Source organism: Lepisosteus oculatus, chromosome 10, assembly GCF_040954835.1.
Source record: "Lepisosteus oculatus isolate fLepOcu1 chromosome 10, fLepOcu1.hap2, whole genome shotgun sequence".
NCBI classification, from domain to species: Eukaryota; Metazoa; Chordata; class Actinopteri; order Semionotiformes; family Lepisosteidae; genus Lepisosteus; species Lepisosteus oculatus.
Genome location: NC_090705.1, coordinates 15,934,219 through 16,063,675, shown reverse-complemented (window position 1 = coordinate 16,063,675; position 129,457 = coordinate 15,934,219). Strand labels below are relative to the sequence as shown.

The window sequence follows — 129,457 nt, the reverse complement described above, 5'->3', positions numbered from 1 at the left end:
TGAAGACTGAACATTCGTCATTTCTGGTTGGCCGTCCCATCGTTGGGAAAAGGTTGTTTGTGTCCGGCTCTTTCGTAGCATTCTGTTGCATTTATATAAAAAATAAAAATCTGAATTTTAAGTTCACGTAGTAGTAGTTTATTCTCTGAGCCACTCCTTTTAGGAGAGAGCGCTCCAACAGCCCTTCCCAGAAGCACTTAGGAACATTTTCATCCCTATACAGTGTCAAAAATAGGAAGCAGTGAAGCAGTTCTGGGTTGTTATGGTAAATAAAAGCCCAAATAATACCTTCTCTGCAATATGTTTTCTAAAGATTTTGTTTTTTAAAAGGTCAACAGATGTTTGGGGAATTTGTTCTCTCTACAATCCCCGATTTTCTTAAAACTGCTCCCTGACATGCGGAGCACAGGAGCACCAGGGTTGTGAGGTCAGAGGGAAGCAAAGCCACACAGATTGAATGTCTGCTCTGACGGTGTGGTCTGTGGATCAGTTTAATGAAACATGCAGGGGTGTAGGCAGGCCTGGACAAGGTTCCAAACCTCAGCTGCTGCTCCGAAAGCAAGCCCTGATCGGTCGTGGTCAGCTGACAATGAGGAAAAACAATCCCTTCACCTTGTGCACTTTACAGTGTTTTGTCATTAGTAGTGGCATTAATTAGAAACTTTAATTAGGAAGTCTCAGGTTAAATTTGGGGGTTTCTAACTGGGATAGAGTTTCTTGAACTTTAAACCATTAAATAGGAATAATTAATATTTTGGTTAGAATAAGGAGGTGTGTCACAGAAGAAACACGTGCAAAGAAACACATAAAAGTTAATGTCCCACTGAAAGTAGAGGAAATGAGTTTCAGATGCTGAGCCTCCTTCATGCGTCAGCAGGTATGAGACGCTTAAGTGCTCAGTTCAGTAGAATTTGAGCTCTGCTGATAGATGTGACCACAGTATTAGGAATCTGCACACGAGAGACATTCAGTGTAATGTGGAGTGAAGTTTTTGGATGTTTTTTATATGTAGTGCCTTGTTTAGCTAAATGGATGAGGATTCAATTTTTGTAACATAAAGAATGTGTGAAAAAGCAGTTTTTTCTGTTCTGTGATTTGTAAAAGCGATTTTTTCCCCTTCATCTGGGCTTGTAAGTGTTGAACAGTTTAAATAAAGAATAAGGGATTAATGAAAGTTCTACTTTCAACAGCCGGTAAACTGATCTCAACTCAACAGCTGTCATAGCCGGCATCCTCTAGAGTGAATGAAATAACTTTTATGGTGAAAGTGGGTATTTGAATCCTGACTTCATAAAAATCTTACATAAACTTGTAAGTGCCTGACAGTTTTTGAGAACTATCATACTCAACATCTTAAGAGAGTTAACTAACTTGGTACAACTCAGAAATTCAGAATTTGGAATGAGGCAGCTATTAGATGTTCCAGCAGATTCTCCACAGAGATTACTTTTAAGAGGTTTTGGGGCATAAAACTGTCTTCTTTTCCTAAAGTGAGAAGAATAGTTAGAGCTACAACGAAGGGCCTTGATGAGCATCGCTCCACTCCTAGAAGGCACATGATAATCTGAAAAACCTCAACTTATAGAAAAAAAATTCTGTCAGGAGGCCAGCCACCAGCTGAAACCAGCTGATCGTCACTTCATGATAGAGGTAGGTAAAGTAAGAAGGTGGGTCTAAAATTCTCCTGAGTACATTCCTATGATGTGTATGATCATCAGTTTATTTTAGTTTATTTTAGTCTAAAGTCATATAGTGCAGAGGCCACCTTGATTTCAGTGTACTATCACAAAGTGATATGCAGAGAAATGCTAAAGATCTCATAGCATAAGAACTGATGTTTTTTTTAATCTGCTTTTTTCTACTTCGCTTGCTTAATTATTCTATTTAAAATGATAACTGCTGATACAGGCATTGTGAACATGTCTGTTAGAAACAAGTTTTGTTATACAGGTGCTCAGTGAATTCAGCTGTTTGTTCAGTGTATAGCTTCCTGGGTATACATATAAACAGGTTTGCTCATTGTTGAGCACTGCTATTGGTGGGATAATAAAATAATAATAAAATGAGCTTGAGTTCTGTTTCTGGTATGCGCAAACTAGTCCAGACAACCCAGACAACCAGTTTTTTGACAGGCAGACGATAACCTGGAAGACAGTTATATCACTCAGCTCCAGGACCACCAGTCAGATCCATCTGTGCAACTGTCTCAGACTGCTGCAGAAATAATACATCCCAGGAAGAGCCACCCTATATGCATCAGCTGAATGACTTACCTATGCCTGCCTTGATATATTGGTCATGACTGGCTGATCTTTGCCAGCTGGCTGCAGTGTCACTGGGGGTGTGGTGGAACATCCCACAGCAGTCTGTCCAGAGGCTGATCGGGTCTGTGTATCAGTGCTAATGGCATTGTATTAATGCTTAATTTGCTCATTTTGAATGCACCACAGTTTTATATTGAAACTGTTTATGTTCATGTTTTCAGTGATTTAGAACTACATGTAGCTTTTCTGGGTGTCACAGTGGTTAGTATTGCTCTTTTGCAGCACTGGGGCTCTGAGTTCAATTCTTGGGGTGCTATGTGTGTGGAGTTTGTAAGTTCTCCCTATGTTCACACAGGGATCTCCTGGGTACTTTGATTTCCTTCCACAGTCCACAGACAAACTGGTATGTTAATTAGCTTCTGAGAAAATTGGCCCTGATGTGAGTATGTGTCAGTGTCTGTGTGTGCCCTGCAATGGACTGACATCCTACCCAGGATGCCTTGCACCTGTTGCTTGCTGGGATAGGCTCTGACTCCCTCTCGACACTGAATTGGATAAAGCGGTTAGAAAATGGATGGATGTTGCTTTTCTTTTGTGCATGATTATATGTTGTATTATGACCCTTATTACTGTAATGAATGTTATTACATCACATTGTAAGAAACTTTCTGCATTTAAATGATTTTGGGTTGTCACCTGACTCCGTAATTCCCTGAGATTTTGAGACAGAACAAGATTTTAAAGTAACTGTATATGAATGTGAATTTTGGGCCCCAAACCTTTACTAAAAAATGAAAGCACCTTGAATGTTTTCAATTTAATTTAAATCAGCGTATTATTTCAGACACCCTTAATCAAAGCTTCATTTACATAGTCTTCATGATATTGTCCTAGTTTGCACAGCTTGCTGATTAAATAAGCAATCAGTTATAAACTGTTCCTTCTTCCTTTTGCAGATGCACACGTTTTGATTGGTAGTCAATGAAAATTAAGATTATTCTGTAATCAAGACAAATTGCATCTTTTAAAAATGAACATTTGCAAATGATCAAGTAAAATGATATTTTGATTGAATTTTTTAAAATGAAAATATTTCACCTAATACATATTTTTTACGTTGTTAATGCACGTGATCATATTTAGAAAATGTATACCTAATTTACACATTCGCTTAGTTCAGTTTCAGAGCAACTTCAAAAGTGCTGTCTCAAAATGTTAAGGGACTACAGAACCTAGGAGCAATCCCATATAAATTAAATGTTTAGGAGTTTGTTTTGTTATAATATCGTATTGAAAGAAGACAGAATATCAGTTTAACATGAGTGTCAATTAAAGTAATGAAGTCATTTAATTGTTTTGTCGATGGAGGTTTCTAGTTTCTAAAGCACGAACACACCTAAACAAGATCCGATTGCGATCACCTCCTCCCATCGATTGAGTAGTCTTTTATTTGCTTTTGACTTAATCGAGACATAACTAGCCGCTGAATGGCATGTCGAGTTTGTTCCCTTCACGTTGCAACCGAGTTATTTTTTTTAGTTGTGGAAGATGTCATCATGTATGGTTCAAGGACAACATTGTGCTTCAGTAAATTTTTAACAAATCAAAACTATTTCAGTTGTGCAGTAGCAAAGTGTATTGCTATCACAAACCCCCCAAGCCGATATTATTCCCCAGAGTTAAGGAGCAGTCGGGGAGAAACCGTACTATGTATTAGAAATGTTAACATTAGCAGCTTCAGAGTCATTTTTGAAAGAACAATTGGGACATCTAGCATTCATTATGGCAGCAAAAACCTTTTAAAGAAGTTCGCCAAGAAAACGAAGTGAGTATTTTAGAGTTTCAATACTCTTTTACTTTAACATCTATTAGTGTTCCAAAATACAAATAGCTTAAAAAGTGCAAATGTTAAGTCGCTTCCTGATTTTATACTGAAATCAAAATATTATCACGTTAACTGCTGTTGCAAATTATCAATGAGCTGATCGGTAGCAATAAAAAGCCAATCTTTTCAAAAACACAATAATATAATATTTAAATAAATTACGGATATTCTGGTGGAACTGTAAAATAAACGTATTTTTGTGAATGAAGCGGGATTCTAATGGTTATTTACTGTATTTATCTGCTTGTCCTTAAAAACGTCTTGTTCTCAGAAAATACCGGGAAGCTGGTGAAAGAGAATAATTTATTTCTAGCGTGGAGTTTTTATTTTTCTCGGGTTAACCCTTAAGACCCTGGGGGTGACTATTGCCAAAGTTTTTAAAATTGTGGTCGGTACAGTATCTACACTCCATTTGTAATTTGAGTATTTAAACTGGACGGAAAAGTTGTAATTAATGTATCTTTCAAGGAGTTTTCACATAATCAAAACATTTTAATCATTTTTTAAAATTGTTACAGAAAGAAGTTTTGGTATGAATCCCCAATCCTTGTCTCTAAGCCGGTAAGCTTTAAATACTGTTTTTGCTTCTAAATTACATTTGTGCTTAATTACACATGTGATATCCCATTATTGATACTTTAACCAAGTGTTCTTTTTATTAAAAAAAAAACAGGTTGGGATATTTCTAGTATGTGTTGCTGTGTGGTGTTGGTCTAGCGTTACTCCGATGGATCACTGAATCAACGGAACCTGTTTTATTTTCACCTCTGCTTCATAGATACACAAACCATCCACTTCCCAGGACGCTGTGAAGTTCACTCCACCTCCCAAAACTAGAAGGGAGGACAGCATACGGATGAGAGCACTGAATTCCATTCTTTACAGGGCCATCAGTGACCTGCTGAGCTCTAATGAAGTCAGCTCAGAAATCTGTGAGCTCAGTCTTGAAATTTCAAAGGTGAGCGTCCTGTCGCGCACTCTTTGAAGGATTTGTTTTCATGGGCATGTCTTTTCTTCATGTAGGTTCCTGGCATAGCTAGAGACGGAGCCCTTTTATATTTTATTAATTGGATACCTCTTCCCAGGCTACACCAAGGGAGAGCGTGTGTCACAGGATCTTGCACTTATTAATCTATAACCGCAGTTTCCCAAACCTTCATTTTTTATTTCCGCACGAAAGTTATTTTTTTCTCTACTTTTTATTTGCAATTCCGTGTTGTTGTTTTTTTTTAATGTTGAGATTAATCGTTGCAGCCAGTTACTGTGTTAGTTCCCTTTTATCCCGCAAGGTCTCCCTGCCCTTGGATTTCTCCTGCTGCCGTGTTTACTGGAAAACGAGTGGGATCTCGAAGACTGATGACCTTATTCAGCAGGTGCTGGATAGGAGCGCCCCTCGTGTTCGGTAATCAATTACCCGTGGCATCGCGGTGGTCCCTAAACTGTGCTGTTGAGACTGCTTTAGAAGGTGCACCTGGTGCACTCATCTTTCTTTATAATACCAGCCTCAGTATTGCCCATTATTGCACCTTGAGCGGTTCAGTAACATTGTATGATTGCCATTTTTCATACTGAAATGCCTTACTGGCAGTGCCAGAGCTTGCCCAAGCTGAGGGCAGTGCTGCTATGGTTCTCTAGAATGTAGGACCATGTTTTAATGTTTTAAATCCCTTATTAAAGGATTTATGGTATTACAGTAATGTCGATTTTTCTCGGATGTTATTGCACAAACGCAAACATAAAAGAAATCTTAGTTAGCGCTCTCACAACTAGGTGTGAAGTGCTAATTCTGGATTTTTACACTACATTGGCCGTGGCTCATCTCTCTAGTATAATAAGATCCTTTTACTGGAATTTTCTTCATGCCTTGAATGTCACCTGCTGGTCTTTCTGCATTGTTGTGAATGGTACAAATGGACTGGGAAGACTAGGGGCTAACTGACATTTCTCAGCACTCTCTGCACAAACACAACACAAAGTGCTATTAGCTCTTCCCTGGGATAATGTTGTTTCTCTAAGAATGGGAACTATGGGGGAGTGCAGTTAAAAGTGAGAGCTGAAGGCAGACCTATACCCGAAGGGTTGTATGAATCTGGATTAATTTATCTTGCCTTGCTGTTGAAGCCTGTATCCTGACTTCCTTCAAGAAACAGCTGGATGAAATCCTGGGGTCAATTAGATTAAAAAATTACTAAATGGCCCAGAGGGGTCAAGCAGCCTCCTCTTGTGTGGAAGCGTTCTTATGTTCTCATGAATGTGTGCCGTTACAAGGGAAAATCTGTTTTAGGAAGACTTCGCTGGTTAAAGGAGAACTGTGGAAAGATCAAGGGAAGATACTTTCATTTTCCCACTAATAATTGCCATGTTTGATTTGAAATATTCTTATTGTAGGTACCTTCTCATTGCACACCAAGTCCTTGGCAGTGTGCCCCCTGTGACTTTCATAAAAGACAAGGAGTATGCAGCAGTCTTAGAGGTAACACTTCTACTGTTGTTATTATTTTACTGAGAGCAAATGGGAGATGTTTAAAACAGCATTGTTTGGATTTTTTTGTCTCAGGATTTTGAAATGGGAGCATTTATTTTCATTAAATAATTTTCTGAGTGTAAGCACAGATAGTTTTGAACATTGTTTTAAAGGTGATTTTTACTTTAAAATGTACTTTATTTTAAAATACTTTGAAAAGGTTCCAAAATATTTTTCAGTGCATTAAATTTGCTTCCACCCATCCATTTTCTAAGGACTGCTTTCAATTCAGGGTCGTGGGGGAGTCAGAGTCTATCCAGGCAAGCATTCCCATATATAGTATAAACTTGTATAGTTTAAATGTAGTATACTGGATTTCTTTAAAAAATATTTTGGATAGCAGGGGTATTCCAATGATATTAGTAGATGCAATCTGCCTCCTAACAATGGAGATCCCAGGCTAATTGTTTTTTGTTTTGTACTTCTTAGACATTTGGGCTTTTCTTCATGCACTAATATCTGATTGTGGTATTTTACAGTGTCCGTCTAAGTCAGACTCTATAAGCCTTTGTTTAAACCTGGTGATACCAGTATCTGCTGGTTTTGACTCAAGTCGAGAGTTCTCGTTTATACCTTTCAACACGTGTCTAATGATTTGCTGGCATAACACCTCATCCTTGTTTCTAAAAAAGGTTATTTCGAGCTTTTTTCTGTTTTCCATAGTTTCGTTTCTCTGTCACATACCAGCCATCTTTTTCTAGCCTGTGTTCGCCCAGTCTGCCCCTTTGTCTCTGCTCAGTCCCCTGCTCTCTGTAGTCTGGGTCACCTGGGTTGCCTGACCTCTGCTACTCATTTGAATTTCCAGGTCTCTCTGACTCATGTATGCCAAACAGCTCTTCCTCTACCAGCAGCCATATCACCCTGTGACTCCCAACTGGTTCCCCACTGAAGCTCAGCAGGTGTGAGCCTGGTCAGTACCTGGATGGGAGACCTCCTAAGAAAGCTAAGGTTGCTGCTGGAAGAGGTGTTAGTGAGGACAGCAGGGGGCGCTACCCTGCGGTCTGTATGGGTCCTAATGCCCCAGTATAGTGACGGGGACACTATACTGTAAAAAGGTGCCGTCCTTCAGATCAGACATAAGACCGAGGTCCTGACTCTGTGTGGTCATTATAAATTTCAGGTGGGGGACATATATTGGTAATGGTGTAGGGGAGTCCTCATTACCTGTAAAGCGCTTTGACTGGAGTGTCCAGAAAACAGCTATATAAGAGTAACAAATTATTATTATTCCTTTTCACTGGCTCCCTTTCTCTGCTCATGCTCAATTTTGATGTTTTTGTTTAAGTCCACGACTCCCTTCCTTACTCTCACCCCCTCCTGTATCCAGTCCTTCTTCTCTCCTTATCCTTACTTTCGCTCCCTCCTGTATCCAGTCCTTCTTTTCTCCTAATGTTCCCTCCTGCACTGTCTGCTCATGTCACTCTCGTTTCTTGTGCTGCTTATGTTCCTCCCTGGCGCCCCCCTGTGGTGAAACCAGATGCCTAGGAGCATCAGGACTGCACCATCTCTGACCACTTTCCAGCTTCTCCTCAAAACCCCCCTGTTCGTACTGTACTCCGACCTGTTCCAGCTTTTGCTGCTGTAGTAGGGGAAAATATTCTAGATTGGAGTTTCAATACTTCGACGAAAACCCTTGTTCCAGAGTGAAACATGTTTTTTACAATGACGAGGGCTGCCCAGATACGCCACTACAGCTTGTCTGAGCAATTCTTTTTCAGGAGGTAATGTAGAAAAGAAGGTAGGATGTGAAGTCTGTGAGGCTTACAGGCTGTAATCACAAACCCCCTGACCCTACCCACCACCCCAGTTTCTGACAGCTGCCAGACTGGGCTTGAGAAGAGCCTCAGCTACTTTGTAAACCAATACATTTCTGAATCAGTGGAATTATTTACTTATTGTGTATTAACATTGAGAGTGTTGCTGACTTATATTGGCTTATATTATATTGTCTTACGGAATTACTTATAATATATACATATAATGTTGAATACTTGAATTTGTGCCACACCAAGCAGCTTCAACACTGTTCCTTTTTGTTATTTTGAACGTAAAGTTGGCTTGGACAGATCATACTTAACAAATTAATTATGTAGTTAAGGGTCTGAATGAGTCACTCAGAGCATGTTTGGAGGCCAAAATAGAGCACACAGAGGTCCTGGTATCCAGGGACAGGTTTGCTCTGCAGAGGAGCAGTAGAGGCTAATTTTTGTGGATATTGCCGTCTTCAGGTTGAAAGACTGTTAAAGATGGCAGATTTCGGGCCCAATGAAAACACAGAGGAACCTGAGCAAATCTTGACAGACGGGAGGTGAGGCCTCTTTAAATTAAGATTGTCGTTTTGTGTGGGCATTTCAGCCCAGCTTTGTAACCGGTTTGTCACTCTGCTCTGAAACCGATCTCCTTCCACTGTGGAGCAGATGCTGAACACCAGACACCAGTCAAAGCCCTTGTCATATTTTAAGCTGGAGATCTGTGTTGTTAATAGGTGTATGTGCACTACCATTGTTGAACATTATTAGTTCCTTCAGTGAAGTATAAGATTGTTTTTGTTTGGGAGAATAACTTCAAAGGCTGTTGGATTGTTTTTAATTTTATTTAAGTAGAGACAGCCTTCTAAATGTGGGAAATGTGTAAACTGGCTACATCGGTATGACACACTGCTTGAACGTCTAGTGTGGATTTTATTTTGCAACCCTTTCTTTTTTCTCCAAAATGTTTATTCTTAAAGCCACAATGAAAGGGTGTTATTACGTGCTCTATAAAAAAAATGTTTTAGGAAAGTTCAGGATAGAAATAGGATTTTCTTTTGATCTTAGCAATGTTTTGATTCAGGACATTCAATGATGGGGTAGTGATTTTATTTTAGACCTGTGGAACTCGATGATAAATTAAATGCCATACCAGCTCTTCTTTTTACTGTTTCTGTTTGCCTGTTGTATTTATTGTAGGAGACCTGAGTCTTAAACCAGTTAGCAATTCCGTGTTGGTGCACGTAAAACATAAAACAATAACTGGCAGCTCCGAATTTCCAAATAAATTGTGCTCATGTGTGGAATTCTATTTTCAACCCCATCTCTACAGTAAGACTCTGTGCTGTTTCTTTCTGTAGGGAACCTGTCTGTCTGATATCCCCTTCAGAGCAGCCTGCCACTCCCAAACCATCGGCTGTGTTTGGAATAGACCATGAAGCACTGAACAGGCAGATCATGGCCTATAAGCAGAAACCTAAGGAAGCTCTCACAGAGACTGCTCAGTTTGGGCTCACTGAGCAGCAGCAGGACATGCTGGCCGAGCTGAGGAAGCAGAAAGAAATCCGCAGGAAGAAGAAGAAAAACGCCAAGCGCTATAGAGACGACGACATCACTCCTCAGGCTTATCTCCTGGAGCGATACGGTCAGAGGGTGGGCAGGGAGGAAGAGAGTGGGTACAGAGAGTACAGCGCTGAGGACTGGGAGATCAAGGAATTAATGGCTGAAGAAGACCAAAAAAACAGATCATGACACTGTTGGCTCTTGATTTGCTTTTGTCTTTCATTATCTGGTGATTAATTTTGCTTACTTTTTGTTTCAAATAAATATTGCTCCCTTCCATAAACTTGGTGTTCAACTTGCTGTGTTCACTTCTACGTGGCAAAACGAGCATTTACTTTAACTGCAGTTTAGAAAGACAATCAATTGAGTACATCAATTGAGATGGAGGGGTATTAATTAAAAATGAAAGCTTTTTAAGTATTTTATTCTACACACACAAGAATTTCCTGGATTAAAAGTAACATAGTATCCAGGACTCAATTACATTAATAATAACCTCGTAAAGTGCTGTCCTTTTACTTGGAAAATTGCGTTGTGTACGTTACCTTCTGAAGTTAGGATAATTGTAATTTAAATATTTCTTATTAAATATATAATGATATTTAAACAAAGTTTAGACAACTTACATTAACAGTATTGGATTTCTGCAAAAGAGCCTACGCCCCCCCGCCCCCTCTGATAGTCAGAAAAGACTGAAACCTCCTACGTTAATTTAAAGGATCTCCAACGATTATCTCGTCAAACACAAAAGTGTGCGACGTCCCCTTATAATGACGCAAGCGGATGCTGTGGTTTACGTATATTTAAAGTGCCTCGATAGTGCTATTTTTCTAGAAAGGAATAGCTTACGTACGTATTTTCCTCAGTGCAAGCTTTGTTCTGGAGGAAGCGATAAATTAAAACGAAAGTAATTAAGTTGAGATTATTTTATTTTTTTTGCAAAGGTGTGTTTTGTGCAAGGTAAGAGCTTCAATCGAAACTGAGTTTTCTTGTGTCGGATTTTCAGGACCGAGCACATGCAAATGAAATAATCACTGTACTACTAGTTGATATTTTGTTTCCATTAGGAATATCTGTATTTATCAGCTGTTGAGTAACACCTTTATCAACATTTTGGTAATAAATGGCTTAATTTTTTTATTCCATAAAACCTAACCCCGGTGTTGAGATTGCCTATAGTCTTCTTTGTGAATTGAAAATGTTTTGCACTATTGTAGTTTCAGGTTTCGTTCTAATACTATCATCCGCGCATTTAAACGAGTTAACTGACCGTGCGAGTATGAGCTCACCTAGAAAGTTTGTCTCGTTGCATTTATAGTCTTGCGATTGACCTTTTTTTAAAACGTTTTTTTTTCTTGTGGCTACTTTGCTTTTTCTATCTTAAACGGTCTCGTATTTATCTTTTGTTGTGTACAGTCTCCTTTCCTTTATTATTAAATTTGAGTGGACATTCAATAGAGGAATGCTAACGAAAAGAACATGAGTAAAAATCCAACTTTGAAATTTAAAAGGAGGAAGTTTTTCGGGCCCTGGTGATAACTTTTTGACCTAATTTAGCACTGGGTAGTCCATGAGTGGTCTCAAACCACTTGTTTCTTTTTCTTTGGTCGGATTAATCTTGGCATTTGGAAAGCTACTGTCTCACAATGATTTGGTTCTGGGTCTGATTCTGGCTTGGTCGCCTTCTGGAGTGTGAAGCTCTTTATCCATGTCGATGTGGGTTTTTTCCAGGTGTTACCTGAAAACACCTTAGTTGACAAAAATCAGTTCACGAGGAGAGGATTAGTTTGAGAAGTCACAAAAGCAGTGCAGTGCTCACCGTCTGTGCGTCATTGAAGTCGTTTAACATCTGGGTATTTTTGTCCGTCTCTGTATGCTCCCTCAGGTGATCCAGGATGTCGTATATGCTTCCCCATCTCCACAATGGCTGGCAGGTAGACCAAGCCATCCTGTCTGAGGAGGATCGAGTGGTCGTGATTAGGTTTGGTCATGACTGGGACCCTACCTGCATGAAAATGGATGAGGTTTTGTACAGTATTGCTGAAAAGGTAAGTTTGTACTGTAACTGCAGACTTCTTTCTACTTTATTGCCTTAAAAAAGGCGTATTTTTCTACCCCCAAATTAAATAGTTATCTGGAAAACAATAGTGAGAATCATCCATCCAGAACTTGCATTCTTTATATGGGTAATATACGTAGTTCAATGAACTCTTTATATTAAAATGATGGTGCTTTATTATTACCTTGTCTGTATGTTTGCGACATGCATCCCACATACCCAATCCTGCAGTTTAGTGCAAAAGCTGTTTTTTACAATAGGTGTCGCCACCATGAGGATGAGATTTATTATTATTTTCTGACATTGTGCCATTATACCTTTCTCAGGTGAAGAACTTTGCGGTGATTTATCTAGTAGACATCACGGAGGTGCCAGACTTCAACAAGATGTACGAGTTGTATGATCCATGTACTGTCATGTTCTTCTTCAGGTGGGTATCTTTTGAAATCTTTTATTTGGAATATCGATGTGAACACCATCATCACAATTGGAGCTTTTTGTCACTGCATGACTGTCTTGTATCTAGTTAGGACGACAGTTCTTTGAATGTCAAGAATTCAAATAGAGTAGATACTGGTTTGGAGCAAAACCTTGCAACTTAAAATCAGCATTTTCCCATCCATCTGTTTACCTTGCTCATTATAACAACATTCAACAGCACCAGTTCTGTCACAATCTGTTCTATAAATGTACATCAAGCAAATGATGGAGATCTGCATGTTTATACTGCAATGTACTCTGTGCTTTATAATTCAGAAAGAGAAGAACTGGTGTTTAAAAAATTTGTGCAAGTACATTTAAAATAAAAAAACAAGTGGCCATCTCTTGTGTGAGACTTAGTTTAGACAGCACATTGAATTGTCAACTTTTGTCCAGTGCTGCACCCTCCTGCCTTGTCTTTGGCTACACAATGAATCACTGCATACTTAGCTTTTCTCGACACCTTTTGCTTAAAATGACAAGAAATGCAAAGTAACATTCAAGTATGTTCTCAGCTTGCAGCTTGCAGCTTGCAGGGGGACCAGTGAGTGTAAGTTTAATAAGGAATGACATGGTGTTGTGGGAAATTGAGTGCACAGTTTTCAATTACCAGCATTGTGCACATGCCTGGGTAGAATGAAGAACTTTTCATTCAGGTGATGCCATCTGCCTAGGCAACGTGTGAGTGTTCTGCAACTCAAACCTCCCAAACTATACAGCAGGAATCTCAAACAGTTTCTGATGTCTTCTGTTTTTTTGTGCTATCCAAACTGTTACATAGTTGGTGTAATTATCTAATTCATCATTGCAATACTAATAATTGGGATTGTAGGTCTTTAATAGGTAATTATATCCTTAATGAAATAAATGTTTTTAATAATCAGCTGTATAATATTTTTAAAGACCTAAATAAATTTACTGCTTAGGGTGTATAAAAAAAAAAACAAGAAGACACTGGGGCTTTGAGTTATTATAGTTATGTACAAAATCTCATAAGTCCCCTTTGAGGTCAATTGTATAGATGTTGATAGATCGTTTGCTTTTTCCCTTTGACTAAAGGTTGTGGAGCTTTTAATTGTTCTTTACAGCTGTTTAAACACTTGTAAATCTAAACTCGCAGCATCTGTGATATTTGATTTAGGGGAAAAAAACATCTGATATTGCCAAGTGCTGACTTGTTTTAACAAAACGTAGTGTAAAGCCCTTCAGCTTATTAGTTATGTCATGGCAAAAATACAAATGTTGAAAAGGAGTAAGCTTTTTTTTTTTTAGTAAAGAATGTTAACTTTTCTTATGCTCGCTGAAAAGTTCAGAGCTGTCATTCACTGGAAACCTTATTTTTTCAGGAACAAGCACATTATGATTGATCTGGGCACTGGTAATAACAACAAGATTAACTGGACCATGGAGGACAAGCAGGAGATGATAGACATTGTGGAGACTGTTTACAGAGGTGCTCGGAAAGGGCGAGGTCTAGTAGTGTCTCCCAAAGACTATTCCACCAAATATCGCTACTGATTCCCATGGCCTCTCTCTGGGCTACCCGTGCTCTCGTTGGGATTGCAGCTGGGACTTGACTATGGTGCTTTTTTCACCACAATGTGCTGGGAATTTAAGAAGCTGCTCGCCACCAGTCTACTTTGGTCTTTTTCTTACTAAGACAGTATCACCTCTTGGGATCATTATAATTGGAAGTGGCCATTTCAGTACAAAATATTTATTTAGATTTTGATTGAATTGAAGTGTCCTTTTGTACCTATTAAAACTGTTAGCCTATAGTGACTGAAATGTTTTTGTGTTTGAGATTCAATGACTTTTTCAATGCTGTAGTTTCATACAATGTAGTAAACTTATTTTGCAGTACCTTTAACTTTAAAAGTTGAGTTTTTACATGCTCATAATTCTTTCCTGAAAAAAGAATTAGATACTAGAAAAAAGTTTTTCTGTTTTATAAAGAAAATTATATATTAATTAATAATGTATAAGCATGGCAGGCTTAAGCAGCAATTAATTTTAATGATTTAAGTAAAAATCTAGATTGGGCAGACAGCTGTTGGTGACATCTCATACAGTATAGACAAGGGCAGAATGTTGAAAAGTAATCTGGGACAGAAACACAAAGGGCAAACAATTTATATAGTTAAAAGCATAGAATTTAAATTGGGGTGTGTTGTTACAATTGTATGTGGCAGTAGTATACCTCATCTAAAGAACAATTTATGTATTAAAAATTAGGTCCTTACTCCTTTATGTTGTGCAACACAAACAGCACTTGAAGGAAAACAAAAGAAATATTCAGTTTAAAGTTTGGCCCAGTACTGTGGTCACCTTCATACTAGATAATATGGTTGCTAAATTCTCTTTATTAGTTTCCTTATATTCACTAACCCATCACCCTCTCCCTGAAGTCCCACTTAATGCAACTGCAATTAGAGAAGCCATTTCTCATTTCTCGGCCTGCTGTGCTGTGAAGCAAAGGCATAACATTTAGATTTATTTTTGTGGAAGCAAGTATATTTCAGAATACACAAAAACTTAGAATCCCAAATTATTTTTGGTTAAACCCACCCACTTTGGAATAGATGTTTGTTTTTTATATCTGGGTTCACAAATATGACTGCTGTGGCCACACACAGGGGAGAAGGAGGAGGCTTGGAGGCCCCTGTCCTGTTTGCCTTTGAGCCACTTGTTTTAGAACACCTAGCCATTAACACAGCCCAGTACCGACAGGAGGAAGGGTGCATCAGTCACTCATGCACCTTCAAGCACCCGAGAGGCTGTAGGAGTCGCTGTGCTGCTGTGAGAACACTGCACAGCCAATCACGGGCATAGTCAACGAGTGACATGACCCAAGCTCAAGCCTGAGGCCAAAGATCTTTGCCGGTGTTCAGGTGAATTATTTGGAGGACTCTGAACTTACATTATCCAAAAGTAGGACAAAAGCATTTTTAGCCATCTCAAGACTGGAATGTAAGATACAAGCATTCACAGAAGTCAGCCTGCAGGCCTGGTTATGAAGGTCCATTCAATATGGCTGTCTAGCTCAGACTGGTGATGTAAGCTTAGCTTGGTTCCTATCGGCATAAAACAGGCACTGCAAGAAGATTCTTTTTTTCTTACTTTTTTTTGGTTGAAAAAGTTGGCGAAAACTAGAAACTACTAGGATTCAGTATATACAAACTTTTTATTATGTGGTTTTATTCATCCCTCATAATTCAAGAAATTATCAGGCATAAATGTCTTGTCTAAATACAGTAAAATAAAGGCTCTTTTGGAGCATGCGTTACAAAAACTTCTTTAGCACTATGGCAGGAAATGCATCATAAAACTGATTCTGTGGGTCATTATTGAAATCACTGATGAACACATTTAATCTAAATTTAAACATTACAGTGTATACATTAATTAATATGGGGTGCATGGAAAACACCTTAAGAAAGAAGTGTTCATATGTAGGGATACATCCCATTCTGCATATGGCACCTGATGGCTTGTGATGCAATAGAAGAAATGGATACAGTTCAGGAGAATCTCAGACTGCCTCTTGGTTTGCACTGGAGGAATGTTTCTTACAGCTTGTCTGATCCTAGTGAACAAAGCCACTGCAGTCACAGAGTCCTCCTTTTCTCCATTAGCAGCTTGTTACTCCTTCACTGTTGAATGCATCTTCTTCATTTGTCCTGCTGATGCAAAAGATGAATACCTTTAACACCATGATTTGGACATCAAGTCCACCTTCAACAGGAAGGTTACTGTTAGGGTTAAGCCAAAAATGCAGAATGCTCTAGAAGAAAAGTTATTTTGAAGGAGATGGGACAGCAATTCAAAATCAGTGCCCTCTCAAAACTTAAATTCGACTAAAATACAAAAATATGTATTTTTAACCACTTAGTTAACTAGATTAGTCAATTTGGAACAGACTTTCATTTATAAAGTATGCACTTCAAGTGTTCATTTGTACAACAGGGCATTTACTGATGAATTGGAGTAAACCTCTCTCCACACTGGCATCTCAGCTGAGACTTGAACCTATGAACCTTTGGTATATAGTAACCGAGTTCTAGTTAAAATTACAGAAAAGGCCATTATTTTCCTGTTAATATGACCCCATGTTTTGAAATCTCCACTTGTAGCTTATCTGGTTTAATGAATACACATCCCAAATCTATTAAGAGCTGGGAAAGATGAAGACTGAACACGCACTTCCACTGAGACACGCGTCTTTAACGAGCCGAATGTTTTATTTACAAAATCATGAACATAGCAGAGCTGTGGACACAGCACTTAGTAAACAACACCCAGCTTCACAAACCCCTCCTCATGGCCCTGGTACACATCACACCTGAACATATATAAACAAATAGCACAGACTAGATTTGAACTGGCAACTCCCTCAAATTTGAAAAGAGGACTTTGTCAATAAAGACATAAAGTAGCCCTCAAATTTATACTTTTCAGGTTCCTATAACCATTTTATTTACTGAAAAAATACAAATTGCAATTATTTTCATTTAAAAGAAAAAACAAATTTGACCACGTGTTCATTGGGGTGTTGGTACTTCTAACGCAACAAAATAGCTGGAAAGTAAGTGACTTTTTTTTCTCACTGAATATTTCTTACTTTAAAGTGTGCTTCAGACTCATCCATTCCTGCCTGGGTCATGAGATCGGCCACATTCTTTTCCAGGTCGTCAATCCGAGTTCCCATTTCTTCCAGTGACAAAGTTAAAGAAACCAATGTAGAAATGTCTGATGTGCACTGCTCTGATCTCTGTGGGCTGTCTCTTGCTCAGGGATGCAATAGAAATGTCAGCTTTTGGAGCCTGAAGCCCTTAACCTTATCACCCAGCAGCCATATCACCCTGCACCTCACAACTGGCAACCCACTGAAGCTAAGCAGGTGTGAGCCTGGTCAGTTCCTGGATGGGAGACCTCCTGGGAAAAACTAAGGTCGCTGCTGGAAGAGGTGTTAGTGAGGCCAGCAGGGAGGTGCTCACCCTGTGGTCCATGTGGGTTCTAATCCCCCAATATAGTGACGGGGACACTATACTGTAAACAGACGCCGTCCTTTGGATGAGACGTAAAACCGAGGTCCTGACTCTATGTGGTCATTAAAAATCCCAGGGCGTTTCTCGAAAAGAGTAGAGGTGTAACCCAAATAAGGTGGTATACTGGCCAAATTTCCCCATTGGCCCTTACCAATCATGGCCTCCTAATAATCCCCATCTATGAATTGGCTTCATTGATAGCTGATGTGTGGTGAGCGTTCTGGCGCACAGCAGGTGGATGCTGCACAGTGGTGGTGGAGTGTCCAGAAAAGCGCTATAAGTGTAAGCAGAACATCACCATCGCCGCCCCTCTCAGCCCGTGTTTCACAGACCTTCAGGGTCCTTCAGAAAGGATATTTCTTGAAACTATCTGGTCAGACATGGCTTGAAACTTGTTCTGTAGGCCCCGCATCATTGCTTCCACCTGTGCAAAGAACAATTTGTGGTTTAAACGTCGTTCTTCGTATTTGCATATTCATCTGCCGTACTTTAATTTCAAGCTTTATAAACCTGCTTTAAAACACCACTGCTTCGTTACACGTACTGCATACATTGATTTTTTTTATATTTTCTACACACCTGTTGGAATTAAAAGGTTGAAGCAAAAGGTGCTTTTGCTTCAACAGTATTAATCAAAAGGTGATTAATACTGTTGAAGCAGCTGAACGAAAGAAATACTAAAACGTATAATAAAGCTATAATTCATTTAATTCAAGAATCCGGAGGCTTATTAAAAAGCAGGTTTAAATTGGCCAAATGTAGATAACTTTGCAACCACCAAGGCTACTGCGTTACTGTGAAGCGTAAATTGTATTTAACATGATATTGCTGCCATGTTTTTTATACAAAGACCTACGCATAGTTAAAAGCGAGAATTTTACAGAGTGGACTTCACCCGCATTCCGTCGAAACGTGTTCTCCCCGACTATCCGACGCTGAAATCAGAGCAAACTAGTTTAATTTACACACGACCTACTTTCAAACCCGAGCTTTAGCAGGATCACAAGATTCAATACGACTTACAGCCAGCATATCATTATAAAATTTAAATGTAGTCCGCTGCACTGTTTTATACCGCTTCCTTTCAAAATAAGAAGGAAGTGTTCAAGGGCTTACCATGTCTGATAAGTCTTGCGGTGTGTTGGGACCAGTCTCTGCCATTGTCCGCCCTCTGTCTAGATTAGATCTGTAGCTTGTTTCCAACCGCCGGGCGCTGAAGTTTGCACTTCATGAGGAATGTCACACAAGCGTCCTCAAACAAACTCCTGGCAACCGCTGCCCTCCTGGAACAACGGGTCAGCCGCCCCAAAAAGCAACTTTTAGAGGAAAAGTTGGAGCAGAGCTGTTGGAGCGCACCGGCCCACACACTAATGAGGAAACACCTGGGGCGCGTTCACAGACCATTTCTACCGTTAATATTATAAGGGTAGTCGCTTGGTTTTCGCTTTATAATCATTCCTTACATACAACGCTTTTTAGTCGCCACCTGGGCCAATGCGCAGCTGAAGTTATGTGGCACAACAGGAGTTTGAGTGGATACATGAGAAATTACTTAACAGAAATAAAGGGTATTTTAAGGAGGCCAGAATGTATGATCTAAACTTGTACTTCATCGTGATACCAGAATATACCCCTTTCTCTTTCGAAGAGTGCTGCGGGATCTTCAATAACCAGCATTCAGGACCTCAGTTTAATGTCTCATTTGAAGAACGGTACTCCTACAGCACAGTGTTCCCGGCCTCCATACTGGGATAGGTTTGGAAATCCCGGTCCAGAAGAAAGAGCGCCACCTACTGATCCACCAATACCACCTGCACAGCTAACCTAGTTCTCCCAAATCGGGTCTCTCAGCCCTGTGCTGACCAGGCCCAGTGATGTTTAGTTTCTGAGATTTGAGTTTGGGCAAATCTGGCTAAAAAACAGGCATGCCTCTGCCGTCACAACTTCGAGCCATATCCTCTAACCGTAAAATAAACGCCATGTCGCTTTTCGCGAAACAAAACTGGAAAATAGTTTTCCATTAAAACATAGTTCTGATAAAAATCTCAATTTCGATGCTAATTTGTACTGAGAAATATTCACCTTTGGCTGACTGTACTGAATGCGTTTTGGATCTCTATCATCAGTTTTCAATTTCCTTTACGCGGTAAAAGTTGTAAAACAAGAAAGTTAATTTTCACCTTGGATGAGAATCGGTCTTCCTCCGCTAAAACACTTCAGCACGACAAATCTTCAGCGTGGCCTCCGTCCCTTTTCAATTCATTTCCAGGACAGATTTTTTCTTAAATAACTTGCGAGGTGTATCCAAAATTTAAAATGAGACGTCTCAATAAAGGCCTTTATTTCCTGTGTCCCGAAGTGATCAGGTTTAGCAGGTAAACTGGGACGTTTCCTGGCTTTGATTTAAGACGCTTTTAATGGTATCTGAAGCGCTTAACCCTTCTATAAGCCCAAGAGAGAGGTAAATGTATTATTTAGTAACGGCAGCAGAGTATTTTAGTAGTATAGCCCTGTCAGAGTCAACAAGAACAGATTAACTCCACCTTGAAGAGTAAGTACAGTAAAACAACGTTTTGACACTGAAGCTTTCTTCGGGTGTGGTCTTGGTAAAAGCAGTAGTAGCATAAAGTGTTTTACTGCTGCCTGCAGATACTGCAGTAAAATAATAAAAATCCCAGTAGGTGGCTGTAATATAAAATTAGTATTATCTTTTATAGAGAGATTGTAATTAACTGTATACAACTCCCCTACTCCTGCTGGCGGAGGAGTAAGATGATCTGTACTCCCTCATTCACAAGCAAATGTTTTTAATTCACTTGTAACTGGCTTGCTACATCTTAATGAGGGGGGCGGGCACCTCTCTGATTAAGACCGAAAACACGGGTGATTTAACTTTATTCTAGCCGTTCATTTCCATAAAGTAATACAGACAGTAGCTGAAATAAAGACTAGGGAGTAACTAATTGGGTTTGTTACAGAAGGCGGAGAGAAAAGCCGCTAACAAACTTGCTTTACAATTGAAGGATGATTTAAGCGTTCTGCGCTTGTATAATTTCTACCTTTAACGTGTAATTTTATTGTTCTGATTGCATGCGTGGTGTGCACACACAAAAGTGCGTCAGCCACGAGATAAGGCACTGCGCCCAACACCTTTAGGACCCAACGGAGGCGCGGCTGGCCGTGTCGTCATATTGTGATTATGATGTCATAACTACCCAACAAGGAAGCTCCCCCATCGCTTAGTGCAGCTGCAGCAGCGGGGAGAGGATCTGCCAGCTGCCACCAACTTTAAACCCGTGTCTGTGCAAACTAAAGAAGGGGTTGTTACCTCTGCTACTCGGCGCCCAACCAAAGGGGATGCCCTTCTGCCACAATCATGTGTTGATGATGGTAAGGACGCCACGGAAGATTAAAGCAATCGCGTTTCGCCATCGCATCGGATGAGTCTGTTGCTGCGACTAGGTGAGCGAATATTCATGAAATAAGAGTGTGAGGAACGATTTAGCCCCCGGGGACAGTGTGTATGATTAAATCACGTTTCTTTTAACTTGTATTCCCATCTGCTGTGTGGCCTCCCGGAGGATCATACACAAAGGACGATCGAGTATTAATACACCAGCAAAGGCAATTAAAACGAGCAGAATGCACACGGGCGCTGATCTGTCTCTTTCACTGTTTTATTGCGTATTTACATCATACGATTGGGTAACACTGCTAATTCACTCATCTCTCTCAGTTTGTCTCCATGCCCCTCTGACAGTTGAGTATTAGTTATAGATTACGCACGCCCACGGTTTATGTCGTTGTTGAATTACACCTGTCTGTGAGCCGTGCGTCAGTGATCCTTTCATTCTTTTCGCTTTGCAATGCAGGATGTGGCCGGGGTTGCGTGGCAGTGATGCGGCATCCGTAGCTGTGATCTCATCCCGGAGCTTGAACATGCTACAGCCGGGCTGGTCAGAGCTGTAGAAGAAATCCAAAGTAACTAGACTTCCAGGAAGTACCTCAAGCGGTGACTCTCCTTTATTGACTTACTCAACACTTCAGCTGTTAACACGCCAAGAAGTCCCAAGACGAAGGAGCTGCCGCGCCGGTGTTTGATTAAGGAACCAACTAGGACGACAAAGTTGTGTTTTTTCCCCCCGTTTTTGAACAGAGGCGCCATATACCGTATGCATTTTTAAAAACGCTCAAGCTATTCAAGATGGAAGATGAGGTCTTCGAGCAGATCATTTCTGTGCTTAACCAGCTGGTGTCCTGGATCGCTGCTGGGGCCATGATGTTTGGAGGTGTGGTACCTTACATCCCGCAGTACAGGGACATCCGGAGGAGCCAGAACGCCGAGGGGTTTTCGACCTACGTGTGTCTCGTCTTACTGGTGGCCAATATTTTAAGGATTCTCTTTTGGTGAGTTATAGTATAATGCTGTGCGTCTGTCATGGCGTGATGTAACGTCTGTGCAGTAGCTACAGCTGTATAAAATGATTAGCTAAAGACACCAGGTGTGTGTGTCCTGTATGGGGAATATGAAACGGGAGTGCAGTGAGAATATCCAGGCTCCACAGAGGCAGGATCGAACCTGGGATCCTGGAGGTGTGAGGCACTAGTTCTGACCTCCATGCCATCCTAATGACCTAAAAACCGTACACAGAACGGACTGTCCTCATTCAAACTGTTTAAAACTGTTTCCTGATGTCATATTTAACATAGATGCTAACATAGTAGATTGTTACCCTTTAATGATCATATCATGAGGAAAGGTGATCCCTAGAGATAATGAAGAGAAGTCAACACCTTATAATTTTTTAAGCACTCTTTCATGGGTTGTGGTAACTCATCACATGCTACAGTCATGTAACTAATGTATCCTCAGGGCAACTGACTTTGCTGTGAGAATTCTATGGATAAGGCCTACAATCCCACAATTGTGCTCTGTGTGTTTGATGTAAAGATTTCTCTCAATTTTCAAGATGTATCTTCTACTAAATTGAATTGCAGCCTCTGATGTTGATTGTAACAAAATGAATAATGTTCTTGTTTCTTAGTATCCTTTTAAAAGTTCACCAGTTGCCATTTTAAGCCCATGTTTACACTCGAACACATTCCAAGTTTCGGTTTTCAAAAGAACAGCGTCCGCCCTTGGGCTTACTGTACAAAGCAATTCTGAAAGTGGTAGAGCGGAAAGTGTTTTGATACGTTGCTAGTGCATAAATAAAAACCTTCTGCTGATTCAGTACTTTGGAAACATCAAGATGCTGTTTATCAGCTCTAAAACCGGAGGTGAAGGCCGACTCTCACCTGTGATAATAGTGACCTGTAGCACCACCTGGTGCTCATTGGCTGATACCGCTTCAGGTCAGATGCTTGAAAGTGAGAAGATGCAGACTGGAGGCTCTTCAGTTGTCGTGATGATGCCCAGTCATTTATAAATATTGGGAACCATCTAGACAGAAGGTTGAGCTCCGGCTCGACATGCCCACACCATTCCCTTAACTGTAACCTCGCTTGTGCAGTCAAATTCCCCTGAAAAGCCACTCTTCCACTGAGGTCCTGACTAGAACCGAAAATACTGATGGCCAAATACAAGCTACAAGCAGGTATTCTGTTTGTTTTTAAAACCTAAAGATTTAGGCAAATAAAAACACAGATTGCAACCTTGTCTTCAGAAGGCCGATTCTCACGATTCCCTGGCGTGTAGCTACTACGCAGTGCCAGATCCACCAGGCCTGTTTGACGGCCATGTCTGGCCCATGTACATGAAACAAAAACAAGTTGAACTTTCTGAACTTCCACTCTCCTCTTCCCTACCGCGCCCATGTGTGTAAGAATATCACGATGTTTTGAGAGAATAAAGGCCGAAGCTGCTTTTGCTCACCATGACCTCTTGGTTTGTCGTTTGCCTTATCTCTCCAGGTTTGGGAGGTATTTTGAGACGCCTCTGTTGTGGCAGAGCATAATCATGATTGTGACCATGCTGGTGATGCTCAACCTCTGTACAGGCGTGCGGGTGGCTACAGAAAACAACACCAAGAGGCGCTCCTTCTTAGGTCAGTGACAGGTGCTTTTTATTACCTCTGATAAGAGTGGTCCCTCCGGCAGGTAGGTTGCTGAGATAATGCTGGGTTTGCTCACTTGATACCTAGAGAGTTTCTTCATAGCAAATACTGTCGCATTGCTTTAGGTGTGAAAATAATGACTTAACAAGGGTCTGCCGAAATGTAAAAGGCCACGAAACCGCAGGTGATGGATCTGAATGTTCTTTTTTTTCCCCTTGCAGTACAGGCTGCATGTTGTTCAGATGCTTCCGTTCTTGGCTGTGAAACCATACGGATTCCATACAAAGACGGCACTGAAATTCCCCCTTTGTAGCGTCAAGCAGTCGGCAGCAATGTTTTCACCTGCTGTTTTGTGTGGTACCAAGACCGAAATGTTTTCTCTCTGTTTCTGTGGGTGAGAGGCTGTGTAGGAACTCCATGGCGCGCAACCGTGCTGTGCTCTTAGCAAAAGAGATAAAGAGACGTGGGGCAGAATTCCCCTGTGTGTGAATTCCTTAACCAGGAAAGGCACTCGTTTGGAGTGTAGGTTGAACCCTGCAGTCTGGACATCGCTGGGTTTGAGCTAGGGCTGTATCCTAGGGTGATTGTTGCCAGGATACCTAAGTAGTTGAGCATTGCCAGGCGTTGGGTGGGCATTAATCTGTGGTGGCAGAAGTACAAGATGGAGAGAGTGCTAGTGGCTGTGTGGCGCTCGTGGCATGCTCAGTGACCGGTGGAAGTGCTGAAAGAAGATGTGTTTGGTTCTTTGTTCTCTTTGTGTAGCACAGACGTTGTAGGAAGCTGTGTTGTTCAGTGATTGATTGCCGATTCCAGGTTGGGTGGACATGTAGTAGAGTAATTGGCAATATCCATTTGGTGGGTAAATGAACTAAAGATGTGCAACACGCCCTTGCTGTACGACAATTGATTATGACCCGGTGTGTGTGTGCTTAGCAGACGTCCCTGTGTGGGCCGACATACCACATTTGAAGTGATAAAAACATGAGTCCCACAGGAACAATTAGTGTCATGCCAGCACAGAGCAGAGTGAACACAGTGTCCATTGAGTGGTGAGCGACATGGAGGTGAGGAATTGATAACTGTAGAGAAGAAATGCCATCGCGCGGGGAGGTGAGAAATCTCAGTGGGAGGAGGGCGGTGTCTGGGGTTCTTTTTACTACTTCATTTTTAACTCGCTAAAACCATACTTATGACATGCGAGTTATAGATGTTCACGAAGAAAATGTATACCATTTTAGTAATTTGTTTTGCAGACTTAAAATATACTCAGAGGCATTAAAATGCAACCATGAGTACTGGAACTGATGGCATGTGGTAGCTTTTTAACTCCACTCTTTTGGCTCCTGTGGAATTTCATTTCTAAGAACTAAAAGGTGGAGAACAAATTAACTTGTATATAAGTTCATAGAAGTTCTGTAGGGAAATCCCTGTTCAAACATCTTTTCCTTTGCTTCTTAAAAGCAACTGCAAAACTGTGCTAATATGTCTACATGTTTATGTAACTCCCGAGACAGGGATTAGCCTATTTAAAGAAATAACAACTGAGATTGCCTGATGAAGCCTACAGACGTTTGGCTGGGTGAAGTAGGCTGGGGGGAGAGGGGGTGTTCCGCAGGTATCAAATCCTGTGACTGGGCCAGCGCCTCCTGCTGTCTGGGAGGTAGAACTGCATGTTTTCCTGTCTTTGGGCTTTCAGCTCTTCTTAGCAAACTCCTTGTCATCTTGTATCACAACAAGGCCGCCAGGTTTAAAACAACATCACCATGAAGATGCTCTTTGCCTTTACCTATTTCCAAACATCTACCATTAAAATTAATTCAGCTGTGCTGGGGTACAGTCTGCTGTTCTCTCTCGGCCAGGTGTGGGAGTGACCTCAGAGCTGGATACAGTCTGCTGTGCTGTCGGCCAGGTGTGGAGAGTGACCTCAGCACTGGGGTACTGTCTGCTCTGTGCTCTCTGCCAGGTGTGGAGAGTGACACAAGTCTGGCCTGCTCACCTCTCAAGGCTTGAATCTTGTTCTGCTCTGTGGTATTAACTTTACTGCACAGGCTGCAGTGAGTCAGCAAAGCACTGTTGAAATGAATCGTTTCAGGCTGTGTATAATGGCAGCTTGTGCCTTGTTCTTACAAAGAGGACTTGTCTTTCATTGTTATTTACAGTAACCCAGAAAAAAAATGTGAAGGTCTACAAAATAATGCTTTGTTCTGACTGAGACATTTAAGAAGCAAAGTGTCCTAAAATTAATTGAAATGGTACCATTTATATGTATATTCGTAGAGTTATAGGTAATGCTGGCAGTGCACATGAGGACAATCTCATCTCAAGTAGACCTGTGAATTTTTTCGGTTTCCTGTACAAGAGGCATTTTATTCTTTTATAAGTAAAGTTGTTAATGTTTTCTCAGTCTTTGGCCTTTGTTACACTGGTCTGCAGGCCTCAGGAAACCTGTAGCTGTTTGTTTAATGTAGATAAGATGTGTACTGTATAAAGGGAAAATGTGTCATACAGAGCATTTTTCCTGCTAGCTTTCATTTTGGTATAAATCCTTTCTTTAGAAAAATCCTTGAAACAGTTGTGTCTTTGGGAAATGCAGCAGTAAGACCACACATGCGGACAGGGCTCCACACACCTGTAGCAGAGGCTCTGGGAATGGGCAAGGGCACAGCACACAGGCACACAGCTGGGGGTGGAGCTGATCAACAGCCAGCCCTGTGGATGCAGGCCAGCTCCGGTAATTTGTGACAAGTTTCCATGGTGTGTCCTACTTTTCAGGCTTTCTCTAAACCGCTGTTGTAGCCAAGGATTATCTGGAATAACCTTCATGAGAACAGGAAAAAAAAAAGAGAACGAAAACTCAGATCAGCTTAAACCCCCTGTAGAAATCCTGTCTGAGAATTGGAATTAATTCTCTTTCGGTATAAAGCTGTTGCCACACCCCTTTTTATCGGATATGAATGTGAGGCTTGTGTAAAATGCAGTATACCTTACAAGGAGGATTTCTCTAACAGATATGTGCGTTATATAATACTGTGAAAAACGAACTATTATGGGTTGTTGTTTTTTTTTTATAAAAGGCTTTTGTTGCTCTTTCAGGCAGAAAATGGGCTGTTCACCAAGTGCTAGATCGGATCAAAACAGACGGACCGATTCTTTGTACTTTTCTGGGAACTGCATTAATATCCATTCTCTGTAGGATGCCTGAGTTTCTGACCCTTTGCGTTTTAGAAAGAAAAGGACAAATATGGCAATTAGTGGCATGTTTTCTCATTTCTATGTTCTTTATGAGCCTTCCAGTGGTGTAGGAGTTTTTATTTCATGTCATTCTGCTGATGTGAACATGTATGCCTAGGGTGTAATGTTAATATTCCTTTCTGTGATGAACAATTATTACCTTGCTTTAAGTTTCTCTGCAGGATAGAAAATGTACATAAGTATCGAATGGAGCTGTGCTTTGGGCTGTTTCTAAACCACGCGATTAACTTCTTTTCTTTTTGGGATCACTGTATTACAAACCAAGCTTGTTTTCTTTCTCTTTCTCTTATTTTGCTTTTGTCTGTAGCAACAGACAGTAAGGATGAAGAGATCAAAGTCCCTAAGAGACTCTTTCTGGGTATGTATTGCTTTGAACCTCCTCCCCGTGTGATATGAAGCCCTGATCACCATTGGCTGTTCATCAGCTCCTTTCATTTGCATTATTCTGCATGATGCTTGGTCTGTCTGAATGTTTTGTAACATAGCATTGTGAAATCTTCACATAACATCCCCCACCTTGACTGAGCTTGTCAAAGATTTCTGTTTTTTTCTGATTTCTGACTTTTCTGTTTCAAAATCCTTGGCCTGACTAATTGCACTGCATGCACTACTGATAGCTGTGTGTGTTCACACTAGGTGAAAATGTAACAGTCTTCAGTGTGTCTCTCTGGAGGTGTAGGGATATCTCAGGTTATACTGGCAAATTTCGTTTTAATAATATTCACTTCTTTCTTTTTGATATATTAGCTTGAATGAAGATAATGATACTTGAATGTTTTCATATCGCTTGTCCATTTCAGAATAAAGGTTACCTAAAATTTGTTTTTACATTTAAATAATATGTTTCCTTTCAGTTTCTTATTCCTAATCTATAAGTGACCTTTTTCATCTTTGGTTTTGTCAGTATACAGTAGTTGCTGAAATGGTGATACAGTGGTTTACCAAGTAGTGCTGTTGCTTATCAGCTCTTGGTTTCTGAGTTCTATTGGAGTGTGCACATTCTCTCTGTGTTTGTGGTGTTTTGTCTAAATATTCTGGCTATCACAGACATTGTGGACAGGTTAACAGGTGTGTTCTGGGTATTTCAATTGACTGGTTTTCCTGTTAGATAGTAAGTGACATTCTAGATAACATAGGGGATTCTTGGATCACTACTGTTTAAAAACAGCTCTCTGTCTGTTCTATAGGCAGTAGGACCTGCTTATACACGTAAAAAGAAGGCCTGGATTAGAGAACTCTTACATACACTTTGTCTTTTGATCAAGACTTTCTAAATTTAAAACTGAAACTTTCTGCAGGTTGATGGACTAAGTGGTCTGTCTAGCAAGGCAGACTTGTGATTAGCCTGTGTTACAGGGATGTGAGATCTCTCATAACCCATGGTTCTCTGAGCAGAGCTTAATAATAAGGACATTGTGAGAACAAATGCAAGTTCCACAACCAGCTTGAAATGCCTCAAGTAGGGAGCTGCGTCAGGCTGCAAAGGAACAAGTAAAGGGTTGTTCCATGCTGAAAAGAGAAGAAAAGAAACGCAATGTTTCAGCTGTGTAGCCCTCTTAGGAGGTCTTCCTGCCTAAAGGACAGACGGAGAGCTGTTTTTAAACAGTAGTGATCCAAGAATCCCCCATGTTATCTAGAATGTCACTTACTATCTAACAGGCAAACCAGTCCATCAAAGGACCCAGAACGCACCTGTTAACCTGTCCAGAAGAAGGCTCCACAGCCGAAACGTTGTTTCTTTTCTTCTCTTTTCAGCATGTAATAAACCTTAACTTGTTCCTTTGCAGCTTGAAATGAGCTGAGTATGTAATACTCTTTTTAAATGTAATTTTCAGATTGCCTTTTGCATCTCTCATTTCTTAAAATTGAGTAGAAATTATTAAATAGTCCTGGCCTTTTGTCAGACGGATTCCAGAACCGAATTTTCCGCTGGTGACATTAAGCATTTAGACAGTTGGAGATGATAATGTTTTGACCATCTTGGACACCAGAGGGCAACAATGTACAACGCATGTAAAAATAAACACTGGCTTTCCTTAGTTTGGCAATCACCCTCAGTAACTGTCTGAGTAAACAACAGCAATGTTATTTTCCTTGTTGTGTTATATAGCATTCTGTTATACAAGTGTCGGATATCTGTGGACTGGACCAGATCTCATAAAGCATTATATTTCAAGAAAGGAACACATCTGTAAAGAGTTTGGGTCTCCAATCTTGGTAAACTTCAGGATTTAGAAAAACAAACCCAATACCTCATTGTTTTGTGAAAGATGGCTGTTAGTCTTTTTCTGGGTTCAGTTCTGTCCAGTAATTTGTTAGCAGACCCATTTATCTGAAGTGGCCAAGGCAGGCTATATCGGGAGGGGCAATGTATTGGTCATTACTGTTAATGACCAAGTAAAGCCATATGAATAATAGTGACATGGAGGCAGCAGAGACTTACATTAGAACCTCAGTTTTGTCTTAAATTAGAATAGCGGAGTAAGAGGGGATACTTCCTCAGGAGTGACAAATTTGGGGCTTTTGAATTAAGATGGATCTCCTGACACTGACTCCTTGACCTTAACTATGTATTATTCATACACAGCCACCTCAGGTGTTACTGTTGCCCTGATGGGTCTCCCTGTTCACTGTACTGACATTTTATTGAACACGCATGACCCAACAGATCAACAGGGGATGTAAAGAGGCCATCACATCAGGGGTCTCCAAGTGTCTGGTTTCTTTACAGAGGTGATTATTTCATGTAGTATAATAGTTTATGAAATCCGGCGCAGTCCCCAGATATCTGACTCTTCTACAACAGATTGCTGCATAACGCAGCTCAGGAAAATCCCATCACTGTTGTCTCTGTGATTCCAGGCTGGACGTCTATGGTGCCTGCTTGGCACCAGGATGCAGGTACGGTCTTGTAGGATTTCGCCCTATTTCTCTTTCTGGACAAATGTGCCTGTTCACTGGTCTCTGATCCCTAGACGTTACACACCATCCCACAACTCATTCAGTGGGGCTCAAATGTGGGCCCCACACAATCAACCAGAGGACGTGTATTGTACTGCTGGGCATGTCGTCATGTCAAAGCAATCCAACGGGAATTTCTTGGGCCTTAATCAGTGTGGGGTACCTACAGTTGGGATTGCCATCAATAACAAGTGGAGTTCTGTACTAATTGGACCCTCCAGGTAAGACCCTCACACTTAGACCCCCCCTTTGACTGGTCTGGTGTAAGCAGTAATTGCATCATTGGGCACTTGTGCATTTTCCCCACAGAAAACAGTCTGCAGTAGCTTTACACTCTGTCCACCAGGGGGCTCTGTTGAGTCTCGGAATTTTTCATTCGAAAGCAGGTTCTGCTTTACCAAATACAAATGGTCAGAAATTTAGTCATTGTCTCCTTGCAGAAAGTGCAATATGTTTTGCAGCCTTGGGCTCTGCAACAGCCCGATTCTTACTGGAAGTGGTTTTACAGCAGTGTGCAAGCTTAGATTTAACGCAAGTTCGTCCCTTCGTTATCTTAAAAGCTGCTTATTCCTGGTAATAGTTCCCACTGACTAATTATCAGTATAATAATTAATAATAATAATTGCTTACACTTATATAGCGCTTTTCTGGACACTCCACTCAAAGCGCTTTTACAGGTAATGGGGACTCCCCTCCACCACCACCAATGTGCAGCATCCACCTGGATGATGCGACGGCAGCCATAGTGCGCCAGAACGCTCACCACACATCAGCTATCAGTGGGGAGGAGAGCAGAGAGTAATGTAGCCAATTCATAGAGGGGGAGTATTAGGAGGCCATGATTGGTAAGGGCCAATTGGAAATTTGGCCAGGACACCGGGGTTACACCCCTACTCTTTTCGAGAAACGCCCTGGGATTTTTAATGACCACAGAGAGTCAGGACCTCGGTTTTACGTCTCATCCGAAGGACGGCGCCTGTTTACAGTATAGTGTCCCCGTCACTGTACTGGGGCATTAGGACCCACATGGACCACAGGGTGAGCGCCCCCTGCTGGCCCCACTAACACCTCTTCCAGCAGCAACCTTAGTTTTTCCCAGGAGGTCTCCAATCCAGGTACTGACCAGGCTCACACCTGCTTAGCTTCAGTGGGTTGCCAGTTGTGAGTTGCAGGGTGATATGGCTGCTGACTGATCACTGACTGGTGATATGTTGGACCACTGGGCCATTCACCAGTCCACTGTGGAAGACACACTCGGGTTTAATTCAGAGATGCTGATTAACCTAGGCAGAATGTCATTGGAAGGTTGGACGCAACTGGAGATCCTGGAAAATACTTTTGGACCTAGAGAGAATGTACAGGCTTCACACCAAAAGCACCCAAGTGTGTAATCAGAGCTGTGTGACACCCTGTATAAAAGCATTTGTAATCATAAGCCTTACTGTACTGTACACAGTGTTCTAGATACATTTGCAGAGACCTGTCACTTGTTCAACCTCTCTCTCACTGTTAGAATGCAGGTAATGTGTTGTCTGTGTTTCTCTAACAAGTTTGCAAAACATTGTGAGTTAGAATAAAGCTTCTTGATAATTTAAACTCTGAAATAGTTTTGAAACCTCAGTTGTGCTCACTGATTTTCTTTTAGAGTTTAGGTTAATATATATGAGCAGATCATAATTCTTGTTTAAATTGTTATTAAAAGTTTTAGAACTCGGTTTGTAAAGAGCTCTGAAAGTGAACGTCTGAAACATTGCAGTCAAGTGCAGATTGTCCTTGCCTTACTACAGAGTTAGTTCTCATGGGTGTCCACTTGGTGGTGCTAAAAAACTACTCCATAAAATGAAGGACATGTACAAAAATGTAGCCTGTTGCAAATGGACTGTGAGAAGTAGAAAAAACAGAGGGTTCTGCAGTAATGCTAGCAATATTTTTTTGCTTTTTTTCTGCCCACACACAAACGAATACTCAGCTTTCTGAACCCCTTTCCAACATCGAAACAGTTAGTTTCACATGCTTTATTCTTATTACAGTTTGTTTTTTTAAGTGAATACTAAAATAGGTCCTAGCTGAAGAACAAGCACTTTTTTGTTAGTTGTATGCAAATTCATCTGAGGTTCATGTGATGGAAATGGTTGTTTTCTTATGCGACAGAGACCTGCCAGTATATTTTATCTTGAAATCTCTAGTGTGTCAGGACTGATTCCTGGTGGGCATATTTATTTTACGTTTTATATTTTAAGCAGTTTCATGAATTTCCAGCCACTGTTTGGATAATTTTGCCCTGCATTTGTGGTCCAGGTTGCAGACGGGTTTACTCTCATCAGCTATATTCCAAAGCTCTACTGTTCTGTGTAAGGAAAGTATCACCGTTTCCTACAGAAAGGGCTACATCTTTTTCTCCTTTTGCATTTGAAGGAAGCACATTGGATTCCATTCTTAACAGTAGGCTCGTGTTGTTCTATTTCCCTGCGGTGTTGTTTTTAAGAACTTTTCGTTGGTGTTTCTTTCGCGAAAACAAAATCCAATTTAACATGACAAACTGTGTCAGTTCCTGACTGTTGCATTGTGCTCCGTGTCTATTATCAGCTGTGCTTAGTGACAGTTTTAAACTGGGAGAGGCTCCCGTTAGTGTAAATGACACAGTTTTCCGACAGCGTCGACTGTTTGTCTTCTGCAACATTTTGTTGTTCTGCTTGGAGGAAGGCACATCTGTAAAGTTTCCAGCAGCTTTCATGGTGTTATTAATATTCGTGCGAGTGCTTGATCCCAGGGAATGCTGGGCTGCCTGTCCTGTGGGGTCCGAATACTGTACATGCTACACAGTCCCTTTAGCTAAGAAGCGCTGCTTGACAGCCTTTCCAGGTCACAATTCCTTGGCTTCTGTTCCTTTATTAACATGAGGCTTGCTCATACATTTTCTGGCACATTACACCCAATTCATTTAATATCAGCTTGTACTGTCAGTAAGTGAGAGATAATGCTTCTGCTTATCTTTGTGCAATATTTGAGCAGTCTGATCTGACTTGCACACCGGAGTTTAAATTACTGAAGCAGGCGAGACCATCTTCATAAATGTGCAAAGAATGCTGTATTACGGCAGCGTCTGGAGAGGAGAGATCTGGTGTGGAAAGGCAAGCTGGAGCAGACGTTTGCTGCTCCTGAATACTGTGTCTGATAACATCGTAAAGCATCATATGAGATTTATACCGTTATTACAGATCCAGGAATCTCATGGCCAGATCTTTCCCCATCGGCCTTTACCTCACTGCATTCTTTTGGGAGCAAAGGTGTCGGAGCCGATGCTCCAATTTTTAATGGCCTGTGTGCGCAAACATTTCAGGTTGTGCAAATTTTATTTCCAGTGACAAAAACTTGTGCGCATTAAATTGAGTGTATGTAAAATTGTAAACCTGAAATTATTTTTTGTTAATATAGTCATTCTCATAGAAGCATAGAGATTCAAAAGACCGGGACAGCGATTCAGCTAACCCAATCATAGAGACTGAGGGTTGAGCGAGCATGATCAGTGAGGTATGAGACTGCGAGAGCAAAGATATCAATTCTAGAGAAGCAGTAATAATGCACACAGCCAAGTTGGGCCTCTCGCAGCCAGTCTCGTGGTCAATTTAGGATTTTTTAATTGTTGACCATGTTTGTGTTATCATCATGTTTTTTTTTAAATTATTTTTCTTGTGCGCTGGTTTTCTAACCTGTGTTCGCGCGCAGACGCGCCCAGCTTAGAGGGAACATGGGTCAGAGCTGTAGGCAAAGAAATAGTTTGAGAGTCTTCACATCATTCCCTCGTTCTGTCTGGTGCCTTCTCTGCTGATCTGGAACTGACTGAGCACCTGAGCAGGAACCTGAACATGAAGAACAAGACACCAAGGAGAAACCCGATGCATGTGTTTTAGGTTTTCAAGCAGAAGACTTTTCTGGCTGCAGCACTACCGCCTTTTAGCCTGATCTCGGAAGTGAGGCTGAGCCTGGTCAGTACCAGGATCAGAATCCTCTAACTAATACCAGTAGGTGGCGCTCTTCCCTCTGGACCAGAATATCCAGTCCTAAGCCTCAGTATGGTGGCTGGGATAAAGCACTGGGGTGAAATGCTCTGCATAAATGCGATGAAGTATCACTCTTCACCAAAAAGTTTGTGGATTGTTTAACCAAATGTGCAAGATGGGCTGATTATTTGTAACCCAGGCATTTGGTCAGACAGCCTTACAGATAAGAAAGTAGCACAGTCTGATCTGTCTTGCCACCTGGGGACACATTGTATTGTAAAGCCGAAGTGAGAGATGTGCAGCTCCTCCATTCGGCACTAACTCGCCTGTCTGGTGCCGTGGCACTTGCAGAAAAGATACAGCTGCAAAAACACTTACATCGTTTTCAAAAGTAGGCTCTTCCCAAATGGGGTTTCCCATTTGATATTTCTGCTAGGCGTGTGAAAAGCCTTGCCCTTCTCCACATTAAATGTAATCTGCAAATGCTTGCACAGTTCTTAATTGTAGTTTTATTCTGCTTCGCTGTTTCTTCAGTGTTTGCTAATCCTCTTATTAGATGAACAGTGTTCATACGTCATTTGCAGACTGTAACAGACTTGAGATCGTTGCTGTGGATCAGAAAGAGTGGATCTCTGTGGTTCCCCACTTATTGTTATTTCTCTCCATTAACCAGTTCTTAAGCCAAATACATACAGTGATGTGAAAAAAAAACTACACCCTCTTAAGATTCTACAGTTTAACATATTAGGACATATCTGACCTTCCCCTAGTCTAATTTGTAGACAAATCTAACTTCATGTGACAAAGAACACAGAAACTTTAGTTTGTCATTATTTAACAAGAAGTAGCACTTGGTGAGGACTAGTTGAAGGTCAGATATGTCTTAATATGTAAAACCACAGAATCGTAAGGGGGCTGTTGCCTGCATTTGGCAAAATGAAAAATCAGAATATACTGTACCGTATCATACGCTCTGTTGGAATGCATCATTGCCATTTTAAAGAACTCTTGCGAGTGAGATAAGTTACCGTTTCTAAATTCATTTTGACTATTGCTTTGAATCCTCTAGTTTAGATGTAAGCACTATTTCCACAACATTTTGTGTAATAGGAATAAAACTTATCAGTCTATAATTGGTATTCTTTGCTGTTGGATGTGCCTCAACTTCCAAATCAAGTAAATGGATGTTGGCCTACTTTATATTAGACAGGCTGGGTTATTGAATAATCATTTATCCTGTTTCAGTCCTCCGGAGAATAGCTATTTGTTACGAAACTCTATTCTCCATGCTTCAGATATGGTTCACAATTGATGACTGCTACATCCATGAAGCCTATGATGTGTCAACAGCTTCCTTGATTTACCTTTGGAATGTTCTCTGTAGGACTGGCTTTTGCCACCTGCATAGTAAAGAAGCTCACCTGCAGGATTTCAGATTGCAATACTTAGTCAAGCTCGATTATCTTATGCAACCACACTGACACCTCCCCATTGCCACTCTCTGTTTTCAGACCACGTCTTTTCGCGAATGAGTGTTTTGCTCATTCCATTCTCTTATTTGATTATCAAAAGTGTCTTTGTTCATCATGCTTTATTGATCATTTTCTCATAAAGAGGATCCTGGCTTTATTTGGTATGACTGGTTATGCTACTTGTATCTTAATCCAGTTCTGAACTACATGGTGCGTTTCAGTGCCTTGAGGGAAATGTAAGAGTTAAAGCATTAACTAAAATCCCTGCACAATATCCAGTTATACAGGACCTTGTGGGATTTAAAGCTCCCCTCCATTTTATTTCTTTAAATCTGTAGTAGGCTGGGAGGATGGTTAACGTTTTTAATTTATCCTAACACGAGGTGGAGCGCTTGGGGCTACATGGGGGAATACTTCTGATGGGGAATGGTTTTGCAATTTCTAATTGGCATTTGTTCTTTGTCATCATTCAAGGCCAGAGATCCAAGTCCTGAGTGCAATACCATTGCTGGTCCTTGAATCTTGCCGGACTCTTAATAAAGTGCAAGATGAACAGTTTTACAGATGATAATCTCTTGTGTTTGGATTCCCCTGGGACATCAGTGCTCCAAAGATTTAGGCTGTGATTTATTGTGCATCCCTTATCCTATATCTTGAGGATTTAAAGGAAGATCGCTCATTTCCTTCATTAAATAAAACAAATAGCTGTAATGGTCGGACATGTTGAGTGGTAAAAAGCACTAATTTAGTTCCTGCCCTTTTTGAATATGGCTTTGTGAAGTTGTTTTCCACTGTTTGAAAGCTGTTTGGCTCGATCATTTAGTGTTGCCTCCTCATTAGTGGGAGGTGTGGGGGAAGGGTCTGTTCCATTTGTTGTGTTTTTGGACGCTCATTCATCATTGTGCTCCTTGGTGTGTATAAGTAGCACAGCAGCCATGACTGGGAGAAGACAAATTACCACATCATTCTGTCGCGCGCTGTGTCCTCGAGCGCGGGGTGGCTCATTACGGGCCTGGCGCAGTGCGGCTCCTTCCGCGAGGATGCGCGCGCGGAGGAAACGAGCTCTCCGGAGGGGGCGGGACAGGAGCCTCAACCCTTTACCCCAGGCCCCGTCTCCTTAATCCGCTGACTCGCAGAGGCTTTGCTCCGTGAAGCACATTAGAACAGGGTGACGCGGCGACGCAGTGATTTTCACTTGCTTTGTCAGCATGTTTGCTGCTGTGTGGGGAAACAAAATCAAACTTGTTAGGCCGTGTTCCATGACACTCCTAAAGCAATAGTGCTTTTCTTCTGAAAACAAGAATTTCTGGGAACACGTCTGTATGTTTATGCTGTAAAATGCTTGGAGTAATACTAAACGTGATGCGTAAGGGGCTAATTCAGTTGGGTGCTGTAATCTCCAGCCGCTCTCACTAATTGTGCTATTCAAGGAGTTTAACTGAGCTGCCTTTGGAAAATGTATTTGAGCCATTTCTGTCCGAAGTAATCATCAACCATCCTAAGGACCTGGCAGGCTCTGAGTTTGGGTTTCCCGTTGACTTGGTTCAGGGTCTGTATGCTGTGATAAAGATGCCATAGGCTATGTGCGAAGGTTGAATCAGGCTGCCGTTACACTGGCTTGTGTTGTACGAGGGCTAAATAAAATTGCAATAATCAGCACTGCATTTGTGCCAACTTCTACAGGAGTTAAATCATTTAATAATTGCTGCTGCTTTGAAGTTGGTTGTTCCGCTCTTCAGCTGCATGTGCAGGCTCTGTAAAAGCCATTATTCTTACACACTCCAGTAACTGCCATTCTGTTACTGATTTGTTTTAGCCCTCTTTTAGCTTAACTGAAAAAAGTCTTAAATGTTTAAAAATTGATTTTCCTAAAGACGTTCTATAATGTAATGGCTTTAGTTATTCAAGCAGGTTCCGCCGCCGAGTCTTATGCGATATTGTGACTTTAATGTGGTTGTTTCACAGATTAGTGCCATGCACCCTGTGGCTTAACTTAATTGTCATAAAGAACTGTTTGGAAAAGTCCCTCCAGGTGGGGAAAAATGATATGAACTTCCGGATATCTTCCGGTTCGATTTTGGTTTAACCAAAAACCTGTTTTCATCGGGCCCCATCATCAAGCTTCAAGCTGAGGCAGAGGTGTTGGCACACATTATTTCACTATTCTGTATTTACGTTTCCGGTGCACAATTGCTTTGTTTGCAGTCACTTTCTTGGCACAGGCTGTTACCTCCAGCTCTGTGGTGTAATACCTGGCTTTTGCCTTTGCAGTCAGCTTCGTCAAATTTTGTTTTGTCACTGTCTTTTCTGGCTGAATAATTTACTTGTTGTGACATTGGACATAAATGTTTGTCTAATCGTGTCTTGATGGAAGATTTCAGATGTTATTAAGCCTTTCCTTCCATCTAGAGGAGAGGATGTCCACTGGATACTGAAGTACATTAGGAGGTTTTTGGTTCAAGTCTTGTGTTTTGATATTAACTTGCTATTTTTTTTGAGGAAGCTACTACACCGAAATGTCCTTCGGATGAGGAGGAAAACCAAGCTTTTGTTGTTACCTCGATCCCTGGCCGCTTCACCATGTTTCGAATATAAGCGTCTCCTTAATGACTAGTTTATTATCAGTACACTGTCGTGGACACTTGTGGTGAATATGAGACTTTCACAGTGCAATTGTGGAAACAGTTAATGAAATGAAAGGGCAATGCATCGATAGTGGCTTAGGTCTTATCCAGCAGTGGGACAGGGCTCTGGCCTAATGGGGGGATTTTATCTTTTTTTTTGTGCAAAATTATAAATTGGGATGAATCAGTCTTGTGGCGTCTTGCAACTCTCTCCTGGCCAAGTTGCCCCCTGTGTTCGGGGAGTTGAGTGGCATTTCTTCTTACTGCAGTGGACACTGTCGCCACACGCAGAGAGAACCAAGGCCATCGTCCGTTCCGCGCTGAGTGCAGATCATTCAAGACTTGTCTGACCTCCCTTGCTTGTTTAAGTGGATCTTAAGGACTGCAGGGATGGTCGTTTTCTGTGATGGGTAATGATTCCAGTGGTATGTTGCTTTGTCTGTGTACAGTACCATTCAAACCCTGGAAAGTCTGTACAATAAAGGAGATTGAGTGAATTGCATCCCAAGATTCAGTCTCCCCGTCTTCAAGCAGGGGAAATGTAATTTTTTTTAAGTACGCTGTATTACAGTTGATGCAGGAGCTGTCCAGATTCGATGGCAGCCCAGTATGTCCTCCTTTTGCTAGGAAAGGAGTGCAGCTGGTGAGGATGTTTGTGAAGGTTGATAAATCACCTTAGGATGTCTGCATACTAATTATTTAGCTTTCTCTGAACAGTTTATTTTCTTCTGATTATTCTAAAGCTCTGGATACCACACCTGCAAAGAGACTTGGGGAAGTGTTTAGTTTTTTTTTTCTTGAATGTTACTGGTCTCTTCATTTGAAAACATTTTACAGATGTTGCAAATTATATTGTTTCTTAAGCATAATGGCAGACATATGTTGTTCTTATAGAAAGAAAAGGTTAAACTGGTAGAGAAGGTAGATGTTGCTTTTTGTCATTTCAGTCGCAATATATGAACAAACTCTTGACGTTTTTGTGCACACTGTAACGGTAAATAAAAGAACATTTTTGAGCTTTCAGAGAAACTAATATCATGAACATACTGCCATCCTGTTGATTTTGCAAGGCAAAATCCCTTCCCTGTTGCTTGTAGGATCGACAGTCAAAACCGTTTTCTGTCCTTAACCTCTGTACAAAGATTTGACTTTGTATTACGCACATTTCATGGAACAGGAGCATCCATCTCCAAGCCTGGTTTGTTGGGAACACTGGCTGGGTACCTGGAGTCCGCAGTTCAAGTCTGGCTCGCGTCACCTTCTGGGAAGGCTGGGATTTTCCAAGCGGTGGCTGATTCCCAGGGAGATAGGGTTGGAACTACCTGGTGGGCCTCCTCTCTGCTCATGGCGCTGTGGTGGCTCATAGTGACAACAGGGAGAGCTCCGGCACTCCTTCAGCTAATGGGTGCTGCAGAGAATGGCTGTACAGGTGGGCATGACAGAGGAGCCACCTTGTCTCCTGAGAGGGTAAAAGAGTTCTTGTATTCGAATCTTCAAATACATTAACAAATGAGGTTGTGGAAATCCGATATTCACCACTACATTCTTTGAGTCTGTTTTTATATTTTCTATAGTTGTGTGTAAAGATTGAAATCTTTTGGGTGCTGTGTGGCAGCGGTGGGAAATGTCACAGGTATGGCAGGATATGTTTAGCCCTGCTCCGGCTGGGTACCCCGTCTCCCCCAAGTCAGACCCTTTAGATCGGCAGTCGAGAGGAGTGCTGCTTCTAACAGTGCAAATCAGAGCGTTCAGCTTGCAAAACATCTCAAATGAGCACTGGTGCCGATCTTGATTGAAGTAAATAACGGGAAGTGGAGGCAGCAAGAAAAGAGCGAGGGGAAAAAAAGCCTTTAAAAAATAAAAATTACTGCCTACACCTGTTAAATCATTCTGTGCAAAAATAATGTATTATTTATATTGAATTTTACTAACGAAAGCCACAGAGGAAATGGGCTTGGATTTAAAAGTCAGTACATTTCTACACAGCTTGCATGCTGTGGCTGGATCGGTGTCTCACAGCTCTTTCAAATCCAGTACACCAGCGCGCGCAGATAACGGCGCACGCCCTGGGGAGAATGCGTGGCGGTCTGAAATCGCTGTCACTTCGGGTTACATGAAAAGGCTTGTGCGTAGACGCTTCAAATTCTTCCAAAGCTCCTTGCTATTATTGGGCTGAACGGTATCTGCAAGGGAAGAAAAAGGAAAAGAGGTTTGATTAAGCAGACGTTTTTCTTTGATATTTATATTGTATACTGCCCCAAAAGGAACTATCCATGAAATGAGCAAGGAGTTATTTCACTGAACATCCTATACCACAACGATATACTGAGTGGGTGAAGAATTCTTAACATCACCTCAGTCACCAAAGCCTCTGGGTTGTGTCTTGCCACCTGTGACATCATACAGGGGTTGTGAATGGAAATCCACCATTAAGTGCCAATGTAGCACTCGACCCTGTAAGGGTTAATTAGCCAATGCTTTTATCCAGAGCAAGGTGACATTTATACCCATTTATATGGGCATTTGGAAATGTTCTGTTTAAGGGCACCACAGCATTTGCATGTCCATTTATTCATGTGGCAGATTCTGGGTGCTGACAGTGTGCTGGTGCAGTCCTCCTGGAGCCCATGGATCTGACGCTGGCTGTGACTGAAAGCCAGTGTAGAGAGACCAGGGTGGAGCGGAGATAACAGTAGCACTGCTCCACCTGGGATTTGAACCCTCAGCCTCAGCGCAGCTGCCTGCATGTGGACATTATAATGAATTATTAAGAAGTGCTTACACTTATATAGCGCTTTTCTGGAGACTCCACTCAAAGCGCTTTACAGGTAATGGGGACTCCCCTCCACCACCACCAATGTGCAGCTCCCACCTGGATGATGTGACGGCAGCCATAGTGTTCCAAAACACAGACCACACACCAGCTATCGGTGGAGAGGAGAACAGAGTGATGAAGCCAATTCATAGAGGGGGATTATTAGGTGGCCACGATTGGCCTCATGGCCTCCATGATTGTAGAGTCATGGAGATGTGCACCCTGAATCGTCAGAGCGAAAATGCCCAGGAGCTGGTCCCAGGTTGTTAAAGGAATAACAGTACTTGATCACCCTACCTAATTTTCCGAACCAAGTAAAGTTTCCTTACTTGAAGATTTAGGTGCTAAAGACCAGGAAATTAAACAGAAGGCTAACCGAGTGCCAAGGTGACCAGTGCAGCATTTCAAAGCGATTGTGAATGTTTGCAAAATCCTCTAAATATGCTTCATTTAGCCTTAAGTTGCATCAGATTGTTTTTTTCTTCTTCTGTGGGAAATCATTTTATCTGCAGTGTAATTGATAGCATGGCTTTGAATGTAATCCCCAAATCAATTACTGGACCTATTTCCATTTCTTCCCATTAGCGGGTTATCATCTAAACAACACAAAGTATTTTGACCGACCTACATTACATAAGAAGTAAGGATTGCCGCAATCCCATGCAGAAACAGTGTTACGTCCTAGTTTCTGGTCAAACTGTTCTTCTGTTTATTTTGGTTTGCCGCTACGTGGATATCTGTAAAACAGCCTGTGAGTTTTTAAAGAGTCCTAATGATCTTTCATTAGGCTAAGCGAAAGTTTTTGAAACCTTCAAATACCCTTACCTTTGATAGGATTGCTCCCTGGTCACATGCAGCAGTTTGAAAGGTCTTCGGGTGAGCCTGCGTTAGGGTCAGGGTCAGGATGGCCTTCTTCTAGTGCCTGCCGAGTTTTCATAGACATCCCCTGGGAACAGGTGTCCTGGGAAGGCAAAGCAACGTTAAGCACAACAGCAGGTCGCGGAGGTGTGAAGTGTGATTCGGACCATTTGAGTCTGCTAGTTTGGGGGTGTCAAAATGTAGAACTGTTGGATTCCTGTTGTTGGGATTTATTATGGCTTGCGGTGATTGGGATTTTGGACTCTGGAGTATACTGGGATCAAATCCCTGATGGAACACTCCTGTTGTAGCCCCGAACAAGTTACCATAGTTGGTCTAGTTATGGACCTGCTGCATCAGGGTTTTCAGCCGGTAAAATAAAGGAATATAGTACCTTTGGTGGATTTATTAACTGGTTAATATGTTCTGCCTTTCCTCATCCTTATTCATGTTGCTCTGTACCTCTGCCCTGCCAGGAGATATGGCGTAATGACTTACTCAGCAAGGACTGAAAAAACGATGGAAATGGCTGGAATCCAAATGCATCTCTGTGACCTGGAGATCTGTGTTGTATGTGTATGTGTATGTGTATGTGTTATCTCCTCTGTGTATTTATTTGGTAAGGGAAGCAGAATATTTGATCCAAAGTCTTGATTTTCATTACGGTAAGTGGTGCACATGGATGCTGTTGGACGTTCGACCGTGTCGGAGAACATTTGGAAAAATGTCCGATTTCACTTGCACTTCATTTTGATGGAATTGATGTTTCTGTAGCTGGGTGTTTAATTGTGATTATCGAGTTTTGAAAGCGATAATGTTCACGTTTGCTGTAGCTCCTCTCAAAATGTGTGTAAACTCAGCCATGAAATCGCTTTTAACACATGTGAGGAGTCTGCAAAACAGTCTGAAGTCAGCAGTCCTCCCTTTTGGATGTCATTTCATAGTTCAGACATGCTTGGCTAAACTAACTTCATTAGGCAAGCTAGATTAATAACTTGGAAGTGCTGGGTGGTGTTTCACACATCTTTTTCCCTTTTGTTTCAGATTTTGATTGGAAGTACTTCTGGCTGTGGAGCGGGTTTGTAGACTATCTGCAGTGCGTGCTGGCATTCACTGCTGTAGCTGCATACATAACCTACCTCTTCCTGGACTCTATTCTCTTTGTGGAAGCGCTGGGCTTCCTGGCTGTGTTCACCGAGGCCATGCTGGGGACCCCTCAACTCTACCGCAATTACCAAAACAAGTCCACAGAGGGCATGAGGTAGGATCACAGACAATCCCTAACCCAGTCCTGTATAAACCCCTGCTTTATGTATTGGACGTGGAGATCCTTTCTTGTAGTTAGGCTATTGGCTTTAATGTGTTGACCAGCTTCCTGGTTTCAGAGATTCTTTTACATTGCTTTCAGTTTAAAGCCACGTGTTTTGCCCAGCTCAGTAAAAAAAAGTTCAGAAAGTGGGAGAAAACATTGTCCCTCAAGGACTTCACTCTCCCTCTTACTCTGAAGTAACAACTCGTGTAATGTTCGTCAGCAACTGATGGATAAAGTGAGTACAACTGTAAATGTTTATTGTATGCCATTTGAATTAAAATTGATAAATTGATAGGCCACTCAGTTGGGTCTGGCATCATCATGAAGACGAAGTCCAGATGCTCCGCACTGTCTCTGGATTTAATTTAATTTTCTTCTCATTTCCCTCCGTTTTTGCTTTCATACACAAAAAGTTTGCTTGTGGTTCAACATTTGGCTCGGGGCTTCCTTTTGATGTTTGTTTTTTGTTAATTTCTACAGTTTGTGCCCAGATGTAACATTTATACATGACTGCCAGGACATTTTGGTGCAATATTGCCAAATCTCATTTTGGTTCTTTGTGTGATGCATGGTGCAGTATCATAGTATTTGACATTTCCTTTTTTCTTATTAAATTCCGTTTAATGTAATTTAGACGGGGTGTGAGTATATATTTCGGCAAGTCCAAAAATATGTGTAGCACTGCAAAAGTATATTTCCGCGCCATCTATCTTAAGTTATCTGTAATGACTTGCTTTAAGACTGATAAGTAGTAAAAGTGGTCTTTGAGTGCTTTTGTTGTCCATTTATTCAAACTAAGAGCAAGAGTGAGTGACTGTCCCTCTGTGCAGAACTGCTGTTCTGTTGGTGCGCTGTAGCTCATTGGAGCAAGAACTGGTATCGGGAGTTGGCAGAAGATGTCTTCTGCGTCATACAACACATATATTACCACCATATCAACTGGCTTTAGTATTTAATTACCCTAGTGAATGATGGTGCTTTTAGGTCTTTGCACTATAGTTAAGTGCTTTAAAAATACCCCTGCTAGTTTGTTTTTTGGATTGTGCAAGAGCTTGGAATTTGGAAAGCACAAATGGACATCTCTGGTAGTTTGTAATTACCTCCTTGTCCCCAGTCTGTATCCCCCCGCCCCCCAACAACATCCCCAAGAGTGGGACCAAGTCAAACCCATTATGTGTGTAATAACGTCATTTTGAGAGCATGCAGACAGGTGCAGAAAAATATGATCAAGACTGTCAATGCCTGGCCTCAGCCTTTTACCTAACGGGAAGCAGTTCATAACTCTGCAAATGAGTTCCAAATACCAAATAGAATAAAAGGGGAGCTTTATTCTTATAAATGTAAAAAAGATCCTACTCAGCATACTCTCCAAACAGAAATTTACTGGGATTTACAGCGTTGAATCGAAACGAAAGACTGATCGAAAGATGTGCAGTTTACTTTACAAACAGATTTTCAAATCTAAGCATCTTGTAATAAAAGTACAGAAGAATTCCCACACCTGTCGATTCTGTGAATTTTAAGAAATTTACCCTGACTGCTGTGCTGTCGTTTTTTGTCCTGGCCTTTGTCTTTACCCTTCGGTTGTATTCTACCTAGAGTGACACCGGCTCCTCAGACTGAGAGTCTGCAGGTTGTGCTAAATTCTGGGTGACAACATTATCCTCAGTGAGTTGACTTCCCCGGACGTTATCACCAGGACAACTGGTTTCCTTATGTCAGTGCCGAAACCCGTAGAATTGAGCCCAGAATATGAAAGTGCTTTGCAGCATTACAAATGGATGAGGCACCATTGTTTTATATTCTCAACACATTCTTGTAGTGCTTCACCTTATCTGCATGATGATTTAAGTAGACATGCTGTAGTTATAAACTGTGTATGGTGTCTATCATCAAAGGGAGATTCAGTCTTGTTTGACAGTTAATTAAAACGTACAGTGATAAATAGCTATGTGACTGAGTTCATTATTAATATTGGCGTATTTTAATGAATGATTTTGATTGCAAATTGTGTGCACGTAATTTCACCGTTTAACCCTCAAACTGTAGATTTTCAGAGAGCCTTAGGTCTTAATATGATATATTTCTTTTGCACTGGAATGCTAACTGTTGCAAAATAGCATTTTTGTGATTTTCTTTTAGATATTGTTTGAAAAGTCTTCACAAACAGTGGGCTAAACATTTAAAATTAAAAGCATAAAACAAAATAATTCCACAAATATGAAGCAAATCCCATCATTCAACAGCTTCTTGACACAGTTAGTGTTCTAACTAGCTATAACCCTGTGCCTCTGTAGGGTCAAGAGAATCTTTCAGCAGACATGCTCTTAAAATGTCGATTTTGAGAATAGCTTAGAGTTTCCCATCAGCTAGGGGCAGGGTGATATAATAATCCTAGGTGATGTGCAGGGGCCATTCTTTGCTTGCGTCCTACATTCTTTTTGGATCAGATTAGTGAAGTAAGACATTGCTTCGTCAATTGGCAGCTTTAGTGGGGCCAGACTGAATGAACCCAGAGTGGGATTGAGCCAGGACATCGAGCTCAACACTCCTACTCTTAGGAACGGTGCCGGGGGATAGTTCATGACCAAGTAGCTCGGTTTAATGTCTCATCCGAAGGACAGCACCTCCTACAGTACAGTGACCCTTGTTGCAGTACTGGGGCACTGGACTGGTAGAAGCACTCATAGAAGAGTTTTTTCCTGGACCACAGACAACTTCCTGACTTGTCCAAGAAAAGGCAGATTACTTATAATCCAGTCATGCATCCTAGTGTTATCTAATATCAGACACAAGAATAACATTAACGCTGCAGAAGCTATTTATAGCTTATTTCTGTGCAATCGAACCACACAGTTCAACACGAGTTCAAATGGCCCGTTCCCGATTATGGGTAGGGAACACAGGCCTCTTTTGTTCCATTGCTCGAATCTTGTCTGGGACGTAGCACTCTTGAGCAATGTGGCTAGAGCTCCGTTGTTTAGGCATGTGAAAACATGGCGCCACCTACTGTAGCTGCCTACCCAAGTTAGTCCTGTACTCCTACACAAATGAGAGTGAGAGAGAATTTGGAAAGGTGAGAAACTGGTTTTATTTATTTTTTACGTCTGTTTATCCTCACACTCCATGTGCACATCTGGTACACGTGTGGTAGATGGATTCTTAAAGGCTTTTCCGTGGTAAAGACATCACTTTATTCACCACTCCCTCCCATTGGCATCTGTTATCTGGGGTGTATTTTTACATGGAAGTATGGTTTCATGTACATATTCTTTCTTCTATCTCTTTTGCTCCATATCTTCAGCGTGCTGTGTATATACAGTAAATACTCTTTTGTATGGGACAGTCATGTGTTGGTGCATTGTGCTCTGAAGTGAATAGAGAACACCATTATTCCATTTGTTCAATTTATTCACAGTTAGATGGATCTTTTATTGTACATCTAGCTACATTCTTTTGTCATGGTCATCAAAACTAACGGCAGCTACTCTGGCCTGGTCATGAGTGTAAGACTAGGATGAAGTCCTGTGACAAAAGGGAGTGAAGTACAATTATACAATAGTCCAGTCTTTTAAAATCCAGATTAGATAGATAGATAAGACTTTATTGATCCCGAAGGGAAATTGATAAAATTAAACTGTCATGGCTTCAGTGATATTTCGTAAAACCCAAGTCATGACTGTCCTCCATGATAAACTTGGATTGAAGAGGAGCAGACAGCATTTTGTCACACAAAGATTTAAAACTTTTTAACACCAAATCGTGTTTTATGGTCTGCTTTTTAAGATGTGACTAGTAACGGAGAAATACATTATATGTTTGAATCTGTAGTTAGAGCTTACTTTTCTCCATGTACCATCCTAGGCATTCTTTAATTCCCACCTCCATGCACACCCTTCAGTGATTCCAGATTGTTGAATTAATATGGTTTCTAAAGTAGCCTTATAAATTAAATATGATTTACAGGTGTTCTGTGGAATACAACAAAAGCCTTGAGTCCCTGAAGCAATTGCAGACCCTGTAAAGCAAGGAGAAAGCATCACCAGATGCAGAAGTGGTGTTTTATCTTTGAGGCGTTTTGTTTCTCGGAACTGGCAGCATGGTTAAGCCAGTGTAACTAGGCCTGTGATGATTGTCGGTGGTCTGTTGCTAAGGGATGTACTGTATGCACAGGGTTTTGTTTTTTTATTGCTTCCTCATGTGTCAGAGCCAGAGCGTTTTATAGGCCACCAGTTAATATCAAACAAAATATGGGCAACGGCGAGATCTCGCTGAGGTGTGTGAAACAAGTGCCTGTTTCCGTTTCTGGGGAGTTCACCGTGCTGTGGAAAGTTTCTTTACCCGCTCGGTTCTTTGCCTGGTTGATGTGCTGCATTATTGTTTGTGTCCTTTAGCCACAGCTAATGTGAATGCTCTGTGAAATCTTTTAGGTAGCCATGTAAATCAGAGGAGGAAGATTAGATGGGGATAACAATTATGTTTGTATGTTTGTTCTTATTAGATGGTGCAAAAAGGCCTTTAGGCTATTTGAGAGGCCACTGCCTGAGGCTCTTTTCTCTCATTTTCATTCCTCTTTCCTCATATTATGTGCTGGGAAAAATAGGAAAAGAGAGACTGAGTGACGGCTTCATTACATGGTACAAGCGGCAAAGTCATCTTAATCCCTTTTTCAGCTCAGATTTTAATTGCTGCCTGTAAATAATTGTTATAATATTCATTAAAACGTCCCCCCCCCCCCCCGCCCCAACTTTCATATTGAAAATTCTAAATCGGCTAGAGTGAATTCTCTGACAGGGTGGTTGGGGGGCAGTTTTAATGCATTTTTTTTTTGGTCTGGTTAGTGCAGCCACCAGATCAAAGCAAAGACCTCAGGCATCCACTTCTGAACCTGTATGATAATGAATCATTGAGGGAGACTGCCTGGATCCATATAAGGACTCTGCTTAAAAGGGGGAATCACTACACTGCCTTATTTAGTGTCATGTCAGCCTTATTGCTTTTCTATCAGCTTTGTTTTAAATAGCTGAAAGAATCCCTCCTCGCTTGAGATTTTCCACTGCAGGGAGGTCGAGGCGATCCCTGCCACTTCAGAAACGGGTTCAGAGACCCCCAGGAGAAATATCCTGGCTCCTTATTTTCTGGTCTGCAAATTCCTAAAATAGAAATGTATTCACAATTCAGCTTGGTATTGTGACCCACACAGTTGCAGTGCATAATGTGCTGCTCAGAAGCTCGCTGCCTTGTATTGGCTTTTAGAAATGATCCTGAAAAAAGCCCCTTCCTCTCCTTTTAGCATTATGCACAGGTCAGTGCTTCGGTAATTCAACAAATTTCGAGGCACGTTTGTGTTTCAAATCTGGCCAACAAGACGTGTGGCACTTCTGGGGGGGCAACAGAGAGAGAGGGCTGGAGTCAAGTTATTGAAAGTTTGCCTGATGAATCAAAGGGCTGAAGTTGTGGCGGCTGATGAATTATTCAAGGAAAGACTTGCCAGGCTCTGTACACCCCCCTACACACACACAAAATATTTGTTTACAGATTGGAACAAAGGTGAAAGGGTGAAAAAAAAGATATTCCAGAGTGACAGGTTTTAAATGACCGTGGAGGAACAGGCTGATGAGAGAAAATGTCATTTTAAAAACTCCTGTTTGTATTTGAAATAGTCTCTCTTTAAAGAATTGCTGTGTGTGTGTATTCTTCTTTATACCTTTCTGACGTCAAAGATGTAGAAGAGATCTCAATATGCACCAGGTGTCTATGTGTGGTTAAACAAATGGAGTCTTTTAATTAAAAAGGTTCAAAGTTTTCAGTCTTGTCTTGTTGGCTGCTGTGTTCGGGTGCTGTTTGAGGTTTCTCGCTGCTTCAGCAGCTTCTAGGAAGGATGGATTCAAGAAAGGTCCTAGAAGGATTGCCTGATTGACTGCTGTAACTCCAGTCTGCTGTGTGCACACCCCTGGGGCATGGGCTGACCGATCGTTTTATAATGGGCTAGGCAGTGATGTACGACTGCAGAAATGTTGGTTTGAGACTAAGAGGTAGTCACAAACACCTTTGCAAGTACAGCTTAGATCAATCTAAATGAGTTTACTAAAGAGAAAATGATGATAATAATAATAATAATAATAATAATAATTGCTTACACATATATAGCGCTTTTCTGGACACTCCACTCAAAGCGCTTTACAGGTAATGGGGACTCCCCTCCACCAACACCAATGTGCAGCCCCACCTGGATGATGCGACGGCAGCCATGGTGCGCCAGAACGCTCACCACACATCAGCTATCAGTGGGGATGAGAGCAGAGTAATGAAGCCAATTCATAGAGGGGGATTATTAGGAGGCCATGATTGGTAAGGGCCAATTGGAAATTTGGCCAGGACGCCGGGGTCATTTTTAATGACCACAGAGAGTCAGGACCTCGGTTTTATGTCTCATCCGAAGGACGGCGCCTGTTTACAGTATAGTGTCCCCATCACTATACTGGGGCATTAGGACCCACATGGACCACAGGGTGAGCGCCCCCTGCTGGCCCCACTAACACGCTGTTTGTCATCCCTGTCTGCAAGCACAACACTTAATCAGTTTCAATGGTAAAACGCTGGTAGTTGCTCAGTGTCCATGTTTCATTCTTTACTTAAGGAGGTACAGTTTGAATTTATTTTATTATTGTATTCACCATACTTTCCATTTTTGATGTAGAACATTTGATATTACAGACAATTTTCAAAATTCCTATGATTTTATAACCAGCTCATTTAGTTTGGCTCGTTGGGTTTGGAACCTTATCCGTATTGTTGGAATAACTGCAACAACTTGTTTTTCCACCTAAGGGAAAAACAATGGCTTCAAAATGTGTTTTAATAAAATACACAATTGGAAAAAAAAAACTACATTCGGTACTGTGAATAATTTTCCGTTTGAAATTCAGCTCTAAGCTCATATCTTATGTAACACTTTTTTTTTTTGTTAATGGCCTGAAAGTGAACAATAGCCAGGAGGAGGAACAATTCATATGCAATTACAGGCAAACAAATAAAAGTCCCATTGCACAGGGTTTCTTTCTTTCTCTTTTAAGAGCTGCAGCCCTTTCTGTAAATCTCTTAAACATCAAGCACCTGATACGTACAGCTTATCGTGTACAACCAGGCATGAGATATTTTTTGCTGCTTCAGTATAATTGATGCAAGAACACTGACCCAAAATGGATTATAAAGTGCTATGAACTGGGAAGCTGTATCAATCTCCCTGAAACCTCAGGAGGGACCAGAACTCTTGAAGGACGTCTATATGGTGGAGGTAGCAAGAGCAAAGAGCTTTAAAGGTTGTATTGCTGTCTCCTGTGTAATGGGGCTGTGGCTGGTTGCAAAATGCGTCTTTATTTTGCCCTTCAGTGTTCCTTGTGTGTAAGGGTATGTCTTGAAAGGAATATCTACAGTGTCCAACGCAAGATATTTTACGCAACCAAGGCCTAAGGCCAGAGCCTTTTCTTTCTTTCTTCCTGGGTATTCCTTGGGCTTGAGAATGTGGGTAAAACAGTATGAAAATCCATGTTGATACCCCAATTCAAACAGTTCCCTCCTGTTCTGGTTACAGACGGCCCTGTTCTGTGTGCGAGACCAGTCGGTTGCTCGTCCCTCAACAGCTGCTTTGAGTTCCTATAAAGTTTTAAGTACAGCGGAGATGCACAGAGTAAAGACCCAGTGTCTTCTTTAAAGACTTCCCTTTTCTCTATTTCAGCTTTTAACCATCTGCTTTGAAAACCAAAGCTGTTCCGGACAATTAGATGAGATTTTTATCCTACATTGACTAAATAATCTGTGACAGACGAGCCTAAATGTGAGCCACTTGCTTATCAATGTAGTGTTTTACTGGCAGTTGTGAGGCACTAGTATTGAAGCTGAAGACATGAATAATTGACTGCAAGGAAAAGTGTCATCCTGAGAGGGCATTTTAAGGCAGAGAATAAAATGACGAAATCTGCCATGAAGAGAAGCCTAACATTACAAATTCTATTTGAAATTAAGTGCTTCTGGACATGTCCAGATAGATCTTAACATTGTAATCCAGCTTGGATAAAAGTACTCTGTATAACCCAAGAGCATCAGAAGGGTTACAGAAGAGCCCCATTCTGCCCCTCCTGCTCTTCTTCGTGCTACAGAGGTTGCTTATGATATTGTTGTGGAGAACAAGAAGACTGACTGTTGAGATTTAGGTGCAGCTGAAGCTGCTTAGTTCTAAAGACAAATTGAACTGGATAGTGCTCTTGGAGCTCAAACTGATGAACTCCAGTGAGTGAACAAGAAGTGTGATGCTTATACATAGACAAGTGGAAGTAGGTGAGACTAGGGTTTGACCTTCTCCTGAACTTTTCTTTTAGACTCGACTAAAGTGAAATAAATGATCCTACAGTAGAACCAAAATTCACTGTTGCCCTTAAGATGTATTCTTTCAAACACACGCATAGTAATAGTCCTAAGAATTGATTTGTGTCTTAAATTCACACATTGAACAATTTAAAGCTTTGAGAGCTCCTGCTCTTTTATGTAAAATTGTCAGTAGACTCCATAGCTTTTAACTTTAATCCACATCTGATATGGCCCCTTCCTTCTTGTCTGGACAGCATTTACATCTGAGTCTTGTCACCGCAGCGATGTGTAAAGGATGGAACAAAGCGGATGTCATTTCAGGGCAGGTGGGAAGAGGAGCTTAAGGTTTCAAAATGCACTCAGATTGCTTAAAAGACAACACCAAAGAGGAATTGTTTGCTTTTTTTTTGGAGGGGATCAACTATTTTAGAATTGTAATTTATAGTAGCTCATACTTTAAGTTCCAGGAACTCTCAGCGTGATTTCTGCCTACAGTAGTTGCTGAAGTGGCAGAGGCAGCATTATCAGGGCTGTATGTCACAGTGTGCCATGAAATTTCTGCCTGGGCTGCTAGTTTTCAAGGAGGACTTCTGTGTCACTTCTTCTGAGCTTGGTTAGCATTCACAGTGGGGTGCTACAATCACAGGCAATCACGCTAATTACTACCCGAAAGACTTTCCTCATCCCCCACAATCCCCAAATGCATAACTTTATTTAATGTTCTTTTTCCATGATACACGATCCTTTGCCCAGTTTGCCATGAAGAAGGGATGAGGAAATACAACCATTCATCTCTTTGCCTTATGAAGCAGTTCATGTCATGTCAAACGTTTTATGTCAAAAATGCAGTTTGCATGTTCGCATAAGATGCAGGATTTTCCTGTAGACACCATAAATGCGATCATAACGTTTTTTCTTTCCTGCTTTCTTCCTGTAGCGAGTACCTGACATTAAAAGTTAAGAGTGTGTGTGAGTGGTAAATGAGGCAATTATACATCTAGTTTTGAACCTCTTTGTTCAATTCAGAGTTGCTGGGGAGCCGGGGCCTGTACCAGCAAGCATCGGGCACAAGGCAGAGTACACACTGGGCAGAATGCCAGTCCATTGCAGGGCAGACAGACACTGACTCACACACAGACACGCACAGTCACCTCGGGGCCAGTGAGTTTACCAGTATGTTATTGAAGTGTGGGAGGAAAAAAAGAAAGCCAGAAGGAAACGCATGCACAGAACATTCAAGCTCTATACAGACAGCCCCATAGGTCCAGTTTAACCCAGGGCCCCACTGCTGTGAGACAGCAAGATCTCCACCGTGCAGCCCTGAGGTAATTTTAATTTGATAAATACATACCTATGTATGGCTTGATTACCTTCTACTTTCTTTTGAGAAGACCTTCTGTGGTTAAACACCCTGCTTTAGAAAGTTGCCTTGAAAAGTGTTTTGTTTTTAAGATTGAATGTATGGAACCCTGGAAGTTTAGTTAATCGAATCAGTTCAAACATTTAAAAGTGTGTAAGGACATTTGGCAAATATTTGTGTCGTTTGTTTATGTTGAAAACCCCAGCTGTACTGTATCAGATCTGAAACTTCATGAATATGCTTCAATGAATTTTTCCATGACGAGTATGCCTCATGAGATCCTGTGGTTTTCGCACACAGGTTACAAAAATAACGGCTCGCACATCTTTTTTTTTTTTTCAACTTGATTTGCGAAATACCCTGTGTAGTTTGTACAATTTGAAGAAATAAAACAATCGCCCACTTCGGGTAAGCCCAAAATTAGACTATGCGTATTGCACGACACAGTGTGCAATTAAAGGTCCTGGCTTTGTGAGGGTTTAAAAAGTCTCATTAGCAACCCTCACAGTTCTAGGACCTGTAATTGCACAGTGTGTCAACAGGGTGTTGATAACTTAGTATAAATTACACCTACTGATGCCTATTAGTGATTTTATAACAAAACTCAGGTTGTTCTCAATTATAAAATATAACTGCTATATACTTCTGTGTTTCTGTCCTATGTACCAGATAAAGAAGAATTCTGCACAAACTACAAACTAACCTAGAGAGAAAAACAGATTACTGATAATTGATTTTCTAATTAGACCGCAAGACAGTCCCTCAACCTTTTGCCTCCTTTTTTCTTTTCTCTAATGTTGGAGCTCCTAAAATTCAAAGTAGCACTGGTTTCCAGCAAAATCTCAATTTTCGCAGGCCCTCCTGGAGCCAGTGAGTTGTGTGTTCAATGGTTTGCATTTGGTATGACGCATGAACTCAAATTAGGAGCACATCCTCATCCCCTTCATGCATTTCAGTGCATTCATCTAGCTAGACAGGCTAAAAGGCCTTCTCTCATGTGTAACCTTAACCTTTCTTGTGTTCCTGCTTCCTTAATCTAGGATGATCTCACATGCTTAATCAACACCAAGTGTTGGTTAAGCACTACAGCGAGAGAACACCCTCTGAGATCGGTCTCCACTCTGCTAATTAATTACTTTGACAACCACAGAGAATAGCTGCCTGCCTTTTGGGTACAATTCACTGTGGACCCTTCAAAAAGAGTGCAGGATATTTTGGTAGACACCGCGCAATGGAAATGAGCGTTATCACCTGACTTAAGAAAAATTTTAATTAAAAAAAGTGTTTTGGCTAGCAAGCTCAGATGTCCAGGGGACTGAGCCCAGGGCTGACCTTAAATATAATCAGGGTCTGTATGGTGGGCGGCATTGCGGTTTGTCACAATGGGCCCACGGTGGACTTCAGGTGCTCTCACAGACATGCTCTGTACTGTTGCCGTTTTGTTTTCTGGTTGATTAATGAGCGGGCATGTCTTCTGTTTGGCAGCATCAAGATGGTGTGCATGTGGACCAGCGGAGACACCTTTAAAACCGGGTACTTCTTGGTGAACCAGGCGCCGATCCAGTTCTGGATCTGCGGGTTGCTTCAGGTCTTCGTGGATCTTGCCATCCTCTTCCAGGTCTACTACTACAGCCGCTACCCCCAGAAGCCAGTCTCGCACGCTGTGCACCCCTCCAGCGCCAAGGCGCTCTGAGCCAGCCGTTGGCACAGCTGTGGAGCTGAGTGGATATTTGTACGACTCGTTTTCAAACACAAAAACAGACTTTTTTTAAAAATGGAGAACTGGGATAAGAATGTCTTTCCAGCTGTTATTTATATTTTTATACACTCATGTTGTACGCCCACGCGAAGGTTTGTATTCCTGAAACTGGCACAAGACGTTACATGATTGTTGCATGTAGACCTTTGCCTTACTGTTGGACAAGGGCTGAGGAAGTTGAGAGCATTATGGGGGAGAAAAGCACAGGCTGATGAAGCCTCTTTTTCTTTTTCTTGGGGGTAAAGACTGATGAAGACATGAAGTCTTCCATGAATGTACAACTTCAGTAATCTTTAACCAAGTCTGTTACACAGAACAATAAAACAGGGGGCGCACTAGTAAAAACTCCAAGTACAATTCGTTGTTTAGTGGAGACACAAAAAAAAGAAGGCAAAAGATTAATGCAAATTTTAGTGGGGAAAAGATGTACCTAAGCGCACACTACTATACCAAAAACATACAGATTGAGTGTTAGAAATGGATTAGTGTCAGGGTGGGAGTCTTGAATGGATACTGTTTCTTGGTGTGCATGCTTTCCGGGCTTGTTGTGAAACCTCCTACACAAGAGGGCCCGAAGCAGTGACATCTGCCACCTAGAAGATTTTTTCTTGCGCAGAGTGGTACTTTTGAAGACGGATGCCGCATGAAAGTTGCTTACTGTCCTGTCTTCCATGGAAGTTTTGTTGCATTGAGCTTACCTCACCAAGAGGGCATCTGACTTCCACGCCCAATCTCGAATGAGCTGCTGTGGGGACGACTCGGCGTTTCATGCCAGTATCGAGAGATGACTCAGTGCCAGTTCCTTTTTCATTGCCAAAGTGGCAAAGGCTGTCCCTTCAGAGGTGAATTGTTTCAGTAGAATAATGAAGACCCAGGGTCATGTGTCCAGCCCAGTCATCTTTATTGCTTTCAGTGCTTGAGGCTAAACTGGAGATAGAAAGTGCACTGGCTGTAAGGGAATTGAACTTCGGTGATAATGGAGTATTCTGCCCTCAGTATATGAGAAACATTCCAGGCTGAATTAATTCATAAGTAAAACAGCCATGGGGCATTACCTTTCCAGAAGGCTCCCCCACAACCTACACACATACTCCACCGGGCATAGTGCATGAGGAGAAATCAAACTTAATTCTTGCCAGTCTGCTCCCGAGAGACAGTGGTGTCCTTTAAAAGATGGAACATGGTGAAATCTTCAGAACTCGCACGTCTCTTCCACAGTATAGATACACTATGCATTTCTCCTCTCTCCTTGCCAGACAATGTCAAAATCCTCTTATTAGCTGTCTAAGCTCCCGAGCTGAAGTGATTTCAGTGTGTGTTGAATGTCAGTCCACAGCTACACAAAGCACACAAAGTGAGAGTTGCGGCTATTCCAAAGCCTGAATTCGGACTGAGGACTTTGCAGGAAGTGGGGGAGGGGGGGTCACTCTGTCTGTCCTCTGTGAAGATGAAGCACAAGCCATAATAGAGAGTTCTCATAACAGAGTCTTCTCAAGCGTTTGGTGCCCAAAAAGGTGTTGGAGTTGTCTGTACATGTGTGTTAATGAAACGTTGTTTACTGTGAGGTTTCACTTGAGTTCGATTTTATATGGGCATTACATCCCTGTGATAACAGTACTGAAGGTATGAGGAATTGAAGCAGACTTACACTCAGTAGAGCACTGTCTTTCCCTGAAGTATTTATCAAGTGGTGATGCAAGATGTACATGGTAGTACAGTATGTAGCACATATGTACCATGTTGTTGTTTCTCCTCTTCAAGTCTGCAAGCTTTTCTTTCTTGGGATGTAATTAAGTGGCCAACCTTGTTCTGGAGAGTCACAGTTGTGCAGATTCTGCAAGTGTTTTTAAAACATTAATCAAGCACTTCCTGCTACAAATATCCCACAAGGAACAGGTCAGCCTGTTCATCTACGGCTGGTGTCATTATGACCCTTGTAGAAATTAATCTGGAGTTGTTTTTGCTTTGTGTAATAAATTGTTTAAATACTTACTAGACAATGACGCATATTCCAAGTTTATTGAATGATCATCCTAGCAAATTATACATTTTTTATTATAGATTAAGTTAAATCTGTGTCAGCAGCTCTATAGTTATTTCAATAAGTCTTAAAGAAGCAAATATCCTTATCCTTAAGACATAGGGTGGCAGTGCTCAGGCCTGCATCCTTATGAAAACTGCAGTTCAATTGTGAAGAGCTTGTGTCTGTTTGCTTGTTGAAGTAAGAGATTGTACAGCAGGTTTCTTCTCTGGCAATTGCTAAAAAAGCAGGAATCCTAGAATTCCCATTTTCCGACTTTATCAACCAAAGATGTGGATTAGTGCAGGGTTTCTCAGTCCTGGTCCTGTGTAACCCTTGTCTTCTGGTTGTAAACCATCTGAGTTCTTACTCACAGGCTAATTGATTTCATTTTTCTGTTTGGGGCCTTTCTTTAAAAAGAAAGAGAGATTTGTAATTCATATAAACCTTGTGCTAATGAGCACGTTTCAGAAGTCCTTTTTTCAGGTATACGAGATGAAATGTAATGCAATTAATTGGACTCGGGCAGAAGGAAAAACACGGCCTGCCTGTGGGCAGGTCTGACACTGTTATTCCCACCCGTGGGCAAGTCTGATAGTGTCAATCCCACCTGTGTCTCTTCATCATCAATTTATCTCCTGTGAAGAGCTGTTTAGAGAAAAGTCTTATTTAGCATACAGAATGTTATGCATTTTCTCCTCAACTTGCTAATGTTGTTGAAAATAATGTACTTTAACTGGGGTAGTTTTTAAATCAAGGCCTGAATGCAAAAATAAAGTCTAACCCAGCAATCAGATCAGTTATCCTTGGTGATTAAGGGCTCAGTTGGCACATGAACAGCAGGGACCAGGTCTGAGAGCCACTCATGGATTTATGGAATGTAGAAGTACTCAGGAAAAGTTGGGACTTGTTTAGATGAATGAGAGAAATGATTAATCAAGCTGCATTTTTTACCTTGGGTGATAATTGGTCCCATTTCTAAATGTTCGTACTATTCCTTTTTTTTGTCCGTGTGGGATAGACCCACTTGGTTTAAAATCTCTTCCTTCTTCATTCATCTGCTGTGCTGCTTCTCTTCCTGAGGAACATCCTGTTTGACAGAACCAGACATTGAATACCTGCCAAAACCTCTGTCATGGGTGTCAGGCTCTACAAGTGTGAATGGGATGAATGGCTCAAAGATGATGTAAAATTATACACTACATACATCTTTGTAAATTGCCTTATACTCTCGTTTCTGGTCCTATGGGGTAACTGACACAAACTATAGACTCCGAACTGGGCTGTAGGTCAGCTCTATAGAGGTCAGATCCTTGTCCTGTATTACTGTAGGTGTGTTAAGCCCAGAATATGGTACTGTACCTACAGTACCGTTAAGTAAAATGTGATGTGGGTATTTTTTTTTTTACCTTTATTCAAATTTATACTGTCCTTTTTTTTTAAAGTATATTGTATATGTACTGTTTAGCAAATTCTGTGTGGATTGAAATATTTATAGAAAAAGGCCAAAAGGAGTTTTGATGTTCTATTTAACATACAGTTGTTTGCCAATGCATTACAAATAGCTTATAGTCAGTTGTAATGATTTTCACTTAATTTTAACATCACTTTAGAGTACTCTGAATTAAATTCTGCATGGCAGCAAAATTGCGTGTTCAACTCTGATCAGTCCTTTTATTAATTTAATTCAAAACTATAGGAATGCATTTCTCTGATGTTCTATTATTGTATATCTTACTCATGACATGATACATTCAGTCACATACATTTTAAATTGGAGAATTGCAAGTCAAGTTGTTTTTAATGCAAGTTACTAGTTAGAAAAGGTGCCCTTGTCAGTATTAAACTCAATGATTATTCTGTTCTATTTATATTCTTTTTGTCCTTTGACTGTTTCTTTACATGGCTGTTTTGTTGTGTGACATTTTATGGGGTTCACTTTATAATTGTCTTGTATTTGTGTTTTACAAAAAGGTCAGTGCTTAACAATCTGGACAGCACCATTTTGTTTAAAAAAAACTGCCACATCAGATGGTTTTTATACCAAAATTTAATACAAGGAAAGACATATTTACGCAAGAGATGGTAAAAGTTGTTTAATAAAACTGAACATTACAGTGTCTGTGTGGTCCTGTGTTTATGGTGGAAATGTTTGTGTTAGCAGAGTTGTCTGTATATAATCACTTAATAAGACATGCAAGTTAATTGGTCATCATGGGTAAATGCCACACTTGATTTGGAATTTAAGTGATGGAGAATGACAAAATGTCAGCTTAGTGGTACACCTGTTTCACAAGTCTGTTTTCTTAACAACAGCCATTTTTCTGAGTGTAAATCACTTAATGCTCTTCTATCACAGTTGAGACAAGTGTCTCAACACTGAGCATGTATTTTGCTCAGCGCGGTAGGGAAAGACATTTCTGCTGTGGAATTTGTAAAGAGAAAGATTAGCTTAATTCCTGGTCTGAAAGGCGTGACGTACAAAGAATCTTTGTCAAACGTCTGTCCAGGATTAACTCTTTAGTCCTGTAGAGAATATTAGACAGGGACAAGTGTTCAAGTCCTGTAAGGTAATCAGGATCTTCAGAATCAACAGATGCACATTAATCAGAGACAAGTGGAAACTTAAGAGGAAGAACATTTAACACCAAGAATGGAAGCCATCTCTTTACACATAGGAATCTACAATAATTAACCTGCCTTGTTGTTAGCAAATACCCTGGGCTCCTTCAGAATAAGTAATACTTAAAGACCAGACCAGCAATGTGGCAGGATATACTCCTCTCATTTGGATTCTTACTTGCTCTTAAATATCCACTAATCTGGGGTGTAATTGTAACATTCCTGAGTTAAAGCCTCCTTTATACTGTACATATGCATTCAGTGCAACATTTCTCATTATCATTATATAATTGCAGGACAAGTCTCAGAATAAAGAATGAAATCTCAGTACTTCACTGTTTCTTGAGCAGTACACACGTGTGACCAGTTATTGAAGATCACTAGTTTAAAAGCGTTTTTTGAGTCGTATGGAATGTATTCAACAGTTGTGCAACTAATATTTAGTCAATTTGAATAATCTGTTAAAAACTGTTGGGAAAACAATGGAAATAGAAAATGACCACATTCAGAATGTGTACAAATATTATAGTTTATAGTGAGTGTGGGTAACAAAACTGGGGAAAATGTATGAATTTTAAAGATAAATATTGCCCACAATTTATAGTTTAACTGAAGTGGCAAATAGAATTTATAACTATATTTCATAGGCATTGCAGTGGGTATTGGAATTGGATGATTGTGATTATTAATGACCAATTATACTTTTAATTTACTCATGTTCCTATTCATAATTGGTTGCCTGGCCAGATGTGTGTACAAATTCTTTCTTGATTCTTAAAAGGTATAATGGCACAATAGAACTATATAATAGAATTCAACCTCCCCAGGGCTAGCTTTCATTTGTTCTTTACATAGAAAACCAATGGAATCTTGACAAGGCTTTGAGAACCTTTTTATGAGAAAAAAAAAGTTTCTCTGCTCCGCTTCTAAATAGGATGTCACCAAGAGATGTTTACTGTGCTCTGCCAGAACACTCTGTACAAGTGAAGTACTTTTAACAGAAAGTGTCCTGAGGTTTCTATGGCTTGTTTATCTCTTTCTGCGATTGCTCTGACATACTAGGTGTGTGACTATTATTAGAACTGGTTTGCTTGTCAGAAAAGTGAAAGAAAACAGGCGGCTTTATTTGTGGAAATTCACATGCCCCAGGGGTTTAATAAGCTGTTCTGCCTTTTAAAACCATGTCCCTCCTGGCTCTTTAGGGGTCAGACGGTTTCATATTGCTTTTGAAACACTCCAGCACTTTTTGATTTCTTTTTCTATGCAAGAAGTCGAATCGTGCCAGAAATCACGATTTGAAACCGATGATAAAAGCTTCTTTTGAAAGAATGCAGTCCTCTCTCTCTCTCTCCGAGTTGGCCATTATGAGCAGTGCCTGATTTTTAAAACAAATGCCAAGTAGATTAAAAATTGATGCGGCATTAGTGCAGCGTATAACATGTAACACGGTACAACTAAAGAACAGTTGTGAACAGTATGTTTTCAGACGGTACTTTAGTGCAGGATGTGCTGAAAATCCCTTTTTTAGGTTTTCGAGTAGCGTAAGCCTGAAGCGATTATAAAGATTCAAACGCCAGACAGCTTATCAATTTTATAGATACACTACTAGTACCAACGTGATGGACATACAGTGCAGTCTGTGAGTATTTGGAGAGCGACAATTTTTGGTTTTGGCTCTGTACTTCAGCACATTGGATTTTAAATGAAACAATGGCTATGAGGTAAAGTGCAGAATGTGAGCTTTAATTCGAGGGTATTTACGTCTATATTGGGTGAGCCAGATAGGAATCACAGTCCTTTTTATACATTTTAGAGGACCATAAGTAATTGAACAGTTGGCTGCTCAGTTGTTTCTTGGCCAGCTGTGTTTTTGCATCGTTAGTTCATGAACAAGAGAGCTAACAAAAGGTCTAGAGCTGGTTCTAGATGTGGCATTTGCATCAAGTCTGTTGCTGTTGTCTCGCAACATGAGGACCAAAGAAGTGTCAATATCAGTAAAGCGGACCAACATGAGGCTGAAAAATCAGAATAAATCAATCGGAAACATTAGGTGTGTCAAAATCAACTGTTTGGTACATTAAGAAGCCAGAACGCACTAGTGAGCTTAGCAATAGCAAATGACCTGGTAGTCCATGGAAGACCACAGTAGTGGATGACCGAAGAATACTTCCAATCGTGAAGAAAAACTCCCTTTCCACTGTTGAACAGATCAAGAACACTTTGTAGACATAGATGTGTCAAAGACTACCATAAAGAGAAGAATACACCAGCATAACCTCAGAGGGTTCACCACAAGATGCAAACCACTGGTAAGCCTCAAGAACAGAAAGGCCAGTTTTCAGTTTGCTAAAAAGTACATAAAAAGCCTGTAGAGTTCGGGGACAAAGTCTTATGGACAGATGAGACTAAGATTACCCTGTACTGGAGTGATGGAAAGAGTAGAGTGTGGAGAAAAAAAGGAACTGCTCATGATCCAAAGCATACCATCTCATCAGTAAAACACGGCGGAGGCAGTGTCATGGCTTGGGTATGTATGGCTGTCAGTGGAACTGGTCCACTTGTCTTTATTGATGTGACACATAATACTGACTCCTGCTGTTTGAAAACGGTTTGGTCCAGTTTACTCTAAATGTGATGCCAGAGTAATGAGTGGACCATTATCAACTAACACTTCCATTCCTGCCTGAACCAAAACAGCTTTAAGACTGTACTTCATGAAAGCTAAACCCATTTCTGATTTGGCTTGGATACTTTTCCAGTCCACAGAAGGTTAACAGCTGAAATATGACCTATTACTCACATTGCTTCTTTTGAAGGACTGTTTGGCCAGTTAACTTCAAACTTGGTAGATATCTAATCATGCCTTTGTCAATATGGTTTCCTATGAGTTCTTTCATACTATGCTGTAAATACCAGTGCTTACTCACCTGTTCCATAATGTCTATGTCCAGGCTCATCACCCATTTTTTTATGAAGCACATATAAAGAAAAGCACATTACTTTGTTCATCTGTTTTGTATTGAAAGTTACCCTTTGTTCTTATACTTTTGTGTTCATCATTTCTTGTGTTTTACCTGTTGTGGATCCACAATGATTCTCATTTCTGATTATTTCATCCTCTTTGTTCCACCATTTTGTGCTTTGTTACAAACCTTGATGCTCCTCTGCCAAACATGGAATCTTACCTTTCAGGGAAAGCTGGGGACAGAGCTTAGGGTATTTAACCCAGCAGTAAACTGTAGCAATCAGCCTTTGTTTGGACCTGATTGTAAATATAACCTGTCTTTGTATGTTGTTCTATGCCTTGGGTTTTCTTAAACTCATTCAGAACTATTAGTAGTGAGTACCTTGCATAGCTACACTTTTGGGCTGCTTTATGTTGTTTTTCTCTCATGTTTGTAAATCTCTTCCTGCACTGGTATACTTAAGTAAATGGACATTTACTTTGCACTTCACTTATTTTCTGTAGTTTCTGTAACAAACACTTGACTTCAGTACATTAAGGCAGTTTAGTCACAGTAACATTCTAGTGACAATAAAATGGACATATTCTGAAATTATGTCCTTGCATAAACCACAAAGGCTGCCTGACCTTTAAACTGCAAGTAGTTTTCCACTTTTTATTTTTTAATGAATCATACGTAGAACGAGTTATTAAAAGCCAGTAAAGTTACATCACTTAAATTCCTCACATCACCATTTTGAAAATCCTGTTGTCCACTCAATATCCTGCCTCTGGATTTAGGTTTATGTGCTCTAGTCCCTGTAACGTGATCTGCAGGACAAATCTGTGGTCAAAGAGATATCCTTTAACAGAGAAGACGTGGAGTTTTACCGAATTATTCTGCACTTCCCATCCTCTCTGTGGTGTAGTAATTAAGCGACTGCCTCATCAAATGAAACAGAATGGAACTTATAAGCTGTAGCACATGTGGTATGGTGCAATGCAGAAAAGCATGGTGCAGACATTTTGAAAACGGGATAAAGCTGAAAAATAAAGCGTGGATCTATCAGTTCCATGAAATGTTCTCTGTAATGTCAGTTTATTTCCAGTGCCAATATAAAAGTCCTGGCACTTTCTGCAAGAGATGCAATGATGTTGTAGGGACAAGCATGATGCCCCTCTGTGTGATTTTGTGAAAATAAAAATTCTCAAGCTAGATTTGCCACACTGCTGGTAGAAATGCAATAGCAGTTTTTATTCTGCCCATGAATAAAGGTTCTGTTATGCAAAACCTATGTGAAATTTGTAATGTTCAAAAATGATATATTAGGTAGGATAAATTTTATAACATTTATTAAAAATCAGACCAACCTGAGTCTACTAAAGCTAAAAGCATACCATACAGAATCTTAAAATATTCCATTTAGGTAGAATAAGTTCCTCTTTGTGGTTTATTAATACAATTACCAAAGAAACTATTTCTTTTCTTGCACAACAATAGCTTTTTATAAAGCTGTTTAGCAAATCCTTTCCAGTGAAAGGAGACTTGTTTTTGATAGGCGTGATAGCAAAACAGTCAAATAAGTAATAATATTCCTGTGGTAGGGTATTTTAAATTTATAGTTTACAGATCTCCTTCTATTGTATTTAATTTGTAAAAACATTGTGCGGGAAGTTTTACGAAATAAGGTTACTTTTTTAAAAGAAGCACTTTGTCGAATATTTCCTGTGGATGGAAAAAAAAAATCAGTTCATATCTGAAGCGTTGCGTCCTGCCTGTTTCTCACAGCCTTCCAAACTGCCAGTTCAGATTGCTGCAGCTCACCCACCTCCCCCTCGGAGCTCTGTTAGGTCTTTGGCTGCACCCTGCTCTCAGCTGACTTCTGTGACACCACTACTAAGGATTTCCTGTGAACCATAGCCTCCATGATCCCTGGGAAGGAGCTGTCTGTTTCCTGCGAGTCCTCGCTGTTCTGCGACTTGGTGCTGTCCTGGGAATCGTGCTTTTGCCTCGACGCCCTGCTCTGCTCCTCCTTGAGCTCGAGGTAGGAGCGGGAGAAGGTGTGAAAGATGGAGGTGACGGGGAAGGCCATGAGCAGGATGCCGCTCAGGATGCTGCTAAGAGCCACAACCTGGCCGGGGATGCTGCGGGGGACCATGTCCCCGTAGCCCACCGTTGTCATGGAAATGACGGCCCACCAGTAGCAGCCCGGGATGCTGGTGAACTCCTGCTTGGCTCCCATCTCGCTCTCGGCCAAGAAGACCAAAGGGGAAAAGAGGGCCATGGCAACGCACAGAAAGAGCAGGAGGAGGCCGAATTCCCTGGTGCAGCGACGCACCGTGAGGCCCAGCGTCTGCAGGCCCAGAGAGTGCCGGGCCAGCCTCATGACGTAGAGGATTCGGAGGGCCCGTAACACTCGCAGGACGAGGCCCACCTTCTCCAAGTAGCTGTTCCCAGAGCCAACGGGCTTGTTGCCCACAGAGAAGGAGTCCACGATAAGGGTGATGTAGTAGGGCAGGATGGCCATGACGTCAATGATGTTCAGCGGTGTCCTCAGGAACACGCACTTGCTCTGTGTCTGGATGAAGCGCAGCAGGAACTCCAGGGAAAACCAGGCCACACACACTGTCTCCAGCACAAAGATATTATAACACCTCTGGGAGCACTCACCCTGGAATAGAAAGACACCAGAGATTTAAGAGATAAAACTATTAGGGTTAGCTGGACTGCACGACACGAAGAAACCAGAGCACCCTGTGAAAACCCACACAGACACGGTGAGAACATGCAAAAATCAAAGAAGGTGCCCCAGGCTGGAACTGAATTTAGGACCCAAGAGCTATGAGGCAGCACTGCTAACCACCATGTTGTCTACAGATGCTTCATTTTACATTTTTAGCATTTTATACTTTCCTACCTACTTTTCATGTAGGACTCCCTGGTCGCAAATTCGGGCTTAGGTCAAGGGACTGCCCAAGCAGTGGTGTTAAATTGGCTGAGCACCACTGATTGTAGGGTGGGATTAGTGTGCCAGAGCTCTATTGGGTCTTGAAAACAGTGTCCCCTGTGGCCTCCAGGGTACCTTCATGGCATATGGTGCTGACTGGGAGAAATGTGCCTCTCCATAGGGTTCCTCTTGTGATGTGTTAAAAGACAATTGGCTCAAAAGTTGGGCGGGACAGAGGAGTCTGCCTCCACTTCCTCATATTCCCCTTATTCCCCTTGTGCGGTCACAGGGTTTGTAGCTTCCAGCTGAGATGTGAAAGACATGATCGATTGTCGATTTTAAATCTGGTGGGCCTAACTGAACAGGTACATTTCTATATTTATCTTTACAAAAATAAATTAAAAACTATCTATTTTGTGTGACCCTGGATTCCTGCATCTGTGATTCTCACAACACAATTTATAAATGGATAGAATGAATTAAAATAAGATGCCAGAAACCGCAGTTCAGTAACAAATTAAAAATGCACTGAATACTGTAACACAGGGTTCTCCATTAATCCACTCCATTGCAGTCCATTAAAGAAACCATCACTTTAGCTGCGGCATTGATTTTGCTTACCATCAATTAAATAATTAAGGCTGAAGAGCCCTGCATAAGGCACTAAAAACATTTTTTCCCCCCCCATCATACAGAAATTTCCTGTAACTTCAATTTTCATTTGCTCCTATGGATGTGTGCTGTGCCTTTTTCCATTGTTATTTCTGCTTCAGATATCATCAGCCTTGCCAGCTCTGCCTGTTAAAAATAGCTTCTAAGAACAAGCCTAAGCACGGACCACAGGGGAGGCCGAAGAGTGTTGTGCACCAAGAGAAGTGAAAAGACTCTTGCAGGTTTTTATGTGGCAAAGCTCCAATACGTTCCACACTTCCCTTTCCGAGTCCATCACGTATGTCAGCTTTGTGCAATGTCCTGTCCCTGGAAGAGTCCCTGTCGGCTCAAAAACCTTGTTTTGAGGGAATTGATCAGGCAATTATTTTCACAGGTCGATTCAAAGAATCGAATCAAATGGTATTCAGCTGGAAAGCTAATCATCTCAATGATGTCACTTGCGATCTGAAAAATAATGAAGTAAAGAACAAGTACATTTCTAGCAAAAAAAAACTACTGTAGCCTGTCTTAATCCAGGGACACTTCTGGTCATAATACAATTCTCCACTACTTCAAGATTTCAGAAACAGCCCAGACCCACCAGGAAAGTAAGTTTCAGTTTTATAAAATTACATATAGTATCTTATTTTTTATTGTGTTTCAAGGAAAGCTCCACAGATAGGAGCTCACAAAAATATTCTGACTTTCCTGTCGACCCCTTTAGATATTCTGTGTATCCGATATTTTTTCTGTATATATTACTCAAAATAGGAGAATAGAGAATTGTTACTTAAGTTTATTCACAACATACCTCTCCTTTGTTTTGCCTTTTACATTAGGCTCTACAGTAGCTAATCAATACCTCTATCGGTATTAAGAATGACCACGAGTGTCTTTATCAGATGATGTTCTGTGTTTCAAAAGAGTGTCAAGGAGTGTGAGATATTAAGATTTCTTCCTGAATAGTAGATAAATTAGTCAGTCAAACAGATCCCTGAGAGTCCTAACAGTAGAATAAAGCACATAAGTGTATAGTTGATATTGATAGATTTCCCCAACCCATTACTCAGTTTTCTGGAAGCATTTGTCACAGTTTGGAACGGATATGATAAAGCAACATATAGTAAAAGTTCACCTAAACCTATTACTGAGCTGCATCTGCAGATATTCCTCGTCATATTTCAAGTCCTTCATTTCATGGTATCTTCTGCCTATTTCACCTAGTTTTTCTCTCCCTGGAATCTGCTTTTTGTTTCCGGTTTAAACTATGTCTCATTATGAACTGTTATGCATGTACGTAAAGTCAATTGCACAAATGGTTATGTTTACAGTATATGGTTAAAATGATTGTCATGTCATGTCATTTACCACACTGCTTTATACCATACGGTGTCGCAGGAACCCAGAGCCTACCCGGCAAGCAACGAGCGCAAGGCAGTATACACCCTGGACAGGGTGCCAGTCCATCACAGGGCCAGTGCAAGCCAATCACACATGGGGACAATTCGAAGGCCACGGTAAAGGCCAAGGGGAGAAATTTGTCCCGGACACCTGGATAATTCTCTACTCTTATCGAGAAATGCCCGGGGATCTTTAATGACCACTGAGAGCCAGGACCTCGGTTTAACGTCTCACCCGAAAGACGGTAAAATGATTGTATATTTTGTTGAATCATGCTGCGTAGGGTTTATGAAGAAATTATGACCGTGTTTTTTCATCTCATTCAAGTAGAATGTCACAGTTGGATGCAATGGTGCTATGTATCCTGTGATGCTGAGGTCTAAAAAAACATCACAACTCTCAGGATATGGTGAAAACTATTAAGAGGCTTACAAGTAGCCTTAAAGTATCTAATTTCTCCTACCATAATTTTCAAAACTATTCACTGCCAATATTTGAAAACCTCTAAAACGATTCATCCACTAAACACCCCCACCACTAACAAAGTATACAGCTGTATATTTAAACTTAAAGCATCTCCTACTTGTTCAGGTCTAACGAATTACAGTATATTTAAACACAAAGCTCTCCCTTCTGGTTTGGTCCAGCCAATTATGGCACATTTAAACATAGTTCAGGTCACAACAGTTACAGATTCACTTCTTACTACAGAAACCTGAAGCAGTGGGGAAGTCTGTTGCACCAACAACCTGAAAAACTCACTGCTGATCAGGATATCCCTAGTAAGACAAAATGTCCAATATTTATAATGGATAGGGGTTTGTGTTGATGTAAAGTGTGTATATCTGCCGATTGTGTCCCTTCTCCTGTTTCCAGGCACCTTGGCTGCTGCTGATGGATCACGTAACAAGGACATGGAAGTCAGAATTCCAGAGAGGAAATGTTTGTGCATGTCTTGTTCGTCAGTTCTTCATCATCACTTACCCTTTCATGCTCTTTAACTTGCATATTTTTCCATCCTTTACATTTCCTAAATAACAAATACTTCCACATTTTCAAACCTAAAGGTTTATGTGATAATTTAAATATGTCTTCAGCAGTAATGATGGTCTCTTGACCATAAGAAGGAATAAGAAGGAAGAATCTTATTCTACGTCTCCAGTAATTCCTTCCACTCTCCTGAAGACAAGTTCTAATTACCCATGATTTATTCTAATATTTCACAAAGAATGATTGAACACAGCCATAAATTCATAAATTATATATTGTATGAAAAAAGCAAATCATGAGAATTAACTTGTGGCTTCTGAAAGTAATTGCTGATGTCCCCTCATTTTTCATTGAACTTTCATTTTATAAACTTTATTAAATGAAAGCCGTTTTTCACCCCAGATCTGCAGAAACTAATCCTACTGTCACTAATTCATAAATTCTTTAATTTACTTTTGGCATGCTGCAATATCTGCAAATCCCTTGTATAATTAATTTTCCACAGCTGCAAATAGGCTCATAAATATTTGAAGATATAATTACAACTGCTTACTTCTCTATTAAGTGAAAAGTGCCACTGGGAGAGTAATGGTCACAGTGCAGTCAATAGATGTGTGTAACCCCACTCAATACTATGACCTGACTGGGGTTCCACAGAAAAAACTGTATTTAATGCTTCCTTTCCATCTGACAGCATAGAGTTAATCTTGGATTGTTCCTTTGCCAATGTTTTAATCATATATCCATATTGAAGAACTTCAGATTTTCAGGCCTCTTCATTTCCCTCCACATTTGCAGCACATAAGAAAGGTTGCGCACAGAGCCATTCACAAAGCTGAGGGATACAAAATTCCCATCAGCTGATTCCCGGGAGATCTCACAGAGACAGTTTTAACACAGACCACTCCCCAGTCTTCTATTTTATTTAAAGCAATGTCTCCCATTTTCTGTCCTAAACTTACCGAATCATTGCTGTAAGGTACAAATTTGTACAAATGCTTATAAAGTGCATTTGCAATTGTTATATTGCGTAGTGTTTATGAAGGAGTTATGACTGAGTTTTGAATACCTACAGTAACTCATTATTTGTACACTAATGTCTGGTTGCTCTCCTTTCACTGTCCTTTTACTGTATGAAGCATTGGCACCGATGAGTGCATTTCAAACCACAATGAAAGTAAAATGTACACAGTAACGTGTAAAACCTCCAATTTACATCACAACATAGAATACATTTCCAGGTACTGTATGCACATGCATATTCCGCATTTCAGAACGAGGCAGCAAAACTTCAGATGACGTCAAGTGACCCTATTTCATTGTAAACAAGCAGTCTTGTGAATACATCTTTTATGCTAATAGAAATGTTGTTCTCAACTTCAAGATGGTTTTAGCCAACAAATACAAATTACTTGTTAACTCTACATGAAGATCACGTTGGAACATTTCTGCAGAGAAATGTCTGCTGCACAACATGTACTTGCACATCGCATTACATTAGTCATTATAGTGACTAGTGAGCAGGAAGGGCTTCGCACAATTTCTTGCTCTCGCCCGTGTTGAGACTAGTATATTGCAACAAAATGGAGACCATATAGTCCTTTCACAAAGTTCATGATTTTGTGCTTAAGTTGGAATTTGTTATACTTTGTTATACCATCCATTAATTTATTTTATTACCGAGATTTAGTATCTGGTTTGAGAAACTGGGACTGTAGTTCCCTTTTAAATGATACTATACATATTATTGTACTAATACTGTAATTTAGTTTAATGTATTTTTGGTATTTGGTATTTTTTTTATTTTACAGGGACAAATCATTTCCTGAGACAAAAGCAGTGAAACATCTATTATTAAAGAAGTTATAACTACATGTCTGACTTCAGTTAATATTTGTGCCGTTAATCTACGTCTCCAGTAATCCAGTAAGGGTCACTTACTACCCGATTATCGACATTGTACTGATGATTGATGTTCTTTGTGTATTATTTCCTATAAGGGGTTTGCATATAAGGGGAGTTTACACCCTGTATACTGAAGTGTTGCCATTTTTTCAAGATTACTGGTGTCTAAACCTCATTTGAATTTTTCTCATCTTTTTTATATTCAGTTCTTTGTATATGGAAAAAACAAACTCGTAAATCTGTCAACGACCCAGACCATGAATTATAAAGGTTAGAAAAAATGTTCTTTTCTGCTGTTAAATGAATAGTTTCATATTCATGACCTTTTGTAACAAGAAAAAAGAAGCAGGACTTTGATGGTTAAAATGGAAGAAAAAGCCAAGGTAATTTATATGAAAACCAAAGTATCAGGAGAGTGGCAGAAACAAGCCTTTCACTATTCAGAAGTGCTCTGTTAGAGACATCAAAGGCTGTTTCTGAGTTTCAGTTTTAAAATGAATTTCTTTCATAAAAGACAGCAGGCAATGGTACATTTCTCAAACCATCCATTAACTATGAGGGAGCATATTCTAAACCTTTCAACTAAAGAGGTTTCTCAATCCATTCTTATTCCTGTTAAGACATGGCTATTAGTCTTATTTACTAATGACTTCGTGAAAGGTAGATTATAAAGGTTAAAACAGAAATGAACTATTTAAAATCCTGTATAAGGAATGAGTTGCTCAGTTCATTCGTTTAATATCATTCAAAGCAGCACACTGCAGAAAGCTAGAAATACAGTAAACAAATGGCACTGCAAAACCAAACCACGATGTTTGCAATGGTTTTTCAATGAGAGATATTTACCTGATGTTAAAAGTGGTAAAGAGCTTTTTTGTTTAATCTCTGGAAAGTATTTTTTTTCCCAGTAAATGAGATGACATTTCTTACACGGAATGTTTTCAGTATACTTTGCACTTTTGGAATGTAATTTGGATTTGAATGAAAAGAAAGTTCATTCCCGCGCTCATACTTACCCAAAAAAGAAAAAAAAAATCACTTTGTGCGATGCTAGACTTAAAGAATTTAACAAAGAATGAAAACCTTTCCATTTAAGTGCAGGAGTAGGCTCTGATTACACTCACAGCTTTCTTGCATAAACCACAGTAGTATCATACTGTACAAAGCTTTTGCAATTTTTGAAAAATTGCATTTTGTCATGGATGTTAGAAAAGCCTGAATACGATGTTAATTTTAAGAATAAATTGGAATTAAATGAATAAATTTCAATACATTTCCAAAAGGAAAGGAGAAACAACAACAATATGACCATTTTAAATTCATCGAGTTATAAAAGAAGGGTCAAACCCTGATGTTGCTCACGTAAGCCTGCCTACGGATAAATATCAGACTTCTTGCTGACTCTCTGGCATGTTTCATTTTCACATCCCTCTCTTCATCCCCAACCCATCTTTCTGCCAGCAGCAGCTCCCCAGCTCATCCTTCATTAAAGGGGGGAGGGGGGTCCGACACCCCCATTCTTACAGAGAATGTCATTCTGCTCAGTCAGGTGAGTCAGCCTAATAAGGCTCACTAGGCGAACCGTGCTTCTTCTCTGGCTTAATTATGGGTTTGACCAAACTACTGAAATATAATTGGAGAGTCAAAATGGGAAAGATTAAGTGCCTGAAAGGAAAACGTAAGAGGATTCCTGTGCTCTAACCACATGTCACATCTGGACACTAAACACAAGACAAGTTCAGAAACGTGTAAGAGTCCATACTGGGGAAAAAGTCATGAAAGCACTGGAGGGTGAACAGCAGCGCATGTGTCCGTGGCATTAATCCCAACGCGATGAGGTTGAAATGAAATAGCAACATGCTGGACACACAGCGAGCCGAGTGGCTCAAGGCTGGATAAGGGAAAGTCCAAACTCGGTGACCTAAATCCACGTGAAAGATCGGTTACAGATCGGTTTGACAAAAGATTGATCTTCAAACATTCCACATTGTCAATGGCTGATTGTCTAGATTCACCAAAACATCATACACATTTGCAGAACTCTTAATTACACAGCATGGCAGCAGGGTGAAAATGACGTACTGCACAATTATATAACATCTGTCTATATGTACAGTATATAATTTAATATGTACTGTATACTCAGAAGTGGGGAGTGTTGAAATCAAGTGTAAATAACACTTTCTCATAAATACTGTAAAATACTTTCATTAAGGTTAATCGGTGCCACTGTACAGACTTAGTACAGATAGATATGAAGTGATCTGAAGAGAAAAACAAGTCAAAGTTGCACACAATGGAAGGCCTTGTGGTGAATTTTAAAGACTGAGCTGTGAATAGTGTTCCTTTTACACTCTTCACTGGTCACTGGATCCATTCCTGACATAACTGATACGGAGCTCTGGATGCTGGGGTCCCTAATGCTAATAAACATGGGGGAAATAAATATTCAAGACTGACACGGAAATGAGTGCTTGATGGCCGTGATCAGCTGTCCATTCCTCCTGCCAACAGTCAGAGCGAGAGAACAGCCGAACAATGTTACCGATGTGTTCAATACTGTCACTGCAGGTTTGGATTGATTGTGAACAGCTGTTCAGTTTAACACGTTCACTGTGCACGGGTATTGAACAGCACTTTCTTATCTCAGCTAAGATGTAATGTTGTACGTACAGTTTTTGTCCTGTAAACATCTCAACGAGCAGCTCTGAAATGTTATCGTGAATTGGCGTTGGCAACAGTGATTACTGATCTCAGCGTGTCTTGATTTCTACTTGTTAGAGACTACAGACTTCTACATCAGTGTTCCCTGTTGCTGGGACATTTGAGTAAATTATTTCAGTAGTGGTTCATCATTTTTGACCCATTCTGAAATATCCCAGAAATGTTTATCCAGGCGTTAAATGTTGTATTAGGAAAGGATTTAAGAATGGTCCAGAATTACTTTGAAAATGCAGTTCAAATGTTATTTTTGTATGTTTACGATACCACAATATCACAAACTACATATCATGTAAGTAAGGCACTGTAAAAAAAGTGTTTTATATATATATATTTTAAAACTACAGACATTGAATTGTGGGTGAATCTGAATTAGTGATGCAACCAAATGGACATCTGTTTAAAAACTGTCCATCCTTTCACCCATTTTCTAACTATTTCTTCCAATTTAGGATTGCGGGGGAGGCAGAGCCCATCCTGGTAAGTAACGGGCTCAAGCCGAGGTACAACTTAGATGGGGTGCCAGTCCATCTTAGGGCAGACACAGACATAAACAACAGAGTCACACAGGAATAAATACACAGTCACAGAAGCCAGTTAACCTCGTAGTAGTTTTTCGACTGTGGAAGGAAACCAGAGTATCAGGAGGAAACCCACGCAAATACGGGCAGAGAACGTATAAACTCCACATAGACGGCACCCCAAGTCTGAAACTGAACCCAGGGCCCCAGTGCTGTGCAGCAGCAGTGTTAACACTATGACAGCCACCATACCACCCATTTATAAACTGCCACTAATACACAAGCAGACTGTGTATGTTTGACCTGCAAATGGACAGAATTGAATGAGATAACATTTTGATAAATATTGATACATTTTGAGTATAGTTGTAAAGGCAGATGATGCACCACAGGACGGACAGGAGTTGGATAACTGGATTTATGAATGATTACATATTACTTAATTCTTTTTATTATGCAGCAGGGACCTCCCGTACGGTTTTACTCTCAATGTCCACACCAACCAGACATTCATTTAAATAAAAGCCCAGTGCCAATTTCTAATGCCTTGATAATGTTTGATAATTGAATTGAAAAATAAAAACACCAAAGAGAAATAGTTCATAGCCCTTAAGTATGATTGTTGAAGTACATCTTGTTGAACAGACAAATTGTGTTGTGAAATGTGTTTATCCATTCACTTTATCCACTCTAAAGTTCAGAGATCACACCAGTGTTATAAGGGAACTGCATCACTATTTTTATATTTTGGGGTTAGAAAGAATCAGCATTGATTATAAAAGTACACAGTTACATGTAAAACCTCCAATTTACATCACAAAATAGATTACATGTCATGGATGTCATGTCATGTTCTGCAATTCAGAAGATGGCACCAAAACTTCTGGTGACATGTTGAGGCCTAATTACATTGTAAACAAACAGGCTTGTGAATACATCTCTTTTAATCCAATAGAAATATTGCTCTAGATTTTGAGACCGTTTCGCTGACTAATACTACTTGTTAACTCTGCATGCAGATCTTGTTGGAACATTTCTGCAGTGAAATGTCTGCTGCACAACCTGTACTTGTTCGCTTGTACATTACATTACATTAGTCATTCCAGTGACTAGTGAGCTGGAAGGGCCACATCACGTTGCAATGTGTGGAAACTCGAATGCAAGTTTACAAACTTACATTCGAGTACTTTTACAGTACTCACAGTGCTTTTAGAAGCTTCATGATTTTGTGCTTAATTTGAAATCTGTCAAATTTTGTATACTATCAATGAATTTATTTTGTTACGGAGATTTAATAACCGGTCTGAGAAATTAGGACTATAGTTCCCCTTTAAGGACACGGGTGAGTTTAGGAAAGGCTTGAAGCTGCATAACTGTGCATTAGCCATCTTTCCTGCAGTTCTCATGCATGGATTCCCTGTTGCCTTGAAAATGTCATCTCCTCAACTGTGAGCGCAGAGAGTGAACCACATGCCCTGGCTGGAAACAGGAGTGTTTCTCCTCACAATTCATTCCCATTCTGTCACATAAAACACATCTGGGCTGTACAGTGTAGTAATCCGTGAGGCTGAGTTTTCTTTAGTATTAGAGGAGACAGCCGAGTACTTCACCTCAAACCATTTTGACACGTCTGTGTAAGCCCCCAACCGAGAAAAGGTCTTGATCTACACTGTAGACTCTGGCTGATGCAGTCACCATTTTGTAAGCACACTGCTTTGTACATCTGGTACTTTGCTGTAAAATGACTTTGGAATCACCTATACTTTTTTAGTGTACACACCCCCTGATGGACACCAGGAGTGGGAGGTAGATTTCTGCCATGCCTGTCCTTTTGGCTTTAAAATCAATAGCTCATCTTTCGATCCAGCAGCCAGGATTCACATAACCATCAGGACCCATCCAGCCCCTGAGTGTTTCAGAATGATTTTCAAGCTATACCTATTCTTTATTATAACCTAGAAATAAATAAAAAGCAACCTGAATAATCAGAACAATCTCAGGAAAGATATTGCTCACACATTGCACTTCATACTTATGGAGCGTTCATACTTATGTGATTGAACAATGGCAGCCTTCTCCTTTCACAACCACAACCCAGGATTTTGGATTGATGACAAGGAAACAGTACAGCCCAGGGAAGTGCAATTTGTTTTTCACGACTTGAATAAATCTGTACATTTAGAAAAGAACGGATAAAATCTTCTTCGGTACTGCGTAAATGGAAAATTCTTATTGCCATCAGTTATTTTAGGTAAGCCACCGGATGACCTTAAACAAGCAAGAGCTACACATGAGGCCCAGGAAGTCATCAATCACAACAACAAAACTAGACAAGACCGGAAAACCTGCTGGATTTTGTTATAAAAGTGACTGCAGAGAGGGGTTTGTTTGCAAGAATTTCAACATTTAAAATAATATGTAACATCATAAATCATTCAAAGTATTCGGTGGTTTATTGGGCTGGATGTGGCATATTTTGTGCCTCTGAAATTTGTGCACTTTCTTGAAGGATGACAGAAGTATAACTTGCTCATCTGTATCTGCTTAAGCTTTACTTGTGAGGAAGGTCACTCATTTTTTTAAATAAAATTAACATTAATGGGAACAGCACAGGTCAGGTTGCATTCAGATAATACCAACAACACACTTTATCCTTCCACAGATACTGTAGTTAACAGTTAATATCTATGTGCAGAAATAATTAAATCATGCACTGTAAACAAGCTAAAATTATCCACATTTGCTATCAATATTCCTTAAAAGAAACAGTTATTCACAAGAAATAACAACACCCCAAAATTAACCATATTGAAAGGTTTTCATTACAATAATAATTGGCTTAACCCGCCCAGCTGAGGGCTAACCTTCTGGCCAGAGGGCGAGGAGGCTGGGACCCCCATACAGAGTGAGAGAAAGGGATTAGATCTAGAATTTATAACTTTTTAGGTGAAAAAAAAAAAAGACAACAAGAGGATTAAAATTACTGACAGCTAAGGCGGATTGAGTTTGTCTGTTGGCATCCCTCCCGAATTTTCATTATAATTATAACTCCTTGTACAAGCAGCCCCACCTGCGTTCTGTGCCAGAAGCCCCCCTAAACACCAGATCTGGTAGAGAACAGAGAAAATCATTCAGTAGTAGTTTTACAGGGGAACTTTAGGGAGGGAAGATTGTATAATTTCAAAGTGGAATTCAGCCAGGACACTGGAAGTTAACTCTTTTGAAAAGTGCCAGGGGATCTTCAATGCCAAAGCAGTCAGGACCTCAGATTGATGTGTGGCAACCTGGTTTTCCTAGTAGATCTCTGAACCCCAGTCCTGACTAGGCCCCGCCTTGCTGAAGCTCTGAGATTTGAAAGGATCAGGAGACAGTGTGACAACACTGCTGTCACTGAATATTTACAGAGACATACAGTAGAAATCCTAAACTGGGAACCCATGCCTTAGGGTCAAACATTTATTTAAAAAAATAATAACATAGTAATCTCTCTACCTCATCTACACATACAGAACAGCAGAAGGGCAAGTATACTGAGAATGACATTATACACAGTGAGACCATCCTGTTTTGCGCTGTGTATGCTGAATGCTGGCTTAGGATATGATCACACATTATAGTGAGGATATTAGAAGGCCACAGGCACCTGCTTGAAGATTATTCTTAGGTCTACAATATGAAATATGTTAAAGGAAATCATGCATGTTAACCATTTCAATTAATTTTCTTTACCTAAGGGTGGATAATGCATTCAAGATACCTCGGTTGGTAAAGAGTGTGTTACAGGTACTTTAGAGTCTGACGGAGCAATCAGTAATTACAAGTGAAGATGTGAAGCCACTTCTGCAAGCCTTTTTATGTAGTAACTTTGTACCAGCAATCAAAGGCCAAACACACGGCTGTTTCTGAACCTGTGAAAGACTGCCTCACACTTCCATTAAGATCCAGTAAAACTCCTCCAGAGAAGCTAAAAGCTATACTTGTCTGAGGACATCAAAGCATGTAAGGTGTTGAGTGCAGTAAACAAAACGTTCCAGCATCAGCAATGGCAGAAGCCTTTAATCAAAGAGCTCTGTGCGGGATGTGGCTGTACAGTACATGACATCATGTCCCAGAAGTGGCCTGCATCAGCTCCACAAAACCATGGACTGTCCACTTGCAGGCTGATAGTCTTTCTCCCCTGCTCAGCCTCCGTCTTCTTTCTTGCCTGCCTCCGTTGGCTCGTTTAAAATCGGCCGCTTCAGCACATGATGCGAACCCACAGGGCAACACCTCATGGCAGTGCTGCCCTGTGTGAAGATCCCCCACAGCCAACTACAACTCAACTCCGACTGACAGGACAGAGGGAACCCGCCATGTCAAAGCGCACTCTGCTCCTCAGAAAACATCACCCAGAACTGCTGACCTCAAAAAAACAAAACAAGAAAAAAACAAATCGCTGGTGCAATCTAAGACAAGGTTCCCTTCCACTGAGGCACAATGTGAATGGAACATGTATTTGAGACATCATCAGTAGAAAACATATTTGAGCTGACTTGAGGCTTTACTCCTCAATGAAAGAGGGAACAGCTGGCACTACTCATTGAACAGGCTGAGGTCTGGATTAAAAAAAAAACCAACAACAACCTGACCCATCACCAATGCCGAATTCCCAAATTAATACTTGATGGCAGTTTTTCTTGGACAGATGTGAGCACCTTCAGGCTATATTGATGTTTTTTTGATTGGATCTGGACATAAGTCCCTGTTTTGCAGACCACATACAGTCTGTCAGCTTTGGAAGAATACACCTACGCAACCAAAATGTGCCTTTAAGTCTTAACAAATCCTTACATGTTTATTACTTTAAGTTAAAGCCTTTAACATGCCTGTTTCGTGTGCTTATTTACATAGATGGGGTATTGCTTTTCAACCTCCATAATAAGAAAACATAAGAAAATAAGATAAGAAAGGTTACAAACAAGAGGAGGCCATGCGCTCCATTTAGCTAGTTTAGTAGTTAGTAGCTTCCTGATACAAGGATTGCACCAGCTCTTTCTTGAAAGAAGCCAGGATATTGACTTCAACAACATGGCTGCCTCCAGCACTTTGACATACAGTAGAACACATTGTCTTTATCTATGCCAGCATTCAAGAGTCGTGTTTAGTGATTCGTCCATCCTAGTGAATGAGGGCAGACAGACTGAAAGAGAGTGAGAATCCACTTGTCTTCAGTTTCTGAAAAAGAATTTTAGCTGTTGTCTAGTTGTGTATTCAGCTATCATTAGCTTTTGTACTAATATCTTGGCTGCATTCAATCAGTAAAGTATTTTACCAATTGGCACATCTGCCACTGAGACTGGAAAACTGAACTCATCCATGCTCTCTCTATACCTGTCAGTAAGTAGTACTCAGCTCACTAAATGAAAAGTTTCTTTGAGCTGGTTGAAAAGATATGGCACCTGAAATAGCATTGATGAAACCAATTCATATATTATCAATAATATTTTTGGTTTGGCAATATGAAAGTCAATATTTATTTGTTATTGCATTAGTCAAAGTAACTCCATATACTGTGATTTATTTTTATCCAAAGGAGTGGGCTGACTAATTTAAAGTACTTCATAACTTTTTAAAATATTTGGCTAAATAAAGGATAATTATCTGCTTGACTTAATTATTCTCTTGTTGCATTATTTTACCCCAATGGTTAATTAAAATAGAGACCAGATGAGAACAATCCATTAAAGAAACTTCAAAGTTTCTCCACCCCTCTACCCAAACACTTACTTCAATGTACAGTATTTATGTTCATCTGTTTTTACATTTACAGAAAAGGCCTTGAAACTGCAGGAATTTAAAGTCTCTAATACCCAATGGGGCAAATGAAAGATATTTTTAGCGTTTCAAGGTTCAGTAGTTAAAAAATAATGTGTAATTTCACTCATATTTACAGAACCGGTAAATACAATTTCAAAAGAGATGTCGGCTTCATTGCTGAAGGATAAAAACAGAGCCATTTGTACGGTTTGTTTAAGGACTCTCCAAAAGCTGTTTCTCCCTTTTCCAAGCTTGCATTTGAGAGGTGAAAAAATAGCTTTGAAATGACTACTTTGAAAGTAAAGTGTCAGAATTCATACCAGGAAGAAAAACCCCTGTAATTAAAATGATATATATCATTATATATCTTTGATTAATTAGTATCTTGTATATGCATTTCTAAGACTATCATTCCTTACATACAGTGTAGCTAAATGCAACAATTTAAATTTTGCAAGTCCAAGTATAAGTCAGTTCAAAGTCTGAATAATGTGCTTATTGACAGTGCTGTGGGGGTGCAAAGTCACCCCTAGAAAAAAGGCTGTTGGCAAGATGAGAGGAGTGAAAAATTGAAAACACTTTTAAGTTAGAAAAAACCTTGTATTCTTCTTTTTGATCTGGTGTCAGCTGAGCTCATTTGTGTGAATGTTATGCAATCCCAGAAGTCTCCACATATTTATCACTCAATGTGCTTAGAGAAGGTGCTGAATACTCTAAATATTGTCTTTGCCACACGGCTAACTCTTCCCTAGCCTTTCGGACACTAATATATGTTAAATCAATTAACACAATTCAAGATTTACAACAAAATAAAGGATTTGAACACTGCTATGAAAAGCTTTTAAGTAATTTGTCATATGTTTTATGATATGCCAGCAGCCATATCTCCCTGCAACATCTGGAAACCCACTGAAGCTAAGCAGGTGTGAGCCTGGTCAGTACCTGGATGAGAGACCTTAGAAAAACTAAGGTTGCTGCTGGATGAGGTGTTAGTGGGGCCAGCAGGGGGCACTCACCTTGCGGTTTATGTGTGTCCTAATGCCCCAGTATAGTGATGGGTATACTATATTGTAAAAGGCGCCGTCCTTTGGATGAGATGTAAAACCAAGGTCCTGACCCTCTGTGGTCATTCAAAATCCCAGGGTGTTTCTTGAAAAGAGTAGGGGTGTAACCCGGGCACCCTGGCCAAATTTCCCATTGGCCCTTACCAATCATGGCCTCCTAATAATCCCCATCTATAAATTGGCTACATCACCCTGTTCTCCTCCCCACTGATAGCTGATGTGTGGTGAGCGTTCTGGCGCACTATGGCTGCCGTCACATCATCCAGGTGGATGCTGCTCATTGGTGGTGGTGGAGGGGAGTCCCCATTACATAAAGCACTTTGAGTGGAGTGTCCAGAAAAGCACAATATAAGTGTAAGCAATTATTATTATGTTTTAAGATTCACTTTGTAAGATTTAATCAAAAGTAAAAAAATAAACATAGTGACAATCCACTTTATCTTCACTTACAGTATCTATCAAATCAGCATGTTCGTAAAAGGTGTTCCTTGGTGTTGTGAGTTGTGAGGGCTTAGATAATTTGAAAACCTGCAGGAAAAGTGACAAATGTTGCAATCTGTATGATCTGAAATAGACATGTGCAAAGGGGAATTGCACAAAGCCCCATGCCTAAAGGTATCTTGTGCTTCAGCTTTGTATCTGGGTGGTAGCCTGCCAGTCCCGATTGCATTGTGGATACAGGGCCTGCTCAAACTTCATATTGTCTGACGTGTTTGAAAGCGTCTCATTGCTCGGCTGACTCTGCACTGCCTTGGGATGCTGTTACAGAATTACAGCAGTGAAGAAAGTCTAGACCACGCCAGCTTGAAGGTCTGAGAGTGCTGCACAGAGTGCCTCTAGTTGAGAGTGAAGAAGATTGATACACTCTAGTAAAGTGGACCTTCCCAAAGATCACAACAGGAGACAGTGACTTTCAGTGATTCCAGAGGTGTTACTACTATAATGCTCTATGCTTCAGGCCTGCTGGCACTTTCTGTGACTTTGAAACACTTCAAACTGCGAATCCTAACATGAATGAATGTGGCAAACCTGCATTTTATGAAAAAGTAAAATAGAAAAATCTGAGAAAATGGTCTGTGATGCTGTGAGTGTTCTTTGTTTTCACATTTTTTTACAGTACCTTAATCCTTTCTGCTTATTGTTTGGCCTAATTGTTCCATTTTCTCATTCATTTTGTTAGTCAATTATATCCCCAACTGGAAGCTGGCTATCAGCTAGGAAGAAAGAGCTCTGATGTTCCCAGAGGAGTGGTTATCATAACCCAGATTCTCTTTCCAGTCTTCTAACAAGTCCAATAAGTCCAGTTGTGAAACCTTTGCTTCCCTACTCCTGACACATGACCACTTAGAGGACAGAGCTCATTTTCACCCTCCAATAGCTCAGTTTCTCACAGGATTGATTTGGAAGAGATCATTCTCAGTCTGGTTCCTTGTTATCTTCCTAATACACTGACAAGAGTCCTTTCATGCCTATCTTATCTTATGCTTAAAGTACTGGGCTATCAGCTCTCCCTGAGGTGTTTGGACATTGGGTGACAGTATCTTTGGATGCACTTAAATTACATTTAAATTGTTTTTAAACTGTAACCAGATCTATCCATTTGGTTAGACTAAACTGTATTACCTTTTTAATATAAATGCCTTTTCTCTTTCTTCAAATAGCATTAATCCTCAGTAACAATATCCAGTTTTTCCTGCATCATGTGGTTCCTTCATATCTAAGACATGTGAGAACCCACTCATCTCTCTTTATTTTCTACTCAAATACTTTGCCGATTTCCTTATCTTATCAACTTTGTGTCCAATTTCTGCTGTCACTCCTCTACACACATGAAGAATGTTCCACTAGCAAAGTGTTGGTTTATATTTCTTTTTCTTGTTCCTGTTGAGTGTGGAATTATCCTCTGTTTGTTTTTTTGACACTGCTCAGCACTTGAACATCTGCTTATGATTTTTGATAATGATAGGTTATAAGGTGTCGTTCGAACCCCTTGCAGCAGAGCCACCCACTGCTAGCTCCCATTGGCCAAGTGTTCCCTTGGTTTCAACACTATGAAATTCTTAATTGTATCTAATGCAGCTCCAAACGTAACTACAGTAGGAATGAACCTATCAGAACTTTGTCATTCAGCTCTGCAACCTCACAATATTTTAAATGAATGATAAATGTCCATAAGCAGAAAACAATTATAGTATAAAGGTCTAATCAGTCATGTTATCAGCTCAAGTAAGAGGCCTGAGAATCGTGTGGGAATGGAAGCTGGAATACCCTGGAAATGCAAGCAGAAGGATCAGAAATCCTTTCCTCATGTGTCTCCCGGTCCAATACTGTGGAATTCAATAGTCTTCATGTTTAACATACTTGTTGTGTGTTGATAAAACACCAGTAAAACAGCAGAACATTAACTCGGGAATTATTACAGTCATACATTAAACAATAGTCCAATTAAAGAAAGAGGGAAAATGGGATAAGAACAGAGCCTCTGGCAAAACTACTGTAAATATTGTTTTCAGGAGCCAAATTACTTCTGTTTCAAATGAAATAAAAAATCTGGCTGGTCCTTTACTTTGTCTGTGGAGGCACACTAAAGGAAAATGTTGGAAATGCAATTTTCAGTCGAAGAGAAACAAGCCACAGTGTCTGGGTGCAGTCAAAACACATTTGTTCTAATTACAGCATGATTCATCTCTGGACCTTTAAACAAAATAGCTATTTTCTTCCTTAAAAATGAACGCAGCTAGGATGAGGTCATATGTCTGGTTAATTAAAAAATCATCATATACAAAACAAATGGAAGATGCCAGACAATGAGCATCAGCTCCCAAGGCAAGTCAATGGCAAAGCATGGTATTAGCAAGTGTTTTTAATACATTGGGGGCCAATTCTTTTAAGATCTACAACTACCAATTGAATCCAAAACTACAGCTTTTTGAGAAGTACAAACACTGTTTATTAAAATAACTCATTTTAGGAAAGCTGTGAAGAACAAATTTTTGTTGAATTTACATTTACTGTACAATTCCATTCTGGAATCTTAAGCCGTAAGTCCTGCCCAAACATGTATAAAGGACTTTCTGTAACGAACAATGTAGGTTGCTATACAGGATATTAAATGAAATACCTACAGTATAAGATTGCAATTACATTAAGGCAACTACATATAACAGACACTCAAACATGACCCTCTTAAAATCTTTTAGAACTTTGATCCTTTCAAATCAGGATTGTCTTAATTGCTTAATTGACTCAGGTGCTGATGGTCAATGTTATCCATGTTGTCAAAGTTGATACCCTGGCTGCTTTCCAGAAACAGCTGGATGAGATTCTCAGATCAATTAGATACTGACAAGCAAATGGGCCAGATAGGCCAAATAGCCTGTTCTTGTTGGTGACCTTTAATATATTTCTATGGTTAACTGAAAAAAAAGATTTCAAATGGAATGGAACAGAAGCATATGCAATAATGCATATAGCCAACCACAAGGATAACTTGTGCTGTTCCATCTTCCTTCCTAATCTCTCCTTTCTGGCTTTCAGGCCCATTAGCACACACAAATCTTTCTTGTTAACTTGAACAGGAGTTTTTGTGAGCTATGGTGAAGTGAAATGAAACTGTTACAGACACACGCTTCCCCAGAACACTCTAGAGCCCTAAGTCTCTGGTGCCTGCGTTCCAGCAGGCACTTCAGAACAGTCTGGACCTTGTCAGGAATCTGCAGGTCAGGTACTCAGAGGTGCAAGGTAAACTACCTGAGCTTAACAGTACAATGAGCAAATCGCACAGCACTCTCAACACCTGGGCAGTGTGGACTACAGCTCTATAGTCACCTAAGGAGACACAGTGCAGAATGATGGGTAGTTGGGAAAAACCCTGGACCAAAACATAGTATCAGTGAGAAGCCATGGTTGCTTGTGTACGAATAAGCCTTGTATAAGGGTAAACAAATGATAAGCTTCTTTCTATTTAATACCTAATATCTAATATCTATAAAATATTCATCCTGGCATGGCAGAGTAGTAGGATGAGTGCCCAGCTCCATTTCTATTGAGGAACAGGGACTGATCCCTAAAGAAGATGATAAAAGTAGCTAATCAAATCTCTCCTGCATTATGTCACTGTACAGCGTGTCTCAGAACCTTTTTACATTTTAGATTATTTTGCAGAACAAATCCCACATGTAATAATTATAATAATAAAAATAATAATTGCTTACACTTATATAGCATTTTTCTGGACACTCCACTCAAAGCACTTTACAGGTAATGAGGACTCCCCTCCACCACCACCAATGAGCAGCATCCATGATGATGCGACAGCAGCCATAGTGCGCCAGAACGCTCACCACACATCAGCTATCAGTGGGGAGGAGAGCAGAGTAATGAAGCCAATTCATAGATGGGGATTATTAGGTGGCCATGACTGGTAAGGGCCAATGGGAAATTTGGCCAGGACGCCGGGTTACACCCCTCCTCTTTTCGAGAAACGCCCTGGGATTTTTAATGACCACAGAGAGTCAGGACCTCGGTTTTACGTCTCATCCGAAGGACGGCGCCTGTTTACAGTATAGTGTCCCCGTGACTATACTGGGGCATTAGGAACCACATAAACCACAGGGTGAGCACCCCCTGCTGGCCCCACTAACACCTCTTCCAGCAGCAACCTTAGTTTTTCCCAGGAGGTCTCCCATCCAGGTACTGACCAGGCTCACACCTGCTTAGCTTCAGTGGGTTGCCAGTTGTGAGTTGCAGAGCGATATGGCTGCTGGCTCATGTAGCCCATTCTTTTCTATTGTAAGTCCTGGTATATAGAATTTTGTAACAACTTCCTTAAAAGTCACCAACATGGTACCCACTCCCTACTCCTCTGTCCTATCCCCGTCGTTACTCATTTGTCCTAACCCTAACTCTACTCCTCTGACCTAACCCTGACCCATCTTCTTCCTCTGAATGTTGGAAACATTCAATTAAGACTTTTAAATAAAATACAGAACAATAAACATTTAGTGTAAATCACCAAATTGCCTCTTAGTTAAATGTTAAGATCTAGGAACAACCTAAATTATAAAGTTTTAATTAGGTAATATGTTGAGGTGCTATAATATTTTCTCATGTGAAATACACAGGACATTTAGTCTTTTTTTCTCGCAAAATATAAATCTTTTTCCTACCACCAACTCACTGATAGATAAAGTGACATGATGATTTAAAGTTACTGCTGAATATGATGCAGTCAATAGTCACTTAATTCTCTTTTTTTCCACTGAAATTGCATTTGCAGTTTGAGACTGGAAAATGTATCTAACACATACCTGTACTGCCAGGGTTATGTAGTGGAAAGGTAGTACATTCACAGACCCATTAGTCTCTCATAAAAATAAAAGGCAGTTAGGTGACAAACCTATATTGTTTAAGTATTTCTTGGGAAAAAAAAGGCAGACGCAGCATTTTTTCTTCAAAGTACTGAACATGTCTTAAGCCTTCAACGTTAAATTATTTAGATTGTGCTTGTTTTGATGCACTCGTTTTCATTAATTCCCAATTGACAATCTACAGTATAATGTATTCAAAATTCTGCAGCCTTGCCTTTGTCCAAGGGCCGTCTTGTATTTTTCCATTATGAAGGGCTAATTAAGAAAGAAAACAATTTGTCCTAATGTTTACATTTTAGAATCTGCTTGCTTTGATTCCACCTTCCATTGCAGATAACTAGTTGCTTTGCATTTCTTTTTTTACTGCAATTGCTGATATTTGTAAAGAAGTCTGAAGTTTTGTTTGATGTATTCGAAGCATGACTGAGAAAGATCCTTTTGGAAGAACTACTAAAGCCCTCTTGAGGGATACAACAAGGTACTGTATATTCCAATCTAACCGTACAGCAATTAAACATAGTATTTTTACTGTTCTTCTTTACTATCATTTGTTTTTCTCAAATTTCCATAGCAGCAATTATTATAATTATCATATCAGACTAGGAGAAGATCACTGTGTTTATCTTTGAGACAGTAAACGTTTGTTAACATAACAAAGACAACATCACACTCAACAGCCCTGGAGTTAACTTTTGCTGGGCAAATTACATTAGTATTGCCACATTGAAAGATCTCGAATCACATGCTTCTTCACTGTAAGGTCTTTTGCAAAATCTGAAGCACTGTTACCGACAGGTTTTGGAGAGTAAAAATTTAACTTATGGGATATCTGATTGTCCTTTTGTCCTTTATTAGCTGAACAAGTCTGCTTGCTAATGAAGCCTCCAAGCCCACAGAAACTCATATTGTCCAGCAAATGTTTTATGGCATATTATTTTACGTCGTGTAAAAGGTATTTCACCAATAACAAACCATGTCTTGGAGCTGCCTGCCAATCCTTAGGCAGCCCTGCAGGCCTGGGAGGGATCGAAGGGGGCAGATAAAGTGTGGACTCACCCGCTCCTCCTCCTCTCTGAGGTCCGGCATGGTGCTGATGCAGAGGGTGACGGCTGTGATGGCCACAAAGATGACGGACAGGCAGGCGAAGATCTTCCCCGGCAGGCCCGAGTGCGGGTTCTCCACCATGTCCCTGAGCTTCCGCATGCAGCCGCCCATGCGACTATCGTCGGAGAAGGTGCTGGGCGGCGGCTCCTCGCTGGGCGGGGAGGTCAGCCCGTTCTCGGCCCGCCGCGCCTCGCTGCGCTCCTCCTCCCTCTGCCGCAGCTTCCGCAGGCAGCACCACTCCAGGTTCTCCTCCTCGACGCCCCAGTAGAGCAGCTCCTCCTGGAAGGACAGGGCGCACATCTCGCGCAGGAGCCGCAGCTTCCCCGCCGCCAGGAAGGTCATGATGGTCCTGAAGGCGCTCGGGCTGCGGTCGAAGAAGAACTCGTTGCGGCTCATGTCGTAGTCGTCGCAGACGTCCATGATCTCGTCGTGGTTGCTGCAGGCCTTCAGCTTCCCCAGCCGGGTCAGGGGGAACTCGTCGAGGGTGGTCCAGGGGATGCAGTACTTGATGCCTCCCACATTAATGATCACAGACCGGCTCCTGCTGTCCTCCAGGTGCGATCGGCAGCAGAGCTCTTCTCCTGGGTGGAGAAGCTTGGCCGATTTGTAGAAGACCCCTTTCTTGGTGCGGACCTCGTGCAGGTTCTCCAGCGGGTTGAACGAAAACGTAGGGAACTGGCGTTCGGAGCTGCCAGACAGTAAGGCCATTTCCTGATACATTGGTGCAGCTGTGTGTCCTCTGAGCCGTAAGGCCACCAGAGGTATGGTCTTGCTGAAGGATGGCAGGGGAGGAAGTCACCCGTTCAAAATTAATCCTGTTATCTGGGAGGCAATGAAAAAAAATGATGAGGGGTGGAAATATTACACCCAGGGAACACAATTAGAGCCTTTTAATTAAGATATTTTTTGCTGTTAGAAAATTGATTAATTTTTTTCTTCACACAAATCTGAAGCATAAACAAAACTAGTTCACCTTTCTAGTCTAAGCTCCTCTGGCCACGTTTAATCTCTGTTCATTTTATATACGGTCCTTCTAAAGATGTTTCTGCTTAGGCTGATATCTGTAATGATAAGATAGAGTTTGGTAGACATAGAAGATGTCTCTGAAGCAAATGCCATAGGTGATTAGCCAGCAGCAAATTAATGTTGAACCATGTCCTGAGTGTCAAGATTGGCATCCCTCCTCCTCCTTATTTAAGCCTGGCGCTCTCGCTATGCCTGGCTCAGCATTGGGAGATGGATGCCCGGAAGCCCGCCTACCAGTGGGTCCAGGAGAGACCCGGAGGCATAGGCTTCATCACGGCATCCTGACGGGGCTTGGAGCGCCTGGCCTCATTACTTTCTTTTAACTTCTTGTTCCTGATCTGGATCCTGTTCCGGATTTAAATTCTGTCTTGTCTTGGATGGATCACCCAGTTTTTGGACTTTGGACTGCACCCCGGATTTCCCATTTTGATGCCCCCTGAGCACCGGATCACCCCGTCCTATCCTGCTGTACCTTCCCCTGATGTCCTTCTCCACTTAAGTCTGGATTATACTGTCTGCATAGGGTCCTGAACTATGCTTCATGGGAGCCTGGACTGGCTCTCATTACACTGAGGACCTGCAATGAACCATTTGTTATGTAATTTTTCAACTTGTGGCAGTGTACATATAATAGGGGATGCAATAATTAAGAAATTAGACAATAACCCTAAGTGCCAAGAATGCAGTCTATTTAATATCGCAGGCTAGCTCATGAAAAGATCAGACTATGCGAGGGGTACCCACAGAACGCAGACAGGTGCACTTTTTGAGCCTCAGCTGCCTGTCAGGCAAGCCTGTTTCAGATACCCACCACTTTGTGCATAAAGAGCATCTCCAATTCTCGGTCCCAAAGGAGACTGAGTGACAAGAATATGACCAGCAGTGCTCAATATGCTCGAACACATGAGTCCCGATGCTACTTCCTACTCAACCAATAACTCTAGGTCTCAACTCCCTTCGTTGTCATTAGATTCACCACCATTTGTGCTAACGATGAAGTGTTAAAAATGATCTACAGTATCTTAAAGTCAGTCAGGTCTCCATTGTCCTGGGTTTTTTAATGTAGTATCAGCCACCAAAAAATAATAACCCTGTACTTTAAGAAGATAAAGAAAAATGCTCCCTGGGTTCAGTAACACCAGCATACCTGTTTTAATATGGAATTGTAAGTCAGAGATCTATGAGCAGAAAGAAGGATTTCTACTGCTTTTTTTGTAAAAAAATACTTTAAGGGAGTTATGAAAAATGAAATCTCCAGGCTCCTAAGCAGATCAAAAGGTAAAAGCACGTATTCTGAACCCAGAGTGAGTTCTGTAATCCAAACATGAATAGTCTGACTCTGGGCTGTGTCATGAATGAAGATTGCTAAAGAGTGGTGGACCATTAGGCAAGTGTCCACAGGGTATGAGATGTCTTGAACCAGCCAGAGGGTCTTATTCTTCCTATGCAAAAATGACCTCTGTGACCCGCAAGCTTGCAGTATTGCTGCTGAGAGTCACGTCACTTCTCCAGTGCTGAGGGCAGTGTGCAGCTTGAAGTCTCCTCTCCGGAAAGAAGAAATCAAGAACGGAAAAAAGGAGAACATACTCATATTGTTGCTGAATTTACTGCACTCCTTTAGAGTTAAATGATTTAAAACTAAGGAGCCAAATTTCCTAGTTAAAAGAATCAGTCATGACTTCGAGTGCTCCAGGTCTGCTGTGAATAAAGAGAAAGATTAATTTGTCATATTACGCAATCATCTGTATTTTCATCTTGGAAATTTTATGCTGTTAATATGAACATACTATTAGTTGTTAGTTTCTAAAGCACGAGGCAGAATCCGATTGGTGCCTAAAATGAAACACTTTCTGGTGCAGATTTGTCTGTTTGTGTAAGCGTATCAATCACTTGCATTTAAATGCAATTAAATGTGTCAGCACATCCTACTGTATGGATTTGCATCATAATTGGCTCCTTTCAGTTGTCCAAATATAACTAGCAAAGAGCGCTAGTTTAATTGTTTACCAGATATAGGTATTTTTAGACGTTGCGGTTTTTCTTAGTAATCTTGCCATTTTTTACAGATTAGCTGAAATTTAAGGTTGATCATTAATCTGGACCAATGCACAAATAAATGTTAAGCATATGTTTCAAACAAGCCATAATATATTTCTTTTGAAAATAGCTGTAGATATGCTAGGCTAGACCAGACCATATGCTTTTCACTGACCCATTTATAAATTGTCTGTTATTACAGAAGAACATTTTATTATAGCTTTTATAGTATCAATGTTCTTTTTCACATGTGAGATAACATCACAAATTCAAAGCCAAGTTGTCAGTGCATGGAATTGAGAATTCATTTTTTTCTTCTAATTTTTAGGACTTTGCAAAACAACAAGAGGCCATTGTTTACTATTTTTTAACTTTTATATTCAGAATAAAGAAGATTGTGAGGTGATTAAATAACTTTTATTTTGTTTTAAAATATAATTTAGTATATAAACTGCAGCCATATCACCCTGCAACTCACAACTGGCAACCCACTGAAGCTCAGCAGGTGTGAGCCTGGCCAGTATCTGGATGAGAGACCTCCTGGGAAAAGCTAAGGTTGCTGCTGGAAGAGGTGTTAGAGGGACCAGCAGAGGGTGCTTCCTCTGCAGACAGTGTGCATCCTAATGCCCCAGAATCTCAACGGGGACACCATACTGTAAAAAGGCACAGTGCTTTGGATGAGATGTAAAACAGAGGTCCTGACTGGTCATTAAAATTCCAAGGGTGTTTCTTGAAAAGAGTAGGGGTGTTACCCCGGTGCCATGGCCAAATTTCCCATTGGCTCTTACCAATCATGGCCTCGTCATTAGTGGTGGTGGAGGGGAGTCCCCATTACCTGTAAAGCGCTTTGAGTAGAGTGTCCAGAAAAGCGCTATATAAGTGTAAGAAATTATTATTATTATATCCAGAGAGGTAATGACTAAATTAACCCATAGGACTACTTCAGACAAACAGGGACACAGAGACATGACTAGATTACAAGAGTCATTTCTTTGCATGTAGGGCTGTTGATGTCCAGAACAAGCAGATTCTCTGAGATTATTAAAGACGAGGCTGGATGAGATATATGGATCAATGAGCTGCTTGCAAACACGTGATAATGATAGTACAATTTCATTTAATGGTGCTTTAGAAAAGCTCAAAGCATTGCACGATACTGCATGTGTAATACACAGAGCAGAAGTAAAAACAAAGAGAAACAAAAAAGCCAACTACATTCACCCAGTAACAACAGTAAAATGTTGAAAGTTTACACTAAGTACAGTACTTCCCTGCTTGTGTTCTGCTTGACCACCTGTCACTTCTTATCCTTAGACTAACTTGCTAAGTGCAGCACAGCTTTGGAAAGTCTCCTTCCCTCTGAAAGAGAAGAGATGAACTAAATGGGAATGTATGTTTGTGTTGCATCAGCAAGCTGACGTCTCTGCAATGGACTTTTCAATCGCACTTGATTCATTTGGCTCCTTACCCTTACTGGCAACACATATATTCCTGTCTCGACTCATTGGCTGCAATAGTCAACTCACATAACTGATATTTTAAACAGAAGCAACAACTGCACGGAGAGTTCCCAGCAAGTTGAAATAACTCTAAGAGCAACACACAGAGAGCTGGGGGTCGCACTACCAAGTGTTCCCCTGGAATAGAGCATATCCCTTTGATGAAACTGGTGGCACAAACAGAAGAAGCAAATAAGATGCCTTTTCTCCAGAAGTTGTTCTTCTAAGGAGAGGGAGAAAGCTTCCTGGTAATTGGTACTTTTTGTTTGCAAAGCATCCTTGTCCCTTCTTGTTTCTTCACTGAAGTTATGTTATGAAATGTTTATCCTTTACTTACTGCAGGAAACCAAACTCTGTGTCGAGAGCAACATTCTGATAAAAGTAATAAATTAAAAGAATATGGCACTCGGCATTTACAACACATTCAATACAATCCCTTGTGCAGCATCATCTTGGCTGAAAGTACTGTTGTGTAGCAAGTGCCCTAGTACTGAACCCAAGCCAAAACCAGCAGAACTCTTCACACTCCCCACTTCTATTCCTGTACTATGAGCAGCAGCCATTAAACAACCACACACTGCTTTGTTTGTGTGCGCTCCTTAATGTGCCTGCTTTTGTGTCAGATGCCTGTTACCTCCACCCCCAAGCGACTTGTTTTAAAATGGTGGGGCTGGGGTCCTTTACAGACGTGTTTCTATATTTTTTCCCCTATTTTGCAAAATAAAAAAATAATTCATGAACACAATGTAGATGGAAAAGCATTTCACGCGCACAAAAAAAAAAAACAATTCTTATGTATCTCATGTAAAAAAGGGTGTCCTACGGTGCAAATACCCATTCACAGGGGTCGCTTCAAACACCTTTTTATCTGTGTTTTTCAGAAACATCAGTCATCCACCATTTATAACACTCCAAGGTGTAAAACCAGCTTCAGTCTGGAAGACAACAGTACTCTTAAACCAGAGCCGGCTAGGCAGCCATGAACATGATAACAGCCAGTTTAACTGAAGACACACTGGAAACGGTATGTGGTTTTGGCAAGCTTTTTCATTTCTCCACTCCATCTCTCTGACTCTACACTGCAGGTCCCCAATTATCTATTGTACAACCCACCCCAGTTTTCCACTGCAGGTCCCTGGTTCTCTACTGCAGGACCCCGGTTCTCGACTGCAGGTACCTGGTATATACTGTGGTGATGACATACAGTATCAAACCCCACCAGGAAGTGGTGCATTAGCCTGTAGCACAATGTTTTTCTAAAAGGCTTTTCAAACGGCACATTGGCCAGTTTTTGCACAACCTCTTCAGTCTTCCTTATTCTTAAAAAAAAAACAAGTAAAGGCTACCATGGAATGAAGTCATTTCCAATATCCGCAAATTGACCTGTAAAATTAATGTATTGTATCGCTTACGGCCGACAGGCACTGTGTAAGAGCCGGCGTACCAGAGCAGGTGATGTCACCGCCCTTCCCTGTGATAGCAGGACTACAGCTATTGGGCTGGGGGGAGATCTCTCGTTAGCTCACGGGGCTAGGTTGCTGCAGAGAGACGCGGGAGTCCCGGGTTCGAGCCTCAGTCGGGATGGGGCCGACCTAATGCGGCAAGGGCGCCCGCCTGAGCCCCCGTTGCGTTACAGAATTTTACATTAGGAAAGATAAATACTGACATCTTGTAGCTGACCCAAACTATTCACTAACTGGTTAAAAACAATTAGATTTTCTTTGTGCTTATTTGTAGACACTTCTTACTGACCAGTCATTCCTCTTCAACATGTTGTAGTGAAATTACAGACTTTAGCTAGTGATACAATAGTCACATTTGCAACTGTTTAACCAGTAAACACCTGTAAGCATCAATAAAATACAGTACCTCAGTCAGTGGAGTTGAAATAAAACTTTTGAAATACCTTATTTCACTGTATAGGTTGTGAAGACTACACACTTGCAGGCTGAGCTTTTATTGTATCCAACATTCTCTCTTTATGGCACATAATAGTCAGGATTATGCCAATCTTTTCATTTTTTCCAGTCTTCACTGCAGGTTACAAAATATAATTTAGAGGATTTATTTCCTACATTTTCCACATCACATCTCAAAGGGGATGTGATGTAACACTAAGTACATATAAAACAAAGATAAGTCTGTGGCATACACATGTATTTTTATGTTACACAAGATACTCAGTATGTCTCATGCTACCATACTTCTAAATTCAATTCACAGAAGGTTCACTGACCATCATATGAATCGTGTTTTCTCCTCTAGCTATGATTTTAAATATTCAAGGGAAATACATTCAATTCAAGTCAAGGTGCTTTATTGGCATGACTCTTGAACTGACTTCCCTGTACCTCACAGTAAGCTTGTAAATATCCATAAAATCAAATGGTTATTAAGCACCCATGAATTAAAAATGACATATTTAAAATGTTTACATTTCACACTGATTTAAAAATAAATATGAATGCATCTTCACCTCCTCCTCATCATAGTCTTTTGAAATTCTCCCTTTTACAAAATCTGTGCAAGGGTTTTATTCCTTTAGTCTAAACATTCTTAGCATTACTTTCATTAGATATTCCTGTAAGCATCTATGCATGATATAACGTTTTCTGGTGTTTTCAATAAATAAAATCTTTTTTTTTTCAAAATCGCATGATAAACTGACAAACTGCCATTATCCGCAAATTGGCTTAATGTGGTGTAAATATTATTATAGTAACTTTTTTCTAATGCTAATCCTAAAAAAGTTAAAGAGATTATCTTCTGTGGAGAAATAACACAAAGTGACAGTATGATTAACGTTTCATTGCTTAATGAATTCAATTACGAGCTACACAGTTCAGAGTTTACATCAGCTAACAATCCTGGACCCCAAGTAGAAAATCAATATCGATTTGTGCTATTTTGAATTTAAAAAACGTGAGCAGTGCGAATGTATTGAGCGCTGTAAAAGGTAAAAGTGAAGATACTCTTGGATCCCCAACTTCGCTTAGAAAATCTCAGGGAGCTGTGCTTTATAAATCACTAACCACATATGTACAGTATCGCTGTTATTTAATACGGACAGCTTTTACGCATTGGGTATTTTCAGTTTGGTAACAATGAAACGACTCAGTCCTAAATGTTAACATTTTAATAATAACAATAAAACATTATCATTTATCATTAATCATTAGTCCTGTGATAACAACAGATTTCTTTATTTTTCTTTTAGCTTTCCTTAAGACAGTACGTAGCTGAATGCCCTGCGCGTTTATTCCGATGATATAATGTACTTGTATGTAAAAAGCTTTGGTTACAGACGCGTTAGACGCGTAATTCTCGATTTTTAACACTATGTATATTTACAGTACAAAGCTATCCAGTTTAGGCTGTAAAATAAATTGTTGCCCGTATATGTAGGATAAATAACATACTGTGCCTCATCTGGCTTTAAATACACATTGTATCACGAGTCCAATTCAAACGGGGAACTAGTTGTGCAATAAACTAACTTTAGTTTAAAGAAGTGTAAACGCATAAACTGTAATCTACATGAAGGCAAATAATGAACTCAAAAATCGTTTATGTGTTAACAGTGATTTAAAAAAAGTGACTTGTTCTGCTCAACTGTTCTCAGCTAGAAGGATTCGTGGCCAGTCGCGTTACACTGTCAAAAACCAAACAAAAACAACGCGAAATAAATGTTAATTTTGCTTTATTTTCTCTGAAATAACGCTGTTCATTCAAATGCGCATTCTTACCTGATTCCCGATGTGTCCATTCAGAATTAACCAAAACGTCCTCAAATTTTAATACGAAAAGCCCTATTATCCATTTTTTCCCAGAGCTTTTGCATCGTCGGCAAAAAGACCAGCGCTGTGTGCATATTGCCTTGCATGGTTCTGGGCTCCTAGATCTTTACTCCCGTTTACGTCCAGGTGTGCAGGACAGGTAGCGTCACGTGTGGCTCTTTCGAATCCCTTTAAGTTCTACAGCTGTTGAAAGTTATTCCAGAAGAGGATACTGCAGCTGGTCCGACTGAAGTTGCAATCAGCACCTAAATGAAGAGGGGAAAGGAGGGGACAACTTCGTTATCTAGAAGGACATAACGTCAACGAATGCACAAAGGAGACCAAATCGACTGCCTTCAAAATAACACCGCTAACACATTGCTCAAGCTGAAGGCGTGCTGAGGCGTTCACAACAGTTCGTACAGCAGGTCGCAGATAGCTGCGTAGAGCAGACAGCGTCTATAGAGTAACATGATCCAGACTTACTAGTTAGGCTACCCCAGACAGAAGCGAACAAGAAAACAACTAACAGAAACCTAGTGCAACTGGCAAAAGTGAACATTTGTAACGTAGAAGTGGCTTTTGGTCTATCGTCCCGTATTCCCTTTTTTTCTTAACTTCTGATGACTCTGATGGACGGAGTAAACAAGAGAGGGGGCAGCACGAGCACACAGCAATATTAAAATAACATAATTTAGACGTGTGATGTATTCATTTTCTAGACATATTCTCAAATACTTGAGACCGAGCTGTACTGGTTTGTTTTTCTATCGGTATTAAAATACTGTGTACGCACAGTTCTATAAAATGTATGTCACCTCGGTAAATCACAGCAACTAAAGCTTTGTGTACAAACGCAGTGCTAAAAACCATAACCTGCCCCAAAGCAGATTCGTTTTTGAACTAAAGTCTCCTAGATAACCGATGGATATAATGTAAAGGAGCAGCAGTGGGGCTCAAGGCCAGGGTTGTGTTTTTACTTGCAACAGATCATGCTGCGTTTTTTAGGAACATCCGTTTTGTTTGCTTGCTGAACAACCACCTAGAAAGGTTATTGGAATAAAACCTACAGGGTAAGAATGAAAGTATAATATTCAGTAGTGTGGAAAAATAAGGCATCTCAGAAGTGCCCTCGCCCCACTTCAACAAAAAGTAGTCCCCCTGTTATCAATCACAACGTCACACATTCTGGCACAGAAACCTCAGTACAGCCGTCTGTCACTCTCTTCCTCTTAGTATCCTGTTATCATTACAATCTTCATCAAAAACCCCTCATTGTTGTATGCAATTTAGGTTGTGTCTGACTCGGTATTTTGGGTAATTCAACACGTTTAAAATCGAATGATCGAAATCATATAATTACTGTAAGTCAGTATAAGGTGTCGAAATGCAATAAACGTGTTTGAACAATAAAATGCAAAACAATATATGAAATGGACATTTCGCTGTTAATTGTAGCGTGCCAATAGCATTCTTACCTCTTTTTATTATCTATCCGCTAATAAAAGCGTATTTCCAATGACTGTGGATAGAAATGTGTTAAACTATGGTTTCGGAATAAAGGGTTATTGAAGCATAAGTCAAACGAGTAAAACGCTATTCTATTTATATTATTTCAAAAGCTTTTCTTTTTTCTGAAGTAGACCACGTTCTCTCTTCGTTCTTGAATTGTGAGTCAGAGAAAAGACAAACACAAATGTAGGGTACATACTTGAAAGTTTAGACATGAAACCGAAGGATTTGGTTAGAATTGCACTTGGATTTTGTGTACAGTATCAGTCTGTACTTCTGCTCTGGAATCAGCCCAGAGAGCAGCAACCAGATATATTTTAGGGGTTAAGTAGTGTCCTACGTTGACAAGCTGAAGGAACTGAACAATATTAGTGTGAAATAGAAGATTATGAGGGGACCTGATGGAAGTGGTTTATTATTATTGTTGTTGTTGTTGTTGTTGTTGTTGTTGTAATTTTAATAACAGTGCTGTGGCATTAATGGCTTTGTGAGTACGAAGGAAAATACATTCTTTTATTTTACCGTACATTACTGCTTGTACTCCATTTTTGAAAAACAAAATCAACATGTAGCCTCAACCTTTCAGAACTGAAAAGTGTCTGTAAGGCTTAAGTGTTCTACTTTGTAGAAGCAATGAATTTGAATTTCCTCCCACACAAAGAGGTATAAGTCTGCAACAGATTCAGAGGACAGAGTAATACATACAGTAGAAGAGGCATGTCATTCACAGCATTATTTATCTAAAGCAAGGCCTTGAAATAAGCTCTGCAGGGCAAGAGAACTCCGCTGCAGGAGACACTAAAAGCAATATTCTGTTATTAAATGCTCTGGGATTCTATTCATTCTAGTGATAAATAAGTGAATGGTTAGCTTCTCATTGAAACTATTTTAGCTGATTCATTAATATCGAAGTTAGGCTCTTGAAATTGCAGTGCAGGCTGTTACATTAATGCTTCAACTGTAAATGTGACTAAGTGGACATGCTGAATTCTTTCCTGTAAGGATATACTGTATCTAGAAATGCTCCACCCTGATCGTGTCCAGTCTCAGAAGCTAAGCACGACTGGGCCTGATCAGTATTGGGATGGGAGACCCCTTAGAAAACCCTGGTTGCTGCTGTAAGTGATGGTGGTGAACTAGACAGTGGCACTCTTTCTATCACTCCAGAGCCAATGCCTCAGAACAGTGATCAGGGGCACAGTGGTGTACAGTATGTGCTATCCTTCGAATGAGATGTTAAGCAGAGGTCTTCACTATTTGGCTAAAAAGATCCCATGGCACAGTATGTCAGCTCTAGTGTACTGTCTAAATTACACTTTTTGCTTGCACATTCTGCCCTGCCTAAAAGTCCCCCTGAATTCAACTGGTGAGGCTTTCTCATTTCTCACCCTGTTTGGCTTTGGGATGGGGCAGGTGTGTGTCACCCAGGTGGGGGCAGCACTTCGGTAGTAGGTGGAGAGGGTCTCCCTACTGTTTGTAAACCACATTGGGGTGCTTTAAAATCGATATCTAACTGCAAGAAATTACAACTCCTGTTTTACAACGACAGTACTTCTTAGAAATTTGAACTGATACACTACTTTATTGGGTAATTGGCTGGGACTCAGCTCTACAATAAAGCACTAAAGAAACACAGTGTGTATGTGGTTTGAAAATCCATTCTGCACCAGCAGGTTACCGACACAGCAGATGTGGCAGAGGTTCGCCAATTTCTTCAACTTTTTATCCATCATCATGGCAGAGCGAATTGCCAGTCAATACAAACTCAATTGTTTGATTTGCAAGAGCTCTATAAAGCAGTCTTCCAAGTATGATACTGTACCTCCATGTCTGTGTCAATTTTCAAAGTTGCAGTGCACCTTCTGTATTGCTAGAGTACCACTCTTATTGAGCATCAAATCATTTCTTTAAAGGTGAACACTGGGAGTTGGAGTAAGACAGAAAAAATACCTCATATTACAGTCTGGCAAGGAACCTATTAATATGATATATGATTTGAAAAATGAACTCCATGTCTGAAATTTAAGATATGGGTAAAATTAAGACATTAAGACAAAATCTATCCACATATCAGAAGACATATCAGAAGGTCTCAGCAAACTGCTGTGCTCTTTAGAAGTATTTTAAAAATCTTTTATCTTTCATATGCCCCCAAAAGCATAACAGCACAAAAGCAGTATTCTGTGAAATGGCTGCTTTTGATTCTTGTGGTTCATCATAATGCGTTTTAATACTCTCCATCAGACAGATCATTTGTTTGTAACTGAGGCGTTACAGAGATCACAAATTCACACATCTGCATCAGACAATTTGAATCTGAGATTCACGACCGCATGGTTAATGTGCCCATTAACACCTTATGATTTTAGAAGACTGGAGCATAAGAAAAGCTACAGATGTCAGGGAGGCATCTTTTTCATTTGGTTGCCTGTGGCTCATTGTCTGAGGGTCAGTTCCAGACACTGGAGATTTCAAGGAATCTGTTTCAGAAACATTGTGGACACTCACACCTCTCTGCAAAGACATGCCTCCTTTTTTCATGCCTATAATGTAATTAGAAAAAGAAAGAAAGTTATTTGTTTGGTACTTCCAAAAAAGCTCAAGAATCATTCATGTTAACTAATTAAGCAAGTCAGAGGGACTGTTTAATTAAAAAAAAAGAGTTGTCAACTTGCAATGGTTTGTGTTTGTTTATTTAGAAAGCACTTTTCCAAATTTAACGACGGTGTACACAGTGACCAAGAACAGGAAAGAGAAAAATTACAATAATAAGTAAAACAAATGAAACAAGCACATACTGTACAGTGTAAACTGTAAGGCAATCTGATATAGGCCACAGTAAAAAAGTTTTAAGTTTAGGCTTCAAAAGAGTCCAAGAATTTCTCTCTCCTAGAGTCAGAGTAAGGGCATTCCATAACAATAAAGCAGTGACCGGTAATACTACTGAATGCGCTTACATGTATGGACAGTATATTGTCATAAAATGTTAAAAATACATGGACTGCCTTCAGACTCATTAACAAAGACAAAAACATTATTTTCTTAGAAAATAAGATGGAATGTGAAAGATGGTTTTATTGATATACTGTAAGTGTAAAAATGTGTGTTGACAATAACCATCCAGAGAAAACACACCATGTTCCAACTGCATGCATACTAATGACATTGATATAACATTGTAATAACACATTGTAATTGACTGCTCAAATGTGTTCCACCATCCATATACTGTGGTGCTCTGTCTGAGGTAATTAATTTCTCCTTCATCTCATGGTTTAGTATACAGTAGATTGGAAAAACTAAAAGCCTGAAAGCTAGGATGGGCTAATACAAGAGTGCTCATATTCAAAAGATTTTAATTCCCCCTTACCAAAACATTTTATTGAGATATTCTGCTAAAATTTATTGACAATGAACAAATAATTGTTCCTCTGAGGGGTAGAGAAATTGATCTTTTGTTATTAAATATAGAAGCTTATTGGATTTGTCACTTGCGAACAGTATTTCCTGGTTGACTTAATACGGAGCTTAATCTCCGCTCTTTTCTCAAATTAGCGTGATTCATAGTATACATTGAGAATTCTTCTTTATTTAACCAAGTATGCTACCATTTGAAATGTGTATGTACATACAGTATGTACATAACAGTTTGTGTTATGAAGGTTTGTAATCTTTTCTTTTGTTGGTATAACTTGAAATTGACATACATTTTAAGTAAACAGAATTCATATGACTTCATATATTTAGTATAGTATACACTATCAGACTACTAGTCAAATAATTTGTTGGCAGTATTTGTCCATCTACTGTTGCTAACAAAAATACAAAGTAAAGAAGTTGGAGAATACAAACTTTAGTTTTATAGAGGAGTTAAATTGCCATTTGTACGTCTATTGGAATTCTTATTCACACCGCTCTCTCAGGACATGCACCGTACAACAGACAACAGTACAACAGATAACACCACACGATGAAGACAGTGCATTACAAAATGGTAGATAATAAATAGTCACAGTACTGTATTTGCAGACAATAAACAAAAAGAACAATACTGACCCTTCTCTTCTATTCCATTTATCTCAACAACCTAGATAAATTGCTCGTTTCACCTCTGGACATGTGACAAGCGGTGAAGTGGCTCTTTAACACTGACGTTTTAGCCGTACTGATGTCCTAACAGCAGCAGAGTAACAATGTCAACTGCCAGCACACAAAGCATTCACCCACCAGCCATGTGAATGTGTACCGTAAGAAAATCAATTGCCCCCGGTAAGACATGCCAGCAGTCCACTGAGCATCAAAGCCTCACTTATTCCTGTCACATTAAGAAAGCTACATCTTGTCAATGTGTTGAACGGGGAAAGTGTGCGTTTCACAGTATTGGTGCTATAGTAAAAGCAATGAGATGGAAAGGACAACAGACCTGTATCTGTACAGGCAAATTTAAATTCTAAAAAACTCCTGCATTTTTTTAACATACACATTTTATTGCACATCTTACCATGCTGTTACATTCTCTGTGATATGAGATATTTTGTTACTGCTGAAATCTCTCTCTATATATCTGTATGTAATGTCATAAAAAGGCATTCAAAATGCAATTTATACCTAATGTATATTCAGGCTATAAACACAGCATGTGCTTTGAATACAAATGTACCTTTCTTTGGATTTCCAGGGGTTCCGTTTCCCCTGTATTTAAACATAAAAAGGCTTGTTCTTGTCCTCCTCGCCCTGAAGTCTCCAATCACACCTACAGTACTGATTCCCAACTTCTGGGAGTCCAATTAATATTCAGTTTAAATGTGCACACCGCCATTTGCATGTACCTCTTAAACAGGGTACTGGCACTGAAGACAAATATTTACTCTTCTGTGATTGCATAGAAATTATAGATGTCACATTTTCCATTGAGTAAAAAACATTAATATACTGTACAGTATGTATGAAGAGATGAAAAGGAATCATAGTCTCCAAACCAGGATTTCCGTAATAAGTGGGCATCATGGCACTCATCTTTGGACCATGAAACAATCTATCCATTGCACCCATAGTCTTGAGGTCTCTTGAAATAGGACGTGAACGTTGTCATCATACGAGATTTTGGTTGTTAAAGAACTAAGGTTGTACATAGTTTTGGTAAATGTTCATTAATGATGTTGGGGTTTCATTTGCTGTCGATCAGGGGTTTCACACTTACTGTAGGTCCCGCCTGAAACCCTGCTGTCCTGCTGGACTCCATCCCAGCTCTCCATACAAATACCTGGTCTAATGTTTTTAATAAAGTGAACATATTAAGTAATTGGCTCTAAAAGACTTAGGTTAATTACAGTATTTATTGACTCTTCTCATTGAAACAGAAACTATGACTCAATAGGGAAATTCTTGCAACAAGCTGTCTTATTGGACGGCATTGTTAAATGCATTACTACTGACCAAAGGGAAAGAGGGTCCGAATACACAGGCTTTCCTTGACTGAAACAGCCTTTATACCAAGGAGTGAGATTCGATTAGGGCTCTTTATTGATTGCTGATTTTGGGCCACGTGCGTCCTTGCTTTTTAATTTAATTATACAAATTGGGACAGCTGCTGGGGCCTGTGCTCCAGGGGGTCCTTCCTTCTCGTCTCCACTCCACGTAGCTGGCAAGAGTAGCCATGGTGACACTTCCTGGAAACTGACCCGCATGTTTTCTGCCACTCCAGTGTTAAAAAATAAATAAATGCACAATTGTTTCTGCCCTCATACCTCGGCCCACGCTCAACACACAACAGGAAGGTGTGCAGGCGGCTCATTAGTTTTTAATACAATACCCTGAAATCACAACCTCTGTGCTCCTTATGAAACACCTCATGAGACTGAGCGCCACTCTTCTTTAATATCTTCCTAAACGTACTGGAACATCATGTAAAAACAAAGAAATGAAAATGCACTGTGTTTCTAGTGATCAACTTCTATCCTTTTCTGCTCTGTTTCCAATAAAATTCTGCACTTGCTTGACATCACAGCTGCTTTTTTTGATGGATCAATTATTTTGAGAGAAAGAGACATCCAGAAACATGAATACAGGTAATTGAATAAAATCTTCCTCTGAACCTTACTCTCAATATCTAGTGCTAAAGTCCCAATCGCAATTTTGCTTTAACTGATATTTACTAGGACTGACAATTTCATAATGCACAATGTCATGACTGCAAACAAAACAAAATCCTGTAGTACTTTTGAGAATCTCAAATATTACTGATGTATTTTTGTTTTTTTCACCTTAAGGTCGAACTTGTGCATTCTCTTTCATTTATTGTATGGATAATGATGGAGATTCAACATAGTTACAAAATGAGTTGCAGTTTTTAGATTTCAGATATTTGATCTTAAGGTGATCACTAATAATTTAGGTAAATGTACTATTAAGTTGTTGTTTTATCTGAAGCCAATACGATCAGAGATTAGAAAACTATGTTTCTAATCAGAGTGACAGAGAATGTCCACATTTTGTGGTCAGTGCAATTATCTAATTATGAGCAAGCAAATACTATTAATTAGTTCTTAAAATGCCTGGAGGCACATCCAGATGAAGCATTTTATAAAATGATAAAAATAACAGGGTATAAACAGGTGAAAAATTAAATTGGCTAAGAGAGGCACAATGGAGTACTGCAATGGAGGCTAAAATTAATATTGATAGCTTTTTTCACAATTAAACAGCAAAAGAGCAGTAAAGGATGAACTAACATGTATCCAGGACTTTAATGGGAAACGTCAATGGAGGGTAAATGTGTGAGATACATGTTAGATACGAGCTCCAGACTGGATTTTTGAGCTCTTGACTGCATTTCTTTAGGTACCTAACTAACCAGGCAACTAAGCTGCTTACCAGCCTCAAAACCAAACAGTTTTCAAAACATTAAAATATGACAGTTGTATTGTGCAATGCAATCTTTATGGTCCTGACAAGGTACTGTAACAAAAACAGGGACAAAAGTTAGCACAGAATATACTGTCAATGTAATATCCCACTGCTTGGTGGAACAAGCAGTGGATGTATGAGATGTAAGATGAACCCACATGCTGGGCAACAGAGGCAGATGAGATGGAGAAACTCCAAAACAGAGCACTGACTAGGGAACTGCACAGTGCCGCGCACACACAGGAGCAAGGGCGAATGATGAGCTGCAGGCTAAATCCTACAAGAGACCTGAGTAAGCCAGGCACGCTGGTGGTGTGGTGTTGGAGCTTAGGTATACTGCAGGGCTGTGCAAGCAGGTGGTTTGGTGGTGTAGCAGGCAGGAACGCAGCCAGGTTCATGGTCCAACGGTGAAACACAGTTTGCAGCAAATGGCAAATCCAGAAGACGTTGTCATAATAGCTAGCAGGGTCCGACTCCAGGAAAACACAGAGCAATTACAAGGCAAGAGCTGATCTGGGAACAAGGGAGTAAACATGGAAGAGGTTAGGATGCCAAGCAAAGTATAACTAGGGAAACAGGAGCAAGGACAAGAGGAGCTCAGACGTGAAACTCTATAAGAGATCCCTGAGCATTCTCAAGGTTATCCTTAAATATTTTGCACCATCTGATGTGCATGTGGATGTAAATTGCTTGCAGGTGTTGCAGATTTCCTGTCAGTACATGTTTCCACGGTAACTGGCACTGAGTGACAGGTGAGAGGCTGGCTACCATAGTGAAAGCTACCCCGATCTACAGCTTTGCAGCAGTCTGTCCACCTTCTGTCTATTTATCTAGGATTAGAATGGTAATACCTGGAATTTCATACGTGAGAACTTTAACCACACATCCCCGATAAGCTCCGATATGTCCTTAATAAATGCTACAAAACCGATAAATTGATTCAGCATACTGTTTGGAATAATGACGTGCATGTAGTTCAGAGATGTGCAACTCCAATCCAAGAGGGAAAGATTGCTGTACACCCTCCATTTTCTAATGACGTTCTCTAATTTAGAGTCACAGAGGGGCTGGAGCCCACTGGTCCATCACAGGGCAGACACACGCAAACACAGACACCAACACACTCACACAAGGGCCAACTCCATGCAGATAACACCCAAGGTCCAGACATACTCAGGACCCCAGCGCCATGAGGCAGCTACTGTATGCTACCCATTGCACCACCATGCAGTTATTCCTGTACATTTCACCAGATGTTTTTAATTTAATTAAAACCTAAAACAACAAGTGATGTGGTATCTTTTTTTAAATGCAGTAACTGGTTCCTTGAATTAATTAAGATCAGAGATTAAATGAAAACCAGGAAGAGGATTTTCATTTGCCCACTCCTCTATTACACATACATTTCAGTGTAATAGAGTTATTATAGTATGGATTTACTCTTCCAATTTGAATACAAAATCCAAATTAAAAAAAGTTAAATGGCCACAGTTTCATTATCACTTGTCACTACTTATTTTGACGTGATACACACCTTAATCCAGAATTCAGTAAACTAAACGTTGTTTAGTAAACCATTAACTGGTGCTGTCTTGTTCCTCAAACAATGGTAGAAATAAATGACAAGATGAATTCTGAAATTTGCTGTTAAGTGCCATTTTGAAACAGTTCCAATTGAGAGTGAAAGTGGAATAATTTCCTTCAGTGTAATGATTTTCTTAACTATATGATACTCTGACAATCCACCCGTTGAAAGGGTTGTACTTACAGACGGTCTGCCACAAGAGGCCACTACACAGCCTCTAATGTTTGTAAATAGCCACACTAGAGGTGAAGGAGCTAATTATTAGAAGTGAATTGGTAAAAGGGTGAAGTTCTTGTGAGCAAGTAGCTGCCCCATGCCCCGTGTTAATATTGGTTATTTCCTTATCACAAAGGACCAGCCTTTGTGTTGTGCACTACTGTATGATCCATAAGTGATGACAATATTTCCCTAGTACCTGCCCTATAAGAGAGGTAGAAAACAAATATAACTTCTGATAATTTGGTCTTTCATGCTGGAACAGTAAGCTCCATCTGCTCTGTTCCCTAGAAAATTGGAAATGATAAAATAAAGAGACAACAGCTTAAAAGTCCACATGGCGGACAAGACTACCATAACATCAGTGACTTCCATATTTTGGGGCTTTAGTCAAGCCCTCAGTGAAGTTACTGTAAATTCTTCCTGTGCTGTAGATCAGCAGCCTCAAATTCCTGGAGGGCATAGTCTTCTGGGTTTTGCTCTACCACAGCTCTTAGTTATATAGTCTCATAAACTGCAACACCTCTGATGCTTCTAGGCAGACTCTGGAGTACTTTATAGCTAGCTCTACCTTTAATGAAATTAATGTTTGGAGCAATCAGCTGTAAAAGACTAAAACCTCCTGCATATGGATAAGAAAACAATTAGGTTAAGTGACAAGTCAGAGACTGAAATAAAAACCAGAAATCACTAGGTCCTCCAAGTTCTAGAACTGTTGTGGATGCTGCAATCAAACACCTGATGTTCACATACCTTCACCTGAGTTTCATCTAAATATCTGGAGAAAACCCACCAGGCTGTGAAACCTTGGAAACCTGAGAGCCAGGTCCCATTAACAATGCTGAGAACAACGTTCTGTATATCTCTTGATCTTGTTTCGTGAAAATACGTTCTGTTTATTTAAAAAGAAAGGCTTGAGGAGTTTATAGGACCATAGGATAAGGATGCCAGGACCCTCCTTGGTTAACGCAAGAAAATGAAAGTGAGGAAGAGGGTCTTTGATTTTTTAAAAAGCAGTTCAGGAAATGAAATAAGACCAACAGAGATGAAGCATTGTCATTAACCTCCTGAACCTTTGGTACAAACTCCAACTAGTATTGTCAAGGTATGTAAAAGCCCTGTTGTGCCACATTACATGAGTGAGTAACTGAATCAAATGAGTAGATGGATTGTACAGTAAGTAAAATAACTTACACCCACTTTTCCTTTCACTCAGGCCCAGCTTGTTTTTAGCTTCCTGGTTGTTATGGTCATGCACAACTGTTAACGACTTAAAAACATCTTCTAAAAATGATGAGCTTGCAAAGGTGGATTTATTTTTAGATCAATCAACATGAGTATGTTTCATAGCAATTAAAAGTAAAAAATAAGAAAAGCCCTCTGTTGGGTTATGACAGTGATGTATTGCCTTGCACTAGATGCTCTTTATCAGGAAAAGCACTGCCTCAGAAACCCAGATTTTGCCATGTAAGTCTTTGCAGAATTAATCTGTGCTCATATCACGCAGGTCTCCTCTAGAATCAACCGACACATTCAGAAAAACAGTGCAAAGTCAGCACTTCAGCGCCGTTGGGGAAATGTGAGACACCTCAGCAGTACTGTACTTGGTGAGAAAGTAAAAAAGGAAAATAGGGAAAAGAAAATCTGAACTCATAAAGATGTTTGTTTTTTCTGTTTTTTGTTTGTTTTTTCAGGATTCTGGTGAAACTCCCAAGTTCTACAACTTGTAGACTTGCAGGCCAAATGACAATGATTTCAGAATAACAACTGTACTGAGAAACAATTAAACTTGAAACGGTACTGTTTAAACACAACAAAGTAAATGAGCTCTGTGCCTACATTGTGCACTTGTGCTCACTGAAATGTTGAGACAGTGATTTGTAATGTGATTTATTTACTTTTTTATTTATTTACAGTGATTTATTACTTTTTGCATATTCAATTTTTTCTGCTTTTGCATGACATCCTGGTATTGTTTCTGCTTGGATTTTATTTTTGGTCAAGCTGTCTCAAAGGTATGGAGTACTCTGATGCCCCTCTGTGATGAATCATGCCCTAAAGGCTTTGCACAACAACCACAAAAAAGTCAACAAATTAATTCTTACTGTAGCTGCCACAAACTAATCCACTAAGACTTCATGAGAGAAGTATGATTAAAAGTTTTTTTTTCTTTATTCATTTGATTTAAGGCAACCTTAAATGGTTAGAAAAAGCAAAGCATTATAAAGTCTAGAACTGCACCTGCTCTGTACTGTAGTTTGTATGAAGCAGCAGAAGAGTTATGCAAAGTGAACTCTTCTGCGCTTGTGAGCAGAGAACAGACAACCACCACTTGCCTTGGACAGAACAAGCAGCCGATCTCCATTCTGCTGAAAATCACTGGAATGCAGTCCAACCCACCTTCTCAACCTGCAATGAAGGGGATCTTATTATACAAATGGCATGCATTGGGGCCGAAACTATTGTGGTACGCGTACCATGTCTTGTTCAAACTGCTTTGACAGAGGGGTTCCTAATGTTATGGCCAGCCAGTGTAAAATGGGTATAATTTGGTAAGAGCAGTGCAAGTGTGTTCAGCCCTACGGATTGAGGCAGGAGCAGGTTGCAGGGTCTGCAAGGGCAGCCTGGACAGGTGGGCAGTCAGGAGGTGTGAGCAGTCAGGAAGGTGGAGAAAAGGGCAAAGGGAAACCAGAATGCACAAGCTGTCTGCCAGCACAGAGAGAGGCCTGTGGTCCAGTGAGAAATGAGAGAGTGGGGGCAGCAGAGAGCACTGGAATGAAGCCCTTGGACAGAAGCAAGCAGGGGTGAGCAGCCAGTGGAGAGCAGCATGACATGTGGGAGAAAGAATCAGAGACAAGAGGTGCAGCTTTGAATCAAGTGGGACTGACAGCTATTTTTACCATTTTGCACTCGCCAGTCTGGAATAGATGGATGTTCGCCAGGCGTGTTGTTCTGCTCCTGCAGTCTCTGAGAAATGTGTTTTTCAGCTTTCTGCTTTCTCTTGCAATATGATCATAAAATGCAATGGGTAATTCACGCAGATGATGCTGAGATTTCAACACAGTCCTGTTGAGGCAGATGGGCTATTATTTATAGGAAGTATCATGCCCACCCTGACTGAGCAGTCAAAAGCCTAACAGAATTGCAACTGCTTTCTTGTTTTGTAGGAGACCAACTTAAATGGGTAAGCCTGGTATTCAATATTGTGAAGGCCTCAAGAAGAAAATAATAAGCTGTCAGTACTTTTCCCCTTAAAAAAAGCATTGCTCGGGCATAAAAACATGTTACTGTTAGAGGCGGGCCTGGATCTAAGACATAATACAGTGTTTGGGAGGGCGCAGCTAGGTTACTGTCTTCTGGGATTCCTAGAGATAAATCCTAGGAATTATTGACTTAACAGAAGGCTCTCTTTATTGCTATGCGAGGTTGCTGAACAGATTTTTAATTTTTTAAAATACAGTATGCACTGTGCATATAGATCTCTGCTGTTCTGCAAGAAGCATAAATGTAGATTTTACTGTCATATTCCAAAAGCGATTTCAAGTGTTTGACATGCTGTAAGAGATAACTGAACTAATTTAGCTTGTAAAATGACTTCCCTGAATGTGGATAAACAGAAAATCCTGCTGATTAATTTGAATGTTTTTAGACAGATTTGGCTTAGGTAGTAGTACCATTACATAATTTTAAAGCTCTATGATAATAAAATATTTTTTTTTACTTGAACACAACAATACTACTCTTAACAGCAGTCTCAATAGTTACTCTTTAACATTTAAATGCTTACAGGGCATAAATAAACTGCTCTCCCAATCCCAGGATCTTCATGGGAAGCTTGTGATGGATGTCAGGAGGAGGTTTGGGCTCATTTATAATCTGCCCTGCCCTATCTCAGCAAGGGCCACTCTAGACAGTGAGTCTCATCACTGACAGAGCTGAAGTGCAGAGTTTTCTTTGTTTGCTGAACAGCAGCGTGTTGAATTGCAGTCCTTGTGACCGACTGTGACAAGGTCAGGAAACATGGAGAGAGAGGCTCAAAATGAAGACTTCTCCTTAAGGGAATTAGAGTCCAATCAGAAAACGATCCACAATTCAGAACACTTGGAATCTACCAACCTTAAATATTGTGTTTGCTGTGCTGTATGTACTATAGCTCTCATTTTTCCCAAGCAGCTAGTTAAATGGCTGGAAATCAGACCCATTGACTGTGCACTGCAAGGACATCGATGTAACAATTTAGAGCTGTCAAACAGACACAGGTGCGTGTTTGAACATCTTTCAAAGCAGCCATTTGGAGCATGTAAGCATGACAAGGCAGGGAAAACCACTCATGTACAGTATATGTGTTGAAAAAAACTGAATTCCAGAGAGAGTGACGATAAATGCAGGAATATGTAACATTCTGCCGGAGATAGAATTAGCTGGAACAAGGTATGCTGTACGCCAATGGCTGGCTTGGGGTATTCTGGGCTATTTGAAGCCTGTGCAGGTGTCCCAGTACTGCATTACAGAGAGACCTTCTCACAGTTAAATGTGGCTTCAAACAGGTAGAAATTGCATTGAAAAATGCAATAAGACGTGCAACAGACAGGAAGAGGAAAAAATAGTCGGATGCAGACACATTTTAACTGCCTCTTTAAGTCTTCACCGGGGCTGACAGCACAGATTAACTGAAGTGTTTCTCTTCCAGTTCAGGAGAGGGTTTCCATGGGCTTGACAATGTACTAATGATGTTAGGGCCCTGAGATGAATATTGATTATGTGACCAGGAGGTCTTCTTGGTGTCAAAGGATCAATGTTACAAGAGGCGTAATGGAAAGGAGCTGTCTGAACAACACAGGCAGGAGAGATTCTGCTGCGGGAAACGATTTCAGGCACACTGGCGTTATGGGAAGAAAAAGGACAGCTTTTAACAAAAAGAGGTTGATTTCCAGCAGGAAATCCACCACTGGGGCTTTTTTCAAACCACATACCTAATGACACTTTTCTGAACAAAACCTGTGATGTCTGCCAGACATCTCAGATGTTTTGTACAGTATTTCACCTTCATAGTGGATTTAAAAAATATTTACAGTAAATGGCTAAATTAAGTGGAAATCCTTGCAAATTTCTTTACCATTGTGCTGAAATGGAAAATATAGCAGCAGATTATTTATAATTTAATACAGAAACCAACTTTGCTTCCCTTTGTGGTTTAAATTCATGACTAGTTACTTTGTGGTAGGTTGGTAGAGTGGGCTGTAGGAACATAGTCAAGAAAGAAAATATTTATTACACATTCCAATTTGTTTAAGAATGAACAGGTATCTTTTTGTGAATGGATAAATGACTCAGATATGACAAGTAAACTGCCTCATAAAAGGAGAACAATAGTTGTTCCAAAGCAAGAAGGCAGAAAACAGGAGACTGGTTAGGGATGCCACCATGAAGCAAACAGTTCATCTAAAAGATTTGCAATGCTCTATGTCTAAAGATGGGAGCCATGGTCACTAATTGACAATTCCTGCATCCGGAATTGTATCGTACTTGTCCTCCCCTTCCACCCCAACGCCCTGTCTTTTTCAATAGTCAACAGACAAAATTCATTTTTACAGGATGACCATTTTTCCAGCCATCTCATAAAACTGACCACCTGACCTGCACAGTCTTTGTGTCCACAATGTCCTTAACCATCCACATCAATACTCACAACAGTGGTTAGCTGCTGGATCACCTGAAGCTGCTTATCCAGAAGCCTATTCTATATATATATATCAGCCCTCCAGCCATCTAAAGACCACCCCAAGGGCATTATTACAACAAACCAGCAGAGCATCCTACTGTATATGGTGATAAAAGACCTTTCAGGGATGAAGTTTTGCATGCCTTGATGAAAGTAACATTTGTGTTAAAATGTTAGGTCCCTAAACTATAAATGGAATAAAAATGTGTGCAACCTCCTTTCAGTTTTTATTTTTTATGGTGGAATTCTGTTGTTCAGCATGGCATCAACAAGCGATTTAAGACAAATTAAATGCATTAACAGGGTGAGCATTAATTGTTATTTCTTTCTACAGTATGATATTTAAATAGAAAAAAAATCATCCGAATGCTTTTTAATATACAGTATCTGGCTTGTGGGGCTGGTAATATTGACCTGAAGTTACCTAAATGGGAATCATATTGGATATATTTTTTGAATCCTGGGGTCCCTGGAGGTCTGAGTGAGAAACTAAATTTGTGACCTTTTATGCTTTAATATAGGATTCATGTCGGATATATGTATTATTGGAATTGATGTGATTTAGGCCATTTTAGATTCTAATCCTCCATGCTTGAGGTTATTTTAATTGTTTATTCTTGTGTTAGTCTAGACATTGTGGTTAATATTTATAAAATAAAACAAATCTTGTGTTATATAAATGCATATATACATACTGTATGTTAATAGGTGGTGTTTAATATTTATAAATACAAGAATTAGGTCTATGTATTTGAGTTATGTTTACATTTCACGGACTGAAATGGTAATGGAACATGCTTTACGTAATAGTGGTTTTGTAATGGGTATTGACTATACAGTATAAGTTATTAATCGCATTGAATTAATCTGTTGAACTACTGACTTTATATACAGTATATACTTTCTCTGTCTGTACTACTGTATGTCTTTCTATGTCTGTGTAATTCTTGCAAAAGCCTACGTACTTAAAAGGAGAGATACAGTCCTTAGCTTGAATAGAATACAAAAACATTTTTTGTCCCTTTAACTGTGTTCCCTATGTTTTCAATGAGTAAGCTGAGAGACCTAAATCCCTAACATTCACATTTTTGAAGCAAATAGAAACACTAGCTTCCTCATAGGCAGATACCAAAAAACCTACAGTTGCAAAAGAACAAACACCAATTACGTATTTTGTTTCTTTACTGTATGTAATATTAGTACTGTCACTTGACATTACAATTATTAAGAGCACAAACATACAAAAATCACAATACATTGTTTTGCAAAAGTATTGAGCTTTTAAAAGTGGATATTTTCAGTCAAATCTTGAATACTCAAAGTAACACCATAAGTTAAAGGTCAGCAAAAACATCAAAAGAAAAATCAAAGACTGAAACGTAAATGGGATAAGCATTCACCACCTTTGCTACATGAAACCTAAACTAGTTAAGTTCACAAAAAGCTTAACTGAATGAACTCTCTGTGTGGTTCTCTTGAATTTCAAAACAAGGAAGGTAAGGTACTTCAGTCAGGTAGTGGATTTCAATTAAAAATCCAACCATGAAGACCAAGGAGCTTTCAAAAGAACCCAGGGAGGAAGGAAACAGCTTAAGCAAAAAGTACAAAAAAATCTAATGTATAAGATGATCCCTTCAAGACTATCTGCATTGCTTCCACTTCACAGCACTCAATCTCCCCCCCTAGGGGTGAGAACACCCCTCTCCATTTCACAACAGGGTGACAGTGCAGATACTGTACTGTGTATTGATGCAGAAAAACCATACAGATATCCATGTCCCTGCAGTCATCAAGTCCTAACTGGGACAAAGGACCCTGTCTAAGAAAGTTGAGTAAAAGAGAGGTTATATATCCTGTGATGGACTGGTGTCCAGTCCAGAGCTGCTGCCAGGTTAGGATGTGAAGGTTATTAAAAAGACGAGGCCATCAGGTTTGCCCATTTGGTTGTTGGATCCAAAAATTTCATCCAGCCATTTCTTAAAAGAGTCAGAGTCAGCTTCAACAGTTTCAAAAATTAATGTCCACTTGTCTCAGCTGCTCTTGAGATTAAATACTTCACTGGATAGATGTGTCCAGCAGGTTTAAGAATTCTGTAGATCAAGCTCCAAGCTGAAAAATACTGACCCTCTATGGTGTGTCTATATTCTGACAAGCCCTTTAGGCCAGGAATATGGTTGTTTTTCTTTCTCTTGTCTCAAGAGCAGGACTATTACTCTTGCAGCAATCCCAGGACAACTGCAAACAGACAAACAGACACCCACAACCCACTATATAAAATAACCTGACTGCTATTTTCAGCCCTCTACTTCCCATCAATTTCCTTTTGTGTCCACATATTGTCTACAGTAGCCTTGGGCTCTTGCATTTTGTGCCTTATTTTCTAACATTAAGGTGTAAGCAGTTCCGAATGGATGTGTTTACATGGTGAGAGCAGGCCTACTGTGAACTCCTTCTCCTCCAAGTTCCCTGGTAGAACTGGGAAGACCACCACACACATTCCTCTCCTCAGTTTACAAGCTACCTCCTTAAACGAGTCTTACAGAAGTCTCAGCCTGCCTCCTGTTTCAACCAATGGACCAAGAGGATCCCCTCCAGCTGAGGCCAGGAGCCTGTCCACGTGCTCAAGAAAGTCTGTAACCTACACTACACTGTCTATACCGCTCCTAAGAGTCCCCCAATCTCACTGCCTCTATCTTACTGGGGGTGTGGGCTCCCAGGTCTCTGGGACCCATCATCCATCCCAGTTTCCTTCAGGCTTTCAAAGCCCAGATCATTCTTCACTAAGCCCTGGAAGAGGTTGGGACATCTATTTGCTTCATTCAAATTCAGACTTGATGCTTATCCCCTGTGGGAAATTTGACAGGGTCCACCAGAACAGTATAACATTAACACCATCACTGACAAGAGGACAGACCAAGTAATATTTTAGGATGCAGAATTAAATTGACATATTTCAAAAGCGAAGGTGCACAGGGGATGAACGATTAGCCAAATCTATTTCCAATACACCCTGGGACACAGAGGTGTCTCGTAAATCGGGATAGTGTAAAATCACAGCGGAGGGGGTGTGCCACACACCATAATGTTTATAGCCTATCTTATAATCCACTGAGACCATTTAGATTGATTTACCCCAGTGTTCTCTGCTTTCTTCAGGGCTGGCTCTGAGGATGCCTTCCCTGGGGCTGTGGTCTACAACCACCAAGTTACAGTATCCCCCCCTCTCTGCTCCAAGAGCTCCTACTCCCCCAGTCAAGGTGAGCACACAACTTTCCTATAAGGCATGTCAACTATTCAACCAGTGAACAGTAGTTAAGTTACTACCTAGACTCTGAGCTGAAAGCCACTTATCATACTAGCAACTTAGCCACTTATAGTTTTAGTTCCTTTCGTCTACAAAATACCCTTTAATTATTAGTAAGCTTCCTTTTTTGCCACCCCAAAGAAAGACTGTAAATTAAATTGTTAATACACAATTATAAATACAAATACATAATTAGGTTAATATTTGAACCATCGAATCTCTATTTTTTACATCTTAAATATGTAAATCCTTAGACACAATTACTTTAAAAAAAGAGTACAGAGCATTGCACATTTATTCATACCCCAAAGAAATGGTAACAAATACATCATATGAGCTACATACTGGCTAATGTGTATCATTAAATAAAATACCAGTGTTATTCTCCAATCATAATTGCATTTTACATTGCAAATTCATATTCATTATAAATAATTGAACATTCAGAACACACTGTACAAGGACGAATTGTTTTCATTGTTCTGATTTGCCTAATGTATGGTAAAAAATACCAAAACTACAAAGGAATTTCTAGACTGTACCAGGTGCTGATGCTTTCTGCTATAATTGTGCACGTTGTCCAAAATGAAAAACAAGCTTTAATGGGACTGTCCATGCTGGACTGGAATGACTCTTCAGCACTGAAATGGCTCTTTGACATCGGGAGAGGCAATGCCTGTGTAAACACGCCAGATGAGGCAAGTTTAATTAATGCAAATAACATCTAATCACAATGTCTAAAGCCAGTTAAGACAGGTTACATTATCAGTTGGGTTTTTAATTAGAGAAAAAGTTAGGTTTTGGGCTTTAAACTTTAATTGATGATAGTCATAACTATATCTTATCCTCTTAATCACAGCTAGTTGTGCATTTAAAGATCTGTATTTTAAAGCTTGTGTGGGAATGTAACCCTTTCTGAATACTGTCATGGGAATTGTAGACTATGCCAGGGATACCAGATGCCACGGTTTGTAGCATTATGTTTCACACCCCAGTCAGAAACATCAGATGTATGAAACGATCCCAGATTTGTAATGTAACAGATTTAATTGCAATTCCAACTCATTTCTACATGTGACCTCTAGTTTGTGTTTCACTGTTGATTTCCCTCTTAAGAAGACTCCCACAACCCTTAGTATAAAGAAATGCCCCCTATTCTCAGACTTTGCATTTCCAAAGAATTAAGGAGTAATAGGTGCCAGCAAGATTCAAACTCACAACTGTAGGTTTATAAGGCCAGAGCTCCAACCTTTGAACCATTGAGCCAGTTCTTGAACTTGAACTTTATTGCCATATGTAACCGGTACTTGTACTGGTACAATGGAATTCTTACTTCCAGAAAGTCTCTCGATTGTTAAAAAAGTGTAAAAACACAAAGTGCAGATAGCATTAAGACAAAATACAAACAGTAGACAGTGTACAAGTAAACAAGTAAACAGTTTGAATGTAAACAATGCAGACATGTAAACAATGACTGGAGATGTGCAATAAATAAGAAATCACAATGAGGTAGATTGTGTAGGTGTGGTCCAAGGGGCATAGCCAAATGTGTTCGCCAATCGCACTGCTTGTGGGTAGAAGCTATTGAGAAATCTGGTGGTAAGTGTCTGTATGCTCTTGTACTGTATATCTTGTCTGAGGGCAGTGGGGTGAAGAGCTCATGCCCAGGGTGCTGACTGTCCTCTGTGATGGCCAGAATCCTACCACGGCAGCGGTCCTCAAAGACCACAGCTGATGAACTTCTGGGCCACATTCACCATTCTCTGCAGTGCCTCTGCAGTTCTTGCCAACACTTAGCAATATTAATTCAAAATCTATGTGGGAAGGTTTGGGAAGCATTGCAGCACTAGTGCACTCTGAGGTGAAATGCTTATTCATAATAATTAGTAATTCAGTAGCAACAGACAGACTCCGATTTCCATGTAAAAGTGGAAAGAGTATTTATTGATAAAATTATGATGATGACATTTGAGGGTTTGCTGTCTGGCAGACTGAATTCCCCTCTCCTGAATTTCTGTTATACTGTATATCTTACAATTGATAAGTGGGTAACACTTGAATGAGGCTAAAAACCCCAAAAGTCCTTCATGAATGATTTACAACACTGTAAAGCATGCAGTAAAAAACACATAAACTCTCCAGGAGCACTGTTACTGAGTTGCATCTGCAGACAATCTGTCAGCTCTCAAATGCTTCATTGTATCTTCTGTCATTTTCACCTGACTCCAGTTTTCAGCTGAAACTGTCTCGTGATGCACAGTTCTGAATGTAATTTGCACAAACGGTTGTCATGTTCCTACTGTATGTGCTTCTGAAAGTGTTTCCACTGTTTTTTATAATCATTACATGAAGAGTTACTGAGATTTCCTGAAAAAAAAACGAAAATGAATTTTGAGAAGTTTGGGCAGTCTGAGGAACCCTGCCAGACATCTCTGACTCATGTTCACCAGCCCCCAGGGTGCTCCTCTATCTTAAGAGCTTTTCCCCCTTTGTTGCCTTTACTTTTCATGCCTTAGATTTTTTTCCTTTAAGATTAATTTTATAGCTGGATTATCCTGTGTTTCCAGTTGATGTCTAACTTCTATTCGGCTCCTGTTTGATTTGCCATGTGTGTCATTAGACCAAGATCTCAGAACCCCCCGGCCTCTCTCATGTTGTGTCCAGTCCGGAAGTCTCTGTGTTTGGCTCAGTTGGCCTCACATCAAGCAGAACCATCAAACAGATATTGGCCGCTCTTTATCTGTCTCTCTACCTCATCACCTACAGCTGCTCACATTCATGTGCGCTGTACTGTGGTCTGTTTTTATTTTTGAAACCTTGAAAACAGTCAAACATTTTAAAGATGTTAATGCCAAAATGAGTACAGATTACCCAATACCCAACAGAAAATGATATATTAACTGCCGTTTTGTATTTCAACCATAAACCATCTTTTATTGCAACCCCAAATGACATTACACGGGTATTTCTTCTCTCAATTACTTGCCATTCCTTTCCTTTTAACATTTCATGTATCGACTTGTCATCCACCTCTCCTGAAACTTTTTGAGACATGAGATTTGACTTAATAACCCCCTGCCAGACAGACATATCAGGCTAAATTTCAGAAGCTAAAGCTCTAGCTCTGTTCTGGACAATATCCAGACATGAAGTCAAAACAATTAACAAACAACAGAACACTACTCAACTCATTTAAATGAAAGAAATCCTTTGGGTTCTCTGTGAAGGCTGTACGAGTCTAGCATGCCCTTGTTTTGTCTGGCTTTGAAGGATAGTCCAGGAAAGTTCAGATACCAAGCACCTGGGCAGCCAGCTACCCGGCAACTGATGACCTTCCTCTATGTCACATGAACATATTGGACTTGATGAGCTGTACAAAAGACCCAGTTTACAAAAGATCCTTTCCTTCTGTAGGGAAAAAAGCTATTTAGTAAGAACTGGTAAATCACTGCTATCATTTTTTTTGATAAAATATGGAAAATAAACTGTGCTTGAAGACACTGAATATTGCTGCTGGATAAAGAGAATATCAAACTAAATCCTCAGGGTTGGATGTGAATGTTTTTCTATAGTTTAACTGTTTTCCATGCAAAATGGTCAGCTCTCTGGGGGTGACCCCCAGGGGGCAGGTGAGCTCACCGAGACAGGGCTGAAGTTTGTGCCATCACTCGGGGAATCTTCCCAATGCCAACCAGTGTAACATGCATGTTTTTATTAGGCGATTGACTTTCTCAGTTGCATCTTGATCCCAATCTGATGGGGGGAAACATTCATCCTAAGATTGGGCTGCAGAGAGCCTGGCACCACTCTCAGAGCCTCGGGGCGGAATGTGCAGTGTGCTGCCTGTGATGACAGATTTGGGCGAACCAGCCTCAGAGAGGGCAGGCCGTGAGGGCCAGCTGTTGGTAGTTTCACGTGGAGGGGAGATTTAATGCATTGCAAAACATTGGGATGTAAACATGCTTTTTGTTTGATCACGATGACACTTTTCTTCTTTGCATAATTGGCATCAGCTCTGTCCTACCGCGGATTAAACAAAGAGCATTTAAAAATGCTTTACAGACTCCCTGCCACAGGGCGAAGGCACTTTAAATCTTTGCCAACACATAACACTGAGAGTGTATACTGTGTTAATTTGTGCAGTGGTGGAGAAAGAGAAGATTGGCTTGTCAATTTTTTAATTTATTATTTCCTGATGTACAGTGATTTTTTGTGCATTTGTTTGTTTCTTACAGTAGTATATAGCATTTTATTTTACACCACCTGCGCTACAGCACTACCAGCTGTATATCAGTCAAAAACAGAATGGAGGGAATTGAGAATGAAATTAGTTTTTCAAGGATTCTGCATCGTTTGTGTTAATACTTTATTCTAAGTCTTCTCTTGCTGGAATTGCTTGGCAGTTTTTAAATCAATGTTTGTCTTATGGAACGTATTGGAAATGCACAAGAAAATTTGGACGACTCAGTGTTTCATTCTTTGGTTTATTTATTTTTCTGGGTCAGGCTGTTCAGAGAAATGATGAAGGGAAAAAGAACATAAACTGAAGTTCGCCCACCTTCCCTGGGCAAACTTCATTCCCCTGCCACAAGAGGTGTCCTTGGGCACAACCCTTACTCACCATACTTACAGATGTCCTGACATTTAAAAGAGACAGAGTCAGCAAATTTCAGCCTAGCGTGTTGTACTTCCTGATTTTCCAGCACAAACAACAATTTGCATTATTTGTTTGTTCGTCCATCCATTCATTTTCTAAACAATTAATTCCAATTCAGGGTCGCAGGGGAGTAAGACTATCTCGGCAAGCAATAGGTGCAAGGCAGGGAACACTCTGAACAACGCCTGTCCATCACAGGGCAGACACACAGACATGAATACACTTACACCTAGATCCAATTTTCCCAGACACCAAACTACCAGAACGTTTTTGGACTGTGGGAGGAAACTGGAGCACCTGGAGGAAAGCAACACCAATCGTGAAGAGCCACAGATATTTGTTTAGGAATCACTTTTTTTTTCTTTCCTACTTTTGATGTTAGACCTATTTCAGTTTTTGCCGCTGTTACTAAAACAATTTTTTCCTCACTTTCATATCTGACAACAATTTTAACACTGGTGATGTATTTCTTTGCGCATTCCGGTTTAGCTTCTGCTTCAAATACCACTTGCTAGTGCTATGTAATTATTCTAATAAAAGCAGCTTTGGAAAAGCTATTTTAGGAATAACCTTTTAATGGAACAGTTACTTATCATTGTTAGAGATAATTTTGGGTATGAAATTATAATTCAGTTGAGCTACACTTTATTAATATTCATTTCTATTTAATGCACGTTCAGAATTAAGCCATTTTTACCATAAATAGAATCAACACAAATTCTATTTAATAGGCCAAAAAGTGTAATATGTACATTTATCTGTTTGCCCACGGACAGGATATTGTCTCATTTTATCTGTAGTGAGAAAAGGAAGATAATCATGGACTCAAGTGCTTGAGGATGGGTTCCACAGGTGTCTTGGCAAATGCTAAACCCTCTTCCTTACATGACAAAAGATGTGGGAAAAAAATGGGATTTAGCAGGTCAGAGGACTAATCCTCTGTTAATAATCCACCTGTCTGTCTGTGGCCCCCAGATGCCAGTCAGATTCATTCTGCAACAAGAAGGGATCTGCTGGAGCCTCCAGATAATGATTTACAGCAGGGATTCCTAGTCCTGGGTAGTGGAGGGATGGTGTTTCAGCAAACACCACTTGGATCTGCTCAGGAAGGGTTGAATGGGACCAGTTTAACAGCTTCTCCCAGCTCTCGGTCCTTACTGCTTTAAAGAGAACCAGAAGACCTGCAGACACACCTACCCTCCAGGACCAGGAATGGACAGTCCCGCCTCGGGACACCAAGCACTCATTGAAGTTTGAAACAAGCTAATCAAACTATTTCAAAGACTGAATAATGTAAGAAAGGTACAGGCTAAAAAGATCAAGAAGAGCAACAGTCAAGGACAAACAATCTGCAGAGCGAAGGGACTCTAGGGAAAGGGACAGGGAAAACAGCAGCTCAAGATAGACAGCAGCCTGTCCCAAGGTCTCAAAAAAGAGACAAATGTATTACATTGTCTTACAACATACAAAGCAAACCCTTAAAATCAGTGCCACAGAAAAAGAACCAAAACACTACTCCTTGAAGGTCAGTGATGGCTCTTTGGCATGTTCGAGACTCTTGACAAGGACCAGCTTGGCACCTGAGGTTTCCACATGTGGGCACATGCAACGCTTGCAGTTTTTATTACTACTGCTGAGAAGCCCCTGTTCATTATGTGTTATGCTCAGTTTTCCTTTGTGGGACATCGCTTATTGTAGAAAAGAAATGTATTCTCATTTAATCGCACAGCTGGCGACCGTGTTAACAGCAAAAATAAATAACAGCTTTAAGACAACAATCTGAAGGGGAGAACACAAAGACTCCATGCTGGCCCAGGATCCCAGCAGACAGCAGCTGAGGAACATGCACAGAAACCAGCTGGGAAGCTACCGAGGAGTTGGTGACACCATGCATGCTAAATTTAAACAAACTTCTGACGACACTCAGTTTAGAAATAGGAGGTTTTGCTTTTCATTTCTGCATGTGGTTCTCTTGTGTTTTTGAAGATCTGGGAGAAACAATGCAGCTACAGCATTGTACTTAAAAAAGTGAAATCCATGAAAAATGATTTGAACGTACCTGACCCCTGTTTCCCAATGCTTTTGTAACCCCGGGAAAATTCCAGCTCAAGTCTGTTAAGAAAGGAAAAACATACTTTTTGATGCCTTCTTCCTTACATGACAAAAGATATGACAAACTGGGACTATAAGAACATCATACTCACACACAATATCTTTTACCAACCATCTGACGTTATTAATGTAGTTCTGTAGTTTAACATTAACACATCAGGACCCAGTCCTACTGGGCGTGAAGTTTAATTCTTCTTGTTCTGAAAGATCTGTGCAAAAGTACTCTGATCCTGGAAAGGAGCAATAAGACCCATCAGGACACAGTGGGATATCACAGAGAAGGAGCTGTACAGGGCATCATTCTGATCTTAATGATGGGGGAAAGAAAGGTGGAATATATGAAGCAAGTAGCACACTACAAGATTGGCCAAGAATGCATCCTGGCACATTGATGGTATCTAAAAGAAACTGAAGATATACAGCAAGAACTGTCTCATTGCAAACCAAGCCTCTTGCTGAACAATGAACAGTTAGGAAATAAGTGTGTGATGGGTACCATGTTCACAGCCTATACATTTTGTTTAACGCAGGCCTTTGGAAAACTACAGAAAAAAAATAAACTACGCCCTTACCTGATACACAGGACCCATCTTTCATTGAATTCATGTCAGCAGCACAGTAGGAAGAAAATAATGTTCTTCCTCTACATTTGTTTGTTTAGTACAGAGAAGCTGCAGGAAATGTTCACCCACCTATACTATAGGCCAGAACCACACTGAAGGTCAGGACCAAAGATATAGCCCAGGAAGCAGTAACCATATAACTGCCAGCCCGCATCCACAGCGCCCTTTTGAGGTCTAGAAGGGAGCCCATCTTCTTTTATTCACACTGGTGTGTAAGTACTTACCATACATTGTAATGATCCTATCCATTATTTCCTAAGCAAAACATTGAAATACAGTAAAAGTATATGTGTGCATTTTTGGCAAGGAAGGTTTGTAAAGTTGTCTGTGCATGTGTGAAAAAGGGATGTTTCCCTTTAAGAAATCCAACAGGCGGTCCCAAGGGGGAGGAACCATGAGTATATAAAGCAGACAAGAGGACTGGTGGAGTTTGTAAGGAGGGCTCAAGGAATTAGGTGATTCTGGTACTGGTCTACCAAAAAGTATGAAAAAACAACAAAAAAAACACACCTCTCAGCTGTTGTTTTTCTGCCTATGGCATTGTAGGCTGGTCTGCAGTTCTGCTTTACCATGGAGCAGCTGAGTTTGATTTCTTGTGGTTCTCTGGTTCCACACAAAAAGGGATTCTGTAAGTGATGTTTAATATCCCCTGCTATTGCTGTAATATCCTGAAGTTGTCAATTGGTTTTTGCACTGAAAAAAATCAAATATGTACATATATAGAGAACTTCATTCAGACATCTGTGTGAAACATTTTTTGCTTGTTTTTCACTTTCTATCTTGATTCCAGCCTCTGAAAGCAGGTCTTTCAGACAAGTGGGAAGATATGAGGCAGAAGCTGTGAATTCTATGGACTGAATGGTCTTGTCCTTTTTGACATTCACTTCCCACTGTTGCTCTATTCAGCAGAGCACAAGATAATAAGAGGACATTCAGCCCCTCCAGCGTGTTAAGCTGCTGCTGCTGGCTAATTGATCTGAGAATCTCAACCCCGCTGTTCCTTGAAGTCTGGGTGTAAACTTCCACAACATGGCAGGGTAACTTGTTTTAGGTTCTCACAGCTATTGCTGTAAAAAATGTATCTCCACTGGCAAAAAGCCATGATAAATTCACATTCTACATTTTCTGGTAGTCAGTTCTGATCATTGTTCTAAGAAGCTTGAAGGGAATGGCTTATTGCCTTAGGAGTTGAAATAAAATTAAAAAAACATACAGAATTCAGAACATGGAATAAGGCTACTAATGAACAGAGAAAGTGGATATGAACTACTAATTTGTGCTAAACACTTATGAACAAGGCTGTTCTTTGGAAGTCGTCTGCCTGAGTGGAAATGTCAGTCTGAGTGAATTTAAAAGCTCTGCTTCCCTATGAAAATGGCACCTTAATTGGGTGCTGTAGCCTTTGCAATTTGAGAGCACCCAGGTGGAGCAGTCAAGGTCTTGAAGCAAGAGTCTCATTAGCAGCAATTTGGTTAGATCAATGGTCCTGTATAGTCACTCCTGCCAGACCTGTGCTCTACTGCTTTTACCCTTTCAAGCCTTCAAATCCCATTCAAGCTTTCACAGAGCAATTGCCTCTTGTGCTCCTGCACCTACCTCCTGTGCTTTTTAAAAGACTCACAGACAGGATCAAAGCTTTGAAAAAAGGAATGAGGACATGGCAGTTGGTACCACATCTTCGGAACTGTAGAGTTCAAGGTTCGATTCTGGAGTGGGGAGCATTTGTGGGGGGCTTGCTGTGTGTTGGGGTTTGTTCTCTTGAAATTTTCTTTAGTTTTTTCCTACAGGCGTGCTGCTACTCAGTTTGGCATTACAGTACAATGTCCCACTACACCTAATGCTCAGATTCAGGTTTTGATAGCGATATTTTGAAGGAAATACTGTATTTAAAAGTGTTTGGAGAAGGGAAAATCGGTTGTCATAGCTTTTTGAGATTGTTTGAGATTTTGAATCTGGTCAGACTCATGGAGTCAAAGTGAGCCTCTTCTCAATTTTTGATATTTTCTTTAAGTAAAAGCTTCCCATCTGTCTCCCCCCCAGTCTATTCCTCCTTTGCATTGTTATAAAAAATAAGTTTTGATATTTAATTAGAAAAAAATCATGAATAATGTAACATATGGAGTTTTGACACAGTATAGTCTTCAGCTAGAATTACAGTCATGTTTGCAGAAGATGCCCAATTAGGAGGATCAGCAAACACTATGAAACCCATAAATGAAAAGCAAAAACAAAATTCAAGTTCTGGCAGGGAAAACACCTGGCAGAAATCATATAGACAAATGTAGAATATGCAGATGGCAAAAACACTGTACAGAAGATGCACAATGTGAAACACGGAGTTTGGAGAGGCTACTTATGAAAGAGTTTGTTTAGAAGACAAAAATATATCACTGTGGAGAGGCAGTAAGTTATGGGAGTATGGAACCACCTAGCCATGTTCTCAATGTCGATATCATGGGTGTATTCAAGGAAGAGCTGATGGGATCCTTGGCTCAATTAAATCATAATGATGAAACTAAATGTCCTCTTGTGTGTAACCTTTATGAAAGGTAAGGTCCAATTTAGAAAGCTTTCTCCAGAATTTAATCTTATAGGCAGTTTTTTGTTCTGCCTTTGAACCCATAATCTAGCATTAAGAAATGCTGCATCTATTTTTTTTTTAAAATTAACCTCCTTTCCATTTCTTTTAATGAAAATTAAGTAATGCAGTTAAATGATACTATGTAAAGGTACAATGTCAGATATTAATGCTCTTCATTACCAAAAAAAAAGCCTCGTTTTCATTAGCATAACTTTGTTGATTTTCATAATGACCCCTCTACCAGGATACATTACCATACATTTCTCTAACTGATGAGTAGGATAATTGCTTTTCACTATTCTTTCTGATCTCCTTTTGTTACGTGCGTAGTTCATTTTAGGTTTTAGCCCTTTTTTCAAAAAAGGTGTTCAAGTCTGTAAGGAAGGAATTTCATAAGGATGCCAAATTTCTGGTAATAGATCTACTTCTATGCAATTTCTAGGCTTTAAATTGTAAATAACCTCAGAGTGATACTCTGCAAAAATACCTACAGTGCTTCTAAAAGCCCTTTTTTTCTTCCTGAGCAGTAGGAAGTGGAGAGGTTTTTCTAGTCTATTTGCCTAGATGCAACATCCATTTGGGAGATGGAATAAATGCACATTAACAATAGCTTGCAGCATTTTCCAGAATGAGGTGGTTCTTGGTGGATTATGGACAGACAGAGTTACACTAACCCCTGGAGTCTATTAAGCTATTTAAAACAAGCACTGGTGGGTTTTCTGCAATGGAAGTGAGGCACCCAAGATAAACCACTCTGGGCTAAATAAAGCCCTAATGGCTTCAGAAGAGCTTCCATTCAGTGCAAAGTGGGGCTACAGGTTTGGTTTCTGCACTCTGTCCTTAGCTGTCTGTGATTGCGTCTGCACGTGACTCATCTGTTGGGAGAGCAGGCATGATATCTAATCAGCCACTGACAGCAATTAGTTCTTTAACACTCTACCCATTGGACACAGAAAGTGAACATAAAATCTGAAATTTTAGGGTTGTTCTGACTTCAATGTTCTAATCCGCAAGTTGTTTTAAATTTAAAATAGTTTACATTTCCAAAGAATAATGTTAACAATGTTTTGTTGCTACTATAAAAGTCTACTTTTAACAGTGTTGCAGCATTTTAATAAAACTAGTTAAAACTAGAAAATACCAAATCATGTCAAAAATTGAATTAAACTTTGAAAATTTGCAGTTTGACAACCTTAGACAAACTTCAGACAAATTGCATAAACATGACTTTCTCCTCAAGTAACAAGACTATTGTTAGCATAGTATTGCTTAAACCATTGTGTAAATGGGTTTCTGCTGGAAGAGGTGTTAGCAGAACCAGTAAGGGGCGCTTTCCCTGCAGTCTGTGTGGGTCCTAATGCCCTGGTATAGTGATGAGGACATACTTTAAAAAGGAGCCCTTTTTCAGATGAAATGTAAAACTGGGGTCCCAGGAAATTTCTGGAAAAGATGTGGAGTGTTTACCTCCTGACCTTTACCAGATGGCCTCTTAATAATCCCCATCTATGAACTGGCTTCATCACTGTGTTCTCCTCCCCACTGAGAGCTGATGTGTGGTGAGCGTTCTGGCACACTATGTCTGCCGTTGCATCATCCAGGTGGGTGCTGTACATTGGTGGTGGAGGGGAGTCCCCATTACCTGTAAAGCGCTTTGAGTGGAGTGTCCAGAAAAGTGCTATATAAGTGTAAGCAATTATTATTATTATAATTATTACATGTGGGATTTGTTCTGCAAAATAATCTAAAATGTAAAATGTGTCCAGAGAAGTGCTACAGTATATAATGTGTAAGGAATTATTATGATTATAAACATTTGTATTCATTAGGCTCAAGTTCCAGGTCTCAGCCTGAGAAATCGGGGCAGGATTCCGTCGTTATGCTGAGACAATGAAACATCAAACAAAAACACAACACAATTCCAAAATCATACTTGGTATTATGTTCTTGCTTTGGGGAAGACCAAACACTCTCCTTTCTAATTCAACAGACTCAGAACACAGTGCAACTCTTCAGCATGGTATTTATACAGTAAGGGAATATTAATTCAATCCCAACAAGCTGCCTTATCTGTTAGGCAGTGTAATGCGTGAGAATGTTTTTTACATCCATCTCTCCTGTGAAAATCTGGAAAAGATAAATGCAGGTGACTCCTATTTTTCTGATGATCAATATACTAATAATCTCTTTAAGAGTTCAAGGATGTGGTATTGAGAACTGACATTTACAGCTTGCCACAGATAGGGTCTTTTTGATTATCATACAGTACATATCATGCTCAGACAGAAACTGGTGATGCTTTAGTTTACGAGTTGCTTCTTCACAGTGGTTCGCTATTTACCACTATGCATTAATAAAACATTTATAAATTGGAACAATGACATTTTGTAATAAATGTGTAGTTAATTATTAATAAAGCCTAGATTCTACAAGGTAGTAACACTTAATACATCGAGTTATAAAAGATTTATGAATGTAACCATGCAACCATGATTTTACGAGCTACCCAGGATCATTTGTAAGGGAGGAAACTACATGTATGAGTAAAAGGCATAATATAAGGTGACCCACAAAGACCATCACAAAATAACTGCTTTAGCACCTTGTAAGACAGAATGGAGGTTTATGATCTTTTTTGAATTACTTTTGTTCATCCCATTTGATGTTTGGAACCATCAACAGTGTTTTTTACTTCATCACCTGCATTTTAAAGCCTTCCTGATGAAACAAAGACTTATTTAATTATGAACCCAAAGAAAACGATATATGTTTGCCATTGGAAAGGCATTGAATTAATGGAGGGTTACTCCATGAGAAATCAAGAATCACACTAGTTTTTATGTGATATAGAAACTCAAGAAGGCTGATGCTAGCTGTAGCTGTTGTCACCAGGGAGACCGGAGTCTTTCCACATGTGAGCATTGCCTGAGCAACGCAACAAGCAAACAAACAAAACAAAAAAAGTTTTTGAAATAATTCCTTGATTTTTATTTCACAGACTACCTCCGCTGCTCGTATACTGTAACAAAGCACTGCAGGTTGCAAAGCAGCAACAACATGATCCTACAGATACAGAAGGATCTCTGCTCCTCTCGGCTCACTTTCTTTCTCAAACATTGGACACATCAGCTGTGGTTTGGGATCTACAGGCACAGTCCTGTGATGGGCATCTGCACTCTCTGAGGGACCTAAAGTTCTACAGACTAGTCATGTTGGGTCTAAGACAGAGGGCACAGAAGTGTTTTTATTTTGACCTGCACAGCATAAAGGCAAGTGATTTGTTTGTGCCTCTCACTGGGATGTAATTTGGGTAAGCGTCCAATCTTTCAAAGGCTCATGACTTGTGGGCACAATGTCATCTCGTCGAGCTGCTCATACAGATCCTGTGACCCACAAAGCCCCTAAGCAGCCCAGACCTGTGGAGCTGAGGGTTCGAACTCTCTTGAAAGATCTGGGAACTCATGTCTCCATGAAAGCAGCATTTTACCCCATGAGATTTGGACAGTGAGCCCACATGTCCTTCATATCTTCCAAGAGCAGTGAAGTGTGATGGCATATACAGTACAATTGCTTGTCACTGTGAATGGGGGAGAGCACAGAGGAAAACCAAGAGCTCTGGAAATATAAATGATTAGGAAGGCCTGTACATTTGGCAATGCATTGTTAATACATCTTCCTAGAAGGACTCTTTACTGTTTTAGAGTGAAGTCTATAATTGCTTTCTTCATTTTCTCCATCTATTTTTGCATAGAGTATTTATGACTGTATTACTACCTGTGTAACAGTAGTTTCCAGGGGCTTTTAGCTTTCCGAATTATTTTGTCTGTCATCAGTTGGGAAATGGTTTGAAAATTGTACAACCTGTGAAAAAATGGCTGCTCCACCCAAGGAGACTTCTGAAACATAAAAAACTGATGTTTTGCTGTGTGGAGTGCATGGTCTAAAGTGTTGATTAACAGCCAGGGCAGTACCTGTGAAATAATGAGATTGACGATGGAGAAATTCTTTCGAAATGTATTTGAAGAAAAAATGATTCAGGAACTCACAAGATATAATTCATTTGTCTCTGAAAACCACCCCCTGGCCTGGCTCAATTCCTGTTGTTTTTTAAATCCATTTTCCATGGGCTGTTAAGTGATCAATACAAGTAAAGTTTATCATTTCAAACAGAAAGGATCAAAGCCAGGGAGGAGATTAAATATACGTTTTTCTCTGATATTTTTACAAAGGGTAGCTGGACAAAGATTAGTACTCTTCAGTAGTGCTCTAATAAATATAAATGGTAAAATGTTTTCTGATGATTTTAAAATACATACCAATTATTTCTGTTAATCCAATAACCATTATTTAAAGAAATGCTATATCCAACACACTATCTCAACTGAATCCCTAAATGTCTGTACTATGATAGCAGAAAATAACTGAATAAAATATATGCAGACTCAAGTGGCAGTTTTTGTCATTTGGCATAACTACCTGTTTTTAAATTTGGACCCATGTCCTCAGGATATTCAGATTAGACTTGCTTGTAAAGTTACAGTAAGTGCTCTTCTAAAATAGTTATAATAGTGTCTGGCCCAAAGTGCCAAATAGCAATGAGTAGAGATCTCCATAAAATGAATAAGAAGAAGCTTAAATTGAATTTAATTTCATCAGCTTTTAGCTTCACTACAAAAAGCTGGCCTCTTTATAAAGAATAAAACATGACTGCATTATCAGGGTTAATTGATGGTTTTATCAAGCATTCTGGAAAAAGCAGAGCGTACTTTGACAGACAATGTAAGATAATATGAGATAACTAGCTTTAATAAACATAAAAGAAACGTACTGTACATACAAGGAAGCAATATTAAGGCACGAATGAAGAAACAGCACAAGAGTTCTGTTGTTCGAAGATTAGAAGACCACTGATTCATTGGAAGGGTTGCAGCAACCTGGAGCCTATCCCAGAAAAATAGGACACAAGGCAGGACTGCACCTTAGAAGGAATGCTAGTCTCTTTACAACAGCGTCGGAGGGACAAATATAGAACACACACTTGTCACCCGAGTCATAAGCCACAGGTTGGAGGCGATGTCATGTTTATGGATTTTCTACTGTACTACTACTCCAGAACTCATCTGACTTCCACTGCTGTATTTAACAGAAATAAGTCAAAGGTACAGTTTAAAGCATCGTATGAACAAAACTTTGAAGTCCACGGTGTCACGGCCTCTGCAGCCAGAGGGCGCTCCTTCTCTGTCCTGTCCCTAGTTTCCAGTCTGCTGTCCTTCCTGTCCCTCTCTTTCCCTTGGGCTATATATTTCCGGGTCTTGCTCTCTGTCCTCGCTCAGCATTGACGTTCGGATGTCCTGAGACCCGCCTAGCACCAGGGCGCCCCACGTCCGCTCCCTGAGGGCATAGGTTTCTACACGGCATTCCTGAACTCATTGCACTAATG

The 129,457-nt window shown here is 40.2% G+C and overlaps 4 protein-coding genes across 9 annotated transcripts; 3 read left to right on the top strand and 1 right to left on the bottom strand.

Moving 5' to 3' along the window:
• The first annotated feature begins 3,739 nt into the window (after positions 1-3,739).
• Positions 3,740-10,267, top strand: rbfa (ribosome binding factor A). 2 transcript variants are annotated; one of them, XM_069194956.1, is made up of 7 exons: positions 3,740-4,089; positions 4,668-4,710; positions 4,928-5,107; positions 5,439-5,551; positions 6,538-6,622; positions 8,902-8,981; positions 9,783-10,267. In XM_069194956.1, exons 1-7 carry the CDS (start codon positions 3,752-3,754, stop codon positions 10,171-10,173), a joined length of 1,230 nt encoding a protein of 409 aa, XP_069051057.1. In that variant the 5' UTR covers positions 3,740-3,751; the 3' UTR covers positions 10,174-10,267. The 2 variants fall into 2 exon arrangements, with proteins under 2 accessions (XP_069051057.1, XP_015213084.2); XM_015357598.2 differs by lacking the exons at positions 3,740-4,089; positions 4,668-4,710 and having other exon boundaries at positions 4,962-5,107; positions 5,439-5,522.
• Positions 10,268-10,771: 504 nt separating this feature from the next.
• Positions 10,772-14,301, top strand: txnl4a (thioredoxin-like 4A). Its single transcript, XM_006635865.3, has 4 exons — positions 10,772-10,944; positions 11,870-12,032; positions 12,370-12,473; positions 13,870-14,301. The coding sequence occupies exons 2-4, from the start codon at positions 11,880-11,882 to the stop codon at positions 14,039-14,041; spliced, it is 429 nt and encodes a 142-aa protein (XP_006635928.1). The 5' UTR covers positions 10,772-10,944; positions 11,870-11,879; the 3' UTR covers positions 14,042-14,301.
• A 6,445-nt stretch (positions 14,302-20,746) lies between these two features.
• On the top strand, positions 20,747-68,060 carry slc66a2 (solute carrier family 66 member 2). 4 transcript variants are annotated; one of them, XR_011190673.1, is made up of 9 exons: positions 20,747-21,033; positions 21,444-21,978; positions 23,485-23,618; positions 27,187-27,237; positions 42,655-42,871; positions 63,784-64,772; positions 65,716-66,201; positions 66,992-67,238; positions 67,871-68,060. XR_011190673.1 is itself a non-coding variant. In XM_015357636.2 (6 exons), the coding sequence occupies exons 2-6, from the start codon at positions 21,776-21,778 to the stop codon at positions 54,340-54,342; spliced, it is 813 nt and encodes a 270-aa protein (XP_015213122.1). In that variant the 5' UTR covers positions 20,747-20,961; positions 21,444-21,775; the 3' UTR covers positions 54,343-58,548. The 4 variants fall into 4 exon arrangements, 3 of the variants coding, with proteins under 3 accessions (XP_015213122.1, XP_006635929.1, XP_006635930.1); XM_015357636.2 differs by lacking the exons at positions 63,784-64,772; positions 65,716-66,201; positions 66,992-67,238; positions 67,871-68,060 and adding an exon at positions 54,135-58,548 and having other exon boundaries at positions 20,747-20,961; XM_006635866.3 differs by lacking the exons at positions 63,784-64,772; positions 65,716-66,201; positions 66,992-67,238; positions 67,871-68,060 and adding an exon at positions 54,135-58,548.
• On the bottom strand, positions 63,331-95,418 carry kcng2 (potassium voltage-gated channel, subfamily G, member 2). 2 transcript variants are annotated; one of them, XM_015357634.2, is made up of 4 exons: positions 95,289-95,418; positions 94,773-95,068; positions 86,417-87,286; positions 63,331-64,666 (listed from the first exon to the last, which is right to left on the bottom strand). In XM_015357634.2, exons 3-4 carry the CDS (start codon positions 87,182-87,184, stop codon positions 63,842-63,844), a joined length of 1,593 nt encoding a protein of 530 aa, XP_015213120.1. In that variant the 5' UTR covers positions 87,185-87,286; positions 94,773-95,068; positions 95,289-95,418; the 3' UTR covers positions 63,331-63,841. The 2 variants fall into 2 exon arrangements, with proteins under 2 accessions (XP_015213120.1, XP_015213121.1); XM_015357635.2 differs by lacking the exon at positions 95,289-95,418 and adding an exon at positions 87,438-87,525 and having other exon boundaries at positions 94,773-95,258.
• Positions 95,419-129,457: the final 34,039 nt, after the last annotated feature.

What these genes read in the sequence shown, in the direction of transcription:
- rbfa (XM_069194956.1), top strand. Translation starts at nt 3,752, where the DNA reads ATGGCATGTCGAGTTTGTTCCCTTCACGTTGCAACCGAGTTATTTTTT. An exon ending in AGTATGCAGCAGTCTTAGAG is followed by an intron (nt 6,623 to 8,901) that starts GTAACACTTCTA and finishes TGCCGTCTTCAG; the next exon opens with GTTGAAAGACTGTTAAAGAT. An exon ending in CAAATCTTGACAGACGGGAG is followed by an intron (nt 8,982 to 9,782) that starts GTGAGGCCTCTT and finishes TTCTTTCTGTAG; the next exon opens with GGAACCTGTCTGTCTGATAT.
- txnl4a (XM_006635865.3), top strand. Translation starts at nt 11,880, where the DNA reads ATGTCGTATATGCTTCCCCATCTCCACAATGGCTGGCAGGTAGACCAA. An exon ending in TGTACAGTATTGCTGAAAAG is followed by an intron (nt 12,033 to 12,369) that starts GTAAGTTTGTAC and finishes TACCTTTCTCAG; the next exon opens with GTGAAGAACTTTGCGGTGAT. An exon ending in ACTGTCATGTTCTTCTTCAG is followed by an intron (nt 12,474 to 13,869) that starts GTGGGTATCTTT and finishes TTATTTTTTCAG; the next exon opens with GAACAAGCACATTATGATTG.
- slc66a2 (XM_015357636.2), top strand. Translation starts at nt 21,776, where the DNA reads ATGGAAGATGAGGTCTTCGAGCAGATCATTTCTGTGCTTAACCAGCTG. An exon ending in ATTTTAAGGATTCTCTTTTG is followed by an intron (nt 21,979 to 23,484) that starts GTGAGTTATAGT and finishes TTATCTCTCCAG; the next exon opens with GTTTGGGAGGTATTTTGAGA. An exon ending in AAGTCCACAGAGGGCATGAG is followed by an intron (nt 42,872 to 54,134) that starts GTAGGATCACAG and finishes TCTGTTTGGCAG; the next exon opens with CATCAAGATGGTGTGCATGT.
- kcng2 (XM_015357634.2), bottom strand. Translation starts at nt 87,184, where the DNA reads ATGTATCAGGAAATGGCCTTACTGTCTGGCAGCTCCGAACGCCAGTTC. An exon ending in TCAGAGAGGAGGAGGAGCGG is followed by an intron (nt 64,667 to 86,416) that starts GTGAGTCCACAC and finishes TTTCTATTCCAG; the next exon opens with GGTGAGTGCTCCCAGAGGTG.